The sequence below is a fragment of the Balaenoptera ricei genome, chromosome 13 (genome assembly GCF_028023285.1).
Source record: "Balaenoptera ricei isolate mBalRic1 chromosome 13, mBalRic1.hap2, whole genome shotgun sequence".
NCBI classification, from domain to species: domain Eukaryota; kingdom Metazoa; phylum Chordata; class Mammalia; order Artiodactyla; family Balaenopteridae; genus Balaenoptera; species Balaenoptera ricei.
Window position 1 is genome coordinate 95,367,486 of NC_082651.1, and position 124,096 is coordinate 95,491,581.

Genomic DNA, 124,096 nt, shown 5'->3' on the forward strand with positions numbered 1-124,096 from the left:
GTTGTTGTTGTTTTGGTATAATCAAAGGCTGCTTGGATTTACATACTTACCAACTTCTTTGCCCTCCATCTCTTTTTACATTTCAGATCTTCCATCTAGAACGAGCCCTCTGCTTTTAGAATTTCCTTTAGTGAGATCGTGTTTGTGATAAACTCTCCATTTTTGTCTTGAAATGTCTGTATTTTACCCTTATTCTTGTAAAATAATGTTTCTGCATATAACACTCTAGATTTCCAGTTATATTTCCCAGTTATATATTACAGATATATAGTGCCCTTTGAAAGTACACTCTCTTCTGGCTTCCACTGTTGCTATTAAGAAGTTAGCCGTACTGCCTTTCTACAAATAGTACTGAGAGTGAAAAATGAAACCCCCTACACCTCCAGAAAAGGAAGTTAAAACAAAGCCAAGAAAGCAATACAGAAAAGGTGTCCATAGCCACTAACAACAACAAAAAATGATGAAAGGAATGAAGGAGAACTTGTTCCATGTCACCCACATTCGGGCAGCCCAAGACACTGCAACTCTGAGGTATCCAAGTACCCTGAAAAAACTGCACCCTGAATAATCAGCTTGACCCGGATGCTGTCATCAGGTTTCCCCAGCCACAGAGTCCGCCATGAAGATGGAGAACAGCTGCACACCGGTGTTCTCCATGGACGTCAAGGCCAACAAGCATCAGATCAGATGAGCTGTGAAGAGGCTCTCTGATGCTGGTGTGGCCAAGGCCGTGCCCTCACCTGGTCTGACGGAGAGAAGGCGGCACTGGCCTTGACTTTGGCTTTGGGTGTGGCCAACGAGATTGGGGGATTATGTAAACAGGGCAGAGCTGGTGAGTTCTCAATAGAATAAGTTTTTCCACCATCCACAGAAGGAAGGAGGAGGAGGAGAAAGAAAAGGAGGAGAAAGAGAAGAAATCTCTCAGTATAAATTGTCATTCCTTTGAAAGCAATCTGACTCTCCTCTTGTTGCCTTTAATGTCTTCTTGTCTTTGGTGTCTTATAGATTCAGTTTGACATGATACCAGCTCTTTTTTATTCTTTACAACAGCCCGTTGAGGCAGGCAAGACAGTTACTCGGGAAAAGCCCAAACGGACTTTTTGGCCAGCCCAATATCACTTGAAAGATGCAGAAGCTAAGGCTGAGAGGTCAAGGGTTACAAGGGAGAGAAAGACTAGAAAGTACTTTCAACCATGAAATGTCCTACTCTTTATAATAAAGGATGAAGAAATGGCTAAGTTAGATGTAGGCTCTGTCAGAACTAGAAGCAGAGACCTCAAAGAATGTCAGAAATCTCACTGAGGGAGTCAGGCTGGCCCTTAGGACTGCACATTTGTGACAGGAAGGTCGTGAAAGTAGAGAGGCTAGCTCTCAGCTTCTCAGACCCAGAAGCTCCAGCCTCCTCATCTCCCAACTGCTAACACCCAAGCTCTTGAGAGGCTGATTGGGATGATAAGAAAGGATCTCTGAGAATTAATTTGCAGCTCAAAATAGAATGACCAGAGGGCTCGGACAGTCCAGAACAGTGATCTCCCAATTTCTTTAATGTGCCACCCACCAGTAAAATGTTTAGAGTATGCATCCTCAATAAATGCGCTTTCATCCTTTATAAATTGTTAAGTAGTGAATAAGACTAAACTACCACATTATGTACACTGTAACAAGTAAACTGAAAATAGAATGGGGTTGGAGGTGGTGGGATGAATTGGGAGATTGGGATTGACATACATGCACTAATATGTATAAAACAGATAACTAATAAGAACCTGCTGTATAAAAAAAAATTAAATGTCAAAAAAAAAGAAAATAGAATGTCAGAAAAGGATGAAATATAAATATAAACGGAAGTTCTAATATTTGTCCCCAGTCTCCAGTGAATCATCTTGTCTCTCAAAGCAGCAATAACAAAACAATAACAGCAAGGTTCCTGCTGAAAACCTTATGAGCTACAAATGTTTTCTTTACATCTGAGGAAACCAAGGATAAGTAAGGTCACAACCTTGATCTGCATCACACCAAGTGGGGGACACAGCCAGGACTTGAACTTGGGTCTGCCTGGCTTCAAATCCTGAGTATGATCTTTTCCCCCATTGTCTTTGCCCCAGTTTCAGGGGCGAGTTAGCTAAGACAGGGGCCTTAGCAGGAATGGAATCACCAGTGGTCTCATAGTCAGTAAGTACAAGCTGAAACAGCCATGACTTCAATACCGTATTTAATTTTTGTAAATACTTGGCTTCCTGACTGCATATGAATAAAAATGCCCATTACACTAACCAGATACCCAGAATTAGAAAATAAGCCATTTTTAAACCACCAAAACATCTAGCGGTATATAATTATTCACTGCCTACAGACTATATTTTTAAAAGAGTCGCAAAGAGCAGGAATGATGAAGCTGGCATTATTACTCCATCATTAGATCACCATGGTGTTTTAGTCACGTGATTAACAAATTTCCCTCCTGACTGAAACTGAAATGCCAATCAGGATTAGCTGGATTTCAGGGTCAGTCATGGGAAAGTATAAAATGGAAGTGGCGGTTTTGATTACACAAGCCTAGAAACTGGCAGGGTGCAGCCTCAGACACTGGCCTGCTGTCCTGGACAATCTACCAGGTAACAGTGTGAGCTCCCTTTGATGCCACTGATTTGATGCAGTTGGAAGGAAATTCCTGTCAAGATGGCAAACTGTCACTGCCTGCTGCCCCTTCCCATAAAATCGACCTGGAGAAATGACAAAGCAAGAGAAGCAGGGGTCAGAGGAGCAAACACCAAGAACAATGAGATCAGAAGGTTCAGAAAACCAAAGAACGGCTTAAGCAATGGCCGGCATCAAAGGTGCCTCCCAAACATCACCCACGCAACCTGCTGAGATGACCGAGCTTTGCCCACCACGGCCAAGGGAAGCATCACCCTCCAAAGGTCTGGCAGCGTCTCAGCGAGGGCAGGACACCGTCAGAACTAACTGAGAATTGGAAGCTGGTTTCAGGCGGGTCTTCCGAATGGGGAAAGCTTGACTAGGACCACGCAGGGGCCATGACTCTGATTCTGAGGCCAAGGGTTCAACGAATCTGAGAGCACAAACCAGCTCCTGATGTTTTCCATCGAAAAGTTGATAGTCTTTCTGGAAATTTCTATAAGAACAACCAAGCAATTACCTGGAAAAATAAAGTTAGTGAAGACAGAGAAATAGCACAGGGTCCTACTAGTGTAGGCAGTAGGTGTGGTCCAGGCCTAGTATGCGTAGACTTCTCTGTTCTTACTGGTTGGAGTGGGGCTGGCGCTGGGGTGCTGGAAGACCCCCAGAAGTGGCAGTGAGAGGGAAGGTTAGGGCACTTTTAAGTTCCGCTCTGGCCACCATTCTGCCGTCCTTAGAACAGTCATTGTGGGCCCATCAGGCTAGGCCCCGGCTCCTCGTCTCTGTGAAATAAGCAGAGCACTACGTGATCCTTGCTGGGGTGAAGGTATGAGAAAAACAGGTGAGGACAGATCCCCAGCCTCAGGCATCACCCCCAAGCACCTACAGCATGGGGACCTGGGGAGACTGGCTCTTTCCAAAGCTGCTGAGGGTCAGAGATACAACCTCAACCAGAGCTTCAGGGAGGGAAACAAAAAATGGGAGGATTCTCTGGGATCTGGACCTCAACACCCTGGGTTCTTTCTATAGGCAAGGGAGAATTCTTTTTCCTTCTCTCCTCCTAGGTTCTCCAGCTGCGCCTCTGAACCGGACAGATTGACAAAGAGGAAAACCAACGTAAATTTATTAGCTTGTGCATCACGCATACACATGGGAGTACCCAGAAGTGAACAACTCAAAGGGGGTTAGAATTTGGGGTCTATTCATCTAATTTAGTAGGGGAAAGGGATGGGGAGAAAGGACATTTTGGGAAAAGCAAATGACTTTTTGGAAAGGTAACTGGGCCTTTAGGGGAATAGATGGAGATATGACCGTTTGTGACAGTGTCTGGATGCGTGGTGCAGACTCCGAGAAAAAAAAATCCCGGAGGGGATTTATGACAATTGAGTTCTTTTTGGAGACTCTGCTTTCAGGCAGATAAGGGATTTCAGGAACTCAAATGCCTTCAGCTCAAAATAATTCTTATGTCAACATGGTAGATTTGGTGTGGCAAATCCTGATCCCTTAGGTTCCATCCCTCCCCTCCCATTAGACTCTGGGACTGACACAGGCCTGGTCTTTGACATTCCTATGGGGCCCTGAACCCACAGGCCAAAGTAGCCAGATTCCTGAGAAGGACAGCCATTCTGAAATAAAGACGGCCAAATAAACATCATTTACTCCCTGAAGCAGAATGACTGAAAGAGGAGGACAAAAAATTTTTAAGAGCATAATAATAAAAATACTTAAGATAAAGGAAGAAGTGGCAAAACCATCTGTAAGAATAAGAAAACAGGGACTTCCCTGGTGGCTCAGTGGTTAAGAATCCGCCTGCCAACGCAGGAGACACGGGTTCGAGCCCTGGTCCGGGAAGATCCCACATGCCACAGAGCAACTAAGCCTGTGTGCCACAGCTACTGAGCCTGTGCTCTAGAGCCCACGAGCCACAACTACTGAGCCCACGAGCCACAACTACTAAGCCCATGAGCCACAGCTACTGAGCCCCTGTGCCACAACTACTGAAGCCCACGCACCTAGAGCCCGTGCTCCACAACAAGAGAAGCCACTGCAATGAGAAGCCCGCGCACCGCAACAGAGTAGCCCCACTCGCCACAACTAGAGAAAGCCTGCATGCAGCAATGAAGACCCAACGCAGACAAAAACGAATAATAAATAAATTAATTAATTTAAAAAAAAAGAATAAGAAAACATTTTTTTTAAAGAAGAGGAAGGGCAAAGAACTTGAGGAGACATTTCGCCAAAGAAGATAACACAAACGGCCAATGAGCACATGAGAAAGGGCTCAACACCATTAGTCATTAAGGAAATGCAAATCAAAACCACAATGAGGTACCACTTCACACTCATTAGGATGGCTATTATGAAGGGGGAAAAAAACAGAAAATAACAAAAGTTGAGGAGGTTATGAAGAATTGGAACCCTTGCTGATGGAAATGGGGCAGCTACTATGGAAAACGGTACAGCGGTTCCTCAAAAAGTTAATCATAGAATCACCATTTGACCCAGCAAATGAGTATAAACCCGAAAGAACTGGAATCCAGGACTTGAACAGATATTTGTACACCCATCGTCATAGCAGCATTGTTCACAGCAGCCAAAAGGTGGAAGCAACCCCAGTGTCTACTGACAGATGAATGAACAAACAAAACGTGGTATATACATACAACAGAATATTATTCAGACTTAAAAAGGAAGGAAAGGAGGGATAAATTAGGAATATGGGATTAACAGATACAAACTACATAAAATAGAAAAGCAACAAGGATTTACGGTGTAGTATAGGGAACTATATTCAATATCGTGTAATAACCTATAATGGAAAATAATCTGAAAAAATATATATAACTGAATCACTTTGCTACACACCTGAAACTAACACAATACTGTAAATCAACTATATTTCAATTACAAAAAAGATAACTAAAAAAAAAAAAGGAAGGAAATTCCAGCACATGTTATAACATGGTTGCCAGAGGAGAGAGGAAATGGGGAGTTATTTTTTCAGTTTGGGATGATGAAAAAGTTCTGGTGGCGGTGGTGATGGTAGCACAAGAATGTACTTAATGCTACTGAACTGTACACTTAAAGTGGTTACAATGGTAAATTTTATGTTATGCATATTTTACTATGATTTTTTTAAAGCTTCCATCCACTTATCTCCATGGAGACAAGACTCTACTCTCCCTGTAATCTAGCATCCCTAGGAAGCAGCAGTGTCCCTGGAGGCTCTGCTCTAGGCCCTCAGACCCTGGGGGATGGGGGAAAGGGAAGGGGCAAAGGGAACGTTGGGAAGTGATGAAAATGTTAAATATCTGATTTTGGTGATGGTGACATGAGTGTCTAAATGTGTCTAGGGACTTCCCTGGCGGTCCAGTGGTTAAGACTCCACGCTTCCACTGCAGGGGGCACAGGGTTCGATCCCTGGTCGGGGAACTATCCCGCAGGCTGTGTGGCACGGCCAAAAATACATAAATAAAGAAGACAAAAAGAAAATTTGTCTAAATTCATCGAAAGGTACTTGTAGGTGCATTATTTGTAGGTTATTTATACCTTAATAAAGTTAAATTTTAAAATGGGGATGGAGGAAACAAGATTGGCCAAATGTGGTTAATTGTTAACAAGGGTGGTGGGTACACGGAAAATTATTGTTCTATTCTGTCTACTTTCATTTGTATTTGAAAATTACCATAATAAAAGTTTTTAAAAATCCAAAGACCCATCATCCAACTGCCCTTATTCCACCATCCACAAAGACACTCCCCAGTGGGACTGAAAAGTAAGGGCCACAACTCCTGACATTTACACATTATTTACAAAATATGTTTCACAAACTTTAACTCATTATTCTCACAAGAATCCAGGGCAGCCATAAATCATCATCCCATTTCCACGTGGGAGCTCAAAGGGACCCGTGGGAAATGACTTTCCCAAGATCTCACAGGCTGGGCAGCGGGGCTGGGACCGGCGCCCGGGGCTCCTGACCAGAGCAGGCGTTTCTCGCACCGCACCTGCTGCACGGCCAGGGCCCCAGGCACAGCCCCCAGGCAGCAACTTCCACCTCTGTCAGGCTCTCCCGGGAAAGTGCAAAAAGAGCCTCCAGCAGGGCAGTTCTAACCCAGGTCAGCAAGTGGGGCTGGAGTTAGCTGCCTGTTCGTTTCCATGGTTACGTCTTACTCTGCTCCCCCTGAGCCCCAAACAGGAGGCTAACACAACGGGAGGGAAACCTCCCAGCAGGGTTGGAAGTGCTCCCTGACTGTGCACAGAACATGTCGGTTGTCTCCAGCTTCTGGGAAAGACTCTACTCGGAAACAGTCACCAACGTGCAAAAGGAACACCATCTCCTGGCATCCTGAGCCTCAAGCCACGTGTCCAGAGGTGCCGCTCTTTAAGGAAGAGACCAACCGCACGCCGGCCCTCTCTCCACACCTGTCTCATAAAGCGGTTTCGAGGATAAAATGAGTAATGCCTCTAACGTGCCTAAAAGCATAGCTGGCTCACAGTAACCCCCCAATATTTTCATTAATATTACGATTTCGAACATCTCCACAGAACTTAAAGTGTTTTAGTTTCTCCTTTAAAGTAGAATTGCAGGTCTTTTGTCTTGGTTCTCCAGAATCGGCCTCATCCGGAACACAGATGAGAACCGTGCTAAGTGAAAGCCCCAGAGCCTCCCCAGAAGCTCCCAAGAAGTTGCCCTTAACCTCTGGTCTTTATGCTTCCCTGGGAATCAGAAACTTTAGCTTACATCCCAGGTCCACATTGTTGGCGCCGTGACCCCAGTCGGGCGAGTGGGTGAGCCTGATGAGGCCTCAGCTCGTGCGCGTGGAGGTGAGCCCCATGGGGCCAGCAGCAGAGCTCTGGGCTCGGATGTGCTGTGGGTCGTGCAGGGCGGGGGTGCCCAGATCAGGGCAGGCGGGCTTGCTCGGGGAAGCATGTGCGCAGGCGCACCGGCAGATGCAGGAGGCCTCGGGCCTCGGGAGGGCTGACCCGGTCATCAGACGGAGCCAGCCTGGGCTCACGCCCGGAGAGCAGCTGGGGGCTCAAGGCCTGAAGAGCTTCTGGCTCCAGCAGGAGGGGCTGCCCGGAGGCCCAGGTGCAGCAGGAAGGTTGTCACACAGCCAGAGGCACCTGGCAGGCCACCAGGCCCCTCGCCTGGGGCTTCACTGGGCCCACTCACTGCCTCTCCATTCCTGGGCGACTTCCTGAGACCAGCCTCCAGGCTTCGAGGGTCCATCTCCAAGCCCTCTGGTCACCTGCTCTCACCACCAGGCCTCCCTCAACCTTCTTTAGCACCCCACCAGCCTTACCACACCACCACCGCTGCCCCCTCCCCAAAGTCTTGCTTTTTCACGGTACACCTTAGTGGTGCAACTGAAATATTGGTTCCTCCTCCTTCCAGGACAGGGACGGCTTAATTTCCTGACTGTGTTATAAGGCAGGGGATGATTACATCCCATTCTTCTAGCACAGAAAAGATAAGACTTTTTTGTTTCCTATTAAAACAGGCTGAATATTTATATTCTGCCATAATTTCAATGCATCACCTTCTAATGAGTGAGCTGTGGCCCCTGCCTTGAGATTCTGGTCAACCAGCAGCAAGGTGTCGAGGAGAGCGCCCTCTGGTGAGAGAACTAGGGGACAGTTAGGGTGGCAGCAAGCAGTGCCAAAAGATGTACGGATAGCAGCCTGGGGGCGGGACTACTGTGTCCTAGGACAGTCACTGGAGAATCAGGGTTTGGGCTGGGCGGAGATGGGACTGCAGAAAGAGTGGAGCATCCTAAGAGCAAGCTGGCAGGAGAGGGGACATCTGGGTGGTCTGGAACCAGCTGGTGCTTCAGGGCCATTTCCCAGGAGCCCTTTGACTGGTCCGAGGGGGCTGGCTTGGAGGACTTGGAAAAAGGCAGGGATAGAAGGGCTACGGTAGTCCTAGGGAGCAGGATTCCCATCAACTGAGGGAGTCAGTCAGTGCTCCCTCGAGGCTCTGAATTCAAGCAATGATACCCAAAATTGGGACAGACCCAGAGCGCCCTGACAAGGAACGTGTAAACGCAAGGCACCCTCCTGGCCAGCAGCAAGCTGCTGCCCAAGTCCGCTGGTAGTGTAAGTGGAGTCTGGGATTTGGGGCACAGAGCAGCTGAAGGACGATGGATGGAACACTCTTGTCGACGGTGGGCAGCTCAGGGCATCCTTTCTTCTCTGTATCCTCAGGGCACAGGTAGGCACCCTCTAGGAGTCTGCTGATTGGAGCAGACTTCTGGCAGTCTGTCTTTGACGCCTGCTCACCTCAAAACAGGCCTTGCCTTCTCTTTTAGTTCCTGCCTCTCAGAGGTCTGGCCTGAGTCCCCACCTGCCAAGCCCGGACAGGAGCTAGCTGTGTGTTCACGTGCTTGCTTGCCTGTGTTTCTTCCTTGCCTCCTTCCAAAAAGGATCTGAGATAACTTTCCACGATATGAACGAGATGGAAAGTGGATACGTGTAAAACTCAGGGTGTTGGATAACAGTTGGTCAGTTTCTTACAAACTAAATATATTCTTACCGGGCTTCCCTGGTGGCGCAGTGGTTGAGAATCTGCCTGCCAATGCAGGGGACACGGGTTCGAGCCCTGGTCTGGGAAGATCCCACATGCCGCGGAGCAACTAGGCCCGTGAGCCACAACTACTGAGCCTGCGCGTCTGGAGCCTGTGCTCTGCAACGGGAGAGGCCGCGACAGTGAGAGGCCCGCGCACCGCGATGAAGAGTGGCCCCCACTTGCCGCAACTGGGGAAAGCCCTCGCACAGAAAGGAAGACCCAACACAGACAAAAATAAATAAATAAATAAATTTAAATATATTCTTACCATATAATCCAGCAATCACAATCCTTGGTATTTACCCAGATGAGTTGGAAACATCCCCACACTAAAACCTGCACGCGGATGTTTATAGCAGCTTTACTCATAATCGCCAAAGGTTGAAAGCAACCAATATCCTTCAGTGGGTAAATGGACAAGCTGGGGTATATCCAGGCAATGGAATATTATTCAGCACTAAAAAGAAATAAGCTATCAAGCCATAAAGTCATGGCAGAAACTTAAATGCATATTGCTAAGTGAAAGAAGCCAATCTGAAAAGGCTACATATTGTATGATTCCAACTACATATATGACATCCTGGAAAAAGCAAAACTATGGAGACAGTAAAAAGATAAGTGGTTGCTAGGGCTTGGGGGGAGGGAGGGATAAGCAGGAGGAGAACAGAGGATTTTTAGGGTAGTGAAAACTACGCTGTATGATGCTATAATGTCAGAGACACGTCATTATTCATTTGTTAAAATTCATAGAATCCACAACAGCAAGAGTAAAGTGTAAACTATGGACTCTGGGTGATGAGGTGTGTGATGTGTGTTCATCATTTGTAACCAATGTACCCTCTGCGGTGGGATGCTGATAGAGGGGAGGCTGTGCATGTGTGGGGCAGGGGGTGTATGACAAACCTCTGTACCCTCCTCTCAGTTCTGCTTTGAACCTAAAACTGCTCTAAAAACAAAAATTGATTTTTTTAAAATCTGGGCAATGAAAAATACTAGTAAAGTGGAAAGGTAATGCCTGGGACATCCCTGGTGGCACAGTGATTACGAATCCGTCTGCCAGTGCAGGGAACATGGGTTCGAGCCCTGGCCCAGGAAGATCCCACATGCCGCGGAGCAACTAAGCCCGTGTGCCACAGCTACTGAGCCTGCACCCTGGAGCCCTCGAGCCACAACTACTGAGCCCGTGAGCCACAACTACTGAAGCCCGTGCGCCTAGAGCCCGTGCTCTGCAACGAGAAGCCACCGCAATGAGAAGCCCACGCACCACAACGAAGAGTAGCCCCCACTCGCCGCAACTAGAGAAAGCCCGCGCACAGCAACAAAGACCCAATGCAGTCAAAAAATAAACAAATAAATAAAAATAAATAATAAGGAAAAAAAGAAAGATAATGCCTGAAGGAAAGTTAATGGGTACGTATTCAGTTACATATTATGGTACATATTCTGTTTCCCTTCCCAGTCCTGTCCCCTTCAGTTACAAAATCAGGGCAAAGATTCCTAGGAGCAGAAATTGAGAAACCCAAGCAGCTAACATGTTTACTATACCAGGTAAAATAAAACAACTAGTCCTATATGCATCTGCATTTACAGATCTCAAAAATACAGAAGGTTGAGAAGAAAAGCAAGTTCGAAACATTGTTAACAAGAGAACAATAAAATATCTAAACACATTCTGTGAGGCTGCATATTGCTTATGGAAGCATGCAGGATAAATTATGAAATCATGGCATGGATGCATGCCGAATACATGACAGCAGTCGCCTCTCAGGAGCGCTGAAGGGGACAGGACTGAGAAGGGAAACAGAAGGGGCTTCAAATATTACCTGCAGTGTTTTATTTCAATAAAACAAGCAAACGAAAATGTCTGAAGTTAAATATCTGTTCCTTTAGGGTGTCAGAAATGTGAGAGTTATTATCCTTTGCACTTTGTATTTTTAAGAATTCAAAATAACTATTGCTAACTTCATCATAAAAAACTTTACCACATCCAAAATGGTAAGATCAAGCCAGCCAGTCAGAAGGCGGCTTTTCCTGGGGAAAATGTGTCCCCAGGCGCTCATAAACAGGGCACGTGGGATGCAGTCAGCAAGGGCCTCGATGACCAAGTGCTTTCAGTAAGCACGATGGCCAGTCCTTCCACATCCCTCGGGACAAACCAAAGGCATAAGAACAAAAGAACTAGAGAGAAAGGACCTGAGCTTGACCCCACCTGAGGCCATTTTAAATTATTTTATATGATACTTAAGAGAACCAGAGGGGTGGCCCTGACATCCATCCTCAAGGATCTGCAGGAACAGTGGCGACACTTCCTTAAAGTTCTCTGGGCCCGCAGGGCTGAGCTGCCCCACCTCCATCAATGGTCTCATCGCACACCCAGGCTCAGAGGCTGCCTTCTGTAACCATGAGGGACAAGGGGACTGCCAGCGACAGGATGATGACACGGCAGTTCACCCTGATTTGCCCAGCAAACGCCCCCTCTCTCTTGCCTAAAGAAAGCCCTTGTCCCCGTCATGTTGTTCTTTGTTCGACAGCAATTGCTAGGTCCACCCCGTGCCAGGCACAAGGCCAGGGACACTACCTTCCTAGACTTTGGGTCCCAGCATTGCCAAAACACTGTACTTGTAGGTGCCCCATGACACGCCACGCCAGCCCACACCTGCGTGTTTTGCAGAGGCTGCTTCAGTGGTCGGAAACATCTTTCCACAACTCCCACCAGGCTGACTCCTTCTCATGTTACATGACCCAGCTCAGGCATCACCGCCTCCAGGAAGTCTCCGGGGATTGCCTAGTGCTGGATTAGGTGCCCCTCATTCTGGTTTCTTCCCTCTAGTTTGTTGCATTTCCTCCAAGGAACCTGTTTACTAGGTTATCTCCTCCACTCAGCTGGACCTCAGGGGAAGAGGCCAGACCTTACTCATCCTGGCATCTCCTGAGCCTGGCACACAGCAGCCCTCAGTACTTACCCATAGAAGGGAACTCCATGAACAGACGCCTGCGCCCAGCCCTGCCTCGGAGAGCAGCTCACTGTCTATCTATTGGGAGATGGTGTTAATAGAACAAATATCAGACATCGGGTGGGCTAAGTGCTCTCCCTGAGGTGTGCGAGGTGCCCAGAGGGAGCACCCGCAGGGGAACGGCAGCCTTGGAGGTCTAATACCCCTCCCCCATTTTCTGCTCATCAGTAAAAGCTGCTGAAAGTGAGCTTTGGGTCGCATCAGCCACCACTGCTGCGGGAGGATCCACAGGGGGAGGGAAAGAAGAGCACCGCCAGTGTCTCAGGAGAGCTTATAGTCCCACAGAGAATTCTTAAGAACACTTAGTGACGTTTAACTCCCTAGGTGACAGAGTCCAACTCGCAGCTCATTTCCCTGCTGGGACCCTGCTCTTATCCTGTTCCCCCCTCAGGTTAACTTTGCATTCAGGGAGGTGACCCTGGCAAAGCATTAAGTTCTATTAGCCTGTAATAGCCTAATAAACGCCTGTCATCCACTACCTGGAAATTTAGAGGAAAGTCGGGGTAATTTTTACCAATCTCTAAGTACCTCTAAGTAGGAAATTGGCTGACAAACCCATGCAGACATTCTAGAACATCGTGTTCTTGTGTAATTTGGTCTCACTTTCTAGAACACTTATTCCTGTTGAGAACACGCTGTTGCTAGGTTACGACCAGTGAGTAAACACCCTGACTTTCTATTATTGTTTCATAGAATCCCAGCCCCTGTCACTTTATTAAAACGGCTCTGCTAAGGGCGCCCGTGACCTCCTAATCGGTCTCTCTAGTGGACACTTTCTAGTCCCTCCCTTGCCAGACCTGTGGCCTACGAACTTGGGTATTTATCTCTGTGGCCTCTGGAACATTCCTTGGGCCTCTCTGCTCCTTCCCCTGTGCCCCTCACTGCAGCCTGCCCCTTAAATGCGGCTGATCCCCAAGCTCCTCCACCACGGCCGGAATAGGGTGAATTGCAATTCTCAAGAGTGCAGGGCCTATGCCCGAGGTGGAGGGCCTCCTGCAATCTGCATCCCAGGCCCCCGGCTGGCCTCTTCCCTCTGATGCTGTCTCCCCAGGTACACTGGTCCAGGCCGCCCCATAAGCACAGGCCTCACCTCCCACATCTACTGGGGCTTCTCCCCGAGCTTTTCCCCAGCCTCAGGCCCACGTGTCCACCTTCCTTCTGACATCTCCACCAGGATGTCCTCGGCTCCCCCAAAGCAACCTCCCTCACCTTCCCAGGAGATTGCATCCCCCATCTCAGTGACTAAGGTCACCTTTCTCCTTCAGTTACCCAAGGTAGGGAAGTGAAAGTCATCCCCCCACCAAAAAAAACACATCTCTATCACCTGGGCACAATGACTTCATGTATTTCTCCAAATCGCCCCCACTGTGACTGCCTTACATCAGACCCTCATCTCTCTCTCCTGGACTGCTGCAAAATTCACCTAGTACTCTCCTTGCCTCCACCTGGATAACCCACCTCGCCCAGCCATCCAAGACTCAGTGCATTCCTGCCGTAATGAATAGCCTCATGCACAGCAATTTGCGTGTAGAATGAATTCCCCTCCAACGGAGGACAATTTGGCAATATTTGTCAAAATTTTAAATGCAAATGCCCTTTGACTTAGCAATCCCACTTCAGGGAATTCATGCTCCGCACACATTCCTATGTATGAGGATATTAATTGCAGCCTTGTTTGTAATAGCGAGACACTGGAAACAACCTCAATGCCCATTCATAGGGTAAATGTTGAGTACAGCATGCTGGGTCCGTGGAACATTTTATAGCCAACAGAAAGACCATGGCAGCTCTATATGTGCTAATACAGGATGACTCACAGTGCAAAGAGTAGAACAGTGTTGTATCATGTGCTACCGCTGTGCTCAAAGGGGGGTATATCCATATACACTCTTATATCTGGATTCTCTCTGGAATAAAGCACCAAAAAGGGACAGTGATTGCTTTTGGGATGAAGACTCGGGGATAAAGGCCAGGGGAGACTTGTCACTACATACTTTTTGCACCGTCAAAAATTCTTTACGCTGACCATGTTTTACCTTTTCAAATAAAAATACGTTCAACCCGTCTTGCACGCTGCAGTCAGCAACCTTTGCAAAGTGCAAATCTGATCACGTCACGCTCCCGCTTCAAACTCTTCAGGGGCTCTCCACGATGGGGTATCTGGGAGGGTCACAGTGGATACCTGTCCTAGAGTAATTAACATCTGTAAGGTATTTTTAGCACCTTTTCACTCTCAAAAGTGTCCTGAGTGGACGATACATTATATCCTTTCTCCATCGGTGACACTAAAGATATAGTCTACCCTCCATAACTGGAGTTGCACCTCTTCCTCATCTGGCCCATCTCCCCAGCCCCACCCGACAGTGGCCCCTGGATAGCTTTTTAAACTCCAGAAACTATTTACTGAACGATTTACTGCTCCCCTGCACACAGGCTATTTTTAGCCCCCTTTGTACCCTCTACTGGGGAAACCTAGGTCCCCACCCAGCCCCAGGCACAGCCAGCCACTCGGGCCCCCAGACTCGGCCCCAGGCACCTCCTCCTGTCACTGCACTGTTCTGAAAGCCACACAGAGCCCGAAGCCTCCAGCACAACATGAAGTTTTTACGTTCCTGATTTCTCTGCTATTCTTGAGGGCTGGAACTGTGTCCTGTTTGAAATTGAAGAAAACGGTAAAGCACTGAATTCCAGCCCAGCTCCAGAGTCAGAAACACTTGATTTGAATCAGGAGTCTGCCACTTAGCTCTACATCCTTGGACCAGTTACTTCAACTCCCTGAGTTTTCCTTTCTTCATCTGTTTTTCCACTCAACCTCCAATTTTTTTTTTGAGATCTAGGAATGTGGATGCATGTAGTGCTAGTTGGTTTATTTCACCTGGTGTAGTAAACACGTTAATTGATCGAGTTTCTCTGTTTTCGCTCTTAGGAATCTCTGCCCTGAATAACTGAATATACACACATTAACTTTCCTGCGGGCATTCTCTTTCTACTTTACCTATTTTTCTTCGTCCGGATTTTTTAACGTATCCACTTTTCATCTCGTTTGTATTTGGGTACGCTGTCTCAAGCCCTTCTGGGGATGAGCAGGAAGGACACATAAGCAAGAAAGCACACTAACAACACCAGGCCAGACCCCCCCCCCCCCCGGGGGAAGACCCAGAAGAAAAGGGGAGCCTGTCATGAGGTGAACAAGCATCAAACAACAGACAGCCAGAAACTGCTAGAATGGAGTCTCCCCACAGCGCTGCTGAGTGGCCCATGAACATACTTGAGCCTCAGTTTCCTCATCTGTAAAATGGGGACAACAAGGGTGCCTACTTCACAGAGTTGTTGTAAAGATGAAATAATTCAGGGAGTTCCCTGGCGGCTTAGTGGTTAGGATTTGGAGCTTTCACTGCAGGGAGCACAGGTTCGATGCCCGGCGGGGGAACTAAGATCCCACATGCTGTGTTGTGCGGCCAAAATAATAATAATAATAATTCATGAAAGACCTTACTACAGTGCCTGGCACATAGTAGGGATAATAAATGTTGGCAACACATGAACTGATACAGGATGTGGAAGCACTCTCAGAGCTCACCTAGAGACATCCAGCCCCCCTCACTCAGGACTCAGAAAGAAGTTACTGGAGCTGTCCTACCATGCTCGCAGGCTTTCCCCATGGAACTCTGACTCCCTCTAGGAAGATCATCTTCCTGCCTGGAAGACAGGACAACTGACCCGAGCTGGCATGTAGCCGGGTCCTGTCCGCATCGGGCAAGCTTGTCCTCACTCGTGCCTGCTATCAAGAACCCAAAGGAGAAGGCATTCTGCAGGAAGAGGAGCTCAGGGATGTCAGAGGTTTTCTCTTCAAAAGAGAAAACCTGCCATTTTTAGAAGGCAGAAAGATTTTTAAGTGGTAGTTGAGAGAGTCCATTGAAAACCAAATTGTGCCCTCTTAGCGATGAGATATCTGCTCTTACATAGCCTGTGTGCACAGGGTCACAGGCTTTCGCAGACCTGATCAAGGCCGGGTTCTAATACTGGCACTTCTGAGGCCAGTGCATCCCTGGGACCTGGGGGTACAGAAGGCAGTGTTTCCATGGCCAGGACCCACGTGGTCAGCAGACGGCTAAGTGGTCAAAGAAGGACGAAGTGAGGGCGAGCACTGAGCTCTGGGAGCAGAATCCAGCAGGGACTCCAGATCTCATGAGGGATGCACTAGAAAGAACGCAAGAGGCAGATGAATACCTCTTACTAGCAGCGGGACTTCAAACGTGGTATTTAACGTCTCTGAGCCTCTTATTTACTTACCTGTGCAGCAGGGGTGATGATAACCGTGTAGATTAAGAATACGGATGACAACGGGGTGGCACAGATTACAGTTACGTAGTACTGGGTTTCATCCCTCTCACAATACTTTTTAAATGCAGTCTTGCAACATCACAGAACTTTGAAAAACTGTGCGGGAGACACACTCTTACCCCTCACACAGCCCGCCATCTTTCTGGCTCCTAACTGTGTCAGTTGTCACTTTATTATCTCTCAGCTCCAAATTCACCCTGTTTGCCCGCCTTGGGGATACGGGAGCTGGACCCTGGAAACATTTCCCCTTGCCAGCTGGTGCAAGGTTAGGCTCTGTCCCTAGAGGGCGCTGGAGGGACACTGCAAGGCCACGTGGGGGGGAAAGGGCTTCTCTCCCGGGCTCCCAGGCCGCCAGGAGGACTGGTGTGCGGCAGTCGTGGTGGCATTCCTTCTCCAGCAAACCTCACCGCCACCCAGCAAGCCGCTTTCACTTTCGAGGACTAGCTCCAGCCTGCTCTCCCAGCCCAACAGCTTGGCCCTGGAGACCACTCTGGTCCCCATTCTGGCAGGTTTTGTGTTCCTGCAGGGGCCACGCCCTCTCCTAAAGGTCTGAGTCCCATCTTGGGGACTCCAAGTCCATAGTCCCTTCCTTGTCTACTCCCCCTCGGCCCCAGCGGGGGCAGCTGCTCCCCGCACCTGCTATTCCTGTGTGTGTGTGCCTTCGAGGACTCTTTTGCCCTTTTAGTGGTTGACCACATGGATTAGTGTCCTAGGGCTGCCATAACCAACTGGTGGCTTTAAACAACAGAAATGTATTCTCTCACGGTTCTGGAGACTGTAAGTCCAAAAGCAAGGTGTCCACCAGGGCTCATTCCTTCTCGAGGCTCTGTGGGGACAGCCACCCAACACCTGTCTCGGCCTCTGGCGTTGCCAGCCATCGTCCGCATCCCTTGGCTTACAGCTGCATCACTCCAATCTCAGCCTCTGTCGTCAGATGGCGTTCTCCTGTGCATCTGCGTCCAAATTTCCCTCCTCCTATAAGGACACGAGCCATATTGGATTAGGGTCCATCCTAATGACCTCATCTTAACTTGATTACATCTGCAAAGACCCTATTTCCAAATAAGGTCAGGCTCACAAGTACCATAGATTACGGCTTCAACACATCTTCTGGGGGGAGATACAATCCAACCGATAACACCCCCTTTTGCTAGCTGATCATTCTTTTTATGACATTTCCCCCGTGCAAATTACTGCTGTGGTCTCTGCTTCCTGACTCATTCAAGTCACCGTGCCTCTCATCTCTACCCCTCCAGCACCCTGACCCGCTCACTGCCTCTGCGCTCACCTGCTTGCAGCCCCATCCAGAAGGCAGCACACAAGACCATGTCACTTTGTTGCTTACAACCCTCCAGAGACTTCTTAGCCAGGATAAAATCCATGTTCTACCCCAGCTTTCTTTTTTTCTTTTTTTTTCTTTTTTTTTTGTTCTGCCCTCACTCATTCTATACCTACAGCTCCCTGCTCACTCACCATGCGCCAAGCCCACTGACCTAGTTTTAGGTCTCGAACCTGCCAACGCCATTCCCATCTCAGGGTCTTAGCTGTGCTGCTCCTTCGGCTGGGCCTGCTGTCACCCCCCCAAGACTTCGCCCACTGCCTCCTGGTTGTTCAGGCCTCTGCTCAGCATCTGCTCCAAGGAGAGGCCCTTTCTGAGCAGCTGGACCGTCCTCCTGGTCACCCTCTGCCACGTGGCCTCATTTGATAATCTTTCCCACATATATCTGTACCTAAGATCACTGTATTTGTTTGTTCTGTGTCTGTAAAATGTAAACCCCTGGGACGAGGACTCTGGCTTTGTCCTTGCCTACTGTCTCCAGCACCAAGTATGTGCCCAGCACATAGTAGGTGCTCAGTAAATATCTGATGACTGACTACTGACATTTTAGAGTTTATTAGGACTGGAGTCTGAAGAATACTGTTATTACTCACCCAATATTTTCAAAAAGCAGACTTTTACAAATAACAACAACCTAAAAGAAACTTTGCATTTTCTGTTTCCTTCTTAAAACTCAGCACCTTTGTCCTCTCTCCTCTGTGTTCTGGAAAACGCCGTATAGTCAGACCTGCAGCTGACTGAGGTCATATTCTGCTTTAGTGACCTTTAGTGACCCTGTGTGACTTCCAGGCAGACAAGGCCCATCCTGCCAAGTAGAAATTCCACACAGGCCTGTCCAGAAGCAAGGCCAGAAACTAGAAGGTTCTCCGAGTACAGGTGCTGGTTTCTGAGAAGCAGCATTTTCAAGTACAGAGAAGATGGACAGTCGGTTGTGGCTAGGGCTTTGTTTCCCAATTTGTCACCTCTGTGTCCTTGGGGCCACACCTTTCACCCCGGTCAATCATAGATCTCCTCCTGGAAATAAGTCCATATTCTCCATCTGGGTCGGGTCAGGAGACCCTGCTTTGAGGGAAATGTACCCTGTCGAGAGATCACCTACAATCTTGCAGTGTTCCAACTGTGATAAATTTACTGTCAATTAAGCTGTTTCCTAATACAAACCAACATAATCATTAAGAGAACAATCTTGATGGAATTAGCATTTGCTTAAACTCCTGGGAACTGTTCACAAGATAAAAACCTACAAATGATTAAAGCAAATTGCCTGGAGGCTGCTTCCTCGGTTGGCGGGCTCCACCCAGATCAGCCTCCTGTATGAAACCTGAGAGGCTTCCAAATGGAGCTGTCTTGCCTGGAGGCTCGGCATGTGTGTCAGATCCCAGCAGACATGGATCCCAAGGAGATTCCACTCCTGCCTTCTCCACTTTGGGAGCTCAAGAGGAGCACATCCAAGTGGTGGGAGAGTGGCCAGTTCCGGGCAAAAGAGCCTCCGTGTGGACCTCGGCACCCACCGTCACATGAACTTTCTGAGCCTCTATTTTTCCTTTGTGAAATGGGGGTTCTAATCCCTACCTTCCTGGAGCATAAGGATTAGCGGTACGATAGGCAAAGTGCCTGGCACAGCGTGGGCTGCTGTCAGTGGCGCTGCTAGATCGGCATCTTTAGGGCCCGCGTAGGGGAGGGATCGAGGCCGCAGTCCAGCGGCCGCCCCGCTGTCCAGTCAGAGCCCCCGCAGCCCCTTGCTCCTCACAACCCCATTCCTGGAACACAAGGTGGGCCGGGCAACCTGTTTGTCCTCAGCCGCCTCCCTGGCACCCAGAACCTGTGTGCGTGCGCTGGGACCTCCATAAACATCTGGAGAATGAACACGTGAGTGAACGAACGAGCAGCAGCTCCCAACACTAACCACCATCTTCACTAACATGCCTCTCACCTCGAGAATTTTCTAGAGGGTCTCAGATGTCATCCCTGGGCCCCTCCGTTCCTGAGATCCATGCCAGTCTATCCAAGTGGCCCCCTTAGCTCTCCAAAGAAGCCCCAGTACAGTCTCTACCCCTCCAAACCCGCAGAGGTGATGACGTCTGTGCCGGTAGAGCAGGTCTGGGCTCCCGGCAAAGACGGTCCACTGACCCCTTGCCCTTCGGTCAGCATCCTTCAGGGTCTCAGGTGAAACTCAGAATAAAAGTCTAATTTTAAACATCCCTTTGCACAGATATAGAAATAGTATGGGGCTTCCCTGGTGGCGCAGTGGTTGAGAGTCTGCCTGCCAATGCAGGGGACACGGGTTCGAGCCCTGGTCTGGGAGGATCCCACATGCCGCAGAGCGGCTGGGCCCGTGAGCCACACTACTGAGCCTGTGCGTCTGGAGCCTGTGCTCCGCAACGAGAGAGGCCATGATAGTGAGAGGCCCGCGCACCGCGATGAAGAGTGGCCCCCACTTGCCGCAACTAGAGAAAGCCCTTGCACAGAAACGAAGACCCAACACAGACAAGAATAAAAATAAATAAATAAGCAAATAAATTAAAAAAAAAAAAAAAGAAATAGTATGAAATAAAACGCAAAATGCACATGATTTCTGAGACAAAATGCAAGTCTTCAAGGATATTCCTTGTTTGTCCTGCTCCAGCTCGGGCAGCTCTGCCCACACCTGTGCGTGCCTGTGACGTCAGGAAGCAGCAGGGGCTGCACGAACTTGCCCACCAGGCTGCCGGTTCAAATCCCAGGTCCGGGGCTTCCCTGGTGGCGCAGTGGTTGAGAATCTGCCTGCCAATGCAGGGGACACGGGTTCGAGCCCTGGTCTGGGAAGATCCCACATGCCGCGGAGCAGCTGGGCCCGTGAGCCACAACTACTGAGCCTGCGCGTCTGGAGCCTGTGCTCCACAACAAGAGAGGCCGCAATGGTGAGAGGCCCGCGCACCGCGATGAAGAGTGGCCCCCACTTGCCGTAGCTGGAGAAAGCCCTCGCACAGAAACGAAGACTCAACACAGTCATAAATAAATAAATAAAAGAACGTGAATTTCTTAAAAAAAAAATCCCAGGTCCGATACCCGGTAGCTGGGAGTCCTTGGGCAAGTTATGTAACCTCCCTGTGCCTGGGCTTCCGTGCCTGTAAGATGAGGATAATAATTGTACCTGCCTCACCAGGTTGTCATGAGGGCTAAATGAGTCTGTATTTGTAAGACACTTCCAAGTGTTCCTTAAATCTTCATCTGTGCTTTCTGTCCCAACCTCACCCTGGCTTCATCTTATTTTTTCCTCTCCTCGTTTTATTTCTCTCCGATTGCCGACTTTTCAAAAATCTTGTCATATTGAATTATCTTTACACACTGCCTCAAATACTTTGGGGAGCTAAGCAGGGCATAAATAAATAATATACGCTCTGTTCTCCTCTCTCTGCTGCGCTCCTCAGATATCTAGTAAGTCTTTATGAGAATGTCAGTCCTGGAGAGGGGGTTGTACCCAGCATGGGGGAAGGGGCAGCGTGCTGGTGGCAGAGCTAATGGAATAGGAGAGGGGGTGGGAGAGTGGTGACAATAAGAACGGAAGCAAGGGGCAGAGCCAGGTCCTTAGCAGGCTGCCTCCAGAAGATTCTTCTTCTCAGCACCAAACCCAGGCAGGTTCGGTGTTCTATTGTTTAAGAGAGGCAGGATTTCCTTGTTGTAAGGGGGACATATCATTATTAACCATTATTAATTTTTAAAGATGGGGAAACAGAGCCTCAGAGAGATGCTATCCTCTCTCCGTGCACACAGCTTGCTAGAGTTGGTGGAGGAGCAGGGCCTGGTGGGCTAGTTAGTCCCAGGTGGGTTTCCCTGGCCCTGCCTGCTACACCGAGGGCTTCTGTGCAAGACACACGTCCCTTTCTTGTTATATAGAGTAAGCCGTTTCTTTCTTTTTTTAATCCCCATAGAACACAAGTGGGAATAAAAAGGCACAATACTGAGAAAATGTGCTGGAATTAGATAGTGGTGATAGCTGTACAACCTTGTGAATATTAAAAAAACAAAACAAAAAAACACTGAATTGGACACTTTTAAAAGGTGGATTTTACGTCATGTGAGTTATATCTTAATTTTTTAAAAGCCTAAAAAAAATTTGTTTGAAATCGCAGAGCCCCAAGGCCCCAGTTCTATTCTAGACAAGCATGCTGCAGGCCTGATGTCAAGATAGTGTCCACAGCTGCAGTTGTAGGATGGGACAGCCTTAAAGGAGTGTGACCATCTGTAACTGAACTACAGGAGCCTTAGCTGATATCTGCTCCCTGGGAGAGAGACCCTCAGAAAAAGAGGGCTAGCTCCCCACTTCCACTCCATTAGTGACCAAAGCAATTTTAATTTATCAAAGAGATATATCAATGAGTTTAATGGTTTATTGAGTTCTTGGTGCTGGGGAAGAGCTAAGGTATTTGGGTACCAAAAAAGATGTAACTTTACCTCCCTGAAGGCAGCAGATGGAGGTGTGTCTTCAGCTGAGCTGGGTAAATGTGTCCTTCTTTCAGGCTCTAATTTGAGTCCCTGGGATACAGGATGACCCAAACACTGGTGAGAGTGGCCGCATCACCCCCCCTCAGAGGGCCCACAGCGCCTGCCCCAGTCCCCCTGGAGGGGATTCCGGTTTGTGGGACAGAAAGCTGGCTGGTCCTATTCAGAGTGGTCTGTTGAATTCGGTGTGGTTGACTGGGCCGGATGTGGTGACATAAATGCCTGGAGGGAAGGGGAACCCGGGCTTGGCCCCAGGTGATGCCGAGGTGCAGGTGAGGGGTAGAGAGAGGAGGAGGGGTGTGGATTGGGGGCTCGCCCTGAGCATCCTTTACCTCTAAGATGAGGGTTTGGGTTTTAGGGCCTCAGAAGTTCCTTCTACAGTAAAAGAAGACGATTTCTCCATCCCCACACACAGAAGGTTCGGGGTCAGGAATCTGGGGACTCCTCCTGAGTCTAGGCTAACTTCTCATCCGGCTGCCACGGTCCTAGATTGAAAGTTTTTTAAAGAGACAGGCCTGTCTCTTCCAGCCCTGAAGGCAAGGTGAGGCCAACAGTGAGGGGCGTCTCCTCACCTCCAGGGTGGACACATCCAGCAGACAGCTCTCCGGGGTGTTAGTTCCTGGGGCCCTGTAACAAAGTACCACAGACTGAGGGGCTTAAACAACAGAGGTTGATGGTCTTGCGCTTCTGGAGCTAGAAGTCCAAGATCAAAGTGTTGGCAGGGTTGGTTGCTTCTGAGGGTCCCTCTTTATAAGGACACCAGTCATACTGAATTAGGAGCTCGCCTCCTCCAGGACGACCTCATCTTAACTAATTACATCTGCAATGACCCTACTTCCTAATAAGGTCACATTCTGATGTGCTGGCGGTTAGGACTTCAACCCATGAATTTGGTGGGGGGGGACATAATTCAACCCGTAACACCTGCTTGTGGGTTTCTGTTCTCAGCCCCCAAGTGTGCAGGCTGGAGAGCAGAGCCCGGCCCTGAGGTCCCCTCTACCATCACTGAGGGTCTCTCCAATCAGTCTCACCTCTGAGGTAAACAGGACCAGAGGGGGACACCTGTTCTCTTCCCTTCGTGAGGAAAAGTCATGCTTACAAGTATCCATATTACTTATAAGGGCTTCGCTGGTGGCACCGTGGTTAAGAATCCGCCTGCCAATGCAGGGGACACGGGTTCGAGCCCTGGTCAGGGAAGATCCCACATGCCACGGAGCAACTAAGCCCGTGCGCCACAACTACTGAGCCTGCGCTCTAGAGCCCGTGACCCACAACTACTGAGCCCACGTGCCGCAACTACTGAAGCTCACGCGCCTAGAGCCCGTGCTCCGCAACAAGAGAAGCCGCCGCAATGAGAAGCCCACGCACCGCAACGAAGAGTAGCCCCCGCTTGCTGCAACTAGAGAAAGCCCGCGTGCAGCAACGAAGACCCAGCGCAGCCAAAAATATAAATAAATTTATTTATTTAAAAAAAAATTACTTATAAGATGGCGGTGTCGCCTCTCTTTCCAAATGCCAGATTTGAGATGCTCCCTCTGTGCGAGAATTCGACCAGGCAATGCAGGAGGCATGACTTTGCTTCAGCTACTGCTGTCACTGTCCACACTGACAAATGGCCACTGTCACCTCATGCAGAACTCGAAGAAGTTCTGTCACAGAGAACCAGCCAAAACGGGAGGAAACAGGCCGAGGATCGAGTAACGCATTTCCCTCACCTGGGTTAATAGGATCATCTCAGGCTGGGACAGCACTTTACAGTTTCCAGGCAAGGTTGCCGCCCTTACTTAACTTGAGGGCTGAGGCTACGGTCCCGAGGAACGGTGACACTCGAGGGTGGAATCCAGGCCAGCGCTCTGCACCAATGTCCTCCCGGGTCCAAGTCAAACTTTGTTTAGTCTTAGTCCAAAACAAAATGGTTTGTTCACGAAAACAATGGCTTGATTTCGCTCCCCCAGAAAGGGATTCCAACGCACTTAGGAGCCCTACTTCCGGTTCCCCGCCCGCCTCCCGGCCTCCCGGGCCGCGGCGCTGCCCCCCGCCCGTCCGCAGCGCCACCTGCTGGGCGACGCCGGCCGCGCGGCTCCCCTCCCGCCGCTTCCGCCCCGGCCTGAGCCGCGGGCATCGAGAGCGCGGAGGACGCGGGGCTGCAAGAAACAAACCCAGGAAGGAAGCCCAGAAGGTGATGGGTGGGAACGTGGAGTCGCATTGATTCACTGCGGGCCTGTAAGGTCAGGAACACGGGCCCTGGAGTCCGACGGTCTTGGGTGTGCCGCCCGCCGCTCTCCCCTTCCAGCCCTGTGACCCTGAACCTCTCTTCGCTTGTCACGTCTAAAAGAAAAATAACGCGTCTCGGCTCACAGACTGCTTGTGAGGCCCGCAGGACCTCAGGCCTGCAGGTAAAATGTGAAGTGGCGGCTGACCCAGAATAAGTGCTCGAGAAACACAGAAGTACTGTTAATTTCATAAACACATGCTGTAAAATCAGTTCATTCGACAGACATTTTCTGAGTGGCCGCTGTGTGCCGGCTGCTCAATGTCCAAAGGGAAGGGAAGAGCCTACCTCTCTGTGTTTATGAAACGAAGGACCCGGCAGACTCCCCTAGGCCACAGGAGCCCTGGTCTTTCATCCAGTCAGAACCTGTTCGCTCAGCACCTGGACCGTCCAGGCCCAAGGAGAGCACATCCCTCAGAGCCCCAGCCCGGAGGGGCCAGGGGCCAGTGGATGCCTGGGGCAGTACCACAGGGTGGTGCCTGCCAGAGGCCTGTGCCCGGACCCCCAGGAGGGAGGGAAGCCTTTCGGAGGAGGAGGCATACAAATCTAGAAGGTTCCAGAATGCTCTCTTTCCACTGAGAGTCTTTTTCTCTCCAAAGCACACAGCTGCGGGCAGCACCCGTGGCCCACATAGAAACAGAGCTTCCCTTTGATCCAGCTTGAGATTTTTACCTTTTTCATCTCTGCTCAGAAGTGGAGCCCGAATGGAAATGGAATTGCTCCCTCCTTTTGAAATCATGCAGCTGCCGCCACCAGAAAAAAACATTAAAATGCACTGGGGATTTTTCTTCAGCTCTGCATTGTGCTTACTGTATAAGCTGTTGGGATTCTGCAACAGTATTGAGAAAATTCATAATGCCGGGTTTAGATCTTCTTCAGACATTTGGGGGTTGCAGGAGGATGAGGAATTTATTTTAGAATTCTGTGTCTCTGTGGCATCATCAAAAGATAAGTGAAATACAGAGAAGCACTGGCGAGGGCTGGGAGAAAGGAACATTCTCTACCACGAGTGCCCGCGGCTTCTGATAACCAGACGGGGGCGGCCGCTCCAGGATCCTGGTACCCAGACTTCCGCTCCGAGACACTTTGTAGCTTCTAGCCCTGAGGACATGGTGTAACCTTTCCAGCCTCGATTTCTTTATCCACTTATTATCCTGGAGGGCCTGCTGTGCATCAGCACTCTGCCCAGGGAATGCTCACGGGCCTGAGTCACTGCCTTACCCTGCAGGAGCTCCAGACCGCCGTCACCGTGAGAAGGCTGCGTCACAATGCAGGGGGTCTGTGCCAAGTACACGGGCATTCGGGAAACTTCTGAGAAGGGGCTCAGGAAAGTTCTGAGCAGACTGCAGTCACCATTTACTTGACAGAAGTCAGGGGGTGAGTCCTCCAAGGGCTCGTGAGGTCCCAGGGCCTTTGCCCTTGTCTGTGACATGTATTACGCACCTGCAGGACTGATTGAAAACCCCCAGTGCGGTGGGATGCATACAAGCTGGAGAAATAACAGCAAAGAAGCCTTGAGAGACTGCCTCCCGGACATCCTGATCCCAGGAATCCCAAAGAGGGACAAGGTGGTGGCAGCTGTGTGGAGCAGGGCAGTGGGGGGGGGGGGGGTGGGGGAGTGGGCGGTAGGCGGGGAGGAGACCCTGAAACTCCCTCAGGCAGGAACCAGCCCGGACCAGATTGGGTCTGGAGGCCAAACTGACATCCATCCCTCCTGTGAAGCTGGCCTGACCACCGGGGCTGGGCTGGGTGGGCTGCAGCCTCAGGTGTGCTCCCAAGGCTGCTTATTGAACCTGGTCAGCACCTGGTGACACATCCCGTCCAGGCTATGAAGAGGGCTGGCAGGGATCTAGCCCTGCCCTGTGTACAGGGCTGGCACATAAAACACCGTATTTGCAGCTGGAAGTGAGAGACTGTGGCCATGCTGCCGGAAGAGGCTTTCAGTCCAGAAGGAATTGGTCACCTTCTCCCCAGGCAGCGTGACTGGTGCAGCATATTCTCAGCACTCCGAGTGACTCTGCAGTGGTGGGAGAGCCCTTGCACATCAGCCAGGCCAGGGGTTTCCACCAGTCAAGAGGGTGCCCTTTACATAGACTACAATATAAACGGGGCCCCTGGAATTGGGCAGAGCTGTGGCCCCGGCCACAAGGGTCAAGGGAAGGCTGGGGGGGGGGGCGGGGCAGAGGGGGGTCACAGAGCAAATCAACTCGAAGCCTCTGTCCCCTCCTCATACTCCTCCTACTGCAGTAAATTCATCTATGGCTCCAAGTATTCAGTTGAAACTAACCCAGACGAACTGTAAGTGAAAGGAATCCCAGAAAGAAAGAAATGGTCGAGGGATTCTTTCAGCAGGGGCCTGAAGCAGAGCGGAGGTCCCCGCACTTCCCCAACGGCCCTCCGAGTTTAACAGGTGGGAAGGACCACCTCGTGGCTCAGGGACAGGGAGAGTCTGGTTGACGCCTGTGCAGGACAGGGTCCTTAGTGACCAGAAGAAGGGAGCTGAGAGGTTAGCTGGGGAGAAATGAGATACTCTCCCGAAGGGCTGCTCTAAGCGGTTCATGCCCGGAGGAGGCCACCCCAGCCCATCCATTTACCTCTTGAAAAATCGGCCGAGGTAACACTGGGGACTGCACCAGAGTTCTAGTCTGCTCTGTGAAGTGTGTCTCTAAACTGAGGCTACTTCCTTGGACTATTTTCCCCATTTAACTGAATTTAGGTATCTTTCACAAATTTCTTTGCCTCCCTGGGCTGGATTTGGGATTTCAGAGTGAGCTCATGGATGCTCCTTCCAGAAAACAATCTGGAATAATCTAGTCTCTCAGGATGTGCTCCCTTGGCCTGCAAAGGAGGACGTGGACGGCACCGCACAGCACGGGCACTTAGCGCCACCTGGTGATCCTTCTAATTATACTGGGGCGCCGCAGACAGGCGGCAGGTGAAGGCATTTGGACTTGATAGTGTAACCACTGGGCCACTGAAGTTTGATTTGTGTCACCGTTTCACCCGGCTTCTAATTCTCACAGGAATCCACAGCCAGGCTTTCGAGGTTACCTCCAAGTGAGATTCAACATTTAGTCACAAGGATGTACTGGCAGGGTAGAAAAAATGAAACATTCATTAAACTGCTTTGGACTTGTGTCATCAAGTCACACCACTTGGGATGTACTAGATAGTATTAATTTTTTTTAATTCTACAAATTATCTTGTGACTAGCCCTCCTGGATAGCATTACATTTTTAAAATTTAAGGCATTGATTCTGTTAAAAGTAAACATGTAAAATCCATCATAACCTTATAACCCTGCTTTGACAAGTCTTTGGGTTTAGTGTGTCCAAGAATAAAATAAGGAAGGGGCCTGGGCCTCTCTCAACCTCTGGAAGTCTCTGGAAAGTTCTGGGGAAGGATGGAATGGAAGAGAACCAGAAGAAGGTGAAACAAGGAGGCACTTGTAATAGTTCAGGCCTGAGATGCTGGAACCTGAGCTGGGCCAGGATCTGTGTGGATGGAGAGGAGAGATGCTGCTTAGGTTTCAGGTGTGGCAGGATTTGGTGATTGATTCTGCGAAAGGAATAAAATGGTTTACAATTCCCTGCCTGCTAATGAGGGCAGATCCTGGTAACCACAGGACCTTTTGTTTGGAGAGCAGAAAGTCAACACCCTTGGTGTTAACGGCTTTTGGCAAAGTTCCTGGCAGTATCAGGCAGGGGAGGTGGGGGAATGAGAACTTGAAGAAACAGGACGGGGCCAAACTGCTCAACCAGGAAAGGGAGCAGGGATGTGAAACGTGGACATTCCAGAGGCTTCAGGAGCCAGTGGTCCTGGGGACCACCCCGGGGAGGGTCTCCACAGGACAGGGCCCTGGGTATCACGGGGCCCAGAAGACCCCTGGAGAGATTTGGTTCAGTCAGATGAGAGGCTTCAGGGAATTCTGAGACCTGCTGAGGTCAGCGCAGTAGTGGGAACGGCCTGGGGACCCAGGCCCAGGACAGGGGAGGGAGGCGTCCGGGATGAACCCCCAGTTTCTCTCTCTGATGACCTGGCCCCTGAAGACCGAATTCTTGAGGAGGAGCCAGCTTGTTGGGGAGGTGATACAATCAGATGTCCCCAGATCACACCAGCCTGTGCGTTTGAATGGACTTGTCCTATTATAACAGCAGAGTGCTGAGAATTCTCCCTGAGAATTTCCCCAGGGTGCCGCCGGTGCTGGGGGGTGGGGACACTGCCTGACCCGCAGAGCCAGAGCGGGAGGTCATTTTGCCTTTGTGCTCGTCCCTGAAGGAGGGATCTCCCAGGAGCATGCTTGTGCCCCCACTTCTCAGAGGTCCCCATAAGAATCAGACCAGGGGAAAAACAGAGCAAGGCTGGGCCATGCCCAGCATCGCCCTCCCCGGCAGTAACCACGTGTAAACGTGGCATTTCGCCTGTCCCCTCTCCTCCCGGGGTGCCGTCTGGATGTACGGGGGAAGCCTCCTGTGTCCTGTGCAAGCGGGGGAGGGAGACGGAGCCTCCGTGATTTCTGCTGGGGGGGGAACCAGCACCTGCCAGTCCCAGCCCAGATTAGAGCAGGCTAACCGAGGACCCTGGAGTATTCTAAGGTCAGCCCCAGACAAGTCCCGGGCAAGCAGGGCATAAAAACAGTCCATGACTGATACTAGAGATCCAGCTGGATATCAGGGAGATTCGGGGAGATTCAGACAGGGGGGCCCTTGTCTCTGTCCTCAGGAAGCTCTCCTGAGACTTGCTAGAACAGCAATACCTAATAACTAAGGCTCAAACTCTGAAGTGACCACCATATTTTTCGGTTTTAGCTTTGCCTAGAAGCCCCACAAATTGTTTAGGAAGGTAAAGCCAGGCCAGAACATTAACCAAATGCCACTGGGTCGATATCCAAGCCTCCTGTTTGACTTGTTACAGGCCATAGAGGGTGGAGCTATTGCCCTGGTATGAAAGGCCTCCTTAGAGGAAAGACTCCCATATGAGGAGCATATGCCCAGCTATCTCTGTTTGCTGAACTACGTTGAAAATCACTGATTATTGCCCTTAGCTAGGATCCTCACGGCCACAGAAACACTTACAATGCTGCAGAGGGAAAGCACTGACTTCTCAAGAAAGGCTTCTGCTTTCTGGATGTTTGCTTAACATCAGTTCAGATATTGCTGAGTAGGAGGTGATACCCAGGTGCACAGCCAGAGGTCTCCCCTCAGGGGAATTGGGGACCTGGCCTTCCCTGATCCCTCTTTCTCTTCTCTCTGCCGCTTCCCAGGTATCATGCATTTATTCAACACTCATTTATTGGGGACTTGCCTTGCAAGGGTTACTCTGTCCAGCCCCATGAGGAGTGATAGTTGATTGACTAAATCTTGCCCTCCACTTCTTACAGGGCAACGGTAGAGACAGAGGGAGCAAGACGAGGTGAGTTGGGAATGCGCTGATACTTCCAACTAAGAGGAAAGGCCAGGGGGAGTAGGCAGATTTCATCAAGGCTGTAAAGGATGGGCAGTATTTCATCAACAGAAAAGTGAGAAAAGGGCATTCCAATCTGTGAATAGATTTCCAACTCTGAATAAAATAAATCTCTGAAGGCTTTTTCAGAACATGGCCCTGAAATGCTTTGCCACTCTTCTCATTCAGAGATGGGTCTAGTCTCCTCCCCTTGGATCTGGGCCCTATGACTGCTCAACTAATGTCAGTTTCCTGGTCCAGGCCTTAAAGTGGCAGCTTCCTCTTCCTAACTCTTAAGGTGCTCACTCTTGAACCCAGCTTCCAGACCAGAAAGGAACCCCCAACTAGCCCATGCGAAAAGACACAGGGAGAGGCACCTGTAGGTGTTCTGGCCAAGAGCCCCGGCGGAGGTCCCAGCCAACAGCCAGGGTCAAGGTCCAGACACTGAGTGAGGCTGCAGGTGCTTCCAGCTCCCAGCCCCCGAGGCACCCTGGCGGCCGCCGTGCAAAGAACTGGCCTCCGGTAAAATGAGAATAGTGATTTCCAACCTGCAAGGTTTGTGTGAGGATTAAATGGAACAAAATATGTGATGTATCCCATCACCAGGGACAAATCAGCAGCAACAAAGTTAGGGTCGGTGGCTTCCTGCAATATGACATGGGCTGGGGGCAGGAGGGACTGCAGAGAAACTGGGAAAACTCTCATCAAAGGGAGAAATAAGATTACTGTATGATTTTGGAGAAGAGTAGAGTTTAGGTAAAACTTAAGTGAAGCAGTGTGTCAATAGGCTCAAAGCAAAACAGGATTTTGTATAAAAGGATCACCATCAGACCAGGGCTACAGAATGGACTCAGGGTCCTATTTCCTTAGAAACAACAAAGTTGAGATAAATATGTTCAATTGTGCCCAGAAAGCCCTGAGTTGGAAATAGAGGTGACTTCTCACTGTCACAATGACTCCGACCCTCCAGGCAAGACAGGGATGTCCCATACTTGCTGTATTGATCTCAGAACAGCAAAGCTTCTGATAAGCTGTGCCTTTAGGGAACTGGATTTTTCAGCACTGCAGCCTTTTGTTGATTAACCAGCTTTTACAGGTTCACATATGTGAATGCCAGGCACACTGCCTACATACAGTGAACGTTCAATAATGGTTTCCCCGTTTCCCCACCTTACCTCCTCTTCTCTCTCACTTTTCAGCCTAAGCTGCTTCTCTGGCCCAACCCCTGTGAGGGAAAAACCCCATAGGTGTCCAACCACCATGGCCATTGCGCCCGATAGGCAGAGGAAACTCCCCACATGAGAGCCTCCATCTGATTCATGATAGCCCAAAGGTGTAAGCATCTCCAGCGCCCACAGATGGATGAAAGGATAAATAAACTGTGGTCTATACATGCGACGGAGTACTACTCAGCCTTGAAAAGGACAGAAATTGCAATATAGGCTATAATATGGATGGATCTTGGGGATGTTCTGTTAAGTGAAATAAGCCAGACACAAAAGAACAAATGTATGTGTGATTCCACTTACATGAGATACCTAGAGTAATCAGATTCTGGGGCAAAATAGAAGGGTGGTTGCCAAGGGCTGGAGGAGAGGGGAATGGGCACAGACTTTCAGTTTGGGAAGATGAAAAAGTTCCAGAGATGGATGGCGGTGATGGTACAACAATGTGAATGTACCTAATGCCATTGATCCATACACCTAAAAGTGGTTAAAATGGTTAATTTTATGTTGTTTATATTTTACTACAATTTTTAAAAAGCCTCTCCCCATTTTTCCTTACTGAGAACAAGACCCTGCTCTGCTATATTCTGAGCCTCAGAATGCATGAGAGGGACTTCCCTGGGGGCGCAGTGGTTAAGAATCCGCCTGCCAATGCAGGGAACATGGGTTCAAGCCCTGGTCCGGGAAGATCCCTCATGCCACGGAGCAACTAAGCCCATGCACCATAACTACTGAACCCACGTGCCTAGAGCCTGTGCTTGGCAACAAAGAGAAGCCACCGCAGTGAGAAGCCCGCGCACTGCAACGAAGACCCAGTGCAGCCAAAAATAAGTAAATAATTTTAAGTAAATAAATACATAAATAAATAACAATTTTTAAAAAAGAATGAATGAGAAATTCAGACAGGAGCATCCCTAGGGAGAAGCCAGTGTACCCTGGAGGGGTCTGCCCCAGTCCTCTCCATTCGTACATTAGTCAAAGCAAAACTAAACTGTGTGACAAATTATTTCAAAATACAGTGGCCTAGAGCTGTAGGGTCTCCTTTGTCTCTAAAATAGCAACCGCGTGGCACTGGTCTTCACAGTCCTTCTGGACTCAGGTTCCTTGCCATCTCTGTTCCACACCCCAAGGGCACTGCGGTGGTCTGCATGGTGGAAGCTGAGGTGCCCCACGGCTAAGCAGCAGCCGGGGAAGAGGGAAGGGAGTGCCAGGCTAGGTCGCTGAGACGTCACCTGCCCTTTCATTCCGTTGGCAAAGGGCGTGGGCAAGTACAGGGCAGCCGGGAAGCCACGTACCCAGCTACAGTTCTACCATGATGAAGGGAGAAGAGGACAGATTTGGGTGCTGCACTAGCGGTCTCTACCGAGAGTGACTCTGAAACAAGAGTCACCCTCAACACTGGTGCTTGAGGAGAGTTCTTTGCTCCAATCCAGAAGGATGACGAGGATGTCTGGAACTCGGAATTAGTGCCTGGAGACCCTTGGACCCAAATGGAGGAGGTTTGCCGCCATAACTCTATCCATTATATCATAACCGTGTCACCATCAGCTGTTAAGGGTGAGGCAAGTGGCTTGTTGCTAATAATAAAGTACACATGTCTGCAAACCGTTTACTATTTTATGTAGAGAGTAACCAGGTTAGCCTTTTAATGGCATCAGTGTCACTCGAGAAAAACCACATGGGCCTCCTGAGTGGGAGGGAAAGGCAGAGTGAGTCCCAGCAGCCTGGAGTTGTGTGACATGTGTTTGCATACGTGAGTTTTACCCCTCAGGAACATCGGCAGGGCACTCCCAGCGTGAAGGGCTGGAAAGGCAAAGAAGTCTAAGAACAGGCAGCAAGATATAGGGGAAAGAGGGCTTCCCTGGTGGCGCAGTGGTTGAGAATCTGCCTGCCAGTGCAGGGGACACAGGTTCGAGCCCTGGTCTGGGAAGATCCCACATGCCGCAGAGCAACTAGGCCCATAAGCCACAACTACTGAGCCTGCGCGTCTGGAGCCTGTGCTCCACAAGAGAGGCCGCGATAGTGAGAGGCCCGCGCACCGCGATGAGGAGTGGCCCCCGCTTGCCGCAACTAGAGAAAGCCCTCGCATAGAAACGAAGACCCAACACAGCCAAAAATAAATAAATAAATTAATTAAAAAAAAAAAAAAAAAAAAAGATATAGGGGAAAGAGCATGAATCTGAGACTCAAGGAACTTGGGTTCTAGTCTTTGATCTACCATTAGCTAAGTCAAATGAGCACATATCCTGAAAGCCTGTAATGTGCCAAGCACATGTGCAGAAATGTCCTTGGGCAGATCACGTGACCTCTCTCCCTGTTGGTCATTTCCACCTCTGCCCCCATAAAATTAAAGGTTGAATTCAGTATCTGCTGAAACCTTCCTCAACTCTATGATATCCGATTCTGTGACATAAAACCTCACCCCCTGTGATCTTGGGGAGCGAAATGAATGGGACAAGAAGAAGAATTCACAGAGAAAAACCTCAGTCACTGACACAGTCACCCTGCCAAGAATGCAGCTTGAATCTAATCACAAGAAAACAACAGATAAGCCCAAATAGGGAAGGTTGTATCAAAATAAAGTGGGTCAGAGGGACTGTATCCTTTCAAAACATCGATGCCATAAAAGGCAAAGAAAAATCGTGGAAATATTCCAGATTAAAAGAGGTTCAAGAGGGATTTCCCTGGTGGTGCAGTGGTTAAGAATCCGCCTGCCAGTGCAGGGGACACGGGTTCGAGCCCTGGTCAGGGAAGATCCCACATGCCACAGAGCAACTAAGCCCGTGCGCCAGAACTACTGAACCTGCGCTCTAGAGCCCATGAGCCACAACTACTGAGCCTGCGTGCCACAACTACTGAAGCCCACGTGCCTAGAGCCCGTGCTCCGCAACAAGAGAAGCCACCGTAGTGAGAAGCCCACGCACCGCAACGAAGAGTAGCCCCCGCTCGCCACAACTAGAGAAAGCCCGCGTGCAGCAACAAAGACCCAATGCAGCCCAAAAATTAATTAATTAATTAATTTTAAAAAAATAGGTTCAAGAGACATCACAACTTAATTAAACACCTGACCTTAGACTGGATCCCATGAGGGGGGGTGATTTTTTTTAAAAAAAGAGACATTAATGGGCCAACTAACAAAATGATATATTAGATGAAGTATTGTATCGATGTTAAATTGACTGAAGTTGGTATCAGTTATTTGGCTGTGTAAGAGAATAACCACACACACACAACACACACATACAAAGAGAACAACTTATAAAGCAAATTGGATAAAAGGTTAATAACAGGTGACTTTGGGAAAAGGGTATACAGGAACCTTTGTACTATTTTTATTCTTTTTATATATATATTTTTTTAAATTTATTTATTTCACTTATTTTTAATTTTTGGCTGCGTTGGGTCTTTGTTGCTACATGCGGGCTTTCTCTAGTTGTGGTGAGCAGGGGCTACTCTTCGTTGTGGTGCACAGGCTTCTTATTGCGGTGGTTTCTCTTGTTGTGGAGCACGGGCTCTAGGTGCACGGGCTTCAGTAGCTGTGGTGCGCGGGCTCAGTAGTTGTAGTGCGCAGGCTCAGTAGTTGCGGGCTAAGCACGGGCTTAGTTGCTCTGTGGCATGTGGGATCTTCCCGGACCAGGGCTTGAACCCGTGTTCCCTGCATTAGCAGGTGGATTCTTAACCACTGCGCCACCAGGGAAGCCCCTATTTTTATTCTTGCAACTTGTCTGTGAGTTTGAAGTTTTTTCCAAAGAAAAAGTTATTTTTAAATTTCTTTCTCAGTCCTTAAATATCCACCCAACTCTGGTCAGTATCAGAAATTCCCACGCTTGGAAATATATTCCTTTGATAACTTTAGAAATGAGTTGTAGCGAGCACTCTCATAGACTGCGGATAGAACTGTAAACTGATTGAGGATCCGTCTGGAAGACAATTTACCGATATAAATCAAGAGCTTTAAAATGATCATGGATGAGTGAATAGTTGTGAGATACAGCAAATACAGTAAAATATTATTGTAGAACTTGGGTGGGTATGTGAGTGTTCACTGGAAAATGCTTTTGACATTTCTGTATGTTTGAAATTTTTAATAATAAAACATTGGGAGGTGGAAGGGCTCATGATTCACTAAGGGTGAAGCCTGAGGGAACAGTCTGGTGATGCAATTTAAAAACCTGTATTGCAGAATGTTTGTGATGGACACCAATGACCTCTCTTTTCCTGGAAGCTGCCCTTCTCTCTCAGTCATGAGAGAGGGTCTCTGTAGCCACGCTCCATTCCTCTGGGCACTGTTGACTTAACTGGGCATTTAACCCACTCCTATCAGGTTTCTGTCTCCAGAAAGTTGGAATTTGGCTTATAAATTTGTGTTCATTCTTGGCTGGTCTGTTAAATGGGAAAAATGTCAGAATTTAAGAGCTATACTGTGGCTGTTATGGGATGAATAACAGCCCCCTCAAAAATATGTTGCAGTTCAAACCAAGGACCTCAGAAATGATCTTATTTAGAAATAGGGTCTTTGCAGGTGTAATTAGTTAAGATGAGGTCATGCTGGAGTAGGGTGAGCCCTTAATCCAACACAACTGGTATCCTTTTAAGAAGAGGAGAAGAGACACAGACAGACAGGGAGAACTCATGTGACGATGGAGGCAGAGGCTGGAGCGATGCATCCCCAAGCCCGGGGACACCAAGGACTGCAGAAAACTTCAGAACTAGAAGATGCGAGGAGGGCTCCCCCTACAGGTCTCAGAGGGAGCACTGCCCTGCTGTCTCCTTGATTTCAGACTTCAAGCCTCAGAACTGTGAAAAGATAAATTTCTCTTGTCTTAAATTTCTGGTCCTTTGTTATGGCGGCCCTCGGTGACTAGCGCAGTGGCCGTCCTCTGCCGTGTGGACTGAATAGAAGAAGGAAGCAGACGCGTTAAGATATAGGGGAGGAGTGAGCTAGCGTCTCAGTCGAGGACATTCACTTTCTGCTTCTAGTCTCTTCCTGAAGACAGGCTACATCCCTCCCTCGGCTCTGAGACCCGCGCCTGCCCTTCACTTACAGAGCCCGTATTCTATTTCAGCCAGCTTGAGTCGCATGTTGCTTGTAACCAAGTTCTAATAACGAGAACCATGGTCAGTGCAGCCTCACTTATAACAGCAAAACAACAAGGGGAGCGGGGGGGAGACCAACAGAATGGCCGACAACAGAGAACCAGTTAAATACATGGCGGTACGTTCATAAGAAAGGCTATTAAGCAGTCCATCAAAAATCACATTACTGAAGCGCATACACTCCTGCACTTTACACCTTTTTTCTTTAAACATTTTTTCTTTACACATTTTCCCCTTAAATGTGCTGCTGCCTCTGAATTACAGTGAGGTCCTTTTCCTCTGGGCGTAGAAAGTCATTCTTTTCATCCCCAGATGTAGGAATTTAATTCCCCTCGTTTCCCTTCACTCTAAGTTCAAGGCCACTGCCCTTTTTTGCCCCCTGGGAGCCCCTGCGGCCATCACAGCTTCCACAAGGAGAGGATGATGGAGTTTGTCGCCTTCCAGGTGCAGAGCTGACACTATGTGTCTGGACAGCAATGGTGCTGAGACGGGCCCTTTTTAAGAAAGATGGCCCTCCATGACCCTTGTGCTCTCCGTTCCAATCTACCTGGTCCTCTTGGAGAAACAGAGGCAAGGTCATCACTCCCTGCTAAATATCGCAGAGCCCTGGCTGTCCTCCTGGGATGTGGAACGGACACAAGGCTCCCCGCAGACACGTGCCCCTCCATGGAACCTGCTGTACCCGAGCAGGCTTCCAAAAACGCACTGGCGTGAGGGTTGCTCATTTCTTTTTTATTAAAATAAAATACATACTAGAGCCCTAATTATGCCAGGTACTGTCCCAGGTGCTGTCACTGGCCCCCAGGAGCACTCGGCTGGCAGAGGGGCCAGACGAGAAAATGGCACATTATACTGTTCTGATCCAGAGAAATCTTCTGGGGCCCAGAAGAATAACTTCTCTTTGTGTTTGTTTGATTATGGTGGTAAAATACATGCAAAATAAAATTTACCATTTTAAGTTCACAATTCAGTGGCATTAAGTACATTCACATTGTTGTGCAACCATCACCACCATCCATCTCCAGAAACTTTTCATCTCCCCAAACAGAAACTCTGTACCCATTAAACAATCCCCATTACTCTGTCCTCTGGAAACCTCTGTTCTGCTTTTTCGTCTTTATGAATTTGACTAATCTAAGTACTTCATTGAAGTGGAATCATATAGCTTGTCTTTTTGTGTCTGGCTTATTTAATACATATAACTACTATACAGGTGTTAGCATAAGTGCTTTCAAGATTCATCCATATTATAGTGTGTATCAGAATTTTGTTCCTTTAGAAGGCTGAATAATACTCCATTGCATGGATATATCACATTTTATGTATCCATTCAACCATCCGTGGACACTTGGGTCATTTCCGCCTTTTGACTACTGAGAATAATGCTGTAGTGAACAGTGGCATACGCTGTTTAAGAACATTGGCGTGTCTGTTTAAGTCTGTTTTCAATTCTTTGGGGTACATACCTAGGAGTGGAATTGCTGGGTCATATGGTAACTCTATGTTTAACTTTTTGAGGAACTGTCATACTAGTTTCCATAGCAGCTGCACCATTTTACATCCCCGCCAGAAGTGCACAAGGATTCCAATTTCTCCATGTTTTTGCCAACACTTGTCATTTTCTGGGTGTTTTTTTTTTTTTTTTTTCACAATAGCCATCCTAACAGAGGTGAAGAATAATGTCTGTGCTGAATTTGGAAGAATGCATAGAACTAATTAAGCAACAGTGGGGGGAGAAGAATGCCCACAGCAGAGCCAGCAGTGTGTGGGATGTCAGAACTGCATGAGAGTTCTAGGGGCTGTGAGTAGAGTGGACAACTGGGGAGACCAGCGGGAGGCTGGGGCTCCAGGGAGAAACCGCACGTGGAGGGCCGGGGGGCTGGGCCCAGGCGACGAGACACTCCCTAGAGCATCCGGAGCCCCAGGATAGCGTGGAGTGCGGTGCAAGGCCTGGAGGCATGCAAGCTCGGCGGGGACCTCCTGGTCCTCTTGTCACCTGTGGGCCTTCAGGCACGGTATTCCACCTACCCGACTTCCATCTCCTCCACTGAAAATGGGGACACAGTTGCGACTTCATCACAGGATGGCTGCCAGGCTGTAACGAGACAATCCAAGTAAAAGAGTCACACAGCCTCTGACGCAGGTTATCCCTGAATGATAACCACTATTATCAAGGGGAGCGAATTATCCTCATAGTAAAATGATGATGGTGCAGACATTTGAGGAAGGCACTGAGCATAACATGGTGTCAGCCCCAGCCGGGCCACCTGGAAGATAAGAGAGGACTAAGCCTCCCTCCTCAGCAAGCTCACGACCCCTTGCAGGAGGCTCTGAGCCAGGCCTCCTTACTGGACTTTGGAGCTGCAGAAGCCGGGTGAGAATCTGTGGTGGACTTTATAAATTTTCTGCCAAATGTTCCACTTACCCTCCCCATTTCCCTATGGGAAAATGATCCGTCGCTGTTACCAAGTGAATTGTGTCCCCTCAAAACTCATATGTTGAAGCCCTGACCCTCAATGTGACTGTATTCGGAGATGCGGTCTTTAAGGAGGTAATTAAGGTTAAATGAAGTCATAAGGGTGGGGTCCTAAGCCAGGAGGACTGGTGTCCTTATGAGAGGGAGAGACACACAGAGGAAAGGGCCCCTGAGGACACAGACAGAAGGCAACCTTTCTACAAGCCAAGGAGAGAGGCCTCAGAAGAAACCAACCCTGTGGCACTCGATCTTGGACTTCCAGCCTCCAGAATTGTGGGACTATAAATTCCTGTTGCTTAAGCCACTCAGTCTATGGTATTTTGTTATGGCAGCTCTAGAAAACTAATACAGTCCCTCCTAGTTAAACTCATGTGTCCTGCTTGGTCCAATAAATGTGAGATGTGTGACTTCCAAACAGAAGATTTAAGAGCCTGTGTGTTGTTGTGTCAGGGACTCCTTTGACCTCAGCAACATTCCTGGTAGAGGCTACTCCAACACCTGGGTCCCAGAGTGAAGCTGATGTAGAGCAGAGCTGTAGACAACCCATGATAGACAGGTAGGCTGACTGAGAAATAGGCCTTTATTGTTTTAAGCCACTGACATGAGGGTTGTTTGTTACTGCAGCACCACCTAGCCCATCCTGACTGTTGTAGATGCTAAAATCCATAGCTCTGTGAGCTTGCATGAGTTTTTTTTCACCTCTCTGAGCCTCTTCTTATATATAAAAGAGGCATGATAATACCTGCCTTGTAGGGTCATTATTCCTTCACTCAACACATATTCACTGCGGGCTGCTGGGTGTCAGCCCTGGGCCAGGCATGGTGGTACAGCAGAAGCTGCAAAGACACATAACCTGCCTTCACAGACTTCACAAATAAGACAAAAGGAAGTGAACAAATAAATAATTACAAACTGTGATAACCTCTTATGGTAGGCAGGATGATGGACCCCCTAAAATGTCCATGTCCCAACCCCCAGAACTGGTGAATACGCTACATGACATGGCAAAGGGGAATTCAGTTTGCTGATGGAATTAAGTGTTGCTGATCAGCTGACCCTAGAACAGGGAGATTGCCCTGGATTATCTGGATGGGCCCTGTAATCACAAGGGTCCTTAAAAGTGGGAGATGGGGACAGGAGAGAGGGAACAGAGAGAAGTGACACGAGAAGGACATGGCCTGACGTTGTTGGTTTTAAAGATGGAAGATGGTGTGGATTTTAAAGGTGTGGTCAGGAAGGGCCTCTGAAGACTTGAAGTGTAAGCAGATCCACGAAGGATGAAAAGGTGAGAAGAGTTGTTTGGGGGCAGATTTCATAAGTTAATGAAGGTCGTGAATTTAACCTCATGCTTGACTCCTAGGAAGCAACCGATGTATAGTGACTATGATTACAAGACATGTATGTGTACAGTTTTCAGAAAAAATCCAGCAGCTGAGAGAGAAGGCCATGCACTTTCCTGCCCCTGTGCCTTTGTTCATGCCATGCCCTCTGCCTGGAACACCTTTCTCTTCTTTCCCTGACTGGTAAGACCCTCCACGGGTATATATATGTATAACTGAATCGTCTTGCTGTACACCAGAAACTAACACAACATTGTAAAGCAACTATACTTTAGTAAAAAGAAAAAAAAAGAAAGAAAGAAAAGAAAAAAAAAAAGACCCTCCCCCGGTGTCACAGGAGGCAAAGTCAGATGGTATTCCAGTTCCTTCCTCAGGGCTTTCATTTCATTCACTTCTGAGCAAATGTAACACACACATGAGAATGTCCCCTAGAGGTACTTATTCTCATCCAGCCCCACGGCCTTCCTCTCCTCTCCTTTAAGGATGGAAAGGGTGCTACAGGAACTTGGGATTGACGGACAAGGGCAGACAAGCAATAATGACAATAACTGAGTGTGCGGGGCTGGAAATTATAAGGAAATGAAAGGAAAAGAAATGTCCAGTTTATTCATCAACATCCCCACCCCTGCTTAAAAAAATTCTGGAGCAAGCACATACGAAGTTATCACCTATTGCTTATTTATTATTATAATAATTATTATTAGCTATATGAAGCATGGTGGGAATTTGAGTTACTATTTCTGCTCATTGTACTAGAAAAAAATCAGGGATTCTGGACAGTCCTCTCTTGCTCCTTAAATCATCTGTTTTATTCTTTTCTGGTCAGTGATCAAGCCTTTGAGGATAGAACAAGAAGAGGAGCCTTCTGTACTTCAACAATATTATTGCTGTCCTTTCTGTCTTTTCCAGGAACAGGGGCCCAGGGCTGGTGTTTGATCAGCTCAGCCTCCAGCCAAAGTCAGCAGGACTTTTTGAAATTGTCTCCAATCTTGGTCACCCAACGCTGAACACTCCATGCTTATTTGATGAGCGCCCAAAGAGCCACACAGAATGTGGGCTCAAAGTTCTAGAATTCAAGAAATTTAGTTATGTAAAATGTTTTGATCTTTTGTTCTTAAAACTCACAGTGTTGATAAAAGTGTAGCTGTTGAGACTGGTCCCAGTCAACCTGCAACAGAGGGCTGGTCAGGTTTCTCCACACACCATGCACTTCTCCACTTCTGTGCCTTTGGTCATGAACCTGCCCTCGCCTGGAACATCTCCTTGCCACACCAGGAACCCTCTTCCACATCAGACTCCCTCAAGCAGAGCAAATTGCTGGCTTATTCCATGATCCCAGAGGACTTACTCTTTATACCTTGTATATACCTTCACTGTAGCTTTTTATTGACCTGCCTCCCTCATTGGACTGTGAGCTCCTTCTGGCGGGGAGCACCTCTTCATCACGTTAATATCCCCAGGACCTGCCACTGTGCCTGAAATAAGGGGATATTCAGTAAATATTTGTCGAGTGAATGAGTGAAGGAAGGAATGAGTGAAAGAGTGAGTGAACAGTGAATTTTCCTTTGTTTACACCTGTAACCAAAGCCTTCTTTGTACTTTAGCTTTTAGATTCAAAGCCCTAAGAAGAGCCAGAGGGACTTCCCTGGTGGTACAGTGGTGGAGAATCCACCTCCCAAAGAAGGCGACATGGGTTTGAGCCCTGGTCCGGGAAGATCCCACATGCCTCTGAGCAGCTAAGCCCATGCGCCACAACTACTGAAGCCCGCGTGCCTAGAGCCCGTGCTCCACAACAAGAGAAGCCACCGCAATGAGAAGCCCACACACCACAATGAAGAGTAGCCCCCGCTCGCCACAACTAGAGAAAGCCCGCGCGCAGCAACAGAGACCCAACACAGCCAAAAATTAATTAATTAATTAATTTAAAAAAAAGAAGAAGAGCCATAATGTTCTAGATGATAGCAAAGTGTACTGATAAACCTACCTTTTGATGGCTGAACCAGTGTTCTCTATATTCCCACACTTGGCCTTCAGTGCATAGCTGAGAGAAGCACCAGCATACCTCACGCCATAGACTAGCTGACTCTTTTTGTCTTAATTTACCACAATTCTCTTTGGTCCTGAGTAGTACTTATTAAGTGACCCCAGGCCTACTAAACAGTTTGTGGTTGTGAGATATATTGTTGGAGCTGAGATTTAAACTGTAATACAAACATACACTCAGCAACACCTTGAAAATACCTTGGGGCATTGACAGGGAAATGTGTGTCTGGTCTTTTAAATACCTCACTCTGTCAACCTGCCGATGTGATGTGGAAACGACCCAAGCGTCCATCAGGAGAAGAACACGTACATTGTGGGCTGTTTATACAATGGGGTACAACCAGGGAATTCCCTGGCGGTCCAGTGGTTAGGACTCGGCACTTTCACTGCTATGGCCCAGGTTCAATCCCTGGTTGGGAAACTAAGATTATTCTGCAAGCCGCAAGGCACGGCCAAAAAAACAAAAAAACAAAAAACAACGGGGTACAACCAGCCATGCCATGGATGAAACTTATGAACATAACGCTAGCTGAAAGAAGCCAGACACAAAATAGTACATACTGATTGACCACACTTGTATACAGTGCCAAAACAGACAAAACTAATCTATGATGATAATTCATGGTATTAGTTACCTTTTGAAGGGGGTGTTAGGGGTTTTTCTGGGGTGCTGATTACATGGGATGTTTACTTTACAAAAATGTCAAGGAACTCTTACCCTTAAAGATTTGTGCTCTTTTTTAGCATATGTTTGTATTAGCCTGCTCAGAGTAACACAGACTGGGAGGCTTAAACAGCAGATGTTTATTGTCTCACAGTTCTGGACACTGGAAGTCCAAGATCAAGGTGCTGGCAGGTTGCTTTCTCCTGAGGCCTCTCTCCTTGGCTTGTAGATGGCCGCCTTCTCACTGTGTCCTCACTTGGCCTTGTATGCATCTCTGGTATCTCTCCCTCTTCTTATGAGAACGCCAGTCCTATCGGGTTACAGCCCTGCCCCTATGACCTCACTTAACCTGAATTACCTCTCTAAAGATCCTATCTCCAAATTTAGTCATTTGGAGATTAAGGCTTTGGCATTATGGATTTGGGGGAGACACAATTCAGTCCATAACAAGGTTATATTTTAATAAAAAGTTACTTAAAGCAAAACAAAAGGCACAAACACAAACAAAAGAGTCCTTGGACTCCGAATCTTCCACAGGCAAGAGGCAGGCTTTGAAGGCTGGGCAGCCCCCTAGGAGATCAGGCTTCCTACCTCCCCCTTCAGATGTGAGTAGAAGACTAACCACCAGGAGAAGGCTCTGAGGACGGAGGGGGCCAGAGTTCCTCCCAGAGAGCAGAACTGGAACCTAATCGAGGAACCACCTTTCTCCAGTGTGGGAGCCTTACAATGTCCACCCATTAGGATTTCAGAATTGCCCCGAACCAGGGACTTCTGTGTGTCTCCTATTCTCCTTTCTGAAAGGGAGCATTTATGATGATTATCCTGTCCTGTCCCAACAACATTCATTGGGAGTTTGGGGGTGGGGAGGATCCTCTTCTTTTTAGTTCATGAGCTCTACACCATGAGGACTCACATCCTGACACGGGGGATCAACACCTCACCCAGACACCCAGGACTTTGAGCTGGGTGCAGTGATGGACGCTCCTCCCCCTTGGGGAGGGACTCAGCATGCTTCACACGTGGAGGAAGAGTAACGTGTATACACGGAGGTCAGAGGGTAGACTCCCGCAGAGATTGTCTTGATCCTAACCAATCCACCTTCTCTTCTTGGACACAGAGGACTATTTCCCAGACTCCTTTGTAGTTATGTTGGGGTCACATGGCTGGCTTCCAGCCAATGGAATGTGAGTGGAAGGATGCCACCAGGCCTGGCCAAAAGTACCTGCACAATCCTCCTCGTTCTCTCTTTGCTCTTTGGTCAGTCGGATGCAGAAGAGCCAATCAAGGACTCCAAGGAGGTTCTAGAACTGTGCTGTCCAATAGTTGCATGTGGCTGTCAATCACTTGAAACATGGCCCATCTAACATTAGATGTGGTGTAAGCGTAAAATATACACAGGGTTTTTTTTTGTTTTGTTTTTTTTTTTCACACACACACTGTATTTTATTTTTACAAGAGATAAATCGACTGACACCAAGCTATACACAGGGTTTCAAAGACTTAGTATGAAAAAAAGAATGTAAATAGCTCATTAAGCATTTTTGTATGATTACATGTTGAAATGATAACGTTTGGGATATTTGGGGTTGTATTATTAAAGTTAATCTCGTTTTTTTACTTTTTCAATGTGGTTACTAGAAATTTTTTTAATTCTGTGTGTGGTCGTGGCTCACATTATATTTCTGTTGGGCAGCCCTGTTCTAGAACAGTGTTTCTCCACTTTGTCTTGCATTATCACCCCCCTAAGGAGACTTTTAGACATCTCTTCTCCTAATTTCTTCTCTCCTATGAAGTCTGAAACATATAGATATACTGTTTATCTGTTTAAAAAAAATCAGGCATCTACATCGCTCAGTCTATATATGATCTTAATGTCTCACCATGTCACACAGCCCCCAGCACCACCCCTTCATCTGGCTTTTGTTGCCAGCTTCCTTTTCATGGTGTCAGTTCATCCCACTGTGCCCTCTTCACTCCCTTTGCTCTCTGTGCCTTGAATGACTTTCTCCTCCTTCCAGACTCAGCTCTAGTGCCGCTTCCTCCAGGAAGCCCTACCAGTCTCCACTACCCCCAGACCCCATAAATGCTCTGGCCAGAATCAGAGCTGTTTTATGCATTAAGCACTACAGAGAAATAAACCATTAGTAATACAAAAAGAAAATGCTCGAGTCCGCTCTAAACGTCAGAGAGGAAATCACAGTGGAAAGATATTGAAGTCTTAGCCTGCTGTGCTTAAAATATTTCACTTTTGCACATTTTACAAAACACATGACCGTGTGAACTCATTGCTAGGGCCCCTCCCGGGTGAGGAAGTAAACCCTGTAAGTTAGGAGTTCTGAAGCTTAAGCCCCACAGGGTTTCTACAGAGAACTGAGTGCCTGTCTGTGAAAAGCTTTGCAGTCTTGTGCCCTGGTCGTGGGAACTTTTAAAGTAATTCAACAAAATAAATACTTGTTGAATTATGTTATATACAGTATGTGTTTAGCAAGTGTTTTATGACTGAATACTCGTTCGGGCACAGGAAAAACTAATATGTCATTGATAAGGTCGTAGATGCACTGAGGGCCCAAAGAAACTTACCCTCCCTAGGGACAAAGAGGATAAGGTTCGGGGGTGGGGGGGAACAAGGGATGAATGAGGGTTGGAAACGGACTCGTTATAAACAAGTGGGAAAAGAGAGAATCCTAAAGATCCGAGAGGTAAACCAAGTACTGTACTCCTGGAGAGAAAAGGACGGAAAGCCCAGGAGCGACCGTAGGTACGTGAGGAACACGCCGGACGGAGGGGCTGGCCTGCCCCGCCCCCAGCTAGTCCCTCCTTCCGTCGCTCTCCCCGCCCCCTCAAAACCCAAACCGGTAACCTCTACCCGGCTGCCTCCCATTGGCTATGCAAATGAGAGAAGTCTGTCGGGACCAATAAGCCGCGGCCACGGCTTGGGAACGTCTTCCGGCCCGCCCCTGCCTCACCGCCCCGCGTTTGACTAGCGGGCCGAGGACTGGCCGTGGGGCGGCGGGTGTGCGGTACGGCGAAGGGGAGGCGGCGGCTGGACTACGCGGTGGCTGGACTACGCGGTGGCGCCGGCCCTCGGCATGGCTCGCCTGGTGCTTGGTAGGCGCAGGCCTCTTCGTCCGGGGGGGTGGAGGGGCAGCCTGGGAGACCGGGAACCCCCATGGCGGGCCGCGGACGGGGGAGGGAGCGGGTGCATGGCCTTGGCCGGGCCCGCGCTGGCGCGGAGGATCGCTGGCCCGGCCCACGCGGAGGACGCAGTAGGGGGAGCCCCTGGGGCGGTGGGGGACCTCCGGGGACTGGGGCTGGTCTTGGCCGGAGCCCCCTGCGCGGGCCCTCGGGCAGAAGTGCGGGACGCGTGGGGAGGTGAGGGCGCCCTTGGCGGGGGCGACCTCCTCCCACCCGGGAGGAGCGTGTGCGCGAGCGCGGCCGGAGGCGGGAGCCCCGAGTCCGGGCTCGAAACCAGGGCGCCTGGGACAGCTCCGAGCCTGGGGCCGAGTGGCCGGTGCCGGGCTCCGGTGAAGGGGCGGCGTGGAGCGGGCCGGCTGTGAGCGAAGGCCGGGAGCTGCCTTTGAGCCCTGAGACCGGCTATGGCTGATCCCTGGCCGAGGTTGGGTACTGGGGGGCCACCTAGAAGGGGGACCTTGTTCTGGGCCTCGAGTGTGTACGGGAGAGTCACGGGCTCCTCACACCGAAAGTTGTCCTCACCACCTGTTTTATGGAGTTCCCACTTATAAAAAACCTGAAATATCAAAACCCGGTCCTGAAATAAATCAGGATAGTTTCCTTAAAAGGCAACAGTACCTTCCTAAAGCGGGTCTTATGATGCAAGAGCACTTTAAATGCGATTGCACTTTTAACAACTAAATTGAACCCAGACTTTCTGGACTTAGGTAAATGTCAGTTTTAGAGACTGCAGTAGTGAGGTTGAGGATCCCGTTCCTTCCTGGGCTCCCCTTGGTCCCAGCCAAGGTGCTCCGACAGTGGATACCTGAACACTGTGGATCCAGATAGCGGGGTTTGAATCCCACCCCTCCGTCCCCCGCATCTGCTAGCTGTGTGACTGGGAGCTAGTTACTTAACCACTCTGGGCTAGTACTCCATAGGGTTGTTCTCAGGATTAAGGAGTTTATATATGTCTAAAGAGAGTAAACAAGGTAGACATATTTGCCGTATTACCGTACAGAGAATAGATGAGGGGAAAAGAACTTAGTTTCTGTTTAGTTGCCTGCAAGTGAATTCAGACAAGGCTGTGAAAGAGTGTATGATTCTTACAGTTAATTCATTATTATAATAAATGTAGTCAGCCTTTTGGGGCGCCCTCTCGGTTTCTAGATGAGTGCTTGGGGACCATGTACTCTTGCTAGCAGGTGTGGGACAGAGATGTTAGTGATGTGGATTTATAACATCCTTAACTACCTCGGAGGAATCATGGGAGGCCACAGATGGCAAAATCATCTGCTCACATAGATTCTAGACCCTTGGATGTTCCAGTTTCCCGTCGGTGCTCGTTATCAGCGAGTGGAATGGCCATGTGAATTTTAGAAACAGAACAGCATTGGTCAGCCTTGACCTACTTTATCATCTTAAGTGGGCTGAGGGGTTTTGTAGGGGTAGTTACTGACTACTTTTCTGCTGTTGGAATTTGTACATCTTCTAATGCTTTTCTGAGTAGCATGTTTGATTTCCTTCTAACCCTACTAGGTCTTAACTGCCTTTTAAGGAACTTAGGTCTTGAACCTTTACCAAGACATTTCCACTGACAGCCATTTATAAGGAGGGAATGCTCCTGTGAGAACCAGGCCACTTTATAGACAAGAAAAGTCCAGCCCCATTACTAGGGGAGAAGAAAAAGCTCAAGTTCATGTTATACTGAGTGTCATTAGGCATGACCATCTTCGTACAGAAAGGAGGCACATTCCTGAGGTAAACAGTCCTGGTTCATCCTTTGATGACTCCGGCCTGCTTGACACAGCATGAGGAGGAGAGTGCATTCTTTATTGCTGGCCCTGATTGGCATGAGGAGGGAAAGAAGGTAATTCTCCTGCCACAGGCCATAGAATGCCCCTCCTGGGGTTATACTCCTGTAGGCTCCAGTCCTTTGGTTAAAATTTGGGGTTGCATAGCAAGGTACTCTTTCTAATTATGTGGCCTTAGGCAAGTTACCTTTTCTGGTCTCCATGTCCTGTGCTAAAAACAGGCATGATGATACACACCACATAGAGTAAATGAGCTAATGGTACATAGTGTTGTATAAGTGTTGTTCTTAGTGAAGATGTCAGTTTTTGGAGGGTAGTTGGACAGATACATATATCAAAATGTTAGCCATACCCCATTCCCCTGGTAAGCTTTTCTCCTAAAGAAATAATCATATTTATTTGAGGAGGGAAGAAGTATTAGAATTTTTAGCATTGGCCTGTTAATAGAAAAAAATGGGAACCATCAGATTATGTCAGTAGTGGATTAGGAACATGATACAGCCATTAAAAATGAATACATGGGGGGTAATGGGTAATCCATAATTACTTATGTAGAAAATGTAACTTATTTTGAGTGAAAAAAGGTTACAGAAGGGAATGTATGTAGTAAGATCACATTTATATAAATTTTTAGGCCTCTGTATAGTGTAGAGATATGTTAAGAGTACCCACCAAAATATTAGTAGTTCATTCTGGTGGGACTGTTGATAGTTTTTCTTTTTTTGCTTTTCTCGTTTTTGAAACTTTCACAAGGAGCTCAGTATATTGAAAAACTAATAATTCATACGGATTTTTTTTTTAAAGAAGATAAACGTCTTTAAACGTAGTAGATCTCCATAGAGGATTTTCTAAGACCAGTCTTACTCTCAAGCTTACTCAGAATTAGGACTGTCTCTGCTTAGGTTCTTAATTTACTTGCTTTATTAAATATGTCAAACTCTGTAATCTTTCCTGCAGCAGTGAAGAGATTAAGCAGCGCCATCCAGTAGAAATGTAATGCCAGATTTGTATGTAATTTTAAATTTTCCAGTAGCCACATTTAAAAAGACAAAAAGAAGTAGGTGAGATTAATTTTAACATATATTTATTTATCCAGTATATCTAAAATATCATCTCAAGAGGAAATCAATATCAGAAATATTAATGAGATAATTTACTTTTTTCCCCTACCAAGGCTTTGCGATTCGGTGTGCTTTTTACACCTACAGCGCACCTCAGTTTGGGGTAGCCATGTGTGGCCAGCGGCTGCCATGTTGCACAGCAGTTATCAAGGGAGCCTCACTTCGTTTGGCTTGACCTCCATCCACACTCACCCTTTCCCACCTCTTGAAATGGAAGAGGAGGTCATTCAGTTGCGAGCTACCCCCCCCCCGTCACTGACTCTGGGTTCCCTCCCCGCCTCCTAATTCAGGCGTTTTGTTACGTTATTCCCTGTACTTTAGCCTCTCCCACTCCACATATTTCTTCACTATGTGCTCAGCTCACTCCCATCTTTAAAAAGAAAGCTTCGTTCTGTCCCCCATTTGCTTACTGTCTCCTGCTCTTTCTAAGAAACTTGTTTAAAGAGTTATTGTATGGTTTTCACCGGCTTGTCCCTTCCTGCTCTCTCCAGCCTTGTGCAGCCTGACTGCTGCTTGCTTTCACTCCTGTACCTCAACTGCCCGGGACCCCGGTGACCTCTCTGTCATTACATCCAGTGGACAGTTTGCAGTCGTTCCTGCTTTACCTCCCAGTAGCCTTTGTTACTGTCGCTCATTCCGTCTTTCCCCTGGTTTATGTGAAACCACTCTCCTGATAATTCTCCATCCACTGTCCACATTGCAGCCAGAATACTCTTTGTAGAAAGCAAATCTGATCATACCCCCTGCATGATAACCCTTTAGTGGCTTCACATCACCCTTAGTAAGGTCCACAGTTAAGTTCCTGCAATACTAGTCATGTCTATCATTCAAATGCAGTGTTCTCGAACAGTGTAATTGTTATTCATGCCCGTGGCATACTGAACATTTTTATCTTGAACACTAAAAAGACAACATGGTTTAATGGGTAGAGCTTGGAAGTAGAAGTCAGGGAGCTGCTCTACCAGTTATATGTGTGACCACAGATGGGCCACTTGCTCTCTATCTGCCCTTGTTTCCTTAATTACAAAATAGGGATGATTCCCACATTCTCGTTAGTAGTGCTGTGAAAAATCAAGTGGATCCAATGCATTTGAAAGTGATTTAAAAATTCAAAGTGCCTTGTAAGTATAAGGTGGAGGATTTAGCAGTAGGACAATTAACACCAGTACACACTTATTCCAGAAGAAGTTTACCATTGGGTTGTTCAAAAAGTTCCATTTGAAATCTTCCAAATTCTCTTTACAAAGTAAGCATGTGAAACTGTGACTAAGATGGCATATACACACATGCTTTCCTAGAAGACAGGTGAGTCTCTTATAATTCTTTGCATCAGGAGATTACAAGAAGGAAATTATATGGTCATCTTCATAGATGCTGAAAAGAAAGTAATAGAAATTTCTTTAATATCATTAAGTTTATCTGTTTCAACCCAAAAGCTAGCAAATGGGAAAATATACCTATTAAAGTAAAAAGCGTTCTGTTGTTTAGCATTATTCTGGAGATATTAGACAATGCAGTTAGAAAATAAATTATATATTTTATAAAATTTCGTATATAACATATATAATTTATGTTGTGTGTCTGTGTATACATACACAGACAATTTAAAGGAGGTAAAATTCTGATATTACCAATTCAGAAAACTTGGGTTTTTAAAATATTAGTTCAGAACTTGTTTTTCTATGTAATTGTTATAATCTGCATTTAAGTTCCCAGAGTAGCAACAAAAACACTCTTGGTCCACAGTGTGGCTAAACTATGCTATTAATAATACAGACTCTCTATCCTTCCTTTATAACATTTTTCACATGAACATTCTTTCGGAGCTCATCCTGCAACACTGTGAGTGCCTGATGATGTGCCATGGATAGTGTTAGTAGAAAGAAAAATATTTAAAAAACAATCATTGCCCTTAAGAGAGTCACAGTCTAGTAGGGGAGGCAAATAATTATTTTTCCCATCAATAAGCTTTAATAAAGATAGCGTGCTAATACTGCAACTGAATGACACAAGAAATACCATGTGGATTATCCAAGGTCGCAGAGCTAGATGTAACTTCCCCATTTTCCAGTGCCCTTGCCCATAAAACAGTGATAATAGTACTGCCTCATAGAGTGTGGTTGTACAGAATGAAGGTGTTAGTATAGGAAAAGCACTAAGAAGAGTATTTAAATCTGGTCCCAAGGCAGCTCAAGAGATGAGGGTGTGGGCTGTCTGTTCCCTGTTCAGCAGCGCACCAGTGGGGGTAAAATTCCAGGGGCTCCAGCAGCAGCCAGGCTGGGGGTGGGAGCTGGGGAGAAGGGGGTTAGGAGAGAGCTGACCCAGGCTGTCCTCTGTGAAGGGCCTTGCTCACTTGAAAAGGACTTTGGTGGCACAGGTTTCCTGTCAGAGCCTGAACCCTGATGTTGATGGTGTGCTTTTTGTTGTTACTCCAGGTCTGATGGGCTGTACCCTCTTTATAGCAGTTAACGGTCTGTATTCGTCTAGTGATGATGTAATCGAATTAACTCCATCAAACTTCAACCGAGAAGTTATTCAGAGTGATAGTTTGTGGCTTGTAGAATTCTATGCTCCATGGTAAGTATTATAAAATAGTTGTCAGTTATTTATGGTACTTTATAAAATTAAGAAAAATACTACATAAAAATGTAATTTTATTCAGCCATCTCGTTTACCTAGTTTACTGATTGTTTAAAAGAAGTAGAGGACACATCCATGTAATACTAATAAGAAGAGATTTCATAATGGCAAAATATAAATAAAAGAGGTAGAGAAGAGGGAAACTGTGGATTGAGTCTGTTAAAGGGTGCAGAGATTGAGCCAGTGACAAAAAAAATGGTGGAAGTAGCTAATAGTTGCAAGAAAGAAGGAAGGAAAAAACCCGTATGATTTTAGGAAGATACATCTTTATGATGAGGTAAGTGGGGTGAAGATGGAAGGGAAATTGATTTTATGCAGAGAGAATATCGGGCAAAGGAAAGGGAACAACCAGTGGTTGACTCCATTTTGTTTCTTGAAGAGGGTTGCTTCCAAAAATATGTAATTAGGAAATTTGGTTTGATTTAAAAGCTCTTCTCTTGCCTTACATCTATTTCTGGGGGGGAAAAAAACAAACTTGTAATTACCATTGAAATTAATAGTGCCCAGTTTCATACAGCTGACCCTTGAGCAGCACAGGTGTGAACTGCGCAAGTCCACTTACATGTGGATTTTTTTTTTTTTTCCAACAAATTTGTACTACAGTGTTACACAGTCCGCTGTTGGTTGAATCCATGGATACAGAGGGCTGACTGTAAAGTTACATGCGGATTTTCCACTGCAGAGGGTCAGCACTTCTAACCCCCATGTTATTCAAGGGTCATCTGTGCAGTCAAAATACAGTATTGTTTATGTGGTTAAAACCTTCAATGAAAACAAAACAAAAAACCAACAAATACACATGTATAAAATAAAGGCTATAGGATCACAAAGGAAACCTAAAATATTGGAATAACATTATTAAAATATCAAAATAAATCTTGATATGATTTTGTAGTACTCGTTTACTGGAACGTAAATACCAACATCTAACAGCTAGCTACCATAATTCTGAACAGTGATGAACATAAATGATGTTTCAGGATACCTGCAACAACTATAGTGGTGATAAGAAAATAGCTGTGATTTTTATTTGTGACAGAGTCACAAGTACTAACCAACTATGATATGTTGTTAATGTTTATAACTGAAGGAAATCCTAAATTTCAATTACAGGTTAATGAAAATAGAGGATTTTTTTTTTCCCCATCAAAGTTCACAGAGCCCCTCAATTTTTATCCACCAGTCCTTTGGGGATTCATAGACCCCAGGTGAAGAACCCTTGAGTTACAGGGTGTGCTGCTATATTTATATTTGTGGCATTTTGATCTGTCTTTACATTGCTTCACATTGGAATTGAAGGGGGTATATACTCTGACAATCTCTGATTTGAGTCCTTATTTCATTAGAATAAATTGAAATTAAAGAGGCACAAAGTCCTGTAAAGTTTTGACTCCTGGACTTCTAAGTAGCTCACCTAAATAGCCAAACATACTGTATATGTAGTAAGTAGGATCAGCATTTCAGGACGTTTTGCTGAAAGATCCTGACTTTTAAAATATTGGATTGGACTTCCCTGGTGGCCCAGTGGTTAAGAATCCACTTGCCAACGCAGGTGACACGGGTTCGATCCCTGGTCCGGGAAGATCCCACATGCTGCAGAGCAACTAAGCCCGTGCGCCACAACTACTGAAGCCTGCACGCCTGGAGCCTGTGCTCCACAGCAAGAGAGGCCACGGCGGTGAGAAGCCCATGCACCACAACGAAGAGCAGCCCCCTTTTGCCGCAACTGGAGAAAGCCCGTGCACAGCAATGAAGACCAATGCAGCCAAAAATAAATAAATAAAATAAAATAAAATACTGGATTAAGCTTAAGGCCCTATGAAAGGTGATGTTACATAGTGATTAAGAATGTGGGATCTGGAGCCAGGAAGACCTGTCAGGCAGCTTTGTCACTGGGCGGTATTGGGAGGGTTTGTTAACTTCTCAGGCTCTGTTTCATCATCTGTAAAATGAAAATGACAAAGCCTGCTTGCAGGGTGGTTGTGCTGATTAAATGAAATCCTGTACGAAGAGAGCTCATCGTGGTGCAGGCACGTGGCATTGGCTCATTAGGTCCTTAGAGACCTAATTAGAAGAAAATTTACTTTGTTTAAAAAGGGAAAAAGTCACCTATATAGATAAACTAGCTATGCTGTCTTCATACAATGGGTATTATACAATGATGAAAATAATACAGCTACCTATAACCTTGATGACTGATATAAACATAACAGATTTCTGTATATATAATGTTTAAAAGCAGTTTTCTGTGTGTGTTATATTTCACGATAATTCTTTTCAAGTACTGGTACCTAAAAGATTAAGATTATTTTTCCTTGTGTTCACGTGTCTCTGTCTCTGTCACTCATTCGTGTTCTTTTTTCACCACCTTGCGGTATCAAGTGCTTTTCACTTCTTAGCCATACTAAATTGGGACTGCATGTGCATTTTTACCTCTATAAGCTGCTTGTGGGAGCCAAAGAACATGGAGATTTAGGCACTGGAGATCTGGACTCTAAAACAGTTGCCTCATCTATAAAATGAAAAGTTTGGACTAGATCAGGGACTATCAAACCTTAATAGATTTAAGAATCACTAGTAGAACTTATTAAAATACAGGTTCCTGAACCCCTTCTCTAGGAACTCTGGTTTCTTGGGGCCCAAGAACCTGCACTTTGCTAAGCCGTACAACTGGGACCACACGTGAGGCACATTTGACCAGATAAACACTGAAGTTTCCACTCAGGGAGAGAGTTATGAATGATAGTGTTTGTTTAAACTCTTTAAATACAGTTTAACTCAGCAGTAATTTGAAAGCTTTTTTTTTCTGACATGAAAGAGGATCATAGTAAAATCAGGACAGTGAGTTCCTTCAGGTCACCGATCATGGTTTTTTAGTGCTGTTCTGCCTGCAGGTCCCCACCCTCAGTGCATGTCACTCAGTAGACTGTTGGTGAATGTTTCTTGAATTGGGAATCAAAGACTTAACCGTTGCCTTCTTTGTGTTTTCATCCCCTGAAAGGTGTGGCCACTGCCAAAGGTTAACACCAGAATGGAAGAAAGTAGCAACTGCATTAAAAGTGAGTTTCTGAGATGTCCACATTCACCTGTGTATGTTAAAATAAGTTTAATTAAGCAAATGGGCTTAACGTACAATAGGAAGTTAATTTGCATATTGAAGCCCAATACTCTTGTTCTGGTGCCAAAATTATGTAGGGAGCAAAGGGATACTGTACATTCTAATTTTTATCTTGTCTACTTTTGTTAATTCTGTTTCCCAGTTAAATGGCATAAGTATGCTTAGTCGTGCTAATTCTGGGAGCTGCACAGTTTCCTCACAGGCTGACTTGCATGTTGCCCAGCTTTCCATTTAGGAATGGTTTCCCAGGCTAAAGTTCTCATTGATTGTTGGCAAATAGAACCTGGCCCTTTATTATCTTGTCTCTGAGTCTACATCCTCAGATGATGGGTTCTTGTGGAATCTGCCCTGGTTGAAAGAAAAATAGATATTTCTTTTATGTTTCCACAGGATGTTGTAAAAGTTGGTGCAGTTGATGCAGATAAACATCAGTCCCTGGGAGGTCAATATGGTGTGCAGGGATTTCCTACCATTAAGATTTTTGGATCTAATAAAAACCAACCAGAAGATTATCAGGGTAAGGACTTTTCCTAATTACTTCATTCCATTGGTTGGAATTTTAGTTTGAGCAGGTAGGTAGAAAATAGAGAACCTGGGATTCTATAACCTGTTGGCCCTGCTACCTGCAAGTTTCTCACCCTCTTCGTGCCTGAATTTCCTTATCTGTCAAATGGTGTAGAGTAATTCCTACCTCTTCTGGGTTGCTCTAAAGATTAAATATGTGTCAAACAGGTGAAAGTTTTTTTATTATTGTTTGTACTAGGTTAGGCCCACACGGGCTTAGCAATGGTAGAGTAATGATGTTTTGTGCTTCCCTTTTTTTCATTACAGTTTTTTAAAAATACTAGTTACTGGATATTTTATAGTTACTTAATATTTAATAAGTTTCTGTAATTACTTAATATTTGAAAAGATCTGCAAGTGTTTTCTTGCTCTGATTGCTCGTCCCTTCACTGTGGGGCAGGTCTAGCATATCAGCGTGGAAAAAGAAGAGTCCTGTAATTTGAAAGTCAGTTTAAACTATTGCTATTACTGTGGAGTATTTTGCCCATGAATCTTTACGCCTTGTAAACATGTATAGCATCTGAATATTAAAGCTATTATTTAGTCTTTTAAACTATTGATAATAAAGAAGTACCACAGCTTCTCCATTTTATAGATAGTGGTAAATTGTATCTGCTGTGAGTCACTGAGGCAAGTGGGGAGAGGATTTTGGCTCAGACTCCCTGGTCTTTCACAGAATTGCCTGTTACTTAAGATGTCACAAACAGAGCATCATATTTAAGACAGCCAGAATTGCTAAGTTGAGCCATATCCAGGGTCCAATAAAAGTATTGGGCGTAATGTATTTAAAGTTTAAATTATGGCTCATTTGATCTTTTTTTAAAAAAGATTTTGTTACAAGGGGCATATAAGTGACTAAACTTAGAGTCTAAAATCTTAGGTTTTGCTTTATGTGAGAAGAACAAGTTTTCAGGGTTGGAGGGGGAGGAGAATCAGCATCACGATAAAAACAAAGTGACTATTGTCTTATCTGTACTTGGTGTCCTGCATTGCATCCAGCGGATTGAGAAAACATTCTCAGAAAAGGGAATGTGAAGGGAGCAGAGAAACTATAGAGTGAGCTTTGAAGACAACCTGGCCTGGGTTTAACTGCTGGCTAAACAGAATACCTAATCTCTCTGGATCTGCTTCTTGGTTGTAAAATGAGGATGTGAAAACCTATTTTAGGCTACTGGAAGTTTCACTGAAATAGTACATGTAAAGCATGTAACTTGGTAAATGTCGGTGTAGTTGGTACCTCACCAAGATGGGGGTCAAAATACTTGGAGATGAGGCCTTAGACACATCATTTCTCCTAGACTCCCCAGCTCTAAAGTTCCATAAAATGATCAGTTTCATCTTTCTGACTAACCACCTGCTTTTCTGCTTTGGAATATAATTTGTTCATTTTGCTAACTTGTAAAAATGGAATGTTTAGAGCAGGGGTTAGCATTTGGCCTGCTGCTTGTTTTTGTAAATGAAGTTTTTCAAAACACAGTCACACTTGTTCATTCATATGGTCTATGCCTACTTTCACACTAAAACAGCAGAATTGAGTAGCTGCAGCAGTGTGGCCTGCTGAGATGACAATAATTACTGCTTGGTCTTTTGCAGGAACAGTTTGCTCACCCTTGGTCTAGAGTGAGAAAACCCTCTCTGTCTTTTTCCCTAGTGTATTTCTTTTTTTTTTTTTAATTTTTTTTATTTTCACTTTTTAAAAAAAATTTATTTAATTTATTTATTTGGCTGCGTTGGGTCTTCGTTGCGGTGCACAGGCTTCTCATTGCGGTGGCTTCTCTTGTTACGGAGCCCGGGCTCTAGGCGCACGGGCTTCAGTAGTTGTGGCACGTGGGCTCAGTAGTTGTGGCTCGTGGGCTCTAGAGCGCAGGCTCAGTAGTTGTGGCGCACGGGCTTAGTTGCTCCATGGCATGTGGGATCTTCCTGGACCAGAGATCAAACCCGTGTCCCCTGCATTGGCAAGTGGATTCTTAACCACTGTGCCACCAGGGAAGTCCCCCTAGTGTTTTTCTTGATTTGCTATATTTCCAGGTGGAGATTGGTGGTGGAAGGGGCACTGGTTCGGAAAGTGGAGGTGTCTGCAGTAGATAAGGAGCAGGAGGCTGTTTTTATGTTGAGGTCTTGCCTTTCTGTCTTAGGAAGTGGCATACTTGGCAATCTCAGCCAGGATGTAGTACAGGATGATCTGAACCCACTCCGAATGCCTCTGTTCTGTATTTTCTTTCTAACGTCAAGTCTGAAGCGTTCTCAGAACTTTCTATCTCTTCATGGGCAGTTTGATTAGAAAACTCTATTTTTAAGAAAGGAGAAGAAAGAAGAAACTTTCTAAAAAGATTTTGTTAGTTTTGACTTTAAACTCTGAAGATAGTCTCAAGGCATATATTATCCATATTCTTCTGAGTCAGTTAATAGTCCCCTGACTTCTTCTTGAGCACATAGTTTTTGGTAAACTTCCAAAGGCTATTGTCACTATCTTTAATACGGGGCTTGTTACTTCCTATATTAGGAGTAAGTTCAGCCACAGAACCTAAAAGCCCAAAATAAGTGTTTTAAGCAAGGTAGAAAACAGTGGATTGCTTTCTAGTTTCTTAGCTTCGAACCCCTCGTATCCTACTTATTATCTCATAGAAATAGTTTTTCCATTTGCCTCATTTGGTGCTTTGTGTTTAGAAATTTCCCCTGCTCTCTTAACTAGATAACCTTCTTTTTCATCTGTGTACATGTTATACATTCAGTAAACGTTTGTGAACTGTTCTCAATAGTAGATGGTATTTATGGGTGAACAGAATGTCCTCGTTCACACTAATAACCTGACACTGAAGAAGAGGAATTAGTTTTCCCCGCGTAAAGTGTAGCAGGAAATACATTCTGGAAGAAACTGGCTCTGTCTTAAAGATACACGTGGTGTTAGGTCTGTTTGAACATCAGATGAAGCTGGCAGGTATGTAAAGGTTCAAGTCTTCAGGTAGCATCAGATGTAGGCTCCCAGCCCGCCCACCCCCGCTCACCTGATGGCCCGTGTCTTCCCGTAGGTGGCAGAACTGGTGAAGCCATCGTAGACGCTGCTCTCAGTGCTCTGCGCCAGCTCGTAAAGGACCGCCTTGGGGGCAGGAGTGGTGGATATAGTTCTGGAAAACAAGTAAGGCTGTGTATAATGTCAGTTTTTAATGTGGCATGATTTTGAAGCCTGACTGTAAACTCTGCGTAGAAGATAATTATTTCTTAAAATGTTTTAAATTGGTGGACTTCCAGTTAAAAAATCATAGGAGGTTGAGTCAAGCGACTCCAAAAGGGAGTCAGACACCCAGCCTACTGGTGTGGCCCTTCAGAATCACGGTCCCCTTAGCCAGTCCTAGGGCATCCGCCACAGCCGCAGGCCAGGAACCACGCCCCGAGATGGCTTCCTTGGCCCAGGGCCGAGGTACAAGAGTTTGGCCTACAGTGGGAGAAAGAGCCCTAGGCCGTGGGAGTTGGAATCTGGCTTCCGTGGCGTTTGTAGTTCCAAAGTGGAGAGAGGGAGACCAGGTCTCCTCCAGGTCAACTTTGGGCAAACGTGGATGAAATTTGGATGACCTCTTGGCCCGTGTCTGTGGCAATCAGGCTGAAATCCCTGGGCATCTTTACATAAGTGGATAGGGAAGAAGATTCCTGTTCTCTGGATTGGTATTATAGATTCCCGTGTATGAAGTGTGATGTTTAACCATGATGTAGTTCTGTTCTTGCGAAAAGGCATTGAACTCTTCCTGGTAACGCACAGGCACACCTCGTTGTATTGCACTTCTCAGATCATTGCATTGTTTACAAAGTGAAGGTTTGTGGCAACCTTGCGTTGAGCAAGCCTCTTGGTGCCATTTTTCCAACAGCATTTGCTCACTGTGTCACATTTTGGTGATTCTTGCAATATTTCAAAGTTTTTCATTATATTTATGGTGATCTTGATCGGTGATCTTTTGATGTTATTATTACAAAAAGATTATGACTTGCTAAAGGCTCAGATAAGGGTTAGCATTTTTCAGCACTGAAGTATTTTTTAATTATTGTATGGTCATTGTCTTTTAGATATAATGCTATTGCACACTTTAATAGACTACAGTATAGTGTAAACATAACCTTTATGTGCACCAGGAAACCAAAACATTCATGTGAGTTGCTTTATTGCGATGCTCACTTTTATTGCAATGGTCTGGAACCGAACCCGCAGTATCTCCAAGGTCTGCCTGCATATGTAAACACAGCCCTTCACTCTTTTAGGAGACCAGTAAGACTAGCTTCTTTATACAGACTCAGAGCTTACCAGAGATTTCATGATTTTGCCTTTTATTTCAAACTTAGACATTTAATGAGCACAGTTGTCTTTCCTACCCTCATGGCTTTTGGCCCAGGCAACAGAAAGCATTATATCGATTCTGACTGCTTTGTAGGTTTAGTACTGAAGAAAATTCTTTGAAAAGATAAAAGGATTAAATGTTATTTTTAGCTTTCTTAAATGGTAGGGACTTTATGAAGAGGTACTAACTGGATATCCTGGGATGAACCAGCACTGTTCTGAATTAGAATAGTGTTATTAAGGTGATTCTTTGAGCCATGTTGAGGTTTCTCTTAATGAAGATAGCAGGGGTGGAGTTCAGATACATGTTACATGTTACACTGAGTGTACTGGTAATTGTTTGAAAGTAAATACTATTTGCCAAGTAAAAAGAATAATATTAAGGAATGTCCCCAATCTGAGTAAAATAGTTTTCAGTTGAAAGAAGAACTCAAAACTTTAAGTTGTAGAAATGATTATTGTTATACATATATTTAGAATAGGATTAGTGTTCTTTTTGGCCAAATTGTAACTTAAGATTTAATGTCACAAATGACAGGGTAGAAGTGACAGTTCAAGTAAGAAGGACGTGATTGAGCTGACAGACGACACCTTTGATAAGAGTGTTCTTGACAGTGAAGATGTTTGGATGGTTGAGTTTTATGCTCCTTGGTGTGGACACTGCAAAAAGTAAGTGCTTTTGTACCAGGTACTTGTTTAAGTCAGGTGCTTTTAGTCTGTCCATGTGGCTCACTTTGAAAGAGCTGAACCAGGTCATAGGTAACCTCCAGGATCTTCTCCCCAAAAGCTCCGGCTCTGAATGAATGTTAAACATCGGCATTAGGGCCGAGTGTTTCCTCTGTCATATTTTCAGTGATTAACAGGGAGCTGGCATCCAGATTTGGGGGGGCGTGGTGGACAAAGGACCAGGAGATGAATGTGAAGGGGGCATCATGCCTTTCGTAAAGCTACACACAGAGTGTTTCCCAAGTGTGATTTAACCAGATTGGGCAGAAATGCACACACCAGTTAAAGGATTTGTGCTTACAGTTAAAATACACTTTTAAAGTGCCGGTATTTTTCTACAGTCTAGAGCCAGAATGGGCTGCGGCAGCTACAGAGGTAAAAGAGCAAACGAAAGGAAAAGTGAAACTCGCAGCTGTGGACGCCACCGTTAACCAGGTTCTAGCCAGCCGATACGAGGTGCGTGTGCTTACCAGGCTGATGTCTTTGTGAGACGCCCTGTGTTTTCACCTGCTACACCGTCTAGTACTGCTGGGCTCTCTAGGAGGGGGAGGGAGGAGGCTAGCCGTTTTGTAATGACGAAATTAAATCATTTCACTGTTGTAACAAGTAAATCTGGCACTCAAGACTGTTGGGGGTTTTTTAGTTTTGTTTGTTTTGTTTTCAGTATCGCACTACCTGTGTGTTTAATGTGAGCCCGAGCTTTCGCAAGTTATTCGTACAGCTTTTGAAGTTGGTTCATTTGTTCTAGAGCACATAGTCTGTGTTAAGTATATACTCAGGGTTTGAATAAGATTCGGCTAAGCCTGGCAGTGAGTCTGTTAAAACCCCTTGATTAACAGACCTCTGTGTGCTGTCCCTTACACGTCGATGCAGGCTAGGGAATATTTTTGTTACATTAAATTACCTATAAGGTAGTTTTAGAAACCATAAAGATCTTATTTCTTATGCAATGGTAATTTGATTTGTACTGTGATATTTTTTAATAGATTAGGGGATTTCCTACAATCAAGATATTTCAGAAAGGCGAGTCTCCTGTGGATTATGACGGGGGGCGGACGAGATCCGACATCGTTTCCCGGGCCCTTGATTTGTTTTCTGATAACGCCCCGCCTCCTCAGCTCCTTGAGGTAATTACACCTCTTCAGTCACTTGTATGTAGTAAGGGAAGCTTTTCTGCCTGATGATAGAGGACACTAAAGCGGTAATAGCTTGCTGTCTTTTCAAATAAGCTCTTTCTCTTGTCTTTTAAAATGCACTCTTTAGAGTGTTTTTGTACTTTCAGATGGGGAAAACTTGTCTGAAAATGGCTGCCTTTCATAAGTTTTAGTACCAAAATAATCGCAGTGTGAGCAAAAGTGTACCGTAGCGTCTTAAAAATAGAACGAATCCATTCTTTCATTTATCGTTCTCAAAACAATAGTTAACATTTATTGAGCACCTGACCATGTGACAAGCACTGTTCTGGTACTTTTATGTGGATTTTTCTCATTTAATTCTCATATGAACATTTAGAGGTAGATACTGTTTTTAATCTCCATTTTAAATATGGGGACACAGGCACAGAGACCCTCAAATTCATGTAAATATATAATACGTATAAATGTGTCTTTTTTATCTGTCTAAACGACTAAATGTCGTAGCCAGGCTATGCCCAGGCGTTCTGACCGTGTGTATATACAAATGCCTCACCACCGCCGCGGATAGATGGCTGAGGGATAAAAGCGGAAATCTTCACAGAACGTTCTCGTGGTGTTTCTGTAACGCACACAGAAGTGTTATTTGGGAAGAGCCTCATCTGGCTCTTGAAGTGCTTTGCTCTGAACGAGAGTGCCGGTGCTCGTGCAGGCTTACCTCTGGGTTTTGTGTCACGTGGCCTCCCAACCCCCTTGTCTTCTGGGCCCCGCAGATCCTCAACGAGGACATTGCCAAGAAGACGTGCGAGGAGCACCAGCTCTGTGTCGTGGCCGTGCTACCCCATATCCTTGACACAGGTGAGGCGCGCCGCTTCCCACGCGCTGTTCTCTGTTCCTTGCTCTGCGAACACTTAATTCACAGATGGATTTCACCCATTCCTTTATTTTTACCTTAAAATTTTTTTGTCCGTTTACATCAGGAGCTGCAGGCAGAAATTCTTATTTGGAAGTTCTTCTGAAGTTGGCAGACAAATACAAAAAGAAAATCTGGGGGTAAGTTATCAAACTGTCTCAGTGTCGTCGGGTGGGAGGGTGTAGAGCTGCTTGGAAGCGGCTCCCTCTGTGTTTTCTGTAGGCTCCGTTCCTGTGCTCACTTGGGCATGTTTTTTTATTTAGGATATAAAAACACTGACCACCTAGGAGGAAGTGAAGTCATGCAGGACTCTTATTTATAACACACTTATGTGTACCCCAGCACACTTTTTCTTAGAGGAATCGTGTCCTGATGGTAGTTGGGTTCTAGGCTAGCAGGCAAAACGCCATTAGTGACAGAGCTCCATTCTAGCACAGCCTTGAAGGCTAGGTAAAGAAAGCAGAAGCAGAGGTGTGTTTCTTTACCCTCTTCTGAGTGAGGGCCGGACGCAGGCAAATGTTTAAAACAAAGCTTGTCTCTATTTCCATTGTTATTAATAATCTTTTTGCTCCATGCCGTCCGTATGCGCTGCTGTCCCAGGTACCACGTGTCCCTGCTGTCCCTCTCGCAGTGGCCTCACACCGCCTGCGTTAGTCCAGCAGATGTTTACTGTGTGCCTGCAGAAGGCCGCGTGCCCACGCTCTGTATTCTCTTCCCTTGTACGAGTGGAGGGAAGAGGTTTTTTGGTTTGTTTTTTGAGGGTTTTCTCCCTTTTTTTTTTTTTTTTGGCCTCGCTGCGGGCCATGCGGGGTCTTACCCCGACCAGGGATCGGACAGCGCAGGAAGTCCCAAGGGAAGAGATGTGGTTGAGCATTTTTATATGTATTAAATAATGGCATATCCTTAACTTTTAAAAAGAAGTTGTTACACTGCTAAAGAATGTGCTTAATAACCCAAACGATGTTGGTAGGATTTCAGGTGACAGAGAAAATTCATCAGGTTTGTTGGACGGTATTTTGGGGACTGAGGGAAAAAACAGTCCTAGAGATAGACCAGTCCCCAGGGGGACTTCTGGGGTTAGGGTCTAGGGAACATAGGAGAGGAACTGTAGTTACTTCAGAGCGCATCTAGAACACATTATTTTAAAAACTAATCTTTCATTTTTCATTTATTTTTTCACCTATTCCATTCAAAAGATGTGTAATCTTTTGTTCTTTAATTGTTAGTCAGGTTCTGACTAACTCAGAAGGGATCTTTGCCCTAGAAACCAATCTGCTTTTCTAGGTGGCTGTGGACAGAAGCCGGAGCCCAGTCTGAACTTGAGAATGCGCTGGGGATCGGAGGGTTTGGGTACCCCGCCATGGCAGCTATTAACGCACGCAAGATGAAATTTGCTCTTCTGAAGGGATCGTTCAGTGAGCAAGGCATTAATGAGTTTCTCAGGTAATTTCTTGCTTCTTTGAGTTGTTTTTGTTTTATCTGTTTGTTTGGTTCTATTGTGGTAATTGGTTCCAAACTAGATTTATATAGACTAGGCAATAAATGGAGTAGTTTTGTATTTCACATTTCGGAGAATTAACGTTTATAAATTAGAGCTTTGGAGTCATCTTCCTGTGCCACGGAAGTCTTCTACTTAGTGAGTGATACTAGCACATTCCTCCTCTCGGGCCACCTTGCCATTCTGTGCACTTGGCATTGGGCTTGTCCTCATTCTCATAAAGGTCTCATATGGGCTGCAAGCAGTCCCGTCTCACCCACTCCCACCCTAGGATGCTTTTTGTACCCCTGACTTCAGGGGATAGAGTTTCCACCCCTGGGCATTGGATTTAGAATGTAGTTATTTGAAAAAGTGCGCTTACTGAAGTGACTCCAAAACGTGCAAACAATATGATACGTTCTCAAACTCAAAACCCAATTTACAAAGCTCGCTAAGCTGCCCTGCTGTTCAACTCATCCTAAAACTGACTTAGTCATCATTTAGGCAAATACAAAATGTTAACCCGTACTTTTTCTTAGATTTGTGGTAATTTGATTAATGCCTCTTCCCCATTAACTGTGAGTTCCACAAAGGTTGAATCTTTTACACAAAACTTTACCCCTAGTCACCACTGTAGAGCCTGGCTGGTAATAAGCTCTTGTAAATATTTATGAATGAACGCTTGACTTCTTGTCTCTGGAACAGTTTCAGTTAGGAAAGGCATCCCTACCCTCAGGGACATTAGCAGGAAGACTACTCATCAAGTGTGCTTCATCCTTTTTCAACAGCTAATTCCAATCTAGAAAACCTTAGGAGGAGTGTAGGAGAGTAGTAAGTAACCTTGAGATTAAGCCTCTGGACTCACGTCAAGTACAGAGGAGGTAACTGCTTCCAGGAACAATAGCATGTTGTAAACTTGAGACAGTGACTTGTGCTTGAGATCATACAGGTCACTGGTTCTCAAACTTTGTGTCTTGGAGTTAACAGAAAACCTCAGATTACCAGTGGAGAAAAGTCTGCGGTAATGAATAGGAAGGAAACAAAACGTGGCAGTACGCTTGTTTCTAGCCACATGTGAGTCTTCTTTTCTAAGAAGACGGAACTTGTACGGAGCGTGTCACTGGTGAGGAGACTCCTTCCAGCTGGCCGGGGTGGGGCCTGGCGGAGAGCTGGCGGGTGCACCTGCTTGGTGGCGAGAGGCACCAGCGTGCGTACTTGAAAAACCACACACCTGCCACGTTCTGCGTGGCTGTTGGAAAACCAAGGACAAACACCATCAGTGCGTATACGCAGGTTGTCAGACAACCCATAGAAGTTAATGGTAACAGTGAAGCTAAACTAACAATTTATAAATGTAGGGGCGGCAATTGAACACTATGGTCAACCCGAGGTGACATTAGTGGTTTCTGCATCTTTCCGTAAGAATGTCATGTTATGGGAGCTCCCTGGTGGCCTAGTGGTTAAGATTCCGGGCTTTCACTGCCATGGCCTGGGTTCAGTCCCTGGTCGGGGAACTGAGATCCTGCAAGCTGCACGGTGTGGCCAAAAAAAAAAAAAAAAAAAAAAGTCATGTTATGTTCTGTTGGAGTAGCAGCCAGAAAAGGTAAGTATATAATTGTGCATTATGCCCCCAGAAGTGAAAAAGGGCTTGAGTCATATATTGGCTTGGCCAGAAAGTTCATTCACGTTTTTCCGTAAGATGTCAAGCGAACTTTCTGGCCAACCCAGTATATGCGTTTGTGGCCGTTGAGTTTGAAGGCGGTGGCCATGCTTCTCCAGGCTTTCTTAGTTAGAAGAGAGGTCTGTTAGCATTTAGCCTAAAAGGAAGATGGAGCCAGAGGGCAAGTGTGTAATTGAGCAATTAAAAAACCTTTTTTGTTTTTTTTAAATGATGATTGAACTCTCTGCCCTCAAGGTTTTGTTCCTTTTTGAAGGTTTGACATCTTTCCTCTAGTCTGTTTGCTTCTGCCGCTGACATTATTAAGTAGGAAGCTAGAGGCTGATGTACGGAGATGATGAATAACCTGATTAAGGACACAAAACTAGTAAGAAGTAGAACCGCTGACTTTTTATTACATACATCGGTTTGTATTTCCCACATAAACCAGAGCCTGGATTGTCCTGTGCCTTTCCCTAGTAAATTGAGCCATTCTGGCGGAGGTAGTAGCCTGTGTGTGACACAGGTCTGACTTATTGTGCTGAGTACCTCTATTCTACCCATACAGCACAGTTCATGGAATGGTGGTGAAGTGGGTTTTTACATATTTATAATCCTGTTCTTTGAATGTCACTGGTATGTGTACATCAAGGTTGCTCAACGTGGGCACTCGGAACATTCTGGGCCAGGTAGTTGTTTGTCCTGTGCCTTATAGGATGTTTAGTAGCATCCCTGGCCTCTACCCCCGGATGCCAGCAGCGTACACACACAGACACACACACACACACACACTCACACACACACACAGACACACACACACACTCAGTGATTTTTGAGTTGGGACAATCAAAAAGGTCTTCAGACATTGCCAAATGTCCCCTGGGGGCAAAAATTGCCCTCAATTTCAGAACCACTGATACACATTGTAAAACATGCGAAGTAGCCAAAAGCAACAGATAAAATTACCCAGTTTTCCCACCATGCAAAGTAACTATTGTCAGACACATACAGGAAACTTGATATCCTGTTTTTCTTTTACCCATATTTTTTTTTTAATCAAAGTATAATTAATTGACAAATGTGTTAGTTTCAAATGTACAGCAGAGTGATTCAGTTATGCATATACTTATCTATATATGTATTCTTTTTCTAATTCTTTTTTCCGTCATAGGTTATTACAAGATATTGCATATAGTTTCCTGTGCTATACAGTAGGACCTTGTTGTTTATCTATTTTATATATAGTGGTGTGTAAATGTTAATCCCAAACTCCTAATTCTAAGCACCCTTCACCGAGGATATTTGGAGGCTCCTTTTATAAAGAAGCCTTGCTCACAGTCTGGTGATCGCCTCTACGTCCTTCCAGGGAAATGTTTATCAATACCTGCCAAAGTCAAAACCTAACACACAGTTTCATGGTACAACTCTTCTGTCTGAAAGCTTGACATGTGTGAAAATTGCCACCATCAGCTAGAGATCATTGAGGGGGCCTGTGGTGTCTGTGGGCTGGTTCTAAGTGCCTCTGCTTCCTGTTAGAAATCTGAGAAAAGGATTTCAGTTTTAAGGTACCATCTTTCAAAAAGCCTTTCTAAAGTTAGTGTGGAATTTTGTTAATCAAGTGTTAGTGTTGGTCTAGACCATGTTCTGGGTCAACTTTGATCGTTTTTACATACTTAAGTTGTATTTTAGCAAGATATGTTTGCTATTTTTTTTTAAATTTTTGGTAGTACCTGGCTTTCCCTACTGCTAAGGCCTTAGTCAGGAATGTCATTATATTGTTACCTGGTTACATTGTGTCCCTGATTGAAAAGATAATACTGTTCATGAAGTGCTTTTCCGGGAGAGAGAGGTGAGAAATGCCTCTATGCAAACATAGCAGGCAGTAGGGAAATCGTTATTTTTGAAAAGTTGTTTCTTCATCCGCATCAGCAGTCCATCGTTAACACCCGTGCTCTGCTCATTTTCCCCAAAGGGAGCTGTCTTTCGGGCGTGGATCTACAGCACCCGTAGGGGGTGGGGCTTTCCCTGCCATCAGCACCAGAGAGCCCTGGGACGGCAAGGACGGCGAGGTGAGTCCCGGGACCGAGCTGTGTGTGGACAGGACTCGCTGTCGGGGCTTTGGTCCAGCCCCTTACTTTCCCGATCCCTGTGCATCTTTGCTGCTTGTAAACAAGACCTTTCCATCAGACCTAAGCCTTGACGTGAGCATAAACCTGAAGAATCAACCTCATGGGCCTTTTGGGGTGCTCTTTGTCTCAAGACCCTTCATCCCATCCTCCCTGTTACAAAGTGCTACATGGCATAGGATATTCGTGACAGAGACAACCGAGATGAATTTCAGTGAGGTTGCTTTCCTGACTATTACCTGTAAAGTGAACATTTAACCTAGAATTCATTAACTTTGAGAGAAGTACAAAATTATAGCTTTGAAATTAGCATTTATTCCGGTACACTTCTGCCCACCCCCCTCAAAAGGACCAGTTAAACAGCTGTTAGTTTTCTATCTATATAATAATAATAATAGGCAAAGTTAAAAGCAGGAGCTGGACTGGGGAGAAACTTGTGACCAGAGCACCTCTGGAAATTTAGTGCTCTGTAAGATGAAATGTCAGACTTTCAGGGTCGCCCTGTCTGTGGTTCTGCATAGACCCTGCAGGGCCTGATGGTGGTTTTCTGTTTTACAGCTTCCCGTGGAAGACGACATTGACCTGAGTGACGTGGAGCTCGATGACCTGGAGAAAGATGAGTTATGAGAGGCGCCGCACAGACTCCGGTTTTCTTTTCTTGGGAGCGGATTTTCCGGCAGTGAAGGAACATTCTTTCCAATCAGATGAATCTACCAGTGGCCTTTTTAACCAAGAAGTAACACTGATTGGTCATTTGAAAACACTGCAGCAGTGAACTTTTGCGTCTCAAGAAAACAATGAAAAATTCTGTGAATTGTCGTAGTCGGTGAATTGGGTTGTATTCTGTCAGATAATACTTTGAAGAAAACTGATGGGCTGTTGAAGCATCTTTCCCTCCCTCTGACTGCTGCTTGAATGTTCTTGGAGGCTGTTTCTTACATACAAGTTTTTTAATGTGATCCTTTCATTTGAATATTAATGGCTTTTTTCCATGAAAGAATAAAACTATTTTGGACAATGCCAATAAATGTATGAAATTAGTGTCCACATCGTAAATTCAGTAAGTTAGTCTTATGAAGGGATGACCTTGATGTCTCTCCTCCCTATAAACCTGTGGTTCACATGACACCATCTGGATGCCTGCCACCACAGATTTTACACGCGTCCTGCAAGGCTGAGTTTCAAGTGTAAGTGTGAAACGTAAAGCGAGCTTATATAGAAGGATGGAAAACTGGCTTGTCAAGTGAGAACTGCATTCCACGCCCACTATTTTGTCTTTGGGCCATCACCAGCGACTACTAGGGTATACAGCTGGTTATACAGTTAGCCCAAGGTTTTGAATACGCTATTATTAAACCCTCACAAAATGTCCATTAAGATGTGAAATAAGCGGCAGGTGAGCAATTTATAGGAAGTCCCCATTTATGTAAAACATTCAGAAAAGTGAAGTTTTGAATTATGTTAGAATGTAAATGAAGAGACAATTCAAAGGATTGAGAACATTTCTTTATTGTAACTTAAAAAAAATAAATACAACTGTAACTAATTTTTGTGAGCAATTTCTCTAAAAATTTAAATTCTGTAGGATACTTGAACTCTTCTCTGGCTAAAGGAAAGAAGCGTCTGTGGTAATTTGCACAAATATGCAAGTTTAGCGGTGCCGGCTCATGTTTCTAGTCAAGAAGACCAAGGTCGATGTGGAAATAGACATAAGGAAAGTAGTCTTGGTTGCTGAGTTGCAATCCAGGGATCTCCACGGATGCCTACAAAAGACATGGTCATGTTCTAAGTGCATAAACTCGTTTCTTGTTTTACTTTTCTGTTTGAGGAAAGCTCTCTGGGCACTGACTGTATTTTCTGCCCCACAGTCCGCCCCCTACCCCCAAACACACACACAGCCTCTTGTTAAACTTTCACCTTTGTGCAGTGTAGATTTTCCTAACGGTCTGGCAGGTACCGCTTTTGGAAAGTACCTCCCATGTGGAGAGGCTGACCTTACTGTAGAAAGGCAGCTCTTTCTGGATGATATACCTACATCCAATATACTTGCGGCTGCGACTTCATCCAGATGTCTGAAGACGGAGTTCAGAACCTCTCTTAAACGTTTGGTGGATGACTTCTTATGAGGCTGGAGGAGAACCGCCTGGAAGTTCACTGGCAATCCATACCTGTTCAAAGTGTAGAGTTGCTGCAAATATGGGTAAAATGAACCTGACGCTGTAGTAAGAATGAAAAACGAGGCAACATAGCTCAGGAAAAGAAAACTCGAGTGGAATGTCTAGGGTCAGAAGTGAGACTAATTGCTAGATCTTTGTGCATGGAAAAGTCTCTAGAATATGCTCACCCACTTCTGATACAGTGACAGTTTTTTGACTATAAAGAGCCAAGGAGTCTCCGGGGTGTGTGTGATCATCAGGTGGTGAGGGGTCAAGTTGAAGGGAGGCTGTTTGACTAAATATTCTGACTCCAGAGCCTTTGTCTAAAACCCAGCTTAGCTGACATACTTTTCTCCACTGAAAAAACCAGCACACGCACACACACGCAAATCTAGTTTATCAAGATTGTGAATTCCTTTTGCTGAGTTTTGGGTGGACAGAAAGGATTTTAAATGGACTCTGTATGCACGAGTACCTTTGAAACCACTTGCTGGCAGCTATTCCTGTGGTGGTATCTCAAAACACTTAAAATATTTACACTGAGTACTACATAAACAGTAAACATGCATTTTGTGATTCTCAGTGTTTTTAAAATACATAATATATACTACCAGGGAGCAAACGCTTGGATGTTCAATACTTACCACCTGTGCTTCTTTATGCCCGAGCCCAGCATGTGAAAGCTGGCCTTAAGATGCCCTTTTACTGCCTGACCTGTTAGTATTACTTAGTTTTAATTTCACAGTCAATGCCCATAAACTAGCCCCTGGCTTTCCCATCCTCATTTCTGGCTGCTAATGGTGCAAAGTGTTCACTAAAGTCCTGAGGTCTCCTAGGGGATCTGCAGAAAGGTGAAGTAAATACGTGAAAGGGCCATTTGTAATTGCTTCACTGTAACCAAGCATAAGACGTACCTAGTCCCGTTGCCTTAGAACACTGGCTGAGCGGGGCCCTGCCAAACCCAAGAGGCAAGGGCCACAGAGGCCGGCAGATGCTGGCAGGGTTGGCGGAGGCACTTGGGCTAGATGGTGGGTGAGAGGATGGCCCAGCTGACCGCCCCTCATTCCTTCTTTGTTCCTTGTCACCAAAGCTCTGGTCACCCAGAGGACAATGAGCAGAGGGTCGTCGTGCTTCCGGAGCCCCCATCACCCGAACGAGCAGCTACCCTCGCCCTGCCTTCCCTCCTGAACTTCCTCCCCGAGCTCCCAGTGCCCTGGAAGCCCACCCCACACCCTCGACCTCACCAGCGCAGCTCTACCCGCTTCCTACAGGGAAGTCTGCAGCCTTCTCAAAGGGCGGCGGTCACCAATCTCACAGCCCAGGCAACATATATGCCAGGAGATGGCATTCCAGCTCCCAGATGTAGTTGCTAGACCATCACTCTGCTACCCGGACACAGAACCTGCCTCTGCCACCCTCCGATCTGGTCATCCCACCGCATTCATCACCAGGTTGCTCTGGAAGGATAACCTCCTGAACAAGGACCCCGTCTTTTGAGCTCTCCTCCCGAGCAGCCTGTGAGCTCCTTGCAGGCAGAGGTCCGCATCTGTCTTGTTCACTCACGTATCCCCAGTGCACGGCGGATAACAGGCACCCCATCCCTACTGGCTGAATGGATGCTCCCCGCCCCCTCATCCAGCCTCCGCGCCCTGGACCCCTTTCTCAGCCCACCCCCCTCTTGGTTTCAGGGTTTGCACATTCTTCCCAGACCCTTCCAGTCCTTTCCCTGCTAGCCCTCCCTCCAGGTCAGTTTAAGTGACCACCTCCTCATCCTGCTCGGAACGCGCTTTCCAGGAACGGCGGGTCGGCTCTCCCCGCTCCTTTCTCCTCCAGGCCGCCCCCCTGCTGCCCCCTCCCGGATGCCTCAGTACAGGAGCCTCCTTCCCCTGCGGGCCCCCCGGTGGGGAGCCCTCCACCTGCACCCTCCGTGCTGAGAATACTGCAGCCACCACCCTCCCCTGTAACGTGGCACCATCGTGCCGTTTAAAATAAAAATTCCCGCCAACTCCCTCCCGCTCTCACCGCACATCCGAGAGCACCCAATGTCCTATGTCACGCGAGCACCCTTCAGCCACTACGCTCAAGCTGCCCACACCAATGACCTCCCAGCGGCCCCATCCCGGAGGCAGCCAAAGCCTTCACCTTCTGTTCCCTGACTCACCCATCTCTCCCTCCTCCGGCCTCTGACATCACACAGGCTTCTCTGCTTCCACTCCTTAAATGCTGGTACATTCCCTCTAAGCGACTCTCTGTAGGTGAACCCATCCACACACAGCAATCATCACTGGTGATTCCCTAATATCCATTCCCCACTAGACCTCTCCCAAGATCCAGACTAATGACCCAGCTACCGGCTTCTCCAGTCTCACCATGGCCCCACCACTCACCCAGGGCCCGTTTCCATTCTCACCTTGGGTGATTTGAGCCCCTGATTCACTTCACCCTGAGAATGAACCAGCACTTCCTCAGTTGAGGGCCGGTCCACTTCTCTTTGATTCAGGCCACAAACGTGGGGCACCTCCTCTCTGTCTGACTCTGGGCTGGGTGACAGGCAGAGAGGCCAAGTCACCCCAGCCCTCCCCTCCAGCTCTCAGGGTAGGGAAAAAGGACAAAACCAGCTCTGAGAAAAGACACAGCAACAAGTGCGAACCGGGGGAAAAGACCTATGCGGGGTCGGAGGATCAAGAAACAGGCGAACTTTACCCGTCTGCTCTAATCAACTTGTTGGTTTAACATCTATTTTCTTAGCTTATGCTCTCTCCGTACAATGGAATATGAAAAAGCCATTAAGAAGGAGCGAGTATCTCTATGCATACTGATAAGACTATAATGCAAAGCAGATGAAAAAAGCAAGTTGCAGAACATTAAGTATAAATGATGACATTTAGGGGATGAGAAGAGTCTTGAAACCATTAACTGGGATGATCTATGGGCAGTGGGATGGCGAGGAACTTACTTTCCACAGTACATATTTCTGAACTTGAATTTTTTTTTTTTTACAGTGTTCATGTATTACAACTATTCAAGAGAAATAAAAAGTACAGTTTTTTAAAATGTCATACATTGATAGTTTTGAAAAGAATTATTTTTGCATATACTCTGTTTTACCGAGCTTAAACAAGATATTAGGGACGTCCATCTCCATCTCTCACTTGAGCAAAATGGGCATCCTGTAAGGACGGGCAGGCTTTGCCACACTGGGCCTGAGAACCACTGATTTTCAAGGTGAGCAGGGACAGACTGGGGCCCGTCTATCCTGTCGATGGCTGGAACACTCCGGGTTATCTTGAGTGTGCCCTTCAGCCCAGTGCCACAATCCTTGCCATTACAGGGGTCTGAGACGGTTGAGAGGATGAGAAGCCACCATCAGACCCGGTGTGTATTTGGACAAAACCACACTGGCAGCCACGTGCAGGATGAATGGGAGGCAGGGGACCAAGCAGCAGCTGGGGCGGGAGACGAGACGGCGGAAGAGAAGGCAAAGGCAGGATGGAGGGCTGTCAGGGGTGCGAGAGGTGCAGGGAGGGGGGAAGGACGTGAGGATGAGGGAGCGGAGGTGTCCGAGCGGGCCCTGAAGTTTGGGGAAGGACCTGAGGCCACTGGTAGAAACGGGCATCAGGAGGAAGGGAGCGGGAGGGAAGATGAGTCAGGAATCCAGTGAAGCCGGTCTGGAAGTGAATGGCAGCAGAGACCTAGGAAGCCTGGGCAAGAAAGAGAGAGCAGGGCAGTCAGCCTGGCGGAAGGGGCCCAGCAAGACCACCCCAGAGGGGCCGAGGGGCACTGGAGCCTGCAGGCCAGAGCAGGCCAAGCTTTGGGAGAAGGGGGCAGCGGCCGTGAGCAGTGCTGCCAAGATCCCCCATAGTTCAGGACACGGGATATGTTCAAACACGGTAGAAAACAGGCTTCAACAAATATTTCCTGTTTGATTCCATTTTTGTAAAAATTTTGTAAAAATTATGCATATCTGCGGAATCAAAAAAGAAATGATACAAATGAACCTATTTACAAAACAGAAACAGACTCACAGACTTAGAGGATGAATTTATGGTTACCAGGGGGGAAGGGTGGGAGGAAGGGATAGTTAGGGAGTTTGGGATTGACATGTACACACTGCTATATTTTAAAGGGATAACCAACAAGGACCTACTGTATAGCACAGGGAACTCTGCTCGATGTTATGTGGCAGCCTGGATGGGAGGGGAGTTTGGGGGAGAATGGATACATGTTATATGTATGGCTGAGTCCCTTTGCTGTGCACCTGAAACTATCATCACAACATTGTTAATCGGCTATAGTCCAATATAAAATAAAAAGTTTTAAAAAGTTATGCATATCTGCAAATTTAAAGAAACAAACCCCCAAAATCTGAAGGATGCTAGCACACCAGAATGTTAGCAGTGTTTCCTCTTGGTGCTTTTTATTCACTTTTTGGGATTACCTATAGTTTCTACAAAATAGTGAACCTATTTTGCATTTGTTTTAAAAAAAAAAAAAAAAAGGTAAAATAAGTTTAGCTGTTGTTGGTTCGGTTTGGTTTGGGTTTTACTTTTTGTGCTGCCTTGAGGGTTAGGCCTCAAAGGTCAAGGATGGAGACGGTCGGTGCTGGTGTTTCTTCCAGGAGCCACTGGCCCCTGGGGGGCTGCAGAGCGGGGGTGGGCGGAGCAGGACACCAGCCCCATGACTGGCAGGAAAGGGACAGAGCACCGGACAGCAGGGGCCCTCAGGACTGAGGGAAGGTTTATTTGACTGAGGAAACCCTAAGCCTGTTGCCAAGAGCCAGGAGTTGCAGAGGAAGAGGGCAGGAAAGCCAGGGCGTGTCCCAGAGGAGGCTGGAGGGGCCAGAAGGGGGTGGCAGAGCCCAGGTGGCCCCAGAGCTGGCTACGCCCGACCTCCCACCGCAGGACAGCCCAGGGCGGCATCTCGTCCACGCACCTGAGCACAGACTCCACAAACACTCTCAGTGCCTTGATGTGGATCCAGGCAATAAAGGCTTCGCTGAAGTTCACCTTGAGCCATCGCAGCAGCGGGCCCTGCAGGGACAGGAGTGCGGTGACCCCTCCCGGCCACTCCACCCGACGCCTGGCCAACAAAGGACGTGGGTTTTGACAGAGCAAGCCCCGAGCCGAGAAGAAACGCCCAGGGGCCAGCAGAAGCAGCGAGTCGGTCGGACGAGGCCAGGGTGAGGCCCAGGCCCACGTTCTCCAGGGCACCTGGCGCTGGGGCGGCTCAGCGGGCCAGCCAGCCGGCACACGCATGGGGCCATCACCAACCGGGCCGCGGGGGGCCAGGCGGCCCCTGACCTCGGGGCTTTCAGCAGGCAGCCAGCAAGCTTCTGGCTGACACTGCACCGCCAAGGAGCCCCCCTTCTCGAAGGCTCCACCCCAAGTCCCGGCATCATCCACCAGCCGCCACTTCCAGGGGGTTCCTCACAGCCCCACTGCACGTGGCCACAGCCGCTATCGCTAATGCTGGTATGGCTGGTCCTCCTGGGATGCCCACAAAGGTCAGGGGTGGGTCAGGGGTGGGCACCCAGGGGAAGAGAGCTGAGCTGCCCGACCACCATCCCCCAGCCAGGACCTGCCCCATCACCAGCTCCAGCCACCGCCAGCCAGGACAAAGGCACCCTGGCCAGCAAGCACCAATCATTGCTGGGGGAGGGGGAGGGGAAGGGCAGCTCCCAAGAGACCCTGCAGATTAGGAGGAAGGCATGATTCTGGAATCCCTGAATTTAAGACCTCAAAAGCCATAGTAGATAACAGGAAACGCAAGGATTTGTCTTCTCCAAAGATGCCTGCGCGGGCGAGGACATGCGAGCCGGGGAACCCCAGGGCTCCCGGGGGGTTGCTTACCTCACCCTCGCCCTCACTCTCTCTCTCTCTGTCGTTCTGCCCCGCAGCGGGCCTATCAGGGTTCCCTAGCGGGGTTACCTTAACCTTGTGGTCCGGGAAGGTGGATGATCCCTTTTTAAGAGCAACACAGGAAGTTTGCTAAAGGCACAGAAATGATTTATTAATCTTTCAGCAAACATGCATCACAAACAAACAGAAATCACTTTCACGGCCTGAAAAGCACCTGAGGGCAGGCTCAGGCGTGCCAGCCCACCCTCGGGACTTGCGTGCTGGTTGGACTGGAGGTGCGCAGGTGCAGTTGGCACGCCCCCTCCAGGGCGGGGGTGTTAACGTCCTCGGGTTCCAGATTCCAGGGGCAGAGCCCACAGCCCCTCCCTCGGCCTGGCCTCGGCCAGGAGCTCCCCCTCCCCGGAACGTCTGTGGAACCAGCTCCGCCTTCCGGGCTGTCTGGGCTGAGTCAGGGTGTCTCTCCCAAGTCCAGCTCACAGTAGCCTCCTTGGCCGTCAGGATGCACTTAAGCGTGTTACACGCAGAAAACTGGTCAGGTGTGCTGTTAGGACACATTCGACCCTTCATCATCTTTCTCTGCAGACAGGTGCAAAAAGCGGGAAAATCCCATCCTGTGCTCTCAAAGGGAACTGACACCCAGGACCTAGGTAACGAAAGGACGGACGCAGGATGCTGGTCCTATGCACCTCCAAAAAGGCTAAAGGGGGAAAGAGATTCTTAAGAAGCCGGGGTAGGGCTGACCCCAGCTGACCCCCGCTCGCTGGCGCCCAGCAAGGGCCTCGCAGGGAACTACAAGTTTCCAATTAGTCTGTCCTTCGGAGCTCCGCTTCCCCTCCACGGAGACCGGGCAGGACTTCCCGGGGCAAAACCAGGGAGCGGAAACCTACACCGCGCGAAAACGTGCCAGCGAGCAACCCGAGACAGGGGCGCAGGCGTTGGGCTCGGGTGTATCACCTCGATCCCCAGGGGGTCTGTGCCAGCGCGGAGGGGGGTGCCAAAGGCTCGCCCTGGTCACCTGTGAAAGGTGCCACCATCTAGCTCCCTCCAGAGACACCGTGGGGGGCTCGGGCCAGGACTAAAGCAAGCGGGGAAAGGGCTCAGCTAAAGAGAAGGCTGGAGCCTTCTTGGGATATTAGGGTTCTGGGCGAGCTCAGGTGCAGGAGGAAACCCTTTGGATCTCAGCTCTTGCTGGAGAGCACCCTTCCTGCCTGGTGAGTCGGGTCCGAGGCCGGGCGCATAGGGCTCCAGCTCAGTCCTTAGTCTCAGGAAGGGCCCCGGAGCCTTGGCCCAAGCCCAACAGATTGTGGATCTAAAAAGCGTGTGTTCCCTTGGCGTGCACACACATGTTCACACACTATGTGTGTGTGTGCGTGCGCGCGCGTGCCTTTCTCCTCGGGGAGAGAAGGGCTGAAATCCCTCACAGGCAGTTTTATATGATCAGTTCCCATTTCCTCCTCAGAGGGGGATGGGTCCATCCAGTGGGGCTCTGGGGACCCCATTTCCGGGGCCCCGTGGCTGGTTCTCACTCCTGACGGGGCCAGGTGTCTGCAGTCCCTGTGCAAAGGCCACGGACCCAGAGAGGTCAGGCGGGAGGCACAGAATCCCCCAGCCCGAGGCAAGAGGCGGCCCGGGGCACAGGCACAGCCCCACGGGGGGCACTGGCTCTTCACCCAAACACACACTCACAGCTTCATGTTTACACACCAACTTTCCTCACCCCTCCCTTCCTCTCTACTCTAGAGGCTGAACTGGAAGTTTCTCTGAGAACCCTCCCTGGGGGGACTGTAGGGCAGGGGACCTGAAAACATCCCCCCCTGGCTCAGCCCCGCTCTGAGCTGCAGGATGCTGAGTCCCGAAGGTGCCCGTTTTACAGAGCGACTCTCTCAAGGCTACACCATTCACATTGCAAAAACGAAAATCTGTTTTTCTCTCTTGAGCTCAGCTGCCCTCACATATGAGAAGGTCCTGAGTGGCTGTGGCTGGAAGTCTCTAGGGTAAGCACCCACTCTTTGCTGAAAGCCTCGGGGAGGTACACACAGGTGCTGGTGACGGGGGTGTCACAGCACGCCTGGACATCACACGGACCAGGGCTTCGGGTGACGGCTGGCTGCACTCTCCAAGGCGGCGGCCCTGCCACTCTCAGCACAGGCGCCCCTGCCCGGAGCCCTGACAGCCTTGCTCGACCCCAGGGGGCAGGCGGGGTCCTGTCCCAGGGCCAGTGCTCGTTCACCTCTCGGAGCCTTTCTCCTCCGCAGAATGGAGCTAAGAGTTCCTTCCCGGAGGGCAGTGCCGGGCTCAGTGAGATCTCCTACAGCAGGGCTCACGGCTCATGTGTCACCTCCAGGTTACCGACGCTTGTCACCCTCCCCCAGACCCTGTCTGGCAGCCCCAGGAGTGTGCACGGGGCAAGTAGGGACGTCGGGCGTGGGGTGTTGGGACTAGGCGGGGCCCTTCTGCTCCAGGCCTTGGGTGCGCGGGCGGGGACCACCCAACGCCTTCAAGAAAATCCTCCGGGCCTGTATCATAGACTCACGTATTGTTGCTTCTTATCCGACAGCAATCTGGTCATCTCTTCCCTTTCCCTTTTAATTTCTTTTTCATCATAGTAAAATTCACGGACAGTGAACCTTAAGATAAGCAAACGAGAGGCTTTCGCTAAGAAGCTTCCAGTCAGAGCAGAGACCCGCCGCCAGTGGAGACAAACCAAACCCGGGAAACCCACCGAGGCCAGCCCTTACTTATTCTCTTTGGCTTTGGTTTTGAAATCGTCAATCACTTTTCGAAACAGGGTCACGGTGAAGAGGCCGCCCTCGTTGTCCTCAGCTATCAGCCTGTGGGAGAGAAGCGTTTGTTCACTGGACCCACCAGCAGGCCCCGGAGCTGGGCCGAAGGAGCCTGTCCTCTCCCCGGCGGGGTGGCTCGCTGCAGGGGGAGCCTGGTGGCCGTGGCGGCAGCGAGGGTGGAGGAAGCGAGGGCGTCCCTTCCTGGTGCCTAACTTCTGGCTGCGTGTGTCAGCTGCCGGCGCCTTCTCGGCGTCTCCTGCTACTTCCACTCGCCCTCCAGGCTAGGGCTCCGGGGTGACCTAAACGCCGGAGACTTGCTCGGATCTGGGGTGGGCTCCAGGCCATGAACCGGCCGAGAGCAAGCCGCACGCAGGGCTTAGTCACCTGGCGTGCCGAGCGGGGCGCGCCGCCTCTCACGCGCTGTGGTTGTAACGAAGCAGAGGGCAAAGTTCCAGCTGGTGGAAACCATCCCGCGATGGGCATTTCACGTCCGACGTCACAATGTTCTAATTAGACGTGGTCTCCCTGGCACACCTTGACGTAGGACCACTGCGGTTGCTGTCCTCAGTATGGGGGTCACTGGGGCCCGTGGTCTGAGCGTCTTTGAGTCCCGCTGGCCAGATGACCTGACAATGGGAGCCCTTGGGCCCAAGCAGGGTCTCGGGTCACCTTTCCTGCTTCTCCGAGCGCACACCCCTAGGGGCTGACCCCGGTTCCAGAAACCTTTCCAGAGTAATCTCAGCAGACTCTCAGGTGCCCCCTGACAATGAAGGGCCTGCGGGTTCTGGTCTGAGAAGTCAAGCCACCTCCTGAAGCAGCCTCTCCTGGCAGGAGTTCCCAGCACTTGGCCATGGAGAGCCAGCATTGGAGAGCAGTGAACGCTCCTGCCAAGCAGGCCAGCGTCGAGGGCCAGCTCCTCTGCCGGCCTGTACGCCCTCCTCCTCCTTCTGCCCCTGGCAGCCTCCCCTGGTGACCTCGGGCTGTGACTGTCCTGCGCCCTGCACCCTTCAGTTTAGCTCCTGATTGCTATCTCCCGTGAGTCTGTGACCCTGGGAGAGCCAGCAGGCGTCCCAGGCCAGAGGCCTCTGGGCTGGGATGGGAGTGGGCAGGCCTGCCCAAGACTCATTGAGAAATCATTTAAGGTGCAAGCTATTTCAGGCACAGGAAAAGGTACAGAGAACAAATACCCATGTATCCCCCACCCAGCTTAAGACATAAAACAATTTTCATACAACAGAAGCCCCACATGCCCTCCCCAACCTCATTCTAATCCCACCCCTAGGTCACCGCTGTGCTGAGTTTGGCGTTTCTCATCCTCAAACACCCATAATTCCGTGCACCTGCACTTCCCAAGTCACATACAGTTTAGTTTTGTCTATTTTTAGATTTTAAATAAATGGCTTCGTGCTGTGTGTCCCCTTCTGCAACTTGCTTTGCGCTTGACATCACAGAGTGAGATTTATCCTTGCTCATGCCCGTAACGCTAAACTGTTGATTTTCCCAGCTGTGTGGTATTCGTGGTTCAAATATGTTCCTCTGTCCCTTCTGCTGTCACTTTTCCAGCCCTCACTGGCCGCTCCTGCTCTGACCCCAGCAGGCCACACGTCGAGACTCTTTTCCTCCCCTGCTCGTGCTCTGCGGCCATCACAGCCAGGCTCTTGCTTGACCCTCAGGTGGGGAAGAATCCAGGCCAAGCTGAGAATGCAGAGCAGAGCACAGCGCAGGCCCTGCATGCCCTGAGGGCCACAAGGTAGTCAGGGAGGGCTTCCCGGAGGAGGGGGCAAGGAAGCGGGGTTCTGAAAGATGGAGGGAGTCTGGCATGTGGCTGAGTGTGTGGCTGTGAAGGCACAAGTGTGGAGGGCTGAAGGCCCTTGTGCCCTTGGGGCATGTTTGGTGGCTAGGTGTCCCAGAGCACCCACACATGCCCCACCCCCACCCCAGGCCCTGGGGCCAAGCCGAGGTCTCACTTACTTCGTCGACCGTGGGACCACCATGTCCGAGAGGGATTCGTAGGTTTTTTGCCATTGTGCATAGCTTGGTCTGTGAGAATACAGAATCGCTCAGTGATTTTTTGCAGTAAGGATTGTGGGGTGTCCTGAGAGTCTAGGAAGCTGCGTGCCCCTTTCCCTGAGGGACTGAGAGGGGCAGGGCTAGGGGGCAGACAGCGCCCCAAACATCCCCGGAGGCCCTGCCATGGGCTTTGGGACCCCTGTCCCCAGCCCCATCTGGGGCTTAGCCTCCCCATGAGGCCCCAGGCACCGTGGAGGGGCCGTGAGAAGGACTCAGAGGAGATGCCTGCTGGGAGCTCTAATCCTGGCCCTGTGTGAGCTTGGGCAAACCAGTTGACCTCTCTGGCCGCAGGACCAGGGACTAGTAACAGCCCCCGCCCGACCCCAGGCTTGTTGTGAGGGAAACGAGCTCCGGTGTGTGGCATCGGGCACACAGCAGATGCCCAAGAAATGACCGCTTCTGTCACCATTACCGCCACAAGCACTGCCACCTGCTCCCCTGACCACCCCACAGCTGCCATTTAGGGCTCCAGGATCTGGCCCTGCGGGACTCCCGCTTCATCTCTGCTGGGCGGGACGAGTTTCCTTCTGTGATCACCAACCCAGATGGAGACCCCACACCACTCGCCTTCCTGGTCCACTTACTTGGGAACAATGACCAGAAGTGTAATCAGGTACTCAGAATCCAACACAAAGTCTTCTTTGCTCACAATGTCGCTCAGTGTCCGAGTGAAGAGGTTCCCCCTGCATCCGCGTGGGGCAAAGGGGTTGTGACCAGCAGAAAAGCACACAGAGGCATCCCACAGACCCCCGGCACGCCCGCGACACGCAGGTGTTGGGACAGCAGGGGCAGCAGGGGACAGCAAGGCTCAGGACGCTTCCTGGGGAGGGGGACGGGCCCTGGGCTAAGTGTCCCCCGGCTGTGTGTCTGGGCGCCCAGAACTGCTGTGCCTGGCAGGACCCCAGGTCCTATCACCAGTCACCCGAGCTGAATCCAACACCTCGGTCAGCCGCGCTGCCCCGGAGCAAGCCACCGGCTGTTGGGAGGGGATCGCTGGCGACAGGCAGCTTATGTTACCCAAGTGGAACACAGCGGTCGGCTCACGCCACCACCTGGGCCACTCCGGGCAGGGACAGGCCCAGAAGAGGGCTCCACTTCACTTGACACACCTTACAGGTCCAGCAGCCAGGGGACATTCACCTGAAATAGCTTTGTACGTGTGTCCAGTGGAACCTGTCTCATCAAGGTCATGGTATTTTTAGCACAGGGATCAAGGCTATTGTATCAGCAAATGGGCCAAAACACAACTACTGAGACGGTCTGTAGCGTCAGCATGTAGGCCATGAGGTTAAATACCCAAGTGCACGTTGCTTCCCGAGGAAAGAGTTCTCGAGCCCTTAGTCAAGGCCGAAGCTTTAGGTAAAGAGCCGTCCCACAGGGCTCTCCAGACTGCACCGCCCGGAACCGACACGCCCTCTTCCCCATGCCGACCAGCCACCACTGATAAGGCCCTTAGGGTCCCTCTCCAAAGGCACCCTGCAGTGCCCATCTGTCCCGGACTCCTTACGTTACCAGACCTTATCTGTCCGGTTTACACCCGTACCCCTTGCGCAAAGCAGACTTTCCATAAGTATTTGTTGAGTGAATAACTGTGAGCTCTCCAAGTGCAGAAAGGATATTTTATTCTGCTTTGTATCTTTAGGGCCTAGCATAAGGCCTGAGTATAGTGGGTACTTAATAAACACTGATCCGAAGAAGAAAAAGAGAAACATCAGAGGGAGGTAGAGACTGTCTGACCCTCTTCACCCTCCCCTCCTTCACTCCGTGTATGTTCAATCAACCACTGTTACTGTTGGCCCTCCCTGCCCAGCACGTAACTCCTGAAGAGGCAGGAGTGCCTCTGTGTCTGTCTGTCCGTCTGTCTGGCTGGCTGGCTGTCTCTCTCTCTCAGACACAGACACCCAGCTCACCCAGTGATCTGAAAGGCCCGTGCAGGAGCCCGTGCTTGGACGCTGCCCTGGCCAGGCCCTGAGGCCGCGAGGAGCGCGGGAACCCGAATACTCACGTGGATTTCTTCTCCAGGTTCTCCAGATTTGTCTTCAGAGCGCTGTAGGCGGCCGTTCGGGACTTCAGGTCCGTCTCAATCTGTGCCAGTTGCTATTTGGAAAAGCAAAAGAGTTTAAAGAGTTGGTTGAACTTTTCAAAATTGCCGCAAATTGCTCCTGGTGCACTTAAGGAAAACACTGCACCCTGCCCGTTTGCCGGGATGGCTTACGTTTTTCTCGCCTCTGCTCTCCCAGGCCTTCCAGCATTTGACCCTACAGTGAGCTCACCCCGGGAGGCAGGGAAGGGATTATTAACGTCCCCACTTTGCCAACAAGGGGCTCGAGATATAAATGGCTTTTCTAGGATCACTCAGCAAGCTGAGTCTTGTCCCGATTTCAAGCCCATCTCGTACTCTCAGGGCCCCCAGGGCCCCAACTCCACGTGCTCTCAGGCTCTGCTAGAGGTCAGCTTGGGCTGACCCCCATCCCGGCTTCTCGGGGGACCCGCTGTAGCCCAGCCCCGACCAGCACCCAGGTCTCCAGGCTCAGCTGTGCCCCACGGCAGCCTCTTCCTGTTCTATGTAGGTAGGAAGGCTCTTTTCAGTTTGGAGGCAGGTCACCAGCCTGACGTTAGGGAGATCCCCCTGTTCTGGAAGTTTCAGGAGCGCGTCCAGGATCCCCTCCTGCGGTGGGCAGGGAAATGAGACAACTGAGGCCCAAGGCTCAGGTCTCCAGATGCCTGGCCTCAGGTGCCCCACCTGCTCAGCCGGGATGATAACTCACCCACAGCAGTGAGAGAAAAATGCTCACCGGGCCCAATTCAACAGAAGCGCTCACAACACAGCGGCTGTTACGACGATCACTGCAAATCAGTATCTCGAGGTCACTGAAGCCAGCGGCTCAGAGACAGCGGCGAACCCCTCTTGCACGTGGGAACTGTGGGGATTTTCTGGCTCACACTTTAACAGCAGGGTCCACGAACACAGAACGGGTCCGACAAAGCACAGCACCCACACCACGGACTACTGTGCCAGTGGCACAGTGGCTGAGGGCTGGCCCCGCGGCTCTTGGGAGACTGTGCCCATTTCCTCCAGGCCACGCCGGGAGGAGACACACTCAGGGGCGCCTCCCTGGTGGCCCGCCCTCGGCTGCGGAGGGGACATTTACATCGCACCAACAGACACAACAGATCAGCACACCACTGCTGCTATGGGAATATCTCAGGAATCACTACACAGAAAAAGGAGGCGATCTGTAGGATATGAGCAATTCTGAGTTGAAATATATATACTTTTAATATAGATGAGAGGATCCACTTTAAACTTGTAAACATTGGTTACCTTCAGGGAGATTAAAGGGAGCAGCAATTGGAGGGGAGGGGACATGTGGGTGATGTCGGGGGGGGGGCCTTTAACACTTTCTTTCACCTTTCCATTTTGACTGTTTGATTTTTAAAATAAGATTTATAATTTTTTTTTTTTTTACAATTTTTAGAACCTTTTTACCTTGAAATGATTATCGATTCACAGGAAATTGCAAGAATAGTACACAGAGATCCCATGTACCCGTCTCACCCATTGGTAACATCTCACATAACAAGAGTACAATATCATAACCAGGAAATTGACATGGCTACAAGCCACAGATCTTGATTTTTAAAATAAGATTTATACATTTGAATTTTTTTAAAAGGAAAAAAAAATCAAACAAAAAATCCTGTGTTGTCTTTATTCTTCTGATTTTACCAAAGCCAATGAAAAACTACAGAGTTGTGTTTAGAAACCAGCAAAACAATGAGAGGAACTAGGACTTGGGAACCCGTCAGGCCCAGATTTGAATGCCAGTTCCAGCTCTGGCTGTGTGACGTGGTGTCAGCTCCTGAAGCTCTCTGAGCTCAGTGCCATGGAATTACCGTTGAGCTGCTACAGTCTTCAGAGCAGGTCACCCAGAAAGGTGAGCCCTTTCTTCAACAGACTGAGCCCCTCAAGGGCAGGCTGGGTCTGGGTCCTCTCTGCAATTCTGGGCAGCGCGGCCGGCACAAGGCAGTGCTTCGAGAACATTCCAGAACCAAACGTTCCCAGTCCTGCTCCTTCTGGCATGCGGCTGGCGTGCACTTCCCACCGCTGAGGGCAGGTGCGCCAGGCAGAGTCCTGAGACCCCGTGAACCTCCCTGCACAGCACCCAGAGATGCTTCAGGTGGTGGAGACGCCAGCGGCCGGTGCCCGAGTGGGCTGGCAGGGAGCAGGCCCCCGCCGAGCACCGTGGACATGCGTGCGGTAGGCAAAGAAACTGCTATGTTATGCCGGTGAGATTCAGGAGCCTTTCTGAAACCACACTGTGACCCAGCCCGTGGAGACGGACACAGCCAGGGGCTGCATCCCCATCCTCGCTCCTCTTCATTAGGGGAGGCAGGTGGGCTCAGTTCCCAGCTGTCGGGAGGGTCGGGGGCCCAGCCCTGTGAGTGTCAGCACAGGGCGCCTCCCAGGTGGGGAGACCTGTTCGGACACCTAGAAGACACTGGGCACTTTCGGAGAAGGGAGTTCCTCTGACTAGGACGTCTCTAGTTAACAGATTCAGATCTCCCAATGCGGGGAACAGGCCTGAGCCAGTGCTGAGGGCAGCGCTCGAGTGCTCCTGGGGCAGGACGGGGTGGGGGAGCCAATACCCGGAGCCTCTGCCCGGCTGGCCTCAAAGAGCTGATTCCTGGCAGTGGAGCCAACCCAGGGCTTCCTTGGGAAGCGATGCCAGGCATATAGCCCAACCAAGACCTGCACCCCCATCCCAGGGCAATACTTCAACACCTGCACCCCCATCCCAGGGCAATACTTCAACACCTGCATCCCCATCCCAGGGCAATACTTCAACACCTGCAGGTCCTGGGGGATGCCACGCAACCTCTCAGCCAGCTTCCCCATCTGAAAGCAGAGGAAAGCGACACCTGCCCCATAGGGGTGACGTGGGAAGTACAAGCCCAGCATGGTTCCAGGCACACAGGGAGCGCTTCCCAAACCACTGCCCTCCTCCCCACCCTGCCTTCCTGCCAAAGTCACTCTTTGGGTCCCCCGGACTAGACAGAAGCCAGGTCCTGTCCTCTACAACTGCTCTGCTCCCCCCTCAGCTGACGCCCCGATGCACTCTGGGAACCCTCCTCACTGCCTGCATCGCCGGGACAGCCATGCCGGCGAGCGCTGTCCCCAGTGGCCGTTTGGCACAGCCCTGGCCATGCTGCCTGGCTCGGCCTGGCCTCACCAGAGCAGGGTGGGGAGCGGCCAGTCCCACAAACTACTGTGTGCTTCCAGCTTGGGGGTGGAGGGGCACAGCACCCTCCTGGATGCCGCACCTGGCACAGGTGCTCTGGGAGCCCCTCCTCGAAGGGCCTTCCAGAATCACTGCCCAATCGCCCCAGGAGGGGCTGGGACCTCTGTGACGTAAAGGGTGCCCGACGAGCCGCACCCAGATTCCGGAGCCTTCTGGTCCCACCCGTGCTCCCAGAGACACAGGCCGGGCGCCAGCCTGCCAGCAGGAGATGCACAGGACTGCAAGGTGGGCGGGGGGGGGGGGGGGGCGGTCCCAGCAGCCCATCGCCTTCACCTGACCCGCCCAGACAAACCTGGGCGCTTCTGTCGCCCTGAGACAACAGGAAGGCTTTGTTCCCGGTCTGGCTGAGATGCTCCCCAGCCACCCAGCCACAGGAGACGTGACGTATTAGGGGCTCTGTGCATCCTGGAGGGAGGGGAGGGACAGTGGCCATAAACCATCAGGCTAAATCTCAGACTCTTCATCAGCGCCCACCCGCAGGGGGACCAACAGGAGCCAACACGCTGCAAGACACCCGCGATGTCCCCAGAGGGCTCCGCCTTGATGCTTTTATCAATGAAGCAGAAGCTGGAGGCCCCCGCTCACCGAGACAGTGCAATCATGGCGGCAGCACTCACCGGCCTCCCCACTGTCACCAGGGGTGGGACCCCGAGAGTTGCCTCCCAGGAGTTAGGGCTCTTAAGCCAAACTCTCCACGGAAGCAGACAGTTTTTGTTAAGTAAACAATCACCGTCGGGGTCGGGAGAGTCAGGGTGGGGCTGACTTCTCCATCAGTATCTTTCAAAGGGGAGCGCGGTGAACGGGCACCGGGGTCTGGGGTCAGAACACCAGGGGCTCAGAGCACCCGTCGAGGGGAGTGTCCTGTAGGACGAAGCCACCCTGCCCAGTGGCAGATTTGGAAGAGGTGTAGGGAGGACAGGTGGTCACCAACCCGTTTCCAGGGCTGCCCTGAAACCCAAAGGTGTCTGACCTTGCCCGGCACATGGAAGGCCACAGCTCAGGGCCCAGTCAGGGCTGGCAGGAGCCAGAGGGGAAGGGACCCCACCCAGGGCCACTGGGCAGGGCGAGAATCCCCCCAGCCTCCCGCCTCTGGAAAGTCCCTCCTTGCTTCGCCAGGGTGCAAACATCGTGTAGCTTCACCCCAGATGGTCAGTGACGCCGGTCACAGCAGTGTGACGTCCCCCAAGAGAAAGCCCTTCTCTTACCTTTGCCAGAGTGTCCGCTATGCTCACCAGCGGCTGCTTCGCAGGATACTTGGCCATGTCCCATTCGAAGTGGGTCACAAAGGACGTTAAGTCAGCTGGAAGAACATAAACACGTTGCAACAGACAGTGGACTTCCCGTCTCTCCTGAGACCCAGGCAGGCCAAGCGTCCCCACTGAAACCGAGGAAGCAATGAGAGAAACGGGAGGACAGACTCAGGGCGCCCTCCCCCTCCGGGAGAGCAGATGCTCCCCACGGGAGCAGAGGGCCAGGCCAGCCATCAGCCAGGACCACGGGTGGCCCTACCGTCAGGATGCTGCAAAGGTGCGCTCCTGCACCCGAACTCGAACTCAGACGGCTGCCCCAGAGCCCCACGTGTGAGAGGCCCTGCTCTCCCAGGGGGTGGCCACGAAGTCGGAGGTATTCTGCGGCACCAGACGAATCCCCTGCCTTTCCAGTTGGTTCGACCACACTCCCAGCTGAAGTTGTAAGTTCGAGGTACCCCAAAGGTACCCCAGAGAGCCCCAAGCCAACCCCCGAAGGCCCCACAGCCACCATGGGTGCCACCTGCCCTGCAGATGACCATCTCCCTGCCTCTCCCACGTCCCTGGGCTAGACATAAGCCAGGTCCTCACACACGTCTGTTTTAACAAAGGCATTTTCAACGTTAGCGAAATACTGGAGTTAGTGAAGGTGGTTTTTACCACCTGGTACGGACATGCATTTGTCAGGGTATGTTCTTTACATAAAAGTGTATAGTGAGTGGAACAAATCAGTGTTTTCTCAAATTTTCTTTTCTCTCTTAATTTCTCCAAAAGCAAGCCTAAACCTGCGTGCTCAGGGTGTTTGTGATTGTCTCTCACCAGCCGCGGGTGGAGGAAAGGGCTGGGAGGTCAGCCAGCAGCGCTTGGGGGCCCTGGGGCGTGTCAGTAACCAAACCTCTTTGCACCTCAGCCTCCTGACCTGAGAAGTGGGAGCGCGAAGGGGTGTCCGCATACCTCCCGAGGGCCCTCTCTCTTCAGGGGAGCACCAGGCACAGTGAAAGGGTGAGACCCGGGGGCCAGCTGCAGGCTACACCCCGGTCCATTACCCCTTCAGTGCAGGACGCGCTAAGGGGGCCCCCAGGATTCCATGAACCCCAGCAAGACGGGCCTTGCTATCCTGGGCTCTCACCCCAGGTTATGTGGACGCTGGCCCTTCACGCCGGGACTGGTCACTGCCCCCTCAGCATTCAGTCGCCGTGACTGAAGGCCAGCTCACTGCCGTGCTGGAGACAGCAGACCGTAGCCCCCTCGCCTTCGAGGTGCTCCCTGTTTGCTCGGGACACGAGTCGAACATGACACCACGGTGAGCAGCGTAACACAAGGCTGGCAGGGGCTGAGGAAGGAGGGGGAGAGCCCTGTCCTGGGGGGGCTCCGAGGGCTTCATGGGGACCCCGTACTCACGCAGGGACGGAATGGGACAGAGTCTGCCACGTGGCCAGTGAAGGAGGACGCTGGGCGCCAGGCGGGGTGCAATGGTGAGCATCGCGTGCGGGGCATGAGGTCCCCCGGGTCAAGCTGACGGAGCAGGGAGTGTGGACGGAGGGGGAACAGGAAGGCCAGGCCGGGTCAGGAAGGTCACGTCTGCACCTTCTCCTGTGGCGCTACAGACACCACGCCCACTCCCTGAGCCCCTCGCACGCGCCCGGAGTGGGACACGCGTCACTCCAACCTCAACAGCACTGCGGAGAGGTCACCAAGAGGTCAGGACCCAGCCGGGCGAGGACACCGGTGCTCTGAGGAGCCTTCTCCGGGGCTTCGAGGGAGAGAGAAGGGAAAGCTAAGAGGGGCCCCTGCCCGGGGAGCAGAGGCAGGGGGCCAACAACAGCACGCAGGGGCAGTTACCCGCGGGGCACGAAGGAGGATCGGGGCACAGCTGGGCCTCCAGGCTGGGTGACGGGTGCAAGGAGGGCATGTTCCCTCCGCCAGGCAGCGGGGAGGCGGCAGCCTGGGATGGAGCAGAGGCGAGCAGAGCCGGACTCAGCTTGGGACCAGCTAAGTCGGATATCCGGGTCAGTTATGTTCCCACACGGCAGGTGGAAATGAAGTGGGGCTTGGAGGAGGGAAGGGGCCTGCGGGAGGGAGGTCAGCAGGATGACGATGCCGGTGATGACCATTACAGTAGCTGACGCCGGCTGGTGCTTTACCCTGGCCTGGACGCATGAGTTATTTCAGTTCATTTACCCTTCAACCCTGTCCAATATTATTATTATCTCTGTCTCAGAGATGAGGAAACTCTGGCACAGAGTTAAGTCGTGTAACGTCCACCAGAAAAGGAGACAAGGAACGTGGAGGCCAGGGAGGGCGACGCTCCTTCCCCACCCCGGCCTCGGGCAGGCGCGGCCACACTCTGGGGGGACAGGGAAGCCGCCGTTGTCGGCACCTTCGCAAGAACCACACTCCGATACCTCTGGTCTCCTGACTTAGAGGGTCCTTCAGATTCCAACGGCGTTGGGATTGACAAGAGGGCCTCTGAGGCACCAAGGGTGGGGCCCTGACCCAAGTGGACCAGTGCCCTTATAAGGAGACACCAAAGAGCCCCCCCACCCCCCGTGCTCCCACTAAGCAAGGGCCATGTGAACACACAGGGAAGGGAGCAGGTTCTCACCAGGAACCATACCTGCCATCACCTTGACCTTGAATTTCCAGCCTCCAGAGCTGTGAGAGATAAACATCTGTGGTTTAAGCCTCCAGTCTGCAGTATTTTGATATGGCAGCCTGAGCTAATACAGATTTTGGTATTGATTTGGTATTAATATGGATTTGGGGATTGCTACACTAGGTCAGGGAAATGACTTTGTAGGAAGGATCCAGGCCTTGGAGGAAGTGAATTGAGGTCTGGATGATGGCAGGGGTGCAGTCAGAGGCAGAAGTGACCGTCACAAAGGACTCCTCGTGTGCCAGCAGTCACCCGGATCCTGCTACTGGACCCTACTGTGGGCCAGGCCCTGGGCAAGCACAATGGTCACACACCTCCCATGCGGTCACATGCTGCCCGGTGGGAGCCATTGCCCACCACACAGGCCGGGGAACAGCCCGCCCTAGGTAGGTGCCAGGCAGATGTGTGCTCTAGAGACTCCTGCCTCTGCCACCCCCAGACCCCATGGGCACACCACCACCCAAGCTAAGCCACCCCCGACGCCTCACTCTCTCTCTCACTGCTGCTCTTGTCCTAAACATCAGGCTGGAGACCAACTCCTGAAAGCCTGCCCAGCCCTCCCTCCCCCTGCTGGCCTGAGCCCTGGGATGCTCGCCAGCCCCATCACGCTAATGACGCGGCACGATCACCCTTGATTCCCTGGCTCTTTCAGCCTCCTTGAGGGCAGGTGATAATCGCTGTGTCCCCAGAGCCTGTGACAGTGCCCAGCAGGGAGCAAGTGCTTCATATGAGAATCTGCCTAATAACCCTGATTATTGTACTAACACTATCCGGGTTGCTTAGAAGAGGTACATTTCAGACAAGGTCTCGTGTCCATGCATTTTCACAAACTCCAGGCTTTTACGGCACTCAGACCGAAGAGAACGCGTCCCCCTTTTCCACTAGAATGCCTGTAATTCCTTTAAGACTCAGCGCCCCTCCTCGTGGAGACTCCTGAGCACTTGGTCTCCGTCACAGCGCGTCAGGCCCTGTGGGTCGGATCCCCAGGCCGCGAGCTCCTGGAGGACAACCACCTCTGGACGCCCAGCACCCAGGACAGCGCCTGGTACTCGATGGCCAGGCACGAGCGTCTGATGAATGAGGAGGTGAGATAAGGAGACGGTGAAGGTCTCCCCGCAGAAGCCTCCAGAAACCTCTGGCTCGTGACTGTGACTCCTTCCTCCTCCTCCTCCTCCTCCGCCGACACCTCCTCTTCCAGGTGGGGAGCACCAGCCCCAGCTCCAGACACTGCCGCCTCCCCCCGGCCCCAGCTCACGCATCCAAGGGCCTAGCCCTCTCCGCGTGAGGACCGTCCTCAGCCTTAGAAAGCGCAGCCCTGGGCCCTCTTGGGCAGCCAGTCCCACAGCCTCGCCTCCGCCTGCTCCGGAAATGACAGGCTCGCCTCCCCTCCCCTCTCCCTAGCTGAAGTCCGGAAGCCTGGTCTCGAGGGAGCAGCATGGGGCTTGGATCAAGGGCCCGTGAGGTCAGACCAGGGCCCAGGCAGGCTCACTTTGAATCAAAACACGCTGTACACAGGCGGCTGCCCTTGAGCAACGACGATGTCATCTAAGAACCAAAACAAGGCCTTCCCGGCAGCAGCCGAAAGAAGGACCTGTGACCACACAGGCAGCGGCCTGCTGCCCGGGCAGCCAGACGGGCCTTCGGATGGCTCTGGCTCTGCGCACTCGGCCTCTGCTGCAATCACACGCGTCTGTGTCCTTCCACGCTCCAAGCGCAGCGAGAGGCAGAGAACCAACAAGAACAAAAGGTTCCCCGGGCAGAGCAGAGAACCGTAAAGGGATTAAGTCCACTGACAGGTGAGAAAACCAAGACCCAGGGAGGTGACCTGCCAAGGTCACAAAGGACCAAGCCTGACCGTTCCAAGGCCAGTGCTGCCGGCCCTCCAGGAAACACAGCCCAGAAGACTTGGGTGCACCCTCAGCGACATCAGATTAAAATCCCACCTGCTGGGGGCAACACTGAGTTTCTCCAGCTAATTCTCTCAATCACTAGTTCCCTGGGTGGTCTGCAGAAGAAAAATATTTCCCCATCCGAATAATATCAGGAAAGCCTGAGCCAAACTGTTTCAAAGGTCTCTTGACTGCAGTAGTTTTCAGAGCCTTTACTACACTACCGTGCATGATGAATGTTCAGGAGCCGGCCATGAGCACTGCCCTAGCGTCCTTGACCTTTGTTTGCACAGGGCTGGGGTACGGGACCAGCTTTGGAGGCTTTAGTCTGGAAGTTGTGGGCACCCAACTCCCAGGAGGCCTAGAGATAATGAAACACATACGAACAAATGAAGCTGAATCCCCCCCTCCTGAGAGGAGAAGCAGCGGCTCTTAGAGTCGTGCCATTTGGACTGGGAATGGATACGATGTAATAATAACATCTAATTTTAATTGAGGTGAGTTTTGAGTAGAATGTAAGCATTTTGATCGTTATTGTAATGTGAGCTCAAATCCTAGAATCCTCAAGACCAGGTTTTTATGTAGAAAAGTAGCTCTAGGCCCTAAGTTCGCGCTTCAGTCCAGGGCCCTATGAGTTACCTGCTGGGAAGTAAGATCAGTTCATCAGTTGAACAAAATAATTTGTTTGATTAGCCTCGGCAAGAAATCTCAGTGTAACTAACAGATTGCATTTGGGAAGGCATTTTGGTGACTTCTACTCTGTAAAGATTTGTATTCGTCCTAAGAGGATTTGCTGGCTTCAATTCCACCAGTCTGAGCAGGCTGGAGAAAAACCAAAGCAAACGACACCTTCTAACAGGGAAACCAGAACTGGCCTGTTTGGGCATAGGGACTCTCCCAGGAGGGGCCTGAGAGAAGAAGGCTTCCTGTATGCGGGAACCCCATCAAGGCCATACAAAGCTAAGCCTGGCATTTAAGTCGTCAGGGTCCACAAAACAGCCAGCCCCCAACAACAGGCAGGAGGACGCTAGGGACAGCCATCAAGGCAAGAAGCGAACCACAAGCCAAAAGATGCCCAAGTTGATCTTGAACTCCAGGGTCAAGGCATTCACCACTCCAGGAGGCATGCAGTGTTGCTGTTCGAGGCAAGGGAGATGCAAGGAAGAGGGGGGAGGGAAAAAACAGTGGCCATCTGTGTTATATGGATACCGTGACCACGCTACGAGATTGTCACTTGAGAAATCCATCGTCACCTGATCACCGTATCCCTACAACCAGACTGAGATTCCACCTTCCCGGGGACATGCGGGTGGCACACTGAGCACACACACAACAAACAACGCACAACCTACTCTTCAAACATTTCATTTTTTCCTTCAAACCTGCAACGTAACAAGGTGGAGTTATTAGACTGCATTAACATACAAAACGAAGTTCAGATTTGGGAGTACGAACATTTCCATTTATCAGTTAAAACAAGCAAATAAAAAGCTTTCGAATGTTCCCAGGAGGGAATTCCCTGGTGGTTCAGTGGTTAGGACTCCACGCTTCCACTGCAGGGGGCACGAGTTCGATCCCTGGTCGGGGAGTTAAGACCCCGCATGCCACACGGTGGCCAAAAAAAAAGAAATGTTCCCAGAAGAGAAAAAACTTTAATTTATATGTAATAAATGATATAAATAAATATTAAATAGAGAATATATGTTCTCATTTTCAGTACACTTATGCATAGAGTCATAGGTTTAATTATCTCTACAGATGCTGAAACACCTAATTCTAAGGTTTCCAAAGCCTCAAAGTTTTTGTCTTGCACATTTTAAGTGCGCTCAAATTGTCTGTACACTAATTCATGGACCAAAACATCTTTGGAATCTAAAGATTTATCCTGTTCGCATAGGGGAGACAGAATGCCAAATGCAAACATGCTACCCAAAGTGTTTTTGGTCAATCTCTCCTCTACCTACTGGGCACAACTAAAGAATTCAGTCTGAGGCATTCCCAGCAATGAAGGCATTTTTCAGCCTCGCTTGGGGAAAGGGATAAATCGGTTGGGGGGTGGGGATGGAATACTCCCTGCGGGATAAAGTGGAGGCTGATAGACAAGGTGGGTGAGCCAACCAACCATTAAACCTCATTGAATCCATTTTCATTTCAAGTTTCATTGAGGAGTTCAGCTACAGGTAAGAAATGCCAGATGCTTTAGAAATGAGACAGCAGGATTATAAGCTTGTAAAGGCGCACGTCGTCCAAACAGCGGTGCCGATGTGTCAGTTTGGAGCTTCCGTGGTACCTGTATCATTTCAGCCGCTACTGTGTGGCCACATCTGAGGCCACTGATGGACCAGAATGAGCTGGGAAAGCACCGTCATAAACGCACTTCAGGAACCTACCTCCATTGGCCAGAAGGTTCTCCTGGACCTTCCCCTTTGCATCTTCCATCACTTCCACCACACTCTGGGCCATTCTCTTTATGAGGCTTTGGGGAAGGAACAAAAAGCCAGTTAGAGTAGGAAACTGCCCTCAGAATACTCTCACACTCTGCTGGCGGGAAAAGGACCAGGGTCACCCTTTGGGAGAACAATCCAGCAATATGCATGAAGAGACGTAAAATGCTAACCAGTATTTAAACCAGTGTTTCCACTTCTGGGAAACTATCTTAAGGAAACAGGACAAACAGAAAAAGCTTTCTGAATAAAAAGATGTTCTTCGCAGTAACGTTGCTGACAGCGAAAAACTGGAAGCCACTGGAAGGTTTGACAATAGCGGATTGTTTAAGTGAAGGATGGTATACCCAGCTGAGGGGTTATTAGCAGCCACTGAAAATAGGTTTACAAAGAATTTCTAATACCGTGGAACAAGGCGTGCATTATAATGTTACGTGGAAAAAAACCAAGATACAGACTTGTACAGATAGCATGGCTGCAGCTATGTGAAAATGTTGTTCCTACTTTACATATTTTCTATTCTAATCCAGTGTTGCTTTTATAATTAGAAAATTAAAACTTTCTAAGTCTTCAGAAAACATACTGAAGGCTCAAGAAAGTATGAGAAAGGAAAGGAAAGTATGAGATTTGAGGCAGAAGGGCTCAAGTTCACTGTGGCTCTGCCAAATGTATGACTCTGGCCAAATTTATTTAATCTCTTTGAGCCTCAGTTCTCTTCTCTGTAAAATGGGATGATACCCATTTTGCGGGATTGTTATAAATATTAATAGAACTAATCAGGCAGGAGTGTCTGGTGGCAAAGAGTGTCCACTCCTGGAGGCCCATCAGTTAGAAGTCCAGCTGGCAGCAGGCCAACCAGGATCAAAGTCTAAAAGCTCTGATGACCTACATCTTTGCCTCAGGCCCTCTCTCCTCATTCTCCTGGCTCCCAGGAGGGGGCAGGTGTTTGCAGGGAGGAGGATGAGGTCACTGAATTCCAAATGCAGAACACGGTTTTCTGCTGATGCAGGCACTGGCCATGTGGCCACTCAGAACTTGGAGCCCAGGGGCCTAGGGCCCAACACAGAAAACTGAGGCAGAGGGCACTGAAAGGCCCCAGATTAAAGAAAGAGAGGGAGAGAGGGAAAGACAGAGAGGGAAGGAAAAAATGACGGAGTAGGCAGGGAGAGCAACTTGTTTTCATATCTAACTAATGTATGTTCGTGACCATAAACTGAAAAACACAAGTATAAAGTAATTAACAAAAAATGAAGGGGCTTTCCTGGTGGTGCAGTGGTTGGGAATCCACCTGCCAATGCAGGGGCACGGGTTCGAGCCCTGGTCTGGGAAGATTCCACATGCCACGGAGCAACCGAGCCCATGTGCCACAACTACTGAGCCTGTGCTCTAGAGCCTGCAAGCCACAACTACTGAGCCCACGTGCCACAACTACTGAAGCCCGCGTGCCTAGAGCCCATGCTCCGCAACAAGAGAAGTCACCGCAATGAGAAGGCCGAGCACTGCAATGAAGAGTAGCCCCCGCTCGCCGCAACTAGAGAAAGCCCGCGAGCAGCAACAAAGACCCAATGCAGCCAAAATTAAATATAATTAATTAATTAATTAATTTTTTAAAAAAAATGAACAACCACACTCTCCCACCCAAAAGGAAACACGTGCTTTGCATTTTGGCCTATTTCCAAATACTTAACACTTCCACAGTTTATATTAAGTTGAGGTTTTCTTTTGTTTACCAAGTTCTCTATCACTGTTATTGAATCATCACAAAAATTCTCGAAGAGGTTATCATCCCATTTTACAGCTGGGAGACTGTGGCCCAGAGGAGTAATTTGCCTCCCAACTACCCAGTCTGTCTGTGGACCCCAAGGTTCTGGGCCACCTGGGCTCAAATCTCCACAAATGTGTTGGCATTTCTTAGGATAGTAGTTCTGCATCTTACTAATGATAACTGGGGCAAGTTACCTAGCTAATCTCATTCCGTTTCCTTGGCAAAATGGGGGTGATGCTCTTCATCTCACAGAGTCTGGTGCAATGCATACCAAGAACCAGGCCCCCGGGAGTTTGTGGTAGGTACCTTCAGATGAGCTCTCGGCAGCCTGATGGAGGCGTCTGGGCTCTCTGCCCTCTGGCTCCCCAGTAGATTCGATAGGAGACGGTGAGGGCAGGGGTAGGGGGTGCAAATCTGGTTCCCTCCCAGTTCCAGTAACCTATCTCTCCTCATCTCCTATAGCCTAGGGGTGTGGTAACCTCTCTGCCTCTACCTGGGTTCCTGTACCATTCCTTGTGCTTCTCAAAAGCCCTCATACAACTATATGCTCCTTTATGAATAGACCTTTCTCAAATCATCCTAATTGGAGTATGTCTTCTGTTATTTGTTAGAACCCTGACCCTATAAATTCATTCGTTCATTCACTCATTCATTTAGCAAATTCCAGACATTAATCAACTGTGTGCCAAGCACTGATTAGAGTGCTGTGAACTTAGATGCTATGCACAAAACAGCCCCTGCTCTCAGAGAGCTTCTTTCTAATGCTGTCAAGGGCTCCTCTTTATCATTATTATAGCGACACATGCAGGTTGCTGTCTCTTATTACCGTATCCTCTGTCATACTTTAAGTAATTTCTCTACATGAAGGAAGTAGTAACTGCAGCCCCAATGGCAATGCCTGAAGCACAGCAGCTGTTCAGGAAATGTTTGCTGAATGAATAAACGAATGTCATAGCACCTAAATAACATACATGCTTCCTTCCTAATCGACCTAAAAGCAGAATTCCCTTGTCATTCTGTTAATGACTCTTTGCTGTTTCCAATTCTAGCCTCCAAGAAATGTTTAACTATAACAAGCATGGCAGCACACCTGCCCCTAGGTGTGTACACCACCACGGAACATCTCAGAATAGCATGGTCTGACGAAGCTTAATTGCTGGAAAAATTGCTTGTTGCACGTAACAAAACTTCCCTGACTTACTGTGATCATTAACTACAGTCATCCGTGAATTGTGGTATGACAAAATCAGAACATTTTTCTCATTGAAAGGAATCTAAGAGTCTAGATGCTGTTTTAAATTTACTCTTTTCACTTTACAGTTCATTGTGAAAACCTTTACACGTCACGGTAGAGCTTTCTCATTCCTTTCATTGACTGCATAGCATTTCATTGCAAGGTTGTATCGTAACTAATTCTCTCGATTGAACATTTAGGTTGTTTACGCTTTGAATGATTTTGCAACAAAACGCATATTTTGCCCATTTGTGCAGGCACGTATGTAGGATAAGTTGCAGAAGAGTAACTACTGGAATACAGGGTGTGAGCATTTGCAATTTTAACAGATAAGGCCAAATTATCGCCAAGTATACAGAGCCAGTGTACCCTCCCACCAACAATGGATGAGAGTGCCTGCCTCCTAAATCCTTGCCAACGTGACAGGTTATGGATCTTTTTAATCCCTGCCAATCTGATAGCTGAAAAGTTCTATCTCACTGGTGCTCCGACTTGCATCTGTTTGATCATCGATGAGGCTGGACATCTTTTGATAGGTTTATTAGACTCTACCGATGGCTATTTTCTTCTGGTAATAGAGTGTTCATATCTTTCACTGGTTTCTCATCATTTTTTTTAAAAAAACATCGATTTGTAAGGGCTCGTAGGTGTTTTGGGGACTCAATTCTTGAGACGCTCTTTTGAGTTAGGTAACACCCCCACTTCGAAGATGAAAAAATTAAGACTTAAAGAGCTAAAAGTCACCCTACACTGAGTTATAAGTGTCAGAGCAGAAGTTGAGCCCAGATCTACATGACTTCAAAGCCATGCTCTTCAGTGCTTGGTCTAAACTAAACTCTGGCTCCCTCCTCTAACACAAAAGTTTATACTAACCCACAAGGGAAGATAAAGAAATCATATTTTTAATTAAAAAAGCAAATTGCAGACAGTGTGTAACCTTGATTGGGGTTTGGTTACACTGAGGCTCCCAACAAAGTTCATCAACCTGTTCATTCAAGATGTACACATTTCACTGTATGTACATTTTACCTCATTAAAAAAATTTTTTGATGGCCAACAGGCACATGAAAACATGCTCAACATCACTAATTATTTGAGAATTGCAAATCAAAACAACAATGAGGTATCACCTCACACTGGTCAGAATGACCATCATGAAAAAGTCTACAAATAATAAATGCTGGAGAGGGTGTGGAGAAAAAGGAACCCTCCTACACTGTTGGTGGGAATGTAAATTGATACAGCCACTATGGAGAACAGTATGGAGGTTCCTGAAAAGACTAAAAATAGAGTTACCATATGATCTAGCAATCCCACTCCTGGGCATATATCCAAAGAAAACTCTAGTTAGAAAAGATACATGCACCGCAATGTTCATAGCAGCACTGTGTACAATAGCCAAAACATGGAAACAAACCCAAATGTCCATCAACAATGAGTGAATAAAGAAGTTGTGGTACATATATACAATGGAATATTACTCAGCCATGAAAAAGAATGAAATAATGCCTTTTGCAGCAACATGGATGGACCTAGAGATTATCATATTAAGTGAAGTAAGTCAGATAAAGATTTATATGTGAAATCTAAAAAAATGATACAAATGAACTTATTTACGAAACAGAAACCGACTCACAGACATAGAAAACAAACTTATGGTTACCAAAGGGGACAATGGTGGGGGGAGGGGAAAGATAAATTAGGAGTTTGGGATTAATATATACTTACTACTATACATAAAATAGATAAACAACATGGACCTACTGTATAACACAGGGAACTATATTCAATATCTTATTGGATAACATATAATCACCATTATAATAACCTATAATGGAAAAGAATCTGAAAAAGAATATATATATATATAAAAAAACTGAATTACTTTGCTGTACACCTGAAACTAACACAACATTGTGAATTAACATTCAATTTTTAAAAATTGTTAAAAAAAAAGAAAAAATATTTTTTTTACAACAGATACTATCTTTTTTTTTTTTTTTTTTGGCCGCACAGCATGTGGGATCTTAGTTTCCCAACCAGGGATCGAACCCATGCCCCCTGCATTGGAAGCGCAGAGTCTTAACCACTGGACCGCCAGGGAAGTCCAACAGATACTATCTTAATCAAGTGACCAAAGTTCAAATCACCAGTAATGGGAAAGATGAACAAAATGTTTCTCCTGATATGATGCATTGAGAAGAACATCACTTCACTTCTGGGATATTCCTGCCAAAATTACGTAACCTGAATCTAATCATGAGGAAACGTCAGATGAGTTCAAATTAAAGAGCAGTTTACAAAATAACTGACCTGTGCTCATCAAAGAACTCAATGTCATAAGAGTCAAAGAAAGTCTGAATAACTGTTCCAGTTTAAATGAGGCTAATGAGACATGACAACTGTGAAAAACATCTCAATGTTTACCATTATCTAAGAAAAATATGAGATTTTCTTTTGTTATAAAGGTCACTATTGAGATAATTGGTGATAGCCAACTAAAATCAGTAGACTAAATAATATTACTGTATTCCTGATTTTGATCACTGTAGTAGGGGATAATGTTAGTGACGGTCCTTGTTTTTAGAAAATATATATTAAAGTATCTAGAAGTAATGGGACATCACATCTGCAACTCACGGCCAGGAGACTTCAGAAAAAGTGAGTGAGAGAAGATAAACGTGGTAAAGGGAATATGGAAATTCTTTGAATAGCCTAGCAACTTTGCTGGAACTTTGAAATTAGCTCAGAATAAAACATCAAAAAATATTTAAGCATGTACAGTATACAATCCCACTTTAAAAAATTATATGTCAGTATACATCTAAATGAGAATCCTGAAAGAAAAGACACCAAACTGTTAACACTGGTTACCTTTGTGTGTACAAGAACAGCACTTTTCCCTTTCCATGTACTTCTGTAATGTCATGAAACTGAAAAGAAATTCTGGAGCTGGAAAGTACAATAACTGAAATAAAAAATTCACTGGAGGGATTCAAAGGCAGATTTGAGCCGGAAGAAGAAAGACTCGGCGAATTGAGGACAGGACATTGGAAATTATTGAGTCTGAGGAACAGAAATAAAAAGATAGAAGAAAAGTGAACAGAGCCTAAGGAACCTGTGGGACACCGTCAAGTAGACCAACATATGCACTGCGGTAGTCCCAGAAAAAGAAGAGAAAGGAGCAGAGAGAATATTTGAAGAAATAAGGATAAAGCTGAAGGACTTATACTTCTTGATTTCAAAACTTACTACAAATCTACAGTAATCAAAACAGTGTGGTACTAGCATAGACATACATATAGACCAATGGAATAGAACAGAGACCCCAGAAATAAACTCTCACATATATGATCAAACAATTTTTCACAAAGGTGCCAACAGCATTCAATGGGGAAAGGACAATTATTTCAACAAACAGTGCTGGGAAAACTGAATACCCCCATGTAAAAGAATGAAGTTAATTTAAACCCTTACCTAACAGGTGTTACATATATAAAAATTAACTCAAAATGGATCAAAGACCTAAATGTAAGACCTGAAACCATAAAATGCTTGGAGTAAACCACAAGGCAAAAACTTAATGATATTGGATTAGGCAATGATTTCTTCAATATGACACCGAAAGCACAGGCAAAAAAAGAAAAAAAAAATACAAGTTGGACTTGATGAAAAATTTTAAACTTAGTGCATCAAAAACATTATCAACAGAATAAAAAGGCATCTCACAGCATGAGAGAAAAAAATTGCAAACCATCTGATAAGGGATTAATATTCAGAATATATAGAAAATCCCTAAAAATCACAACATAAAAACAAACAACTTCATTCGAAAATGGGCATAGGACTTGAATAGACATTTCTCCAAAGGAGATATACAAATGGCCAACAAGCACTGAAAAGGGCTCAAAATCACCAGTCAACACTGATGGTGAGGAGGCCTGGTAAAATGCTTGGCAGAGCAACAAAAAATCACCCGTAAACATCAGGATAAAAGCTTAACCTCACTTGCTGTGATAAAGCATTTTTCACTTACCAGATGGGCACAGTAAAAAGATTTATAATTTCAGCACTGGCAAATACTCTAGGAAACGGGAATACCAATGCCCTGTTGACATGGCGTGTCAAATGAACAGCTTTACAAGACAGTTATTTTCAGAATATCAATCAAACGTTTTTAACACACAGATATTTTTGCCCAGCAATTCTACTTCTAGGAATTGGCCCTTCTGATACACTGGCTCCTGCGCAAAAAACCGTATACACAAGGATGTGGGCTCTGGCGTGGTCTGTAATTACAGAAGACAAGAAGTCATCTCAATAGGGGAATAGTTATCAATATTAATAGTTATCAATAGGGGACCCAGCTGATATAATGGATCACCAAGGAATCTCTAAAAAACAATGAGGCAGAGGGACTTCCCTGGCGGTCCACTGATTAAGACTCAGCACTCCCACTGCAGGGGGAGCGGGTTCAATCCCTGATTGGGGAACTGAGATCCCGCATGCCACGTCGCATGGCCAAAAAATTAAAAACAAACTAACAAACAAAAAGCAATGAGGGAGGTCTCTCACAGATTGCCATGAAAGGCTGTACATCACGGAATAAAAGGAAAAAAGGCAAATAATAAACAGTATCTATAGTTATGACCACATTTTTGTAAAAAGCAAAAGACATAAAAACTCAAACTTGTATTATGTATAGAAAAGTCTATACAGATTCGCAATGAATTGTGGAAATGGTGTCCTTTGGGGAGTGGGACTGCAGAGGTGGAATTTGGACTTAAAAAAACCAGCATGATTATGTATTAATAATAAAATGACCAATAATGGTCTTGCAAATACACAAAGCAAGAAGCTAATAAAGGAATAAGTCAAAAGCATGCTACCTGGGCACAGCCCGTTAAGATTTCTTTCAAATTAACTGCTGATACCCTGGCAGTCATCTGGGGAGCCCCCACGAGGAAAATGAGTAAGATGGGTGCGGGGGAAGGCATCACCCAGGTGTGAGGCGGGGCAGGTAGGGAACTGAGAAGGAAGGAGGCCTTCAGGAGCTGAACAGGCAGAATCCGGAGACCTGGAATGGCAGGGATGAGAGTCAGGAAAGACGGAGATGCCTGTGGCCGAGTAGGTGACAGAAACACCCTGTCCTCCCTTTCTACAAATACTCTGGGGCACCTTGAGCACTGCTGATTTCTGCACCCTGGGCTCCAACGGGGCCCCGAATTCCTGCTGCCCCTTGGGGTATATGATGGCTCCGGAGCTAAGAGCACAGCTAGGCAGGTGTTCCTGAGATCTCTGTGTCTACCACCTCTCCTCCTGCACTCTCATCTGGCCGTCTGGCGTGCAGGGCCTCAGGGCTTTTCCAGGCCCAGGTCTGCGGGTGGGAAGGAGCAGCCGGGGCAGGTGGAAGCGGAGGAGGGGGCTGATCGCCACTCACCTGAGTCCACCTACCCCAGGGCTCAAGCACAGAGAAGAGGAGATGCTTCCTAAATGGTGTCTCCACGCCAAACTGTGCGCAGCAAAGCATCCCTGTGGGCCACACTTCCATCAGGGCGCTCCGCCTCAGCTGGGCGATCTGTACCCACCTGCCTCTCCCCCTGCTCTGTGGGAAGGGCTGGGTCTCCTATACCCAGTTCTCTCATAAAGAGAGCACGGCTGTCAGGTTCCGAGGTCCTGAGCGCAAGTCTACGGGACATGAAAGAGGGCATCCCCCCTCCCCTGGGATTTCTGGATAATTCAGGCAGAGCAGACTAAGGTGGGTCTGGTTTTCAGAAAGGACCCCAAGCCTGGGGGGGAGGGCCAACAGGTGACAGGGAGGGAAGAGGGGGTTTCCATAGGGTCTGAAGCAAGGGTAACAGTGGCTCCATCAGGTGAGCTGCCCTCGGTCCTCAGAAGGGCCCTTGGCACAGATACATCTGAATCCTCAGGACAAAGGAGGAGGAGAAGCCCCCAGGAGCTGAGGAAACAGATTCGGGGAGGCCAAGAAACTCACCCCGGCCCTGGCCCCTGGCCCTCTGCTGGTGGCCGCAGCAGCAGCTAGTACCAGTCCTGTACCCTTGCCTCTAAAGCAAGTCTCCATCCTCCACACCAGCCGCTGGCAGCGCACCTGGGATTGACGTGCCCCGCTATGGGGGACCCAAACCCCAAGCCCCTCCCTCAGCGCTAACTGGCCTCAGAGTCAAGGTAAAGGTGCCACCACAGGCCCAGCCTCCCTCTGCAGCCACACGGCGGCCCTGAGCAGTCAGGTCCAGAAGCTTCCACACAGATAGGCAGTCTGCTCCCCACCGCTCCTCTGGTGACTCAGGAGCCCCTGGGCACCTCACCCGCTCCTTTGTCTCTCTGCTTCCTCCTCAGCCAAGGGACATGTCCCGCAGCAAAGTCATCAGGAAAATGTGAGGAGAGCAATTCAGTGACTTTCGTTTTAGAAAAACAAGATCCAGTGAGGTCTCTGGGAGGTCCCTGCTCTGGAGACTCTGGCCCCATTTACAGCTTACTTTGAATTCTGCCCTGGATTCTCAGAAACTCCGTTTCAGAAATAGACAAATATTTCCACCTTTAGAGGAATGCCACTCAGTAAAGTCACCCCGCCCCCTGCCACCGTCACTCAGAACAGAATTGGTTCTGGCCAGGATGGCTTTGTGCAGCTTAACTTGCCCATAACACAGCATAGAAATTCTTGGTCCTCTCCAAAAAGCCAACCTGCCAGGACTTCCCTGGCGGTCCAGTGGTTAGGACTCTGTGCTTCCACTGCAGGGGGCACGGGTTCGATCCCTGGTTGGAGAACTAAGAACCCACGTGCCGCTGCCAAAATTAAAAAAAAAAAAAGTCAACCTACCCTCAGAGAAAATTTGCCCCCTAGTGGAACGTGGAGGAGAGGAAGGCTACTTGCTCGGAAGTGGTACCGAAATGCTCCGGGGTCTTTTAGGAATAACCGGGCAGTTAGCTCCCTAAGCATCAGCACACATTTGTCTACGTTCTGGAGAGTTTGCCAAAAGTCAACCCACCAAGCAGCCCGGTCACCACGCCCATCGGCAGGGGCCCCAGGGCTCACAGGTGAAGGGTGCCACCAGAGTGGTACCACCCGCAGCCTTCCCAGGGGATGGAGGGGTCAAGGCCAGAAATGGCAGATCACAAAATGGGATGACAGGTGACTCAGGAACACCCGAAAGTGTGCTTGCTCGTGCTGGTGATCCAAGAAATCCGCATTCACACAATCATACATCATTTTCATTTGGCCAGGGACACGGACAAGGTTTTTCAAAGGCACTGAATCGATGGGGGTCTGATAAAACAGCACGTTCTTGCGACCTCGTTGGAAAACAATTTACCAATGTGTACAAGCAACTTTAAATATTTCTATATCCTTTGAACCTGTAATTTCACTTTCGGAAGTGCAACTTTAGGAGGTAACCAAAAATGAAGACAAAGATTTACACTAAGATGCTAATTAGGGTGTTAATTATAGTAGAATCATCTGTGTTTTATTGCCATAAAAAATAAAATGAAACAAGCCCAGCCCCGCCATTAAAAAATCTTTAACATTACTTTAGAGCCATGGAAGTATGACCATAACATAATTTGCCCACCCAGAATCATCACATGGGGTCACAGCTGGAAGGGCCTTCAGGGACCAAGGCAAGGTGGGGACTTGCCTGAGGTCACACAGCTCCTTGGGAGCTGACGAGGACAAAAACAAGGCCTCTAGGACAGCTTGACACTCCTTGGTAGGGGACGGCCATGGGTACAAATCATCCTTTGGGGATGATGGCGACATTCTGGAATTAGGCAGTGGCAATGGCTGGGCTACTTTGTAAATATACTAGAGACAAATGAATTTTATTCATTAAGGGGATGAATACTGCAGTGTTGAATTATATCTCAATTTTATAAAAAAATGTCTCAGCCTTTTTCTTGGCTTCGAGGGTGGAGACCCAGCGTGGACAATGTCAAGGTCTGGTGTGGTCATTTATGCTGGATGTCGCCACCTCCCCCAAAGTTCCTTGTCTCTACCCCCTTTTTTCCCATAACCACTATATTTTACAGTTACCAGAAATCTGTCCAAGCCCTGCCCTGGGTCGCTGTCCCAGGCAGGTCATGCCATCTTTGTCCAGGTTTCCTTCAACAGCCTCCTGTGTGCTTTCCTTGCCTCTCCCAATCTGGCCTCCTCCTGCCCCTCCCTCCCATGGCAGCCAGAGGGATCTCTAAAAATACACATTTTAGCATGCCATCGTATTGCTTCAACTCTAGCACTGGTTTCCCAAGAAGTTCAAATATTGATGTTCCAGCTCCTTAGCAGAGTTTACAAGGAACACCCCTCCCTCCGGCCTCCTCTTTCTCCACCCTCTTCCCCTCCCTTGCCCTTCCCAGGCCAGCCTTCTGAAGCTACCTGGACGCTACTCACCCTTTATAACAGCCCAAGTGCCCCCTCCTCAAGGCAAGTCAACCCTAACAAATGTTGTACAACTGAGAGTCGGAGAACATCTCCACCCACAACACGTTGCTTTCTCTGCTGCACACCTGAAACTAACACAGCATTGTAAATCAACTGTACCCCAATTAAAAAAACAAAAAACAAAAAACAACTACCATTAAAAAAAAAAATTGTTGCCTCCCGCACTCAGCAAAAACATACTGTATCCGTTATGCGCCAGGCGATGTTATGGGAAACAGCAGTGAACAAACAGACCACAGTTGTTGCCTCCAGGGGGCTTACACCAGGACCCTCCCTCCATCACATAAATTATCACTCTGCTAAAGTGCTGGTTTCCTCATCTGGTCACCACTAAACAAACAGATCTCTGAAAACTCATTAATTGAACTATCATCAGCTCAAGCAAAAATATAGTGGCTCCTAGAAAACACACAGACGCCCAGCAAATCCTGGCTGGCTAGCTGGATAAGTGCCTTAGGATGTGAAGCAAGAAATCAGTCCAATGCTCCTCAGAGCCACCATGGTCCCCAGTCTCTCCTGCTTCACTCACGTGCCACCGATAGGATCCAGACGTTTGCTTTACTCTGCTGCCTCATCTCCCAGAATGTGAACTTTTCAAAGAATGGGCATTTCTTTAAAAAAAAAAAAAAATCAGTATTCCTGGGAATCCCTGGTGGTCCAGTGACTAGGACTCCGCGCTTCCACTGCAGGGGGACAGGGTTCAATCCCTGGTCAGGGAACTAAGATCCCGCAGGCCACAGCACAGCCAAAAAAAAAAAAAAAAAAAATCAGTATCCCTTATGTCTACAAAATAGTAGTACTCAATGCAGCTGTAATATCAAGCTTAGTCCACGGCAAGGGGGCCATGCCCTGGAACCCCATGCTTTAGAGGGTCCTAATCTGGCCTTCATCTAAGCCACTACCATCCCACAGGGTCAGGAAGCAATGCAAAGGTTTGAGGGTCAAAGGGGAGGTATGCAATCACACTCTGGGTACCAGGAGCCTAGCTCACTCAAGGAATAGGTATTTACCCAAGAGAAATGAAAACTATGTCAATACAAAAAGCGGTACATGGATATTCATAACAACTTAAATAGTCCAAAACTGGAAACCATCTAAATGTCCTCCAATGGGTGAATAAATTGTGGCTTACCCATAAAATGGAATATTACTCGGCAGTAAAAAAAAAAAAAAAAGACTATTAATATACACACCACAACATCAATAAATCTCAAATAATGATACAGGATGGAAAAACCAAACCAAAAAAATAGAGTACATGCTATATCATTCCATTTATATAAAAGTACTAGGACTTCCCTGGTGGCGCAGTGGTTGAGAATCTGCCTGCCAATGCAGGGGACACGGGTTTGAGCCCTGGTCTGGGAAGATCACACATGCCGCGGAGCAACTAAGCCCGTGCACCACAACTACTGGGCCAACGCTCTAGAGCCTGCAAGCCACAACTACTGAACCCGCGAGCCACGACTACTGAAGCCCACACGCCTAGAGCCTGTGCTCCACAACAAGAGAAGCCACCGCAATGAGAAGCCTGCGCACTGCAATGAAGAGAAGCCCCCCACTCCACACAACTTAGAGAAAGACCGCACACAGCCACGAAGACCCAACGCAGCCATAAATAAATAAATAAATAAATTTATATTAAAAAAAAGAGTTCTTAAAACACATGCAGACTCTTATAGTGACAGAAAGCAGATTAGTGTTGAATAAGTGGCACAAGGAACTTTTGGGGGTAACAGATGTGTTCTATCTTGACTGTGGTGATGGTTTCACTGATGTATATATGTCAAAACTCATCATTCGAAATGTACACTTTAAAAATTTGCCATTTGTTGTATGTCATTTACGTCTAAATAAAGCCGTTTAAAAAAAAAAAAAGCCTACACTACACTGAGGTACCATTTCTTACCTATCAGGTTCATAAAAACCCCCAAATTTGACAGCGTACTTGATTAGAAAGATTGTAGGAAAATGGGGACTCCTTAATTTCATTGCTAGTGGAAATGTAAAATGGTCAGAGAAATCTGACAACATCCATTAAAACTACAAAGGCATATGACCCCGGGATCCAGCAATTTGCTTCTGAGAATTCATCCTGCAGATACACCTGCACAATTATATGTGCAAAGGAATGATGTTGGAGCAAGATTACACCCTGCAGCACTGTTGGTAACGGCCTCCTTCCCCATAAAAGTAAACAAGCCAAGTGTCCACCTCTAGAGCTGGTTAATAAACTACGATACCTCCCCCATGTGGAATGCAAGGTAGCTTAAAACCGAGAAGGCTCTATGTACTGACAAGAAAAATCTCCCAGGATATATTGTTAAGTGAAAAAGAAGCAAGATGCTAAACACGTGGATTACTACTTTGTATTTGAAAAGGGGAGAAATAAAAATCTATGCTGGAATTTGCCTGTATTTGCATAAAGAAGGACCAGAAATGTATCCAAGTGATTCATACAAGCAGCTTCCTAAGTGGGGGCTGAGGAGGGAGTTGGATGGGGAGAGCATAAGGGAAACTTCTCATGTGGAGCCTTTTATATTGGTTTTATCTTTGATGCATGTGAATGTATTACCTGTTCACAAACAAACAAACAAAAAACCACACACACACACACACAAAAAAAACAAATAAAAAAACTTTGTTATAAGCTTTTAAGTATAAATTTAGAATCCCTGGCCTTAAGACATACTTCCTAGAAGTACGTTAGGATCCAACGGGCTAATAGCTGTGTAAGTGCTATTACTAACACCTGTCCTCAAAGTCGGAAGCCCACCTGCCTCAGGATCACCCAGAGGTCCCATTTAAAATGCAGATTCCTAGGCCCTACCCCGACCGGACCCCATCAGCATCCCTGGAGGTGGTGCCCCAGGACCTGTAAATTTTTTAAGCTCCCCAGGAGATGGTACAGGTGCTAGAAGAGGAGACCCACTACTGTGAGATGGACGTGTACCAGAAAATATTCAGTAATTCAGCACACACTCTGAGCCAGGCGCTGCTCTAGGAGCTGCGCCCAGAAATACCGTCCCTGCTTCTACAAGACGCACACAAAGACAAACAAGGAGAGTGTTAAACAGGGGAGTGTGGAAGGCAGAGAACTAAAATAGGGTGCCCTAGAGGGGCTCGGCTGGCTGCGAGCCCCCAGAAGGCCTCTGGAGGGGGTGACATTCCAACTGAGATGCGATGACGACAGGGAACCCACCCTTCAAAGGGGAAGTGGCAGGCGGGGGGCCTGGGTCAGGAGTTTGGTGCAAACGTACAGAACGAGAAGAAGGTGGTTTGGATGAAGGCAGAGGAGTGGATGGAAACGGGACAGGTTTGGGAGGCGGAGGCCACGGGGCTCGGTCCTCACTGGGGTCTCAAGTGGAGGGTCAGGAAGGAGGGGCCCAGACTGTTTGCTCGGTGCCTGGGCCCCGGGAGCCTTTGACTGAGGTGGGAAAGACCACGTAAGAGGAGAAAAGAAACATATAAGCTGTCCGTTGAGCATGTTATTAACTTTGGACATAAAGCCAATGCCAAAAAAGAACCATTTAAAGCTGCCCCTTAAGCCTCTGAAAATAAGTCTAAGTGGCTGCCATCTACGTAAGGCGTGAAGAGTGCTGTGTGGACAGGACCGGGCTGAGGTCTGGAGAACAGTGGAGCCGTGGCTCCCAGGAGCTGATCCAGGTCTAAAATGGAAGGGGGGACTTCCCTGGTGGTCCAGTGGTAAAGAATCCGTCTTCCAATTCAGGGGACGCGGGTTTGATCCCTGGTCGGGGAGATAAGATCCCACACACCGCAGGGCAACTAAGCCTGCGCACCACAACTACTGAGCTCGTACGTCTCAACTAGAGAAGAGAAAACCCGCACACCACAGCTAGAGAGAAGCCCGCAGGGCGCAACAAAGACCTGAGGCAGCCAAAAAAAATAAAGAAAATAAATAAATAAAAAGGAAGGGCCTGATACTAAATTTAACCTCCAAAGAATCACTCTGTGAGTTTCACAATGTTGCCTGAGGCTGGCGCTGGCCGGTTGCCTCCCACAGAAATCAACACCCCCTCCTTCCCTGCAGGTGGGACTTCTGCCCTGGTGAAAACTGCTGGCAGCTGGTTGGGGGCTGTCAAAGCAGAGACTAGCCCAGTAGGGCTTGAAGGAGGGGATGAAGGCAGGGCGGGCGGAAAAGAAGTTAACCGCCACCTGCCAGGAAGGGAGAGAAGCAGGGGGACCAGTGAAGGCCTGACACACATCAGCTATGACCCTGCACAGTGAGTGACTTAACTCTGAGAACATCAATGTTCTCATCTAGAACGTGGGGATGTTCACCCAGCTCCTGGCACTGTGGTGAAGATCGCATGAGGAAATAGAGAAATGGAAGGCGCCTTAATACAGTGCCTAGCATACAACGGGCAATCAAAGAATGGCCCCTAGCAAAACAGGACCGTGACAACCAGCACGTGGTGTGGACTCAAGACAGGGAACAATATAACAGAGACTCTAGAGACCATCAAGGGGCAACCCTCAGTGGAGTCATAACTGTCACAGACCTTTATGATCCAGCAGTAAGAGCAGCAAAGTGCATCAAGATTAGAAACATGGACCCAGCAGATATGAAAATCATTGATGCTGTGGGTCCAACAGACAATATATCAACTCTATACAATGAAAACAAGAGACCACACCCATCTCAGGCACCCATGTAACACTTAGAAAAAGCAGCAAAGAAAACTTCAAATTCCCAAAGGTAGAAATAGCACTTATTTTATTCTCTTAACAACAAAGCAATAAAATTAGAAGTGAAAAACGAAACAACAAAAAATCTCAACAGTCCAGAAATTTTAAAAAGCATTTAAAAACTTGCAGAACATCTAGAAAAAAATGATAATGAAAATTCCAAAAGCTACATAATATGCCGAGAAAAATCCATTACCTTCAACATTACAGAATGAAACAAATGAACGCAGCATGTAACACAGTTATGTTTCACAGAAAAGAGCAGGAAAATGAACCCAAGCAAAGCAAGAGGAAGGAAACTAAGATAAATGTAGAAATGTGAAAATTAGAAATCAGAAAAGTGTAAAATTGATTTTAAAAAATTGAGAAAAAAAGCTGCTTCTCTTAAAATAGGTGAAACTGCTGGGTAGCCTAATCAAAGAAAACACACACACACAATGAGAAATTAGAAGAGACAATTATAAAACTCACAACAATATCGAACTCAATGCGAATAACTTGGAAAAGTTGATGGTAATAAATTATTTTCTAGGAAAATGAAATTTACCAAAATCCATACACCTCTTCTCCCAAAGAGAAAACCAAGAGAATACTGGAAAGTTTTGTGAATAGAACTACTCCTAAAAATGCAGCAAGCCCCAATACGTCACAGTGACATATTTTAAACTGTCCAGAAACGGATCAACCCAGTACCATTTAAAGCAGCTGTTCTCAGCTCGTCGCTTTGTGACCACCTAGAGGGGTGGGATAGGGAGGGTGGGAGGGAGACGCAAGAGGGAGGGGATATGGGGATATATGTATACGTAGAGCTGATTCACTTTGTTATACAGCAGAAACTAACACACCATTGTAAAGCAGTTATACTGCAATTAAGATGTTAAAAAGAAAAAACTAAACTAAAATAAAGCAGCTGTTCTCAATCACGGTGCCAGGACAAACAGCAGCATTAGCATCACCTGAGAACTTGCAGAAATGCAGATTCTCAGGCCCCACGTCAGACCTACTGCATCAGAAATTCTGGAGGGGGCCCAGAAACCTGTTTTACCAAATCTTCCAGATGACGTGACTCACACACTTTGAGAGCCCCTGTTTGACCGTGCCATGCCAAGGGTGGCCTGCCGCAGCCCCGGTATCACTGGGAGCCTGGGAAAATGCAGAATCCCAGGCTCAGCCCAGACACACTGAGTTAGACTCTGCATTTTGTCAAGACCCCCAGGGGACTCATGTGTGTGTTTGAGAAGCGCTGTCTAGAGCTCTAGCCCAGTGCTGTGCAATGGAAATAGAATTGAACCACACATACAAAAATTTCTAGTAGCCACATTTTAAAAAGTAAAACAACTAAATTAATTTTAATAACATATTTTACGTAAGTAACCCAATATCCCAAATATTATTATTTTAACAGGTAACCAACATAAAAATATATTAATGAGATATTTTACATCCTTTTTTTTTTTGTACGTACAAGTTCTTCAAAATCTGATGGGTATTTTAAACTTCACACATCTCGATTCAAACTAGCCACATCTCAAGTGCTTAGAAGTCCCATGTGGTCAGCTGATGTCATTTTGAACAGTGTAGAGAGAATGGAGAAAAAAGGAAAGCTTCCGAATTCTTCTTACAAAGCCACCACTTTTCTTACGCTAACATGGCTTTTTAATTGTGTGCTGTCACACAATAGACCAATTTTAATACTGTGGTTAAAGAATGAGGACTCTGGCAGAAACTAACACACCATTGTAAAGCAATTATACCCAATAAAGATGTTAAAAAAAAAAATCAAAGGGTTACATTTCAGGAGACAAAGCTTGAGCTAGAATAAAGGAATGAGATTCAAAAAGAAAAAAAAAAAAAAGGAATGAGGACTCTGCAGCCAGACTCCCTGGCCTCTAACTTTAGCTTCATCAGTTATTGAAATCTCTGGGCTGTCACAGAGTAGGCATTCAATAAATGTTAACTATCATTATGTTATGATAACATTATGATGTTAGTATTATTGTTATTCATGATTACTGATGCAAAATCTTACAACATTAGCAAACAGAGTTCAACATCCCACGTAGGGTTTCTCCTTGGAATGCAAGGATGATTCAATAATTATGGTATCTATTAATAAATATACCATATTAAGGTCAAGGAAAAAAAAAGGAACAACATAGGACCAATTCATTATATGCCACAAAAGGAATTTGAAAAAAATTACACTTATTCCAGATAAACTCTTAGTAAAACAGAAACAGATACTTTCTTAGCATGATAATAGTATATTTAAAAACAAGAGCTCAATGATATTTAATGGTGAGCTACTAAAATTATCCAAATTAAAGGCAGGAACAAGAATACGATGTCCACTACCATCACTGACAAATTAAACATTTTTCTGGGCTACTACCCTCTGCAATTAAGCAAGAAAACAAAATGAGAGAAAAGCAGGAAAAACTGTCATTTACAGACAATATGATCACATGCCTAAAAACCTTAGAAAATAAGCTGAAAAATCATTAGAAACAAGGAAATTCCGTAAGTTGTCACATCATTAAGTTAATGTGAAAAATCCCTATTTACAAACAATAAGCATTTAAAGAAAAGATCTCATGTACAATAGCAACAAAATAAAAACTGTAACACTTGGGAAAAAATAAGATACTTTGCAGAACTTTCTGAATAGACCATTAAAGCTTTACCAGAGGAACAAAGAAAAAGAACTAAGTCAACTGAAAGATGAACTGTGCTCATGGAAGCACTCAAAGTTTTAAGAATGTTAATCTCCGCTAATTTCAGTGCAATCCGAAATGAATCATGAATAGGATCTTTGCAAATCTGTTTGTGCTAAGTAGATAACTCAAAATAAAATTTGTAAATATTGGGTTGGATCATGAATGTGCATGCGTGTGTGTGTGTGTGTGTGTGTATGTGTGTGTGTGTTTCATTTTGTCTTTTTTCACCAGGGAAGGAACCACACAAAACCCTAATAATGGCTACCTATGGGGAGAGCGACTGGGGTGAAAGTGGAACTTTCAATTTTCTTTTTGTACCTTTTTATACCATTTGATTTTTTTTAATGTGTAAATATATTATTTTTAAAGTGTCAACAATAATTATCTGAGCAATGAATAAAACACAAGTAAGACACTTTTCAAGGTCTGTATTAAAAAATACTATTAAGCGTCCTGTTGGTGCTGGTGGGAGCCACTGAGAGGAAGGGTAGGCACAGATGGACACTGGGTGAATTAGTGAATCTGGTTAAAGGGTCTATTCCCCCTCCACTGCCCCAGCCCACCCAGCTCTTTCTAGGAACTTCTCTCTGGGCATGTTTCCTCATCTGGAACATGAAGGAGTTCGATTAGATAGATCTCTAAGGACCCGTTCAGCTCTAATATTCCAGGATTCTTTCTTCCGTTCATTCATTCAGCTGGTCTTCTGGAGCTTACAGTCTAGCTGGGAAGACAGACAGTCATCAAATGATCCCACAAGAAAATGCACAAGGCCACCATGGAGGGTGTTATGAAGAAGGGGGTGCCCTCAGTTGTCCTAGGAGAGGGTCAATCAGCAAGTCTGAAGGCAGGGGGTGTGGGTGAGAGGAGAGTCTGGGGGAGCTGAACAGGATTAGCAGGCGATAACAGGGGCGAGTGGGATATAGGGAAAGTCAGTCATTCCAGAGCACAGGAGGTCAGCACACACACAGCGGGACTACCAAGCAGCCCTGAGGACTCAGCACACAGCATAAACAGGCGTTCGACTGATACTTCTCCAGTGAATCTAAACTGCGTCAATGCAGGTAATCTCATCCTGATACTCTTGCAGTGACAGAGAAGGGAAGCTTGGGTAATTTTTTTTTAATTATATTTTTGCTTCTCTTTAGAATGCCCTTAGAAGAACCGACTTCCTAAGACTTGCATCACTAAGCAGACAGCCACACTGGCATATGGAATCTTTGATCAGCCAACCCTCAGTCAACTTCACGGAGCCATGTGGATAAAGAAAAGCCACCAGCTATTCCGCAAGCCAGGTAATGCACTCAGGGGCAGCTGACAGTCACCAAAGTACCAGAGAAACTCATGAGGTGCCTCTGACAGCCCAAGCGCCAGTGAAATGTAATATTTTAACCAGCACTGCAAAACAGGCTAAGATACTGGGAAGGACTCAAACGTAGAAGGGAAAAAAAAAAAGGGAGGGAGGGCTCTTCTAAAGGTAAAATCATTTGGTTTCTCAAAAGTTCGTTAATTACAGTGCAAATACAGAGTAAATTACCAAAGACAGCATGGGGGAATAAATCAAAAACAAAAGGAAGGCTCCAGTAAGCAAAAGCTGCCTTCCAGCTACGTGGAAAAACACTCTAGTGCACCGAGTAAATAAATAATAAAAGGATGTGGAAACAATACACCTTGAAAACTCCTGATCCTTCTCTGTTCTCCTGGCCAGTAGCAGTGCTGACAAGTTTACGCTGCCCGGGTTACATACCCAGCTAGCATTTATTTATCCAATAACACCTGCGTACTTTTAACTGAAGCTGATCTCTGTATTTTATTAGTGTATCCCATTATTTTACCCCAAGCTCCAGCATGAACCCCCAAACAAAAGTTATCTGACCCCTAGACTAGATAAATGCTAGAAATAAGAATTTCAGGGTGTTCAGACCACACCGCTTTTCTTCTCCCCCTGAGAGGAAGGCTCTTGGGAATATACACCCACAAGGAAAAAATAAAACAATGCACAGTGATTTTCATTCTTCCATACCGCACCCTGTTTAAAAAAAAACAAAAAGCCTTTAATTCATTCAGGTGTTATCTGTTTCACAATTACAGCCTTAATTTGGCTTACTCACGCATTTTCTTAAACACAAGTAACTTGTGCAACCTATAGGTACCGGACAAAACACAAACGCTTACTGAAAAAAACAAAGAAACAAACAAAAAAGCAAAGTGGAAGTGATAATAATCCAAGATCACAGAATTTTATTAGAGGTAGAGGGGGCTTTGGTGAATAAGAAAGAGGTTAAGGACTTGCACCAGGGAAGAAAACTGGTAGCAAAGAAAGGTATAGAAAAATGAAAATGCTGGCTAGCTGTCATTTCTGCAGCAGGCCTGAGAACAAGTCACACTTTTTTTTTTTTTTTTAACAATTCACTCCCCTGAAGCCAGCACTGCTGCACCTCACTGCATAGCCCCGTCCTGTGGTTTGTCAGGGCTGCCGAGGAAAGGCATCTCCAGCCCAGGACAGTGGGCTGGCCTCCATGGTATCTGTTAGACCCACCTCCCCATGGGGCGGAGCAGCCTAAGAAAGGAGCTGATATTTAGGGATCAAGCCACTTTTTCTTGGATGTTAGTTTCTCATAGAACACTTCCTGGGATTTGCTCATTCTTGATTCAACATGATTTCACTCCCCTTCATTCTTCCCTGAAAGCACAGAGATGATCGCTACTGTCCCATTTCACAGATGAGAAAGGTGAAGGTTAGTTTTCTTTCTCGAGGACTGTGAGCTGCAAACCGCTTGGTGATTAGGATTGCCTCTATGTGGTTAGTCCAACATCCCACATAGAGCAAAATGTTACTAACAAAGGATTCTTTTTATTCTTAGGCGATGGGTGGCTGAACAGCAACTGGAACACAGAAAACTTAATTTCTAGCCCATGGCACCAAGCTGCAGATTAGGAACCTCGAAGTATGATCACTAGAACCTCCTAATTACACAATTTCCACAAAACTGCATCAGAAAAGGCAGCAGCTTGCACATCACCATTCCACTGAGAAGGTAAAAAGCACATGCCCACAGGCCCTGAAAATAGGAAACCCTCTACAGAGGCTCAGGCAGTCAAACCCTGGTCTCCCCTGGTCATGCAGATTGGTAGGTATATGCCTTGGCCCCTGAAGACTCTTTCCTCACCTATCTCACCTGTACTTTTCTTAAAACCAAGTGAAAACACTTGTTAAACAAGTTTCATTTTCACCAAGACAAGGAAGTATTATTATTTAAAATCTACCTAAAAGGTAAATTATGGCAAATCCATATGGTATAACATTACAGTGGACTAGTTAACGGTTAGATGCAAAGAACAAGATATGAAGGGAAAAGCAAGTTACAAAACATGTGTAATATGGGGACTTCCCTGGTGGCACAGTGTTTGAGAATCCGCCTGCCAATGCAGGGGACGTGGGTTCTAGCCCTGGTCCGGGAAGATCCCACATGCCGCAGAGCAACTAAGCCCGTGAGCCACAACTGCCGAGCCTGAGCTCTAGAGCCCGCAAGCCACAACTACTGAAGCCCGCGTGCCTAGAGCCCGTGCTCCAAAACAAGAGAAGTCACTGCAATGAGAAGCCCGCGCACCGCAAGGAAGAGTAGCCCCCGCTCGTCGCAACTGGAGAAGCCTGCACGCAGCAACAAAGATCCAACACAGCCAAATAAATAAATTAATTAAATTTAAAAAAAAAGATTAAAAAAATTTTTTTAAATGTTTAAAATGCAATTACGGACTGACATGAAACTATCTCTAAGAAATGTGATTAAGGGGAAAAAGCAAGGTGCAGAATATATGCTATCATTTGTATAAAATTATTTTTAAGAATATGTTCATATTTATTTGTACATGTACAGGCTATCTCTGGAAGGCTCTCCTAAAAATTATAATAACATTGCCTTAAAAGAGGGAAAATGAGGGGACAGGAAACTGAAAAATAGGTGGGAAGAAAAACAATTTTCACTGGATAGCTTTCCTTTGTACTCTGAATTTTTTACTACGTGCATATGTTCCTACAAAAACAAAACCAAACAAAAAACTTAAAAAGCCTTGGGGGGAAAACTGCACCAACTGTTTTTCTAAGTGTTTCAGTACCTCATGCCATCTTATGCCGTAGCCCTCTTCATTTTGAAGGCAGCCCCCTAAGAAAAACTCTGCCTCAGCAAACAAAACTACGCAAGGGACCCCATGTGCAGCTATGGACCTGGCACCCTCATGGAGACCTGCCCTGGCTCTTCCTGTGACTTCCAGGACCGGGTTTAGGCAAGTATGGCCTCAGCCAAAGCAAGAGCACTGTGTCCTCTGACAACAATGTCAAATTCTCACTTGTATGTAGTAAATAAAAAATATTTTACCTTTCAGCAAAGATATCGAGTTTCCCCAACTCATCAGAGAGGCCAACAAGGGAATCCAAGGTCCCCACCTAGAAAGATCGGAGAGAAGTTAGATGCTCAGGCTTTGTAGCTGGCGGGGGTGGGGGGGGGCACGGAGTTTCAACTATAGTGCAGGGAATTCTTCTATCTTGACTCAGTTGTCCTTGGTCAATGGTGAAACTGGAAACTGAGAAGAGTTCTCAAGGGAAATCGGTGGATTTTGGATGATGATTATTATTACTATTATTATTTTTTTGGCCAACAGGATAAACTGTCATTTCTGCCGTAGAAAGGAGTGACTATGTGTCGTGGTCTACCCTCAGCTTATTTTTGTCTAAGCATGGCAGTCCGCTCTACAGGGGATTAATCCCCACAGCCAAGGAAGCAATGAAACAGAAAGCAAGTCAAGGAAGTCATCATTTCTGAAAGCCTTTCTTCTCCAAGGTAGTCCAGACAATCCCTATCTCTGGTCCTCTCTGCTGTTATTAACAATGATCTTACTGGGGCAAGGGCAGCTTTTCCTCCTGCTCCCATTCATTCATGAAAGTCCTTTTCTTTACACATTACTTATGACGAGCTGTTTCTTGTGGAAATTATTACTGTGTCCAAAATTGTATTTAAAGGTCTACTCACAGAATCAGAAGGAAGAAGTTTGTTATCACATTATCAACCATCCATCAGATGTTGAAAAGTAATCAGGGAACTATGAAGTCTGGATATTCCTAGTAAGTGTTGTTTCTTTTCAGACAACTTAATTTTAAGCAACATTTGGCAGAAGTCATGTCTTTTTTTAATCTTTGTACCCTCGGGTCTGGCACAGCGCTTCACACGTAGTAAGCAGTGAGTGGATGCTTAATTTACTAACCTTCACAGTATCTGACCCTGGACAAACAATGGCAGGTTTGAAAAATCAGCAAGATGTGGGTTCAGAACCCAGTGTTGCCACTTACCAGCTCCACAACCCCAGTCTCCTTTCTCAGCCCATCCTGATCTATAAAGTGGGAGTTGTGAGGATTCAGGAAGATGCGCTAAAAGAGCCTGGCCCCCAGCATACCGCTCCATAAACAGTAGCAAATGTAGTAGCATCATTAACGACTATGCAAAAAAGCCAGAGGGGCGAACTGAGGTTTGAAAGAGGATTACACCTCAGTTTACTAGAAGAGCCACCTCTGGGCGTTTAGCACCATCCCTCCAGAATCCATGACATATTTGTAGGGCAGAGAGACTGCCTTAGCCTTCTTCCCCTTGGAGGAAGCATGGCAAAAAGTCCACTCTTTCTGAAGTAAGAAGATTGCACATATCTTGCTCCTCTTCCATGTTTGTTTCATTTTAAAATCTCTTTCTGGGACTTCCCTGGTGCTCCAGTGGCTAAGACTCCACGTTCCCAATGCAGTGGGCCTGGGTTCGATCCCTGGTCAGGGAACTAGATCCCACATGCCACAGCTAGGATTTTGCATGCCACAGCTATGAGTTCGCATGCTGCAACTAAAGATCCCGCGTGCTGCAACTAAGATCCGGCGCAGCCACATAAATATTTTAAAAATAAATAAATAAAATAAAATCTCTTTCTGCCATCTGCCCAGTTGTCACTAAATCTCCTTCCTTCTCTCTCCACCAGAACCAGAGGGATGCTGGATTGCCTGCCCTGCTCCCAGTTCAAGAACACAATCAAGGATGAACCTCTTGGACTTTCCTGGTGTCGCAGCGGTTAAGAATCTACCTGCCAATGCAGGGGACACGGGTTTGAGCCCTGGTCCGGGAAGATCCCACATGCCACGGAGCAACTAAGCCCATGTACCACAACTGCTGAGCCTGCGCTTTAGAGCCCGAGAGCCACAACTACTGAGCCTGCGTGCCACAACTACTGAAGCCCGTGCGCCTAGAGCCTGTGCTCCACAACAAGAGAAGCCACTGCAATGAGAAGCCCGAGCACTGCAATGAAGAGTAGCCCCCGCTCGCTGCAACTAGAGAAAGCCCACGAGCAGCCAAAAATTTTTTAAAAAAAGGATGAACCTCTCCAAGCCTGCACATTTAAAGTATATTGTTGGTCTTCTTAGATGTTGAAGATAAAACCGGAAGAATCTGAGAACTCAGTGAGGACCCAAGTGTGTTTAAGACACTCTTTCCACTTTTTGAAGACACTGCTAGCCGCACCCTTGTCTCCCTCTCATTCTGTCCTGTGGCTCTAAGTCCACAAGCATCACAGTTAATTTGGGGCTATTCATGAAGTCCCATCGAGACCAGTCCCCCCGTCCAGCTTCACAGCCAGGCTGATCCTCAGCACTGGTGCCGTTGCCCTGTTGTTTTCTCCTTGGCTTTCCAGAAGACACCCACCCCACCCCAGCCCATCACCTCCTTCCTCCTCCTGGGGTATTTTACCTTGAAATCAGGAATCGTGAATTTGGTGTTATAAGACAGGTTTGACTTGGAGGTTACTGTATTCATCCTCTCCAGCGCCTGTAAATTTTCCTTATCTCCAGGGGCAGAAATTAACCAAAACTCGGACATGTTTCCAGTCTTCTTTTATCCAGTTACTGACCAGAACCACAGCAACATACACAGACAGAAACAGGAGAGAAGTGTCAAATATCTCTACCTGTTCACCACTCCCTTCCCTCAGAATTAATCCTCTCCACTCTTCCCATTTCCCATTCCTTCCCCCTTTGACCTTCCAGTTCAGATTCTACAGTTCCAAGGACAGCCATCTGCCCAAAGCTTATCTCCACTTGGAAAGCCCTCAGGTCTTCGTAAAGACTCCCAAGGACCCTCCTTCCCAGGGTGGTTCTGACTGGTTTTGAGGAGAGAAGGAGGAGGGGAGTGTGATTGCTGTCCCTCCTACTTCAGCGAAAAACCCATTCCTGGCATCATAAAATGGGGGCCAGTAAGCTGGACTTGGGCACCTTCTGGACTGTTTCTCTCCCTTCCAGGCTGCACCTCCAGGGATGTAGGATTGGGGGGTTAGAGGGGTGGTGAGGCAGGAACCAGACAAGGAGGCAGTTCCACAATGGGCAGGCTGGGCAAACCCAGATATTAACTGACCAACCTTGAGACTGGAGCTAGCTTTACAACGACTTCAGAAGAACCCCTTTCTTTATAAAATAAGGAGGGAAGAGGGAAGGTAAGGGGGCTATTACAGTCGTTTTTCCACAAGACTAGGTGTCTATTCTGCAGAGGTGGGTAACGCGCTGGGTCCGGCTGGGAGTTTCCGTCCAGCGTCTAAAGTCGATTAGCTCTGCTTATTCAAACGTGTACACACCCACACCTCTCTCCCCTCGGCCTGTTTCTCCCTTCCATCGCCTCCCAAAACGTCTCCGGGTGGCTACGAAAAAACCAGGATAATAGCCAGAGACCCATCGTGCAAGCTCTCCTTGTTGACCCCCGTCTCACGCCACTCCAAGACAATCTTAGTCCCTCCTAACCCTGCGCACGCCGAACGCAGTTCCTTTCGCACTCGACCGCTGATGGCCTGGGGACAAACTGGCCCTGCGCAGAACCTGGGGAGATGCCACCTGCCCGGCCCCTGGGAGGGCGCAGCAGAGACGCCGGTTCCCCGGTTCCCACGGAGAAGGCTCGGCCCTGGACGGCGCCCCTGGGCCGAGGCGAAGCGGGGACCAAAGCGACGCGGGCGGCTCGAGCTGGGCCCCCGGTTGCGACGCGCGACCTCTCCCCACGCCGCCTCGGGCCCCCGACCCGCCGCGCGTCCTTACCGGGAGCCCGCGGGCCTCGCGGGCAGGGGGCGGGCTGGCGCGGGCCCGGAGCGCACGGCCGGCTCCCGGGAGGCAGCGGCTTCTGCGCGACGCCCCGCCCCGAGCTTTTATCCGAGCCGGAGGCGGCCGCCCCGCTGGACATTTGCATACCGGGCCGCCCGCCTCCAGCCGCCGCCGGGCAGGGGGCGCCCGCCGGGCCCCTGCGGCCGCTGTGCCACGCGAGAGGCAGGCGGATCCAGCCCTTCGCGACTTGGCCAAGATCCCCGAGCCCCGACCGGCTGGGCTGGGTCCCGGCGGGATTCTGGGGAGCATCGGACGGGGCCCCCAACCCCACGACGGAGCAGAGCGGACGACCGAGAGAAGCGGGGGAGGCGAAGCACTCGGCACCCGGACACCGCCGCCTCGAGTCTCTCCACCTCCACCCCATCCCCAGCCAGTGACAGGGAACAGGGTCTCAAGGGGAATCACCGAGAGACAGAACTGACCTGTGGAAAGTGACGCAACAGGTTCACATATGTTTTGGAACACACACCTGGGCAGAGGAATTATCTTCCTGTTGACGTGGGCGTGAGCTTGCCCTTGGTTGCCAAGGAAACTCTCCACTGCAGGATACGCCCACCTCACCTTACCCCCTTCCTAATCGTCTTGACTTACTATCTGGCACCACGGTGTGAGTTTATGATCGGTGCTGTTTGGAAGAGAGGGAAACCCCAGAAATTAACATGTGAGTGTTAAAAAAAAAAAGATACCTCTAAGAATTCATTTTCTCTGGAGTCAAGGAGGAAACTTTAGTGCATCCTTCTCCGTGGATGGTATTTTCAGTGATTTCTGGGAAAGATTAAAATCTCAGAATTATTCTTTAGGGGGCAGGGGGTGTTGAAGAAGTTTTGGTTGCTACCCTGAGAATGGGGTCCCCCTTACTGTATGAAACTAGCCAGATGGGCAACCTATTATCAGGAATGCTTTTAGATCTTTGGAAAGAGGTGTAAGGTGCCCTGTGCTGGGATGGGAGGCCCCAGATGCAGGACAGAAAGGTGACTTTTAAGGTCACAGCAGGATCGCTCTGCAATCCTACTGTGGATTTGGGATTGGCAGATTGGAACTCCCTGCACCTGCGCTCTGCCTCATCACGATTGGGACACTCAAGTGCATTAGTCAGTCCTTGCAATATCTTCCTGAGGGAGGACACCTGAAACCGAGGGATGAGGAAATCCAGTGCGTGCAGGAAGGCTAAGTGGCAATTCCAGGGAAGGAGCGGCCCGGTCAGACATTGACGTGGGCTCTCCAATTTTGGACTTCATCTGGAAATGCCATTCTTTCCAGCCAGGGAAAACAGGATCCTAGAGCTGGGAGCAGACCTCTTTTATGAACAAGAGTAGCGATGCCCACAGATGTTGCTTGAATTGTCAGGTGTCACGCAACTGATAAATGGCAGAGCTATGAGTGGAACTCAGGCCTCTGATCCAAATCCTGTGTCCTTCCCACTGCTCCCAGCAAGCCTGCAGGCCTGGGTCCTAACTCTAAGAACCTGTGCTTTCCATTTCAGTCCACGTTTTTCTAGCCTTCCTTGTTCAGAGACCTGGCTTCCCAGAGACTGGGCAACACATTTAGAAGTGTCCCCAACTTTGCTTATGAAACCTCTTCTTTCTATAAATATGGTTCCCTCTAACAAGCTTTTTTCATGAAATAAGACTCCGACACAAAATAACTCCTGGACATCTGATTAAGAAAAGAATAAGAACTGTAGTGTTCCTTGTCTTACTTAAAAATCTACAATCTTTCTGGTCTTTCACATCTTAAGTTTCTTCTTAAGTATTGGAATTTACAATAGTTCCTATCTACTGCTTTAGGGGTCGATATCAGCTATCCTACCCTTAAGTCTGCTTGACTTTTTTTCAAATAACCTCTTTTTTTCCCACTTATAAGTAATTCTACGCATCTTATAAAAATTTGCAGAACATAGAAAAGTATAAAGAAGAAAGTAAAAATCACCTGTACTTCCACAATCTGAAAATAACCACTGTTAACATTCAAATTGCCTTTGTTATTTTTTAATGTATATTCATATGTACAAATATGGACTTCTGGCATGACTGAGATTACATGCTATACATAAAGTTTGGCATCCTGCTATGGATTGGTTTTTGTTTTTTGGTTTTTTTTGGCTGCATTGGGTCTTTGTTGCTGCACGCGGGCTTTCTCTAGTTGCGGCAAGCAGGGGCTACGCTTCATTGCAGTGCGCGGGCTTCTCATTAAGGTGTCTTCTCTTGTTACGGAACACGGGCTCTAGGCGCACGGGCTTCAGTAGTTGTGGCATGCAGGCTCAGTAGTTGTGGCTCGCGGGCTCCAGAGCGCAGGCTCAGTAGCTGTGGCGCACGGGCTTAGCTGCTCTGTGCCATGTGGGATCTTCCCGGACCAGGGCTCGAACCCGTGTTTTCTGCATTGGCAGGCGGATTCTTAACCACTGCACCACCAGGGAAGCCCCTGGATTGCTTTTTAAAGATCAAAAAAAAAATTATCATTCTATCTTATCGGTAAAGGATAACCCAATGTCATCAGCAATTTACCACAGCTCAGAGCTTGAGTCAGATACATTTGATTTCAAAGGCAAATAAAGAGATCTTGTTGGACAGCTTACACCTTGAAGAAAAAAAAAAGAGAGAGAGGGAGAGACAAAAACAACACTGTCTTGCCCCAGGGCTTTTTGACTTGCAGTTTTCAAAGAGAGTATATGTACTTATCAGTTTTAAACTGATGTGTTATTCTCTTTATTTCCCTATAAAGTGAGACCAATCTTTAAAACAAAGAAAGAGGGAGACATCAACCAAAAGTTGTGGAGCTCGATCCTTTAGGCTATTAGGAGAATATAAAGCAGCATTCCCACCCCATATAGAACAAAAGCAGTTTCCTTCCATGTATCAGCCTGAAGCAGCATTTAAGGCCCATATTCAGTGTCTCCACCCCTCCCAGAGTCTCTGAAAGC

The 124,096-nt window shown here is 47.8% G+C and overlaps 2 protein-coding genes across 3 annotated transcripts; one reads left to right on the forward strand and one right to left on the reverse strand.

Annotated features, from left to right (window-relative positions):
* Window positions 1-45,903: 45,903 nt before the first annotated feature.
* On the forward strand, window positions 45,904-69,274 carry PDIA6 (protein disulfide isomerase family A member 6). The gene is made up of 13 exons (XM_059942210.1): window positions 45,904-46,052; window positions 51,486-51,627; window positions 54,692-54,749; window positions 55,199-55,325; window positions 58,402-58,508; window positions 60,235-60,365; window positions 60,764-60,878; window positions 61,409-61,549; window positions 62,329-62,413; window positions 62,536-62,608; window positions 63,753-63,911; window positions 67,575-67,671; window positions 68,287-69,274. The coding sequence occupies exons 1-13, from the start codon at window positions 46,034-46,036 to the stop codon at window positions 68,353-68,355; spliced, it is 1,323 nt and encodes a 440-aa protein (XP_059798193.1). The 5' UTR covers window positions 45,904-46,033; the 3' UTR covers window positions 68,356-69,274.
* Window positions 69,217-121,201, reverse strand: ATP6V1C2 (ATPase H+ transporting V1 subunit C2). Of its 2 annotated transcripts, XM_059942211.1 has the most exons (14): window positions 121,114-121,201; window positions 119,786-119,940; window positions 117,389-117,456; window positions 94,081-94,166; window positions 87,104-87,198; window positions 82,601-82,692; window positions 81,180-81,278; window positions 80,497-80,565; window positions 78,481-78,573; window positions 78,276-78,369; window positions 75,734-75,871; window positions 74,817-74,914; window positions 69,764-69,896; window positions 69,217-69,491 (listed from the first exon to the last, which is right to left on the reverse strand). In XM_059942211.1, the coding sequence occupies exons 2-14, from the start codon at window positions 119,912-119,914 to the stop codon at window positions 69,402-69,404; spliced, it is 1,284 nt and encodes a 427-aa protein (XP_059798194.1). In that variant the 5' UTR covers window positions 119,915-119,940; window positions 121,114-121,201; the 3' UTR covers window positions 69,217-69,401. The 2 variants fall into 2 exon arrangements, with proteins under 2 accessions (XP_059798194.1, XP_059798195.1); XM_059942212.1 differs by lacking the exon at window positions 75,734-75,871.
* Between the last annotated feature and the right edge of the window lie 2,895 nt (window positions 121,202-124,096).

Bases quoted from the DNA above. Each gene is read 5' to 3' on its own strand.
- PDIA6 (XM_059942210.1), top strand. The intron at 60,879-61,408 runs GTGCGTGTGCTT...ATTTTTTAATAG, and splicing joins TTCTAGCCAGCCGATACGAG to ATTAGGGGATTTCCTACAAT. The intron at 62,414-62,535 runs GTGAGGCGCGCC...CGTTTACATCAG, and splicing joins ACCCCATATCCTTGACACAG to GAGCTGCAGGCAGAAATTCT.
- ATP6V1C2 (XM_059942211.1), bottom strand. From the start codon at position 119,914: ATGTCCGAGTTTTGGTTAATTTCTGCCCCTGGAGATAAGGAAAATTTA. The intron at 87,199-94,080 runs GTAGGTTCCTGA...ATGTTCTTCCAG, and splicing joins GAACCTTCTGGCCAATGGAG to CTGACTTAACGTCCTTTGTG. The intron at 69,897-74,816 runs GTGCGTGGACGA...CACTTTGAACAG, and splicing joins TTTGTGGAGTCTGTGCTCAG to GTATGGATTGCCAGTGAACT.